The sequence below is a fragment of the Clavelina lepadiformis genome, chromosome 1 (assembly GCF_947623445.1).
Source record: "Clavelina lepadiformis chromosome 1, kaClaLepa1.1, whole genome shotgun sequence".
Classification (NCBI taxonomy): Eukaryota; Metazoa; Chordata; class Ascidiacea; order Aplousobranchia; family Clavelinidae; genus Clavelina; species Clavelina lepadiformis.
The window spans coordinates 158,045-279,940 of record NC_135240.1 but is presented as its reverse complement, the minus strand read 5'-3'; the positions used below and the strand labels follow the sequence as shown (position 1 = coordinate 279,940).

The window sequence follows — 121,896 nt, the reverse complement described above, 5'->3', positions numbered from 1 at the left end:
GCCCCATTTATTCGTCTTTTCAACAGATTCTCTTAACAGTGTGTATGTGTGAGACTAAGCTTCCAATACCACATTAAAACTTGCTTGAAGTGAACAATAAATAGCAGTAATTTGGTAATAACAAACCAAATATGCCTAAGCCAACACAAGAAAGACGACAGTTTGCAAAAACAGACGAAATAAACAAGCAATCAATTTTTTTATTTGCCACGGAGTATTCAAAACACTATACGAAAAAATATACCCATCTCAGAATGTGCATTAGTGAAGTTCTTAGATGCACTCTAGTTAATTACTCAAATTAGCTTAAAGTTATCTGCAGGAAAGTTCTCTTGTACGACTTTCACCTGTAGTCTGCTTGTGGACAGTTTCGCGTTAGGCACCAGCAGTAATCTGCCATCATGTGAGTATCACATCTACCTTGAGATCCTCATCTATTAATTTGATATCTTGGTGAAACCTTTCACCTTGTTCCTCACTCATATTTCCAAGGTTTTCAGGGAAACGATCCAAGTAACTGAATAGATAGTGAACTTTTATGCTCATCCTTGATCCAAGAGCTTGGAAGTTTGTAAGCTTTACTTCTATGAGATCCACATAGTTGCTTGCTTTTGTGTTTTCAAGAAATCCTTTTACAACTGCAACGAAAGAGTGCCAGGCTGCCTTCTCAACTTCAGTCATACGTGATGGAAAAACTTAATATTAAATTAATTTTCGTATTTGTGGCCCATCAAAAATTCCTGCTTTCAGCGTTTCAATACTAAGACTAGGAGATACTTTGCACAGGTGATCAAAACAAGCTCCATCTTTATCTAATCTAAGGCCTTGACAAATTGTTTCATCAAACCCAGTTTGATGTGCAATGTGGGTAAAATGATGCGATCACAAATGACCAAAGGTTCATTTACAATGTTTTTATCTTCGTGCACAAGCTGTTCACGTATAGGCCATTCCTTTTTAATCCAGCGTTGATCAGTGGCCCGACTATCCCAGTAACAAATAAAGCAGGAATACTTGGTGTAGCCGCCTTGTTGCCTAAGAGAAAGTTGAACATTTCCAAATCAACGCATGTCTCCCAGTTATGCTCAGTATAAGAAAGTTTCTTCAGGACCATCTTTAAACTTTGGTAGTGTTCCTTTAAAACGCATGAGTGGCCAATGAGAACACAGGCAAACTTATTTTCGTTGTGAAGTAGCACACATTTCAAACTTTTTTGGAGCTGTCAATGAATGACCTCCATTCTTCTGGTTTATACTCAAGTAGACCCGTAGATGAAAGAAGTCCTTCGATGTCTTTACAGTACACAAAATTATCTTCTTAAGAGAAAAATTGCATTAACATTTCTTCTCTGTCCCGGTAAAACGTTATTTTTGTTGCCGAATCAAGAATGTTATGCTATGTGTTGATGTTAAGGCTTATGTTAGTGCTTGATGGGAGATGATATAAACTAATCTAAGGTCTTATTTACCTCTCAAGCGAGAAATTTGTGCCAGACAACTCAACATTTGGGCAAAACTAAATAGCTGCTTCACATGGCTTCAGTTTTTGTTAACCTACGTTACTCACTAGCATACATTTGTGACTTTTCATTACGTATTTAGGAAAAAGCAATATCTCTAAAACTAAAGCCAATTCAGCAAAAGTAATGGCATTTTCGGACTCAGCGCCCCTGATATACGCCTAAATCGATCTAACATATCATGCCTTTTGAAAAAAATTTTTTTTTGTTGGCCTGTGTATCATTCAAAGAACGCCGAATCAGTTGCCGGACTTTGTCCAGCAACTGTTTCGGCGTTTTGGAAAATTCCTTGCATTTGGGGAGGTTTCCATCTGCAAGAGCCGTTTTAGCATAATGCGTTGTTATTCCCTTCTTCGTACCAATATACCATGAGAAAAATTGTTTAACTTCAAGCGATTCATCTGCAGAAAACTGTCGCCGAGATTTCTGTTAAAAACAGTAAGTTTTAGAAATTAATAATAAAATCATTGAAAATAGTTTACCGTATACATAATTAAATTATACAAGGCACATGCATTTTTTACGTTTTCATTACAAATGAAAAATAAACTTAACTAAGACCTACCACAACATTAATTTTTTTTTCTTCCTTCTCTAATTTTGACAATCGATGTGGATTTAATGGCGAAATTTATCAAAAAGCAGTTAAATTTATAAAAAAGTACTTAATAAAACCTAAAATTGTGAGCTTTTCCCCTGGCTTCGGCTTGAGGAATTATATAAAACATGTAAAAATAGATATTAAATATGTAAACTTATATGCAATATAATACAATAAACGAAAATTGTTAAAATACTACTTACCGAGAAACTATAACGATCGAAAGTAGCTTTCCTCTTTCTAGATGGTTTTGTAGCTGAGCCGGGGCTCTCCTATATTATTAAAAGAACTTTGGTATATCAAGAAAACTGTACAGTGTTTTTGCGCTATTAAATATGTGTGTACAGTATGCATACTTTTTATAACCGCATGGTTCAGTCATATATGCATTGGTCACGTAACGTTTGTGGAGTGATACAAACATTATCGGTCAAGTATATCGGGAAACACCTTCCCGTATTCCAATCTCCCGATATATACTAAAATGCTTAGAATGCTATTTACCACGACATTAAAATCTCTGGAATTGCTTTTCTTTTTCCTCTTTCTGGAGGGTGATGCAGATGTGCTGGGGCTTTCCTAAATCATTAAAATAAATTTTGGTAATTCAAGCAAATTTCTGTTTTTAATTTAAATATGTGTGACTAGTACATATATAATTTATAAATTTCTTGATTGATGCACGCATTGGATACATAAAGCATGTGGGGTGACAGGAAATAATATCAATAAAATCATAGTTTCACTGTAAAGTCGTAATTAAATTTTAACTTACCGGCAGCTTCAAAGCACCTGCCACATTAGAGATGTCGATCTATAAACCAAAAAATGCAAAATTACCACGATTGATTTTAAGAGATTTTTCAGAGAATTTACCTGCTGCAGAACAACACGAGGCTCAACTATTTTATCCTGGACCGCCTTTAAAGTGCCAACTGGTAATTACAACTAAATAAACACAGAAAATTATTCAGCAACCGGGAAGTGCAATAAAAGTGACCTGTCTTTGAGATGAGCTGGTTTCCGATACGGCGGGAAGTCGACATGATCGAATATCTTCTTCCATTTGCTTTGACCGAACCTCTTCACTCCAGTGATGAGTTTTGCATCCGACGTTGGAGAAAACACCTGAACGAGAGCAAATTAACGACACCAAGAAGGTTGGTCACGTGTACACGTCCGTGTGCTTCGTCTCCTCAACTCACATGTTTTTTTCTTTTCTTTGCCGCGATGTAAAATATTGGATTCAATTTATCAGCAGGTCTGTATGAGAAATATTTGAATGACGTCACGATGACCAGTAGTAGATAAAAATTCACTACAAGCAAATTACTTATTGTTCCTGTCATTGTCTATGTTTTCAGCGTCATCTTCCAACTCGGCGATTTCGTTTTCCATGTGAGGTGACTCAGCATCTTCATCTCGTGCTTTGTTTGATGATGTCACAATAGTTTGGTGATGTCTGTGATTAAAAAAAAATTTCTTTACGAAAATATAACAGAAAATCAATCTGTACAAGCGAGTAGCACGCGGCGTGAATACTTTGTTATTTGTTTGTTGGAATCCTCAAGCACCGATGCGTGGCGATTGGTTGACTCTGCTTCTGACCGGACAGGACTGGGACTGCAAAAATGGGAGAGAATTTTTTCTGTGGCCAAATAGAATTCAAACCTAAAACGCAGCGCCCAGTGACTGGGGTTGCTCTGCATCCTCACGTCTCTTCCTCTTGCTGTGAAGGCGGCACACTGACCAGGGAAGTCGGACTCATTGAAGGTTGCTCCTCATCACTGATTGACTCGTTCTTCGTCGCTCGAGTAGCATCCATTTCTGATGCAACATTTTTGTGATTTCTATGTTATCTTGCTAATAACAACCAAAACATTTTGAACAAACGAAAAGATTTGGAAATTTGGATACCTTTCACTTCGATTCTTCTTTCTTAATCTTCAACAAACTGAAAGCAAAGATACTCATTAATATGCAGTGTGGCAATATATTATTCATTACTAATTACAACTGTTAAAAATTTATTATTAATAAAATGAACTAACTCTGCTTATACAAGTTGGAGTGAGAGTTTCCAGGGCTTGTTCGACAAACCGAGCAGTCTGATTCATAAATCGATCGATCACTCGAAATTTGCTTTTGCTTTCAATGGTGCTATTGGCGAATTGGGGAATATTATACTGTACTCTGACTGTTTTTTAGCTCTATCTGATCAACGACTAAAGCTAAATTAAAAATAGTTACAAAACTGTAAAAAATTCGGTCCAAGCCAAGTGTGTCCCTTAAGCTGGCTGGCAAACTGAACAGCAGTACATGTAAATGTCTTTCACTCTTCCAGCAAAAAGGGATGCGTTATATATTCAGTTCCCATTTGACAATACCCTACACGAAATTAGAAAAAATTGACCTAATATTGGCAAATACAAAAGAAATCAGCGAAACGAAGCGTGATGTTAATTGACCTTGGGATAGAGAAGAGGCAATGATCTAAAACGTTATAAATTAGATCATGGTGAGTTTAGAACTGAAGAAACAAAGATCGGCGGGCTAGAAGGTTAATGATGCAAAGCCTTTTACAACTGACACAACTCGACTTGCTGTATTGTCAAGAAAACGTTCCTCAATGAGCTTGATTGAGGCGCGACCACCAGGATGCGCGATATTACGTAAGAAGTCAAATACAGTGCGATGCACAATATTACCTAAGAGTCAAATACGAGTTTCTCCATTTTGAAAGTGCAACTGTTCCACGTAATGCGACCGTGGCCAATCAAGCCTTCCCCGGTGAATATAACTTCAAAATTCGGGTCTTCTTTGTGACTTCATTGTGGTTTGTCATGCGTGATGCCGCACAATGGAGTTGGCGACGTGTGACGACCTCACGACCTCAGCGCGGTTGGAAAGTAACAGGTCAAAACTCAATAGTTACTTTTACACCGTTTCCAGATGTCTGTCCAATTTTCCCACCAAACACACGAGCGATCGTTTTCGCGCGTCTTGTGGTAAAAAAAGATGCCAGTTCCCATTTGACAATAAACTTCGAGAAAAAAATGACGACCAATGAACCAATGTCTAGAAATAGGTTACTAGGTTTAATAAAACCATAAATTTTACAAAATAAATGAGAAAAATAGGTCGTAAAGTTAATTCACCGTGGGTTACAGACCTAACGATCAAAAACATTATCAATCATACCATGGTGAGTTTAGAACTAAAGAAACTAAGAAAGGAGCCCTAGAAAGCGAATGATGCAAAGCCTTATACAACTGAAACAATTGGAAAGCTAATTTTCACCCAATTTTACAAAAAGCATTTGGTAAAACGCCATTCAACACAGTCACAGGCTAATATGCCACAAACGCATATTGGAACAATGTAAATTATCGGCCAATACAAATAATTGGCCATAATTCAAATTTTTCACACAGAGAAGGTGAGGAGAATATATTAATATATGACTAAGGGATTTTTAATGAAAGTCACTAGGACTGGTTTTATGGGTGTAATTTACTTACAGTTACGATCCCACAATTACGTTGCGGCGCGGAAATCGAAGACGCAAGGGAGTTGGAACGACTTTCCAGTAGCAATCATTGCGATTTTCATCTTTCTGTTGCTAAATTTAAATTTCGTTTCTTCTAGGTTCTAAAGTCTAAACAATTAATTAATTATTGTTTTTCTGCTACAAACCTCATCTTCCAAAATAATCGCGTTCCTGTCGCGCCAAATTTGTTGTTTAATTACTTTAACCAATAAAGTCGTCTTGTTGAGCGTTTCACAATCAAGATTTTCGGAAAAATGCGTTTTTGTTATACCTGTTAGGTTGGTAGATAGCAGTTTCCGTGGAAGCGGTATTTATTCTGAGGAATCTATTTGGAATTCCGAATTGAGAACACCGCTTCCACTTCTGCAACGTGTTTGCTATGATTCCTTGAACAGATGAAGAAGTCAATTTTTTCACTCACTTTCGATTTACTTTGCAGGGGGCAGACGGCACGTTAGAGACGAGCGATGTTCGAATTGGAAACATGAAATTTTGGTTCTCGGGTGAATATGAATTGTTAAAGCTCTTCTATCGACGGGGTGAATACAGTTTTTTGAAAAATCCGACCGGTGAAGCACTTGACATTTTTTCCTTCTTAATGAAAGTGACAGAAGAAGGCTCGTCAATGCATCATTCAGCAGCTACCCGGCTCCTGCCGGAGCTTCTTTTATAGACTCATGAAAGAAGGAATTCTCAGTCAAGTAGTGAAGAACTAGAATATGGTAATTGAATTCTTGTTTTTGTAGCTTCTGTACTGATATTCTTCCTTACACTTTGTCATTTCATTTCTCACACTTAAAAAAATTGTCCATCTTTAGTTAACAAGTTTATAACAGATCATTATAGTAGGATTAAAGCTGAAACTTGTCTCCTGCATTTATTAGTATTTCTCTTATTTTTATTTTTCAGGATCATAGCCTCATAGGATACATAAAGAGTTCATTTACAGAAGAAAAAGATCACGAGTGCGTATATAAATTTAAGCGGAAAATACAAAATAAAAGTTGTCTGCATTGAAAGCTCTTGTCTTGAAATCTCATTTATCTTTGTCATGTTCTGTCAGGTTATAAACTCACCACACACAATATACAGACAGCAAGTAGCTCTGTATTGCACTGGCGCGTAGGGCCACTGGCAAGATGCTTATGGCAATAGTGAAGACCAAAAAGTGTCTGCGGTGCTGTAAAAGCGATTGTAATTTTGAAAAAGATAACTAACTAATGTTAATACAAAAATAATAGTGTTAATACAAAAGTATATGTTTTGTTGCTCGCAACCAGCATTGTGACCACGTCACGTTAATGCTTTTAATTTCAAAAACATTTATGACGCCACAATATAAATTGCACGAAGTTGGTTATCATAACTGTCGTGGCTGCTTCGAAGTTCGAACGTTGTTGAGTTCTTTCCAGAGAAAATTAAATGTTTATAAAACTATTCATTTTTACTTCCTAAGGTTCTACTTTCTGCTGCCAAATTTGGCAAGACGATTTTAATGGTTACAGTAATTAACCAACAAATTTGGCGCGACAGGAACGCGATTATTTTCGAAGAGGAGGTTTGTAGCAGAAAAACAATAATTAATTAATTGTTTAGACTTTAGAACCTAGAAGAAACGAAATTTGAAGTTAGCAACAGAAAGATGAAAATCGCAATGATTGCTACTAGAAAGTCGTTCCAATTCCCTTGCGTCTTCGATTTCCGCGTCGCAACGTAATTGTGGGATCGTAACTGTAAGTAAATTACACCCATAAAACCAGTCCTAGTGACTTTCATTAAAACTCCCTTAGTCATATATTAATATTTTCTCCTCACCTTCTCTGTGTGAAAAATTTGAATTATGGCCAATTATTTGTATTGGCCGATAATTTACATTGTTCCAATATGCGTTTGTGGCATATTAGCCTGTGACTGTGTTGACTGACGTTTTACCAAATGCTTTTTGTAAAATTGGGTGAAAAATAGCTTTCCAATTGTTTCAGTTGTATAAGGCTTTGCATCATTCGCTTTCTAGGGCTCCTTTCTTAGTTTCTTTAGTTCTAAACTCACCATGGTATGATTGATAATGTTTTTGATCGTTAGGTCTGTAACCCACGGTGAATTAACTTTACGACCTATTTTTCTCATTTCTTTTGTAAAATTTATGGTTTTATCAAACCTAGTAACCTATTTCTAGACTTTGGTTCTATGGTCGTCATTTTTTTCCCGAAGTTTATTGTCAAATGGGAACTGGCATCTTTTTTTACCACAAGACGCGCGAAAACGATCGCTCGCGTGTTTGGTGGGAAAATTGGACAGACATCTGCAAACGGTGTAAAAGTAACTATCGAGTTTTGACTTGTTACTTTCCAACCGCGCTGAGGTCGTCACACGTCGCCAACTCCATTGTGCGGCATCACGCATGACAGACCACAATGAAGTCACAAAGAAGACCCGAATTTTGCAGATATATTCACCGGGGAAGGCTTGATTGGCCACCGTCGCATTACGTGGAACAGTTGCACTTTCAAAACGGAGAAACTCGTATTTGACTCTTAGGTAATATTGTGCATCGCACTGTATTTGATCTCTTACGTAATATCGCGCATCCTGGTGGTCGCGCCTCAATCAAGCTCATTGAGGAACGTTTTCTTGACAATACAGCAAGTCGAGTTGTGTCAGTTGTAAAAGGCTTTGCATCATTAACCTTCTAGGCCGCCGATCTTTGTTTCTTCAGTTCTAAACTCACCATGCTATAATTTATAACGTTTTCGATCATTGACTCTTCTCTATCCCACGGTCAATTAACATCACGCTTCGTTTCGCTGATTTCTTTTGTATTTGCCAATATTAGGTCAATTTTTTCTAATTTCGTGTAGGGTATTGTCAAATGGGAACTGAATATATAACGCATCCCTTTTTGCTGGAAGAGTGAAAGACATTTACATGTACTGCTGTTCAGTTTGCCAGCCAGCTTAAGGGACACACTTGGCTTGGACCGAATTTTTTACAGTTTTGTAACTATTTTTAATTTAGCTTTAGTCGTTGATCAGATAGAGCTAAAAACAGTCAGAGTACAGTATAATATTCCCCAATTCGCCAATAGCACCATTGAAAGCAAAATCAAATTTCGAGTGATCGATCGATTTATGAATCAGACTGCTCAGTTTGTCGAACAAGCCCTGGAAACTCTCACTCCAACTTGTATAAGCAGAGTTAGTTCATTTTATTAATAATAAATTTTTAACAGTTGTAATTAGTAATGAATAATATATTGCCACACTGCATATTAATGAGTATCTTTGCTTTCAGTTTGTTGAAGATTAAGAAAGAAGAATCGAAGTGAAAGGTATCCAAATTTCCAAATCTTTTCGTTTGTTCAAAATGTTTTGGTTGTTATTAGCAAGATAACATAGAAATCACAATAATGTTGCATCAGAAATGGATGCTACTCGAGCGACGAGGAACGAGTCAATCAGTGATGAGGAGCAACCTTCAATGAGTCCGACTTCCCTGGTCAGTGTGCCGCCTTCACAGCAAGAGGAAGAGACGTGAGGATGCAGAGCAACCCCAGTCACTGGGTGCTGCCTTTTAGGTTTGAATTCTATTTGGCCACAGAAAAAATTCTCTCCCATTTTTGCAGTCCCAGTCCTGTCCGGTCAGAAGCAGAGTCAACCAATCGCCACGCATCGGTGCTTGAGGATTCCAACAAACAAATAACAAAGTATTCACGCCGCGTGCTACTCGCTTGTACAGATTTATTTTCTGTTATATTTTCGTAAAGAAATTTTTTTTTTAATCACAGACATCACCAAACTATTGTGACATCATCAAACAAAGCACGAGATGAAGATGCTGAGTCACCTCGCATGGAAAACGAAATCGCCGAGTTGGAAGATGACGCTGAAAACATAGACAATGACAGGAACAATAAGTAATTTGCTTGTAGTGAATTTTTATCTACTACTGGTCATCGTGACGTCATTCAAATATTTCTCATACAGACCTGCTGATAAATTGAATCCAATATTTTACATCGCGGCAAAGAAAAGAACAAAACATGTGAGTTGAGGAGACGAAGCACACGGACGTGTACACGTGACCAACCTTCTTGGTGTCGTTAATTTGCTCTCGTTCAGGTGTTTTCTCCAACGTCGGATGCAAAACTCATCACTGGAGTGAAGAGGTTCGGTCAAAGCAAATGGAAGAAGATATTCGATCATGTAGAATTCCCGCCGTATCGGAAACCAGCTCATCTCAAAGACAGGTCACTTTTATTGCACTTCCCGGTTGCTGAATAATTTTCTGTGTTTATTTAGTTGTAATTACCAGTTGGCACTTTTTTAATTTGGTGTTGATGTGGCTTTTTCTTGACATCAATCCACTCATTACAATGATTAATTATTATTATTGCTGCATTTATTATCACACGTTTAACTGATGTGGAAGTATACATCAGTTTTGTGACCGAGTCTTTTTTACGACTTGAGCGACATCGAATCCATTCAAATTGTAACTCAATACTTGAAGATTTTCCTGACATCATACCTTGAATTAAACCGGTTATCAAAGCGTAACGGCTCTTTCCAAATTAATCTGGTTGATATTTTTTGGAGAAGAGTAATTTCTTATAGAAATATCTGATTACCTATTTGTACCTAAGCTTATTTAGATATTTTGTTACCTAAAAATGTAACAAAATATTTTTTACATAAAAATGTGAAATATTTGATTTTGTTGCTTAAAATTTTTCGCCGTCTTGACTTTCAACCAGACTCGAGTGAAATCAAGTGAGAATGTGACTAAAGATGACTGAAGCCAATAAAACACTGGTATCGTACATGACTTACACAGAGCATACTCATGTTCCTATCAATGCTATGTATATATGTTTAGATGGAGAACTCTTCAAGAAAAAGGCGATGTTTTAGTATCCTGCGGATCAGTTGTGATTCAAGGGACAGTGCAAAGAAATGCCTTCAACAAATTGGCAGCATCAGGTATGTTTGGTGATGATTAGGACATTTCTACCCATGGTCGTTGGTTGGGTTGTCCTAAATTCATTCTTAGTTTAATAGTTTGTGGCTTGAATCGGCCTGGAACCAATGAATATGTTATTGCCAGTGAAGTATTTTCCTGCCTAATCGTTATACAGTATATTCTGTGTCATGTGTTCCTTTCTGTGCAGGAAAGCAGTCAAAGTCATCTGAAAGGCGCAGGTTGAGATGTGTGAGCTACGACATTAATTCTAAATTAAACTCAAGTTTTTATTTATCCATTTTGGGCGGTTTCATAAGTTTCGGTAAAAATTATTTTCTTAACCTCATTAATCCGATGTTATTTACATCTATTTTGACAATAGGTTGGAACAATCCAACTCATCAATCACTTTATCCCCCGGCAATGATGCCTTTGCTTCTACGTCAAGTGAGTCAGGTTTCAAAACTTGTCACTTTACTTGAATCACAATGTTCTATAATTGTTACTTGGGCACTCCCACAATTTACTTAAAAGATATCAACAAGTATGTCGGTTTAATAAATCTTTCACGGAGCTTTTCAATTCTTCTTCGTAGACGACACCCCATCAATGGAAGCACGTATTCGCTATTTGCAGGAAGAGAAGAGATGCAAGATTTGCCTCGATCAACCTGCTGAGGTAGTGTTTGTACCATGCAGGCACCTCTGCAGTTGCACCGAGTGCGCAAAAGCTCTCAAAGAGTGTCCGATATGCAGAGCCAAAATTGAACAATCTATGCGTACTTACAGGTCGTAAAATGTCTGTCGGACATGCTTGCCTGAAGTGGCATAAATCCTCCTCACAATTATTTTGTTTGCTTCTTTTCGTTGTTATTGTTTCGAGCAATGATTTATGGAGCTTTAGATGACACAGAAATATCAGTGAGAATACCTACAGATCGTATGTTACTTTGTGACGTCATAAAATCGTGTGATAATATCGTGAATCATTAGATTGATGTCTTTTTGATATATAGCACTGCAGTTTGGGAATGGTTCACAGCTTAAAATAATAAGTTTATAGTTAGTATCGAGTTAGTTTGAAAATGTCGTATGCCTTGTGTCTGTGGCAAGACTGTTTTAGATATCGCCTCGCTGTGCAAGTTGTTCAAATGGAAAAAAAAATTACCTCATAGGAAATTAGTCAACAACATAGTATGAAGCATCACACAATAAACAATTAATACGTTTCGACGTCTGGGTAACGAATAGTGCGACGTGGGCTTCGGCGAAGTCGACCGTTATTTCGGGAGTTGCAAACGTTATTAACATTGTTACTCTCGTGACGATTTGCATTTGATCGGCCTATTAAAAAAGTAAGCTCCAGTCAAGGGCATGTCTAGTTGCTGGGGGACATCTTCTGGACAACTAGCTTGATTATATGAAGGTAACGCTGTAGTAATAAGTCTCCTCTGCTTAGCTTCAGCCTGTTAAAATGTACTCTTAAATGCACTCTTAAAATGTACTCTTAACGTGATTAACTTCGTAAGGGCCTGAATAAGGGAGGTGAAACTTTCGCTTTTCATCTTTTCAAGTATCACAAGTATCATCTTAGAGTGAGCTTTAACGGAGATGGACTGGTCGTTAAAATACCAAGCACCTACAAACAAAAGGTTACTTCCGTAAAGCTCTCTCTCTCTCTCTCTCTCTTTCTCTCTCTCTCTCTTTGGATCCTACTTCATCCTCTCAAGAAGGTTGCGGGGGCAACAGATGTTTCGCAGCTCCCTACACGTTTTGCAATCCTAAGCCACGTCTGTCAGTTCGGTTGAAGATTTATCTGCTACATTTTTGTTTCATTCTGTCACGTTGCTTTCTATTATAATGAATAATTATCTAAAATGTCCATGCTTTAAGGTATGCGTGATTTTACAGATCAATGGGTTATGCGGCAATTACAACGATGATGAAAGTGATGATCTTGAGAAATCTGATGGAACCGTAACAGATGATGTGAATGAGTTTGGTGACAGTCACCAGGTTGGAGATTGTGCCGATGAAACTCCGGATCCATTTTTTTTGTTCTCCTGGCGATAGAAGAAAATGGTAAAAATATTTTAACCATGATTTTGGAAAACGTGGATTTCATACAATATCATAGTATTGCAGTATCATATATAATGTCAGTATCATATATACAGTATGATATACAGCACAGTATACCGTATATATGTACATTTCCAATATCATACACACTTACACAGTATCATATAGTATCATATTATTTTATTCTTCCCTGTTAACTCAGGGAAAGACCCCAATACTGCGGCGGGATAAAGAAGCTTGAGGACCGGTGCATGGGTTTGGTTGATTCAATCAACTTCATGGATAATTGCGTGTTTGATGCGTGTGCTACCGATGGCTACGAGGAAGACATCACAAAAGTAAGAACTTGTTTTGCAACCAAAGTATGATTCGTCTGCTCGTTTCTTAAGAACGCAGCAAAGGAAACTTTAATCAATAACTTTTACTTTTTTGACTATTAATTGAATTATTAAGGCAATTGAAAGCTACGTCACAGCATGTCAAGAAAAAGGCGCTGACCTCTGCAACTGGCGGCAAGAGCTGGGCAGGCCGAGCTTAGAATGTCCACCTAACAGCCATTACGAAGGATGCGCCCTCCCCTGTCCTGACACATGCAACAGCCCTTCAGCATCAGTGAGGTAACTTGCAATGTTTCATCTTGTTCAGATCTTGATTAGATTTTTCACTTTACTTTACTGAAAATTTGATTTTTTTTCCAGTTGTACAATATCCGGTACTGTGGAGGATTGCGTTTGCAATGTAGGCTTCATTAAGAACGGCAGAAGATGCGTTCGAAAAGTTGATTGTTATGTTGGAGAAGAAGACAATGGTAGGTGAAAAAGAGATTCTCAGTTATCGCTGAAAGTTTATTGTAAAAAATAAAACTTTATTCGATTTTCTCAAAATCAACAAAGCCTCCTATTTCTAATCTCACCAATTGCATAATTATTTAACAGCAGATAATTAATATTCGAAACGATATACAGTAGTTTATAAAAAGTACTTTGTAGTGTGTACCAAAAGCTAACGTTAACCTTATAATAGTATTATTTTGTTTTCACTATTGTAAACTTGCATAATTGTAAATTGATAAAAAAATGGTCAATGGGACTTCCCCTTCTGGAAAAGTACACTGCAGGAAGATACAGGCTGCTAATCACAATAGGTTAATCAAAATACTAGCCTATGTCAATTCGTGCGGGTAATTTCTACCATTTTTGAAAAGGTGAATGTTTTAAAACTTATTGGTCAAGCATCAAATTTCATTAATGTCATAGGCTACCATCGGTTGCAAAATATAACGCTTAGTAGAAGAAGAATCAAGTGAAGTTTTTTTCCAAAAGCTTGTATTAGAGCATTAACCTATATGGCTATAAGTTCTCCGGGAATAACTCCTAACTTTTAAACTTTCGATCCGTGATATCCTGAAGCTATATCACGTAGCTTGTGCACCATGATTCGATCTATAGGTAATTCTTAAATCCGTTTAAGGGTTTTCTGAAATTTACAGACTGCGGTTAGAATGGAAATTGGAAATATACTGCACTGTATAAATATTCTATATTAAGTTCTATTATCATGTTAATTTTTTTTTGCTAAGTTTCGGTATTAACAAAGTGGATTCTCTTTCCCTTTTGGAAACTTTGCTTTCAGTGTGTCAATAAATGTGATGCCAAAATTTGCGCCACAACAACATATTTATAACATAAAATATAAGGCAAAATGGCAAATTTGAAGCCAACGCATCTTATTAACTTTCCAGTAAGGAGTCTCAATGTGCCAGGTAAATACACCAATAAATGCAATGCCAAAATTTGCGCCACGCCAACGTCATACCGATAATATAGAATGTAGGACAAAATGGCAATTTTGCGAGAAACCTGTAGCATCGTACAAACTTTTCAGTAGTAGTCTCCTATATTTTTTCACTCCGACATGAAGGCTTGAATGGGAAGGAATTATGACGCAATAGAAATAAAATTATGATGTAATAATTCCTCGTAACCTGACATGGGAGTGCAAAAGTAAAGGAAATTCACAAAGTGTTATATTCTGTTGCATGACTAAGTTAACCATCGTTTATATTTTGCAATTTATAAACACTAGAAAAACCATTTTGCAATTCCTTTTATCCTGGTATAACCTATTTTTCCATAACATTTAAAGTTTATAAATACAAAATTGCTTTTTATTAATATTCAGGTATTGCATCGCAGCCAAGGAAGGGTAGCATATAGCAGATAGCACTTAGCAGTACTGGCTTAGAATTTGGTGTACATAAATTATGTGGTTTGCATGAACGTCTCCAAGCTTTTGTTGAATAACGATATATCAAATTTGAACGAGAAGAAAATGGTTATAACTTGAGTTTTTTTTTTTTTTTAAATTGTTTCACATATGAGCTTGAAAGGTGGAAGTCGTCAAAATTCTTAGTTTATAAAAGGCGGGAAGGCACTTTCCCATGAAACTTCAGTTGTGCAGGACGGAAAAATTTAGGGTCCTAAGTCTGTGGTCCTCTTTTTCGAAAGTGTGATAAATGTGCTGTCACTAAAAAATGAGACATTGTGCTCAGGATCTGTTTACATGTGTAGATGAAGTTTATTTATTGTTTGTATCTTATTTGTGTTTTTTTTTTTGCAATCAGCTTAACTGCGTGAATATAAAATAATTTTGTATACATATTGATCTTTTCATCTCATATGCACATATGGACATATGCCAAGCATTTCACTATCAATCTGTGGTTTTGTTTCCAGTGTAGGTTTTGGGTAATTAGATAAATTAGTTTAATATTTTAAAACCATGTCATAATGTATTTGTACTAATTTCATATTTGAAACACTGCAATTATGATGCAGCCTAATTTACTGCTGGATTGCAATTTTCAGCAAACTTTTGTCTTTCAAAGGTTTTTGTTTAAAACGTTTACTCCCAGAAAACAATACAAGAACATTTGATAAAAATAGAAGAATTCTGTGGTTTTTTAACTAGTTCAATGCTAATGTAAGTAATGTAATGTAATGTAATAATGTAAGTCTGAAACTCTTACAGATTTGATGCTCATGATTCTAATGATTGATGCTCATGGTTCTTTACCTTAAAGTGCATTTGTGGATCTAGCAATTTTTTGCTCAAAATATGGTGATAAGGTTGTAGATGAGACAGAAATGAACGAATGACAAACAGTTAAAATCATAACCAACCACTTTGAATTTTTGATTTGTTGTCAAATCAAAGTGATGTAACATATTTTTGATAAACTGCTGTTGGCTGAAATGCTCCACAGGCTGCAGGTTTGCTTCTCAGAATCACTTTTTACTTCATTGGCATTAATCAGGTGAACTTAGCAGACTAAGTAATCACAGAGTACTTATGCATCTCCTCTGCATAGGAAAGAGAGTTTGGGATATTATTTTTTAAGCTTTTCTTGAATTTTGTATCCGTTTTACCGTTTGAGAATGCATCGGTTCAAAGCTTCGAAATACAAGAACAGCGTTGTTAAAGGTTCCAAAAAAGAGGTTTGTATTGGTGGCATGGAAAGTTTATGTTGAAACTTAATTTAGTTTTATGGCATCGAATTCACACATTAAATCCTGATCTGTATTACTATTGGTGAAGTTTATGTTGCATAATTGAAGAAACGTTCAACAAAATCCACTTCGCCACTGTTTGCATTGTGTTACTGTACAGTTCTATTTTTTATCTTGTGTTTTGTTATCAATATTTCTACTTCCTTGCAGGAATGTTTCACCGACATATCCGTCGAAGTGCCACTTTGCTTTGGAAATGGTCTTGCAGTGGGAACAAGGTTTATAGCTAGCAACATTAGCTCAGCAGGTAAAATAGTAATACGGCTGTTTGTTAAATGTTATTAAGGCAAACACTTTACAGGAAGCGGAAAGATTGGGATATTTGGTGTGAATCATCCCGGACGAATGGGGCAAAATCCAACATTATCTGCCCATAGTGATAGTGTTATTGATCTCGAATGGTCACCCTTTCATCATAACATTCTACTTTCTGCGTCTCAGGATACAACAGTGCGTAGGCTTTGTTTTTGTTGTTTGCAAAAAGATGTCGGTATGAACGTTGTCACTCTTTTTATTGTGAACCACTGGTACCAATTCTGTTTTTAACGCATTTTTACATACCTGAAAAAAAATAAATTTTTGTGAAGTATTTCTGCAGTGCGATAGTGCCACTAGTTTAGTAAAATACCTTATTCTCAGGTAAAACTTTGGAAGCTACCGTCTAATGGGCTTTCTGAATCTGCACCAATCAACCCGGTTGCTACTTTCACAGGCTTTAAGAAGAGGCCAGAATTGTTAAGGCATCACACAATTGCTGACAACACTTTTGCTGTGGCAGATGAAAGTGGAATTTCAATCTGGAACATTGATAAGGGGATTTCTATGTGTGGTAACAGAATTTGTAATGGCTTAGTACTTGCTCTGATTTAGCTGGAGTTATGATCATGGGAATTATATGTCTTCGTATGCTTATACATGTACATTACTTTTATGAGAATTTTTATTTAAGAAAGGAAGATTTTGGCTTTGATTTAGTTCAATCTATATCTTGGTCACAGGATGGGACACAATTGCATGCACAACAAAGGTAAAAATAAATTTGTGTAAAAACATTCAAACAGTCGCCCATTGAATTTCATTTTGCCCAACTGGCATTCCCCGCCGCCATTTTCTGCTTAAAAATATGGCCGACGTTTTCAAAACAACGATCAACAATTTGTTTTTCAGTCCAGAAGTAAGCAGCTTCGAGCGCTGGATCAACGAAATCTCTCGTCTTGCCTTCAGACGTTAGAATTTGGTTCATCAACCGGGTATGTCGATTTGATTTCAGCCATATTTTGCAGCCATAAGACTATGCAGTTTTGGAGATGTATTTCGGTACTTTGTCGGACCAGTACGCCCCATCGCTCGGTTTAGAGTAAAATGGGCCAAATTTCATCACTAAATTATTGCAGCCAGCATGACAATGTCAATATTCTCATTGTCAAATCCGGCAAAATTGTGAATGGTCAAGGCCAATAACTTTATCCTTGAAATGATTTCCTGGCACCTACGTCACTGGTATATCTCCTTCCCTTTCCAACTATCAGCTGTTTGACAATCATGTAGTTTAGTGGACACACGGTTTTGTTTGGCGTTTTTTTATAACTGCCTTTGCAACTCGACGATAACTCACTTCTCGACGCTCATTGCAAACGGCAGCTCTTTTTCGCTCGTTGAACTGTCATTTTTGATTTTATTTATCAGAAAATTTGACTTCTGTGTGATTCCTGGTCACTTAAGTGCAATTCCATTTTTATACTCGAAGGCTGGAGTTTTATTTTTCTAAATGACTGTTACATTATGCAGTTTCGGGTACAATTGCGCACTTCAAGCGATGTAGTATAATACGAAGCGTCAATTCTTTTGAAAGGCAAAAAGAAATACGAATGCAATATTGGCACAGCGTTAACTTTTAAGCAACAATAACTTCCAAACGAAGCACGAAAACAAACAAAAAAAGTTATAGAAAAGCAGAAAAAATTCGGAAATCTTTGAAAATCAAAAACGTCCAGCGTCCATAAAAAAGAGCCCATAGGTCAACCAAATGAAAACAGCAACAATGATACGATCGCGCAGAGTTGGCTTACATCCACCATGTCTTATATGTCTTATATAGTTAAGTGGCGACTACAGTAAATTATTGCTGAACTGCAAAGATAATTATCACTGGTCAGCAAATTTTTTTTTATTTTTTGTTGCATGAGATTTTTTAACTGATTCTACACAATCTTCGGATGCTGATTTCAAATCTGCAATCAGTTTCTTGATGCATGCTCTAGTTTTTATGCAATCGAAAATTCAAAATTTTTCGTTTCTGGCTCATATTTATTGTGCGCTGTCTGTATGGTACAGTACCAGTGTTTCAGATAGAAGCTTTCAGCTCTTTTAAGTTGTAGCCTACTGCTGTTTAAGGGCGTTTGAAGAAGCTAAGCAGTTTTATTATAGTTAGGTATTGCGGATAGATGCTGTAGGATAGGTTATAAGCTCTATTTTACACTCGTAAATGCAAAAATAAACCCGATTCATTTTGTTATATCTGTGGTGTGTACACGCTTTCTTCGTCAAAGATGAAATATAACATCGTTCGTGAAGCCAGCTTATTTTGGCAAATTGGCATCCATCTTGGCGATCAAGATAAGAAATGGTCTCCACATATTGTGTGCCATAACTGCGAAGAAATGCTCAGAGACTGAAAAAAAGGAAAGCGGAAGAGTCTGCCTTTTTGCATTCCAATGGTGTGGCGTGAACCCCAAGATCACACGACTGACTGCTACTTTTGCATGGTAAATGTGAAAGGTGTTGGCAGGAAGAGCCGACTAATGCTTTCTTATCCAAGTATACCATACCATCAGCTATACGACCTGTTCCGCACTATGATAGATTCCTTCCTCCAGTCTTTAGTGGTTTTACATTTTCTGAAGATGAGGAAATTGAATCGGAAAGGGAAGAGGTTATGGAAATGGAGTATAAAAGAACAGATACAGAATCTGAACACTCTTCTTGTGAAACCAGAGTAGCTGTTCAGCCGTTTAATCAATCAAAACTGAATGACTTAGTACGTGATTTAGATTTGTCCAAGCAAGAAGCTCAGCTCTTAGCCTCCAGACTCAAGGAAAAGCAGGTTCTAGATTAATCTGTAAAGGTTTCCATTTTCGAAAAAGAGAAGAACTCTTTCTTCCCTATTTTTCAGAGGAAAATATGCTGGTATATTGCAACGATATACCTGGTCTTTTCGAACAACTGGGTATCTCCTCGTATGATCCAGAACAATGGCGATTGTTTTTGGACAGTTCCAAGCGCAGACTCAAGTGTGTCCTTTTACACAATTGAAATGTTTATGAAGCTGTTCCAGTTGGTCACTCCACTGTCATTAACTTTATTATAACGCGCAATGTTTTGTCGCAATGTTAACCTCTAAGTTTAGTTGTCCCAAACACAACCTCCAATTTTGGTAATATTTACTTCGTGCAATTTGATACCCGTTTTCGCTGCGAGATACATTTGGTAATTGTTACTTCGTGCAACTTTTCACTCGTATAAATTGCGAGATACATTTGTTAATTTTTACTTCGTGCAATTTATTACCCTTACACGTTTCGTTATACCTTTGGTAATTTTTACTTCGTGCAATTTGATGACCGTATAGGCTAAACTGCAAGATACATTTGGTAAATTTTACTTCGTGCAATTTGTCACCCGTATAAGTTGCGAGATACATTTGGTTACGTTAATCACAATCACGTTAATCACAATCACGTGTTCGTATCCAGCAGAAACTTTTGCTGCCGTTTTGTTTGATTGAAATTGAGGTATATTATTTTACCCGCTGAGATCTATATAACAAATTAAACTTTTTGCATGAAACTTTTAATAAAATGTACTTAAACGTTTTGGTCGAAGTAAGTTAATGGTGAAAATAGTCCCAAAAACATCCTATTTTCAAAAACCATAAAAAGTAATAAATAACCGTAGTCCTTAGAAATATAGCCCATTATTAAGGGCCTGTAGTACAATTTCATTTCAAGGTCACCATAGTGAAGAGGGGGAAATCTTCTTTAAGAATCTGCAATAAAAAATTCACACCTCTTCCGGCAACAATCAGCAGAATTGACGTGAAACATTTAATAAATTCAGCATTTTTTACGTTTTTGGGGTATTATCGCATTTCTTAGTACACCTCACGTTTTTTGTGAATTTCGGAACTTTCCGGATCCATCATTTCATTTTTTTTTTTTTTTTTTTTTTGTGATTCGTGGTTATTTCGTTTATTGTATTCATCATAATTCCAAAAACATCATCGACTCACTCGCACAACGACAACATAAAAATGTCACTCCCATTGAGTTGTCAAATTTGTTGAAAATTGTCAAAATTGTCAAAATTGTCAAAATTGTCAAAATTCCATTGAAAAAAGGAATTCTCGCTTGGCGTCACCCAAGCGTATAAAACTCATGACACGAGAAAAAGGTCATTTTTAGAAGCACACGTAATAATGCAGCTCTATGACAACACAAGCAAAGCAGCACTGCAACTTCGAATATGATTGACACGATGTGAAGAGAGTAGCCGATGTGCTTGAAACATTAATAGTTGTAGCCTCGACCAAAGCCACCTCGGACCATACCAGGGGGCGGGCCCCTCATTCCTGGCGGGGGTCCAAAACCGCCCCGCTGCGGTGCCATTGTGCCCGGGGCTGGTCCACCGACCCCATGCATAGGTCCCTGTAATCCCGCCGTTGGACCACCGGGGCCACCCATACCGCGACCAGCAGCTCGTCCAGCGCCTGGTCCGCGACTTGAACCTCCCGGCACGCCGAGTCCTTTCCCTGATGGAGGTGGTCCTTCAACCGACATCGACACCAGATGTTCTCCGCGTAGAAGCACAAGCCCCAGAGTCCTTTTCTCCTCTCTGTCAGTGGAACCTTTCTTGGGTCGAATCCGACGGAACTCGTCACAATCAACAAGAATTAGGTTCATGTGTTTATCAAAAGCTTTGAAGGTGCCGATGAAAGTGCGACCATCCTGCAGAATGCATCGCATACGGTAATTGATATGATTGTTTAACTTTGAACCTCCGCGAGGTGGCATTGTAAATGTCCAGAGCTTGCTGGTCAGCAAAACAAAAAACAAAAAAAGTTTTTGCTAAACTTTGGTATACTATGTTTGTTGTATAATGTTTTTCACAATAATTCACATGAATCAATGAACTGTAAAAAATTACAGTGAAATAATCCCTTCTTAGAATGTAAAATACAAGCACGTCAACTTTCAGAAAACCGATTTTAGGCCATAAAATTTTGTGTAAATGTTTTCATTTCTTCACCACATAATACTGTAGATACCACAATTTATTTTACAGCTTAATATACAGTGTCTAAAATAGACTAAGGTTAAGCAATATATTAATTATTTTCAATCAAAGGCAAGCTTTGATTTTTAATAATAGCACGCTGCTTGTCAAGAGGTTATATTTTACATATTTTGTGGTTAAGTTTGCTCGATTTTTGAGATAATATTGTGACCAAATCTGACTGTCGGCTGAAAAAACATGAATTTAGCAAACATATATTAGTTATTTTGTGGTATTTGATATTAATACCATGTTTAAATTTCTGTGTCAGTGTATTTATTAGCCTATATATGAGTAGGCCCGCGTAATTCGATTCCATTGATTTCGACTTGGCTACTTGACCTGGAGTGCTATTTTTCAAGCTATTACCAAAGCTATTTTTCACAGTTTCTTGTCAACCTAACTTAAATGTTATAACAGAGTAACCTAAATTTTAGAACCTAAATAGTAAATATACCTTGTAATCTAAATCTAACTTCAGTTAAACCGAAAATAGCTAGGATCAACTTTTTGCATACCCATTCTCTAACCTAACCGCTACAGGCTATGTTTAACAACAGCCAGCATAACCTAATTTCAGTGAAAAACTCACACACATTATCCAGTTACTTGGAAAACCTTAAAAGCATTGATCAAGCGCTTAAGGAGCTTTGCAGGAACAAAACTACAAAAATCTCGCCTACTGCTAAGAGAATCCTGTTTTGCAACATGCACTACTTAAACGTTATTATCAAAACAGCAATTTCGTAACCGTAAATGTGTATGCGTTTTAAATTGAAATAAACGATATCTTTCAATGCCTTTTAAAACAATAATAATACACTGTTTGCTTCTATTTCAGCTTTTAAAAACTACAAACTGCAGCATTTTTCGCACACAAAGATAGGCAAAGGTTTTGAAAAAAATAATACAGAAATATTGAACTATACTATACGACAATGAAATGCAAAAAAAACTACCATTGTTATCACGATAAAGTAGATATGGTGAAATGAAAATGTTGTTGCATTTTCACAGAAAAAAGCCATGTATGGCCCTTCTTTTGCATTAAATGATTTGGCCATTCCTCAGTAAGCCCACACATAAGCCAAACATGCTACTTCGTAGCCATGTAAGGCCCATAGATAAAACGTACATATTGTTTAACTGGGCCTCCACACTTAATTATCAATCAAAGAACGCCGAATCATTTGCTGGACTTTGTCCTGCAACTGTTTCGGCGTTTTGGAATACTCTTTGCATTTGGGGAGGTTCCCATCTGCAAGAGCCGTTTTAGCATCATCCGTTGTTATTCCATTCTTCGTACCAATATACCTTTACCAATATACAAACTTTTTGCTTCGTGCAGTTTGATACCCGTATTTGTTGCGAGATACATTTGGTAAATGTTACTTCGTGCACATTCATACCCGTATATTTTGCGAAATACATTTGGTAATAGTTACTTCGTGCGCATTTGTACCAATGCGAATTATAACTTACTGATTGTCATCATTCTCGGACATATTTGGCTTTTGTTTTTTTTACACATAGAAATAAAAAACAGCATTGAAAAGCTGAAGGTATTTTAAATTATCTTCCATTCATACTTGAAAGGTGGTCGAAATTATAGTAGAACTTACGAACACTTTTTCTTCTTATTTAAACCAGTATTAGAAGATCCTTAATGTGACCTTAATCAGCTATCGCAAAACTTACCAACTAAAACTTTTTATTTTTCTCTAGTTTATTTATTCCGTTTAACCATTACTGGCCGAAATATGAAAATAATTCCAATTAACTTTTCCGGCAAAATTGATTGAAAAATACCCTTCCGAGAAAATTGAACATTGTAATGTGGTTTTCATGCAACAGGTATATCATCATTTTTGAAAAAATACGAAGCAATTTTAAAATACATTACAAGTGGCAATAGGCATCAAAAAGTCTTAACCCTAACCCAGAATAAGGCGTCCAAATATACCACATTTATTTTGCACATACACACTTAATTAATTATCATTCAAAGAACGCCGAATCAGTTGCCGGACTTTGTCCTGCAACTGTTTCGGCGTTTTGGAAAATTCCTTGCATTTAGGGAGGTTTCCATCTGCAAGAGCCGTTTTAGCATATTGCGTTGTTATTCCCTTCTTCGTACCAATATACCATGAGAAAAATTGTTTAACTTCAAGCGATTCATCTGCAGAAAACTGTCGCCGAGATTTCTGTTAAAAACAGTAAGTTTTAGAAATTAATAATAAAATCATTGAAAATAGTTTACCGTATACATAATTAAATTATACAAGGCACATGCATTTTTTACGTTTTCATTACAAATGGAAAATAAACTTAACTAAGACCTACCACAACATTAACTTTTTTTTCTTCCTTCTCTAATTTCGACAATCGATGTGGATTTAATGGCTAAATTTATCAAAATGCAGTTAAATTTATAAAAAAAGTCCTTAATAAAACCTAAAATTGTGAGCTTTTCCCCTGGCTTCGGCTTGAGGAATTATATAAAACATGTAAAAATAGATTTTAAATATGTAAACTTATATGCAATATAATACAATAAACGAAAATTGTTAAAATACTACTTACCGAGAAACTATAACGATCGAAAGTAGCTTTCCTCTTTCTAGATGGTTTTGTAGCTGAGCCGGGGCTCTCCTATATTATTAAAAGAACTTTGGTATATCAAGAAAACTGTACAGTGTTTTTGCGCTATTAAATATGTGTGTACAGTATGCATACTTTTTATAACCGCATGGTTCAGTCATATATGCATTGGTCACGTAACGTTTGTGGAGTGATACAAACATTATCGGTCAAGTATATCAGGAAACACCTTCCCGTATTCCAATCTCCCGATATATACTAAAATGCTTAGAAAGCTATTTACCACGACATTAAAATCTCTGGAATTGCTTTTCTTTTTCCTCTTTCTGGAGGGTGATGCAGATGTGCTGGGGCTTTCCTAAATCATTTAAATAAATTTTGGTAATTCAAGCAAATTTCTGTTTTTAATTTAAATATGTGTGACTAGTACATATATAATTTATAAATTTCTTGATTGATGCACGCATTGGATACATAAAGCATGTGGGGTGACAGGAAATAATATCAATAAAATCATAGTTTCACTGTAAAGTCGTAATTAAATTTTAACTTACCGACAGCTTCGAAGCACCTGCCACATTAGAGATGTCGATCTATAAACCAAAAAATGCAAAATTACCACGATTGATTTGAAGAGATTTTTCAGAGAATTTACCTGCTGCAGAACAACACGAGGCTCAACTATTTTATCCCGGACCGCCTTTTGTTGGCCACCGTCTTTGTTTCGGCGAATTTGTAATGACTCGTCTTCTTCAGCAAAGGTGCTTCTTTCAGCTGACAAACTTTCTTCTGATGAAACGTCAGCAGCTGGTTCTACTCGTTCAGAATATGGGCTTCTATCATCTGACAAACCTTTTTCTATAAATGAAACCTCCACAGCTGATGCGATTCTTTCAGCAGACGGGCTTCTTTGAGCTGATGCGCCTTTTGTTTCGGTGCGACCAGCCGAACTGCACGACTGCGATTAAAAAATATAATTCAATTTTTTACTGACAACCATTTGCCGGAAGGAAGCGTGTGTTCACATCAAACTTGCCATCGACAAGAAATTGTTTCGTTGCCAAGAATAGAATTTATTCGCGAATCAGACTTGTAATGCACACAAAAAAGTTAAAACTTTTATACTTATTCCGAGGAATCCCATTTAAGTTGATTTGAACAACTTACCCTTATTTCTTTCATGACTTCATAGGCTTCTTCAGCCTCTTCATTCTGTAGGTCGTTCGCGTAATATCTCTCTTGTGTGCTCGAGCTATGCGCCATATGCTTGGCCACCAAAAGGCGGCGGTCCGGTCTCTTAGATCTAACCTAATATGAAATTTTAAATTTTAAATACGTCACTGGTTGACTTTTATTGAAATTTTGCTGTAGAATATTTTCATTATTAGCGATTTATCGTTATTTATATTGCTAGGTCTAATTACAGTAAAGATCAATTACTTGTGTGGCCGAATACTTCCGGTTTGAGGTTGCTGTAAATTTTCCGCGACCTCCGGCCAACTTCCAAACCCGCTGTATTGCTTTAGCTGCAGAGGAACTTGTAAGATTTATTCCCTTATGGGGAAAAACAATCTTACACTCTTCTCCGTTGAATCTGACAAGGTTATCCAGCCCTCTCTTCAACCATTCTGGCATTACAATAGTTGCATCCCCATATGTTGAGAATGTTTTGTGACCGCGCACCTGCATTAAAAACATCCTTTTTTAATAGAGTTCTACATGAAAGGAAAATGTGGTGACTTACACGAACAATCCATCGTTTTTTCTCGGTCGGATAGCCAAACATTAGCCCTTCAACGAGCATATTGCGCACCGCACTTGTCCGTTGCGAGTTTTCAATTATCAGATAAGCCATGAGGACTTCCCCTTGGGCTCTTCTCACCTCGGCTCCGGGGTCTCTTCTCCATACTGCATTTTTTTATATAGTGAGTTACACATTCAACGAGAATTAAAATAATGTAAAAATATAAAACAACTGTAACTGTCATTTACGTTTTATGGTCAGCGCAGTATTACGAAAAAGTGGATTTGTCATAACTTTGTTCATTTCTGCCGGGTCCAACGCATTTCTGCGATCCGTCTCCTTAATAACTTGCCTCCTAGAAAACGCAACAGTTTAGGTAATAAAGAGTGGTTAGCAAACGCGTATTTTTTAACACAGAAGTTTTAATTGCAATAACAAAACTAGTTTTTAGATACCAACACGAGTAAATCATCCAAGAGTGGAAAGGCTACATGTAGGCAGCGCTTGTAATCACCTACTTTTTAGAAATTTTCTGTAGGATGCCCTTCGATTCTTGAGGTTAATAAGGGCTTCCCCCACGTTGAAGGTCAATGGAAGCTTCTTCAGTAATGAAAAGCTGAGGAAGCTCGTCATGGCATTCGAGTGGGATATGAATGTCGAAGGAGTTTTATTTTCATTTTGTAATTTCTAAAATAAAGAAAGATGGTTTTTGTTTATTTTTAAATACAACTATTTTTGCTAAGACTTTGCATATATACATAATCATCTTCCATTCGAATGTTGTTCAGGCCTAGTCTTCATCCCGAAACAAATTCAGGGTCGACCAGTTGCCTGCAACGACGCCGACACTTTCCCCTGTCGATGGCATCCTCGATCTTCAAACCTTTCCTTCTCTTGTCATCCTTCACCGTCTCTTCCCATGTTTTCTTTGATTTTCCCGTTTTCACCTTTACTGCAATCATCTTATGTTGTACTCTTCTTATTAAGCTCTACTTATTCATTCGCTCAACGTTCCACAACCATCTCAGACGATGTCCTCTTAGATGTTCTTCAATATATTCCACACATGTCCACCTTCTTATCACATCATTGGTAATGCCATCTCGTAGTGTCTTACCACACATCATTCGAATAATCCTCATTTCTGTCATCTGCATTCGCCTGACATCAGCCTTCTTCATCGCCTAACATTCAGCTACGTAACACATCACACTTCTTACACATGCTTTACACAGCCATTCTTTTAGGTTTGTATAGAGTAGTCTGCCCTAGAGTGTATCAGACAATTCCTTAAAAGTTTTCCAACTAGCGCGTATTCTTGCCGTCACTGCCCTGCCAGTACTGTAATTTTTCCCTATCATATCCCCTAAACAACGAAACTCCTTAACAAGCTCGATCTCATTACTTCCCAAGTTCACATGTCCTTCCACTCATCAGCCTTCCATTGATAGGCCTACCTGAACTTCTCTTATGCACTCAATACAGTACTTTCACTTTCTGCATTGAATGGAATTTCTCCCTACTCTCTTCCCACAAATTCCGCATGGATCAACACTCAACAGTACCGACTACTCCCTTCAACGATTTTCTACCAATTCTCATCGCTTTGGTTTGATGTTCACCTTCAAACCTTTGCTTTCCAGTGAGCTTTTACTTTGCTGATATAAATTCTATGAATATATTACATAGTAGATTCTACCTGTAGTATATCCAAAAAATCTTGTATGTAACTAATCAAAATTAATATAACGTCCTAACCTGCACATGTTTCTCTTTATATGTGTCCAGGTCAATGGACTCCAACGTTTTGAAATCACAGTCTTTTATTATATTTTGCAAAAGTAATACTTTATCTTGGGCTACCCGTTCTTCGTGTGCCCCCCCATCGTGGCCCATTAAAAAGCTTTTGAAGTTGTTTAAAACTTTATTCCAGTTGATGCAATTAGTTTGTTGCTGTAAAATGTAGCGAGGAATTGTGTTAATCATTGCATGAGTGTGTTTCTACTGCACAGTCATTTCGTACTGTGTGTATTTACCAAAACTTACGATTGGGACGTTTTTCCGGCGGCGGTCCATAGAATCAGCCATTTCCATTGCCTTGGGTTGATCAGCGTGAAGCTTGCCACGTAGGTGTCTCACGAGGCCATTCCAAGAAGTCAGGAACTTTTTGCAAAGTTCGCACTTGAAATCACCTTTCCCATTATTTTTTTTGTCGTGCACGATTTTGCAGTGGCGCGATATGTTCAAATTCATGACACCACAGTATCTAGAACAATTACTAACAGCATTATGTCATTATTCTCGGACATGTTTGGCTTTTGTTTTCTTTTACACATAGAAATCAAAAACAGCATTGAAAAGCTGAAGGCATTTTAAATTATCTTATATTCATACTTAAAAGCTAGTCGAAATTATAGTAGAACTTACGGACACTTTTTCTTCTTATTTAATGCAGTATTAGAAGATCCTGATTTTGTTTTTTCCGACTGCGCTTGTCCATAATCCGTATTCATGAACCCGTCATTTTGTTCTGTTGCTGGGTCACTTTTATCACCTCCCTGCTGTTATAAAAAGAAAATTTGCTGTTGTTCAATTTCATTTAAATGTAGATGGTTTAAGTTTCTATATACCTGTGGCATATTGTGGATAAAAATGAGGATAAAAATCTAAAAAGAATCAAAAAATTTAACAGCCACGTTTCACAACACTATTTAATATGATGTATAGTTTAGGTCACCCTTAACTCCATCAATCGTTATCCACACTGGAAATGTTTTATTTTTGCCCGGGCCCGTAAGCATTGGCTCCTATGTGACAACTCCCATGTACAACAACTGTTTGTTGTTGCCGTAACTGTGCGCGCCATACGTTTTATAGGTCGAACTGAACCAGACGTTATCGGTCAATTAATTGCGCGAATTAGGCTGGTGAAATAACTCCATAAGTTTCAAGTTGCACAGACTTAAAGAATTAAATCACTATGGACTTAGCAAAACCGGTTTGCCAGATGAGTACCTTCCATAACGTAAGACGCCTTCCAAAACCCTGAAGGAGTTACAAGAAAATATCTGTCAACGTATTTCGTTTTTTAGGATATCGATAAATTAATTATCGGTCTTGTCGAACTCGGCATTATTACGTAATTAGTGAACCTGGATCTCCGTTATATACAGCAATACATTTGATCAATGATGAGCATCACAACATCATATCGTGACTTAAAAGACTAAATCACTCATTTAGCTTTTTCCAGTTACCAATTGCCACACAAAGTTAACAAAAGGCTACAGAGCGTAACAATTTGCTAAACAGGATTATTATTTGGCTACCATGGTCACCTTGCTGACGCAGCTTTACGTTCGGCACAGGTATGTTATTTTACCCGCTGAGATATATACATCAAATCACTGAAAGAACATTTGCCAGGTTTAAACCTATGGAAGAAAATTTCGCCTACTCATAATAATTAGTCGTAACAACATGAAAAATTTACAAATGCAGACTTATATCCAAAGCCAGCTTACTTCAGAACAATCCAATGTAGCGTTTTCCGACAACGCATGTCCATTCCCCGTGCCCACGACGTTGTCACTGTCGTAATTTTCTTCTTTTTTATTTTTATCAACTTCTTGTTCCTCCTGCAGAGAAAGGATTAAATCGGTAAGTTTTATTTTTGCCAGTAAAATTGACATTGTCTTTATTATTTTATCGATAAATGCAACCAACACGATGTTTCCTCAAACGGAGGTCAGACTGCTTTTGTTCCTCTTCTTTGCGATTCTTTCCAGCAAAATTCTCTTCCCCTCGAAACGAATAGCAAATTATTTAATTCACGTACCTGGTTACATAAGTGCGCAGTCATTTACACAAGCTAGTGTACAATACCTGATGTCACAAAGTCAGCCATCTCGATGTCAGTCATTCGATTCATATTCAATGTCGTTATTTTGTTTACTGATATCACCTGTACAAATTAATTTATACATTTTCTTTGGCCACATTTTAGCGATTTTGGAAACATTATACCGTACTGTACTGTACTGTTAACTGTTTTTGAGCTCTATCTGATCAACGACTATGGCTAACTTGAAAATAGTTAAAAAACGATAAAACTTTCGGTCGAAGCCACTTGTGTTGCTTGAGCTGCCTGGCAAACTAAACAGCAGTACATGTAATTGTTCTTCCTGCAAAAAGTGATACGTTACACTAAGAACGGATTATTTCACTGTGATTTATGTAAAAAACATTATACAAGAAACATTTTATCCTAACTTTAACAAAAAAACCATTAACCTACATGCAGATAAGTTAGCTATAAAAATTAGGCTGCAAAACCTGCAGCCTAATTCAACTCTTCCAGCAAAAAGAGATGCGTTATATAGTCAGTTCCCATTTGACAATACCCTACACGAAATTAGAAAAAATTGACCTAATATTGGCAAATACAAAAGAAATGAGCGAAACGAAGCGTGATATTAATTGTCCGTGGGACAGAGAAGACGCTTTGATCGTAATCGTTATAAATTATAGCATGGTGAGTTTAGAACTGAAGAAACAAAGATCGGCGGCCTAGAAGGTTAATGATGCATACTTGCTGTATTGTCAAGAAAACGTTCCTCAATGAGCTTGATTGAGGCGCGAGTACCAGGATGCGCGTTATTACGTAAGAGTTCAAATACAGTGCGATGCGCGATATTACCTAAGAGTCAAATACGAGTTTCTCCGTTTGAAAGTGCAAATGTTCCACATAATGCGACCGTGGCCAATCAAGCCTTCCCCGGTCAATATAACTGCAAGTTTCGCGTCTTCTTTGTGACTTCATTGTGGTCTGTAATGCGTGATGTTGGTTGTGTTGTAAAGATATCGATCAATGTAGTCGATCGCTAAATAAAACGTCTACCGGTGTAAAGTATACACCTTTCATACCTGCAAAGATACACACTAGCGTTAGACAAGATACTTTCCATTATCTTGCTTTCCCCTAGAGTTTAGAAGTTGAGTTGCTACCTCCATTAACTAGTCTAGCAGGATGGTGCGCACTAGAGGTTGCAAATCTTCGTGTCTCGACAAGTAAGCGCTGTTTCGGTAATAAAGCGAATCTTTGTCGACCATCGAGCGCCATAATTCGTCAGAGTCGGCCCAGCTGAAACAAACAAGACGATTTGAATGTGGGCTCTCAGATTGAGAACAAAAATAACAACACATGTGGTTATGGTTAATGTGAAAGTTAAAAGTGATGTTAATAATAGTCATATAACAAGATAAAGATATAAACAAGAGAAAATATAATAATGAAGTTGTTCAACTGGCCAAAACAACGGCGACCACAACAACCAAAACCATAGCATCTCATAACGAAATCCAATAAATGTCACAAAATGTACATGGCTCTAACGTTCCTTACCTTTTCAAGTTTCAAAATTTGTCCTGAAATGTTGTACGAATTCGCGATGTGTGCATAATCATGGTTGCTAACTTTTGCTCGCAATCTTGTCAAAGAACGATTTATCTTACAAACTTACAAAAACACTGCTTTCGATGACCACATTGACGCGGTACTCTTAGAAACCCCATTTAAAAAAACTGCCACTCCACTCTCCACAGCTAATTACCAACTCACAGTCTCTCGAATACCTATAAAACGTGGACACGTGGTGGAAACAAAAGACTTAGCTACCCGTGACTCGACACTCAAAATTCCGATGTGGCTACATTGGTATGAAGCCTGCCTGTTGAAGCAAGACTGCCTTTCATTTTTCTCTCATGAAACCGACTGATCTTAGTGATCTAGTTAACTGTTTCATGCAAGAGGGCTTAATAACCCTCTCTCTCTCTCTATCACGTTCTACAAAACGAGATGCTACATAACTTAGGCAAATAAAGGGACGTAGCGAACAAAGAAGACCCAACAGCCAAGTCGGCGAAATTAAACTAAAGCTGAAACATAGCTTACGGCTCCGGCCCGGCCCTCCTTTGTCACGAAACAAAAAGCGTGAAGCTTGCCACGTAGGTGTCTCAGGAGGCCATTCCAAGAAGTCAGCAACTTTTTGCAAAGTTCGCACTTGAAATCACCTTTCCCATTATTTTTTTATCGTGCACGACTTTGCAGTCGCGCGATATGTTCAAATTCATGACACCACAGTATCTAGAACAATTACGAACACCATTATGTCATTATTCTCGGAAATGTTTGGCTTTTGTTTTCTTTTACACATAGAAATCAAAAAAAGCATTGAAAAGCTGAAGGTATTTTAAATTATCTTCCATTCATACTTGAAAGCTGTTGGAAATAATAGTAGAACTTACGGACAGTTTTTCTTCTTATTTAATCCAGTATTAGAAGATCCCGATTTTGTGATTTCCGACTGCACTTGTCCATAATGCTTATTCATGACCCGTTATTTTGTTCTGTTGCGGGGTCACTTTTATCATCTCCCTGCTGTTATAAAAATAAAATTTGCTGTTGTTCAATTTCATTTAAATTTAGATGGTTTAAGTGTCTATATACCTGTGGCATCGTAATGATGACAAAAAGTGCACAAACAAAGGTGCTGTTATCCACCCTGGAAATGTTTTACTTTTCCCGCGGCTGCCAGCATTGGCTCTTATGTGACAGCCTCCAGGTACAGCAATTGTTTGTTGCTGCCGTCACTGCTCGCGCCATACGTTTTATGAGTCGAACTGAACTCGATGTTATCGGCCAGTTAATTGCGCGAATTAGGTTGGTGAAATTACTCCATAAGTTTCAAGTTGCAAAGACTTAAAGAATTAAATCACTACGGGCATAGCAAAACCGGATTGCCAGATGAGTACCTTCCATAACGCAAAACGCCTTCCAAAACCTTAAAGCAGTTACATGACAAAATCTGTCAACGTATTTCGTTTTTACGGATTTCGATAAACTAATTATCGGTCTATTCGAACTCGTCATTATTACGTAATAAGTGAACCTGGGTCTCCGTTATATTCAGCAATTCATTTGATCAATGATTAACATCACAACATCATATCATGACTTGAAAGACTAAATCACTCCGGATTCACATTACAATTGGCAAATAACCCAGAAAGTTAAACTTTTCACGAAATCATAATTATTTTTAAAGGTAAAGACGTGAAAACCAATACAAAGTGTAATTGTTGCGGCGGCAATGAAAGGATTGCCATTTGGCTACCATATGTAATCTTTTCTTATTTAGGGTTTATATTTGCCATAATTTCAGTTACCATTTGCTACATAGAGTTAACAGATGGCTACTGAGTGTAGCAATTTGCTAAATAGGATTAATTTTTGGCTACCCATGGTAACCTTTTCTATCTCCAATTACCAATTGCCACATAGAGTTAACAGAATTACAGAATAACATTTGAGTACTGTACTTCCAGATACCATTTGCTAGTCTTTTTGAATTGAGCGAGAATTCGCGCAAATGTAACTGCAAAGATTCGAACTAACTAGACAGGGTTGTAGAATGGGGTTTGTTATATAGTAGATTGTATCTGTAGTTTGTACAAAGAAAGTTTCATGTCAAAATTAATCACAAATACCAGAACGTCCTAACCTGCAAATGTTTCATCTTGTATGTGTCCAGGTTAATGGACTACAACGTTTTGAAATCACAAACTTGTGGTAGACGAAAGTGTTTTAGGTAAAGAACCGCAAGATGAAGCCAGACTAGTCTATTTTTTGAATTTCGACTCATCTGCGTCATTTTTTGTAATGGTTGAGCGAAGCATGACAGATAAGACACACAGGTTTAGCTCAAAGTCAGTGTATACAAATTCTTCCTCCCATTCCGTTTTAAAAGTTCTATTCTCCTCTTCATACTTTCTCTTTTTGCAATAATTCCCCAACAACATTTCTTGGATAAACTCCTTTTGCAATTATTTATATAACCGTAACCCACACTGAAAACTAGTTCAGCCCTGACATGCAGCTTAAATCTGACGGTTTACTTAACTACAGTGTACAGGTTAGCACACTTCTTCACAATAATTTTTTCTTCGGAGTGTAGTTTGATTATTACTAACAATCAGTCGACTGTTACTGCTTGTGGTAGAACGCATTGTTTCATAATCTGATCAATTAACTCGTCTATACCGGAAAAATGGATGTCTAAATGAACAATGCAAATTCATTAAAGAGCCGCAGTTTGGCCACCTCTGCAGTAGGCATTGATAAGGTTTCTCTTCAGTGTGAGTTATGATATGAATTTTATCATACGAATTTTAGGGCACCTTACGTTGATAAACTTCCTGAAAAAACAAGCTGTTTGCCCAACACAACCATATGGTGCAATTTTATATTTCATAAATACAACAAAGTCATTGATATAACATGTAAAAGTGAACAAATAAAACACAAACAAAAGGATGCAGCATCTGGATGAATGGTTTGTAAATGTTTTTTGATGCTAAGTTTTGTCCAAAGACCACTTCAAAATATTTAGATCTCCTCAATAGGAGATTTAATATTTGTTTAATGCATCTGTCATTAAACAGTGTCAATGTCGTTTCACAGTGTGAATAGTTTCATGACTCCGCAAATTTTTCTTTTGGGAAAAGGAATGTTGACACACTTGGCAATAAAAAGACCAATCTCCATTGTGGATTTTGATATGAGCTTTTAAATGTTGGCTTTGGGTAAATGACTTGACACAAATTTAGCACTGATAAGGTTTATCACCAGTGTGGATTCTCATATGAACTTTTAAATTGTTGCTTGTGGTAAATGACTTGAGGCAAACTTGACAATGATAAGGTCGCTCACCAGTGTGGATTCTCATATGAGTTTTCAAATTTCCACTTGTGGTAAATGACTTGAGGCAAACTTGGCACTGATAAGGTTTATCACCAGTGTGGATTCTCAGATGAGTTTTTAAATGGTTGCTTGTGGTAAATGACTTGAGGCAAACTTGGCAATGATAAGGTTGCTCACCAGTGTGGATTCTCATATGAGCTTTTAAATTGTTGCTTGTGGTAAATGACTTGAGGCAAACTTGACAATGATAAGGTCGCTCACCAGTGTGCATTCTCATATGAGTTTTCAAATTTCCACTTTTGGTAAATGACTTCAGGCAAACTTGACAATGATAAGGTCGCTCACCAGTGTGGATTCTCAGATGAGTTTTTAAATGGTTGCTTGTGGTAAATGACTTGAGGCAAACTTGGCAATGATAAGGTCGCTCACCAGTGTGGATTCTCAGATGAGATTTTAAATTGTTGCTTTGGGTAAATGACTTGAGGCAAACTTGACAATGATAAGGTCGCTCACCAGTGTGGATTCTCATATGAGCTTTTAAATGGTTGCTTGTGGTAAATGACTTGAGGCAAACTTGGCAATGATAAGGTTGCTCACCAGTGTGGATTCTTAGATGAGATTTTAAATTGTTGCTTTGGGTAAATGACTTGAGGCAAACTTGACAATGATAAGGTCGCTCACTAGTGTGGATTCTCATATGAGCTTTTAAATGGTTGCTTGTGGTAAATGACTTGAGGCAAACTTGGCACTGATAAGGTTTCTCACCAGTGTGCATTCTCATATGACCTTGCAAACTTCCACTTGTGGTAAATGTCTTGAGGCACACCTGGCATTGATATGGTCGTTCACCTGTGTGCATTCTCATATGAGTTTTTAAATGTTGGCTTTGAGTAAATAACTTTTCACAAAACTTGCAGTGATAATTACGCTCTCCAGTATGAGTTCTTACATGATTTTTCAAACTGCTGCTTTGGGTAAATGACTTGTCGCATACATCGCATTGATAAGGTCGCTCACCTGTGTGAGTTCTTAAATGTTGTTTCAAGTTGCTTTTGCATGTGAATGATTTATCACAAAATTTGCAGGAAAATTTCTTTTCTTGTCCTTCTTTGTCGAAAAAGTCTTGTGAAATCCCATCACTGATTGATTTTAACAAAACGTCAACTGGCATACCAACTACTTGACGATCCATTGCGTTATTACTTGTTATTATACAAACTTATAACCTATTTTCTGAAAAGAACTTAAAATATTTAAAGGTTTTATCGATAGGAGTAAACTCATATAATGTGTAACTCTTTTAATAAAAATATTCAATATCAATAATTGTTTGCAAAATTAATTACAGAGTAAAAAAAGCAGTGACTGTCACATATAAAAACGAAAATCAAAAAGGTTCTCTGTAGTTTGTAAACTGCCAATTTGGATAAATGTCGATAAGTTCACTCACCAGTGTGAGTTCTCATATGAGTTTTCAATATTGCTACTAACGCAAAATGCCTTGTGGCACACCTAGCTTACCATTCGTGTTACTTAGGGCTACCATATATCCTCTTTTCTAAAGAAAAAGGATTTTTGCTCAAAGTAGGCCTAAATGCTACTGAAAACGTCAAAATGTCCTATTTTTTACATTTTTTGCTTTTCTGCTTATATTTTCAACACAATTATATTTTTATTTGACTTTTAGGGTTAAACGACAATTAACCACGGGAAATTTACCGCGAATAAACTAAACAAACGCGAGGACAACTGTCCGTCACAACTGACCATGACGTAAATTTACCTAGAACCAACTGACCTTAATTCATATAATTTGATTAAACAACAATGCTAGTATGCGTAAAAATAAAAGCATAGCGTTTGATAGCCAACTGACCACGACCAATTGTCGCCAGTGATTTTGTTCACGGTCAATTTACGTGATCCCGACTTTTTGGCATGAGGCCTAAGTCAAGTGACATTTCGGCGACAGATTGAGGTCTAACCATTTTTGTTATCATTGTTTTGATTTAAACAACCATAAAAGCAAAATAAAGCTAAGCAATAACGCCAAAGAAATATATTGTGTTTTCTGATGAACTGTGGCAAAAGTGTCCTTGTTTCAGAAAAGGACGTAATGATTTTGAACCTGAATGCATTACTTGTGCATATGCGTATAGTTATCCAAAAACATGTTATAAATTCTTTAAACGTAAAACTCTATTTGCATTGTAATAGCTGGCGAAATTGGCCTTTTTTTAGGCGATGAAGATATGATAGGCTTATATAACATAATATAACATAAATATAATATATAACATAAACCCTAATCTCAAACAACTTCTGTAATGAAAAAAGTTACTTTCCAGAAGTCAAACTCTTCTAAATAATCGAGAAAATAATATAATTATATTATATAATAATATATATTATAATATATTGCTTAACCTTAGTCTATTCTAGACACTGTATATTAAGATGGAAAATGAATTGTGGTATCTACAGTATTATGTAGTAAAGAAGTGACCACATTTAGCCAACATTTTACGGCTTAAAAATCGGTTTTCTGAAAAATGACATGTTAATATTTTACATTCGAAGAATGGATTATTTCACTTTAATTGCTTCAATTTCATTAATTCATGTGAAAAACATTATACAACAAACATATTATACAAAAGTGTACATTCTAGCAGTGTAGTAACTAGTGACTGCACTAAAGCACATTGATAAATAATAATTAAATAAAATCCCATAAATTTTAGTCGTGTGCACATTGAAAGTGCACAAAAAGACACTTTTCTCATTTGTTACACGGCAAGTTTACTTTTAAAAACAAAAATCAAAGAATCATTATACAAATCAAATCAAATAAGAAATCAAAGATTGAATTATATTTTGCCTACACAAGAACTCCCTTTTAATGCATGAAATGACCTGTAATTTCATCCCATAGAAAGGCATAGATTGAATTGAATTCTTTTACCTTGTAAAAAGTATATGTGTAAGATATCAGATACCGGATGTTATTTTGTTTGATGACGATAACAAACAACTGGTACCATACATCAATGCAATTAATGTGGTTAGTGTAATAAATTCAAACAAATATGAATGTTGACGGACTCTTATTTTCATTTGGTATTTTCTAAAATACAGCTAGATGGTCTCTTTTTTATTTTTAAATACAACTAAATTTGCTAAGACTTTGCACATATACATTCTATGAGTATATTATATAGTAGATTGTATCTGTAGTATGTAAAAAAAAAGTTTTATGTCAAATTTAATCACAATTACCAGAACGTCCTAACCTGCAAATGTTTCTCTTTATATGTGTCCAGGTTAATTGACTCCAACGTTTTGAAATCACAAACTTGTGGTAGACCGATGCAAATCTTGCGTTTCCTCTCATTCTGCAATACGTGCTTCCATTTATGAGGTGACGTCTTCGAAGAAGAATTCAAAAGCTCCCTGAAAAATTTATTTAATCTACGAACTATATGACTATAGGCCTACTACCTAAATTCTAAAGCCTTATCATGTCAACTTTAACTTAACACACACCTATCATCTTCTGGCAATATCTTGCTGACCCTCGTTACCTAAAATTGTATTAAGTCATGAGATAGATGTGGACGAAGATGAAAAAGGAATTACCTGTTTCTAATCAGATGATCTAGGATCCTAGGTTATGCCAAAAAGTTTCTTACTCGGTGATCAGGTACAACAAAGGCCAATTGAAAGACTGGCGCCAGTACCTGAAAGCTCGTAACGTTCGAGTCGGACTTCCTGAAAATGCGAAACAGCGTGATCGCAGCACGTTCGCGAAAGAAGTTTGCCATCGAGTTCTAGTCAAGGTTGTTTGCAGAGTACAAAGCCAGAATCGAAAAGCACGGGGATGATATTGCAACTATGACAAAACTGCAAAAAAATGCATGTCGCAAAGAAGCTGTTTTAGCCTGCCTGTAAAATATTCACAGGCAATGTCGGCAGTTTTCATTCGTTTGCCGTGGTACATCGCAACCACTGTTATGGAACAACAACAAAGTACGTCTTGTACAAAATGACGAATAAAAAACGCTTTGCAAACTGACCGTTTAGAAACATATTGGATGAATAATTATGTTAACTTCCGTTTAATATTCTAAAATATAAAAGAACGTATATCCTTAAGATGCGTTAAAAATTAAAATGTTTATGTATTAGTGAAAAAAAGCAATGAAGTGTATTCCTTTATATGCATAGGCTTTGTGGTGCGGTATGGTTTGAGATATGGCAACGAGCTATGTGTATTTTATAGCGATTAAATGTCATTGTTTATCGAGATAGTATGTGTAAATAGGATTAAATCATGTAAGTATTTTGTATTTCATGTATAGCATGTAAATCAATCACGAATCGTGGATTTCCCACCTTGAACATAAATTTTCCCTTTATCAAATCACTTCAAAAACTAATCGTCACATGTTAGCGGTAGAGGCAATTCCGGCGACATACCTCGGGCAACTTTGTTTACCTTCTGCGTATGCTCATAACTGTTACAACATAATAATCAATGAAATCTTGAAACATTTTGATAAACGTGAGGACTGAGGATTATTTAGAGTTTTTGTTGGCTGATCTGACACTTCGTGTTCTATCTTCCAAAGATTTAATGCGCGAATTAATGAGTGCAGTAGGTCAAAAGAATCTTACTCAACCAGTTAATAAACGAAATCGTGCTACATTTTTTAAGTGGTCACCACCAGACGTCGCAATTTCTTACCCACTACAGCCACAAATACAACAAATTTAAGTGTCTTAACCACCTCATTATCCACGATCTAACGCTAACAATGGAACAAAGAGTTCCGGACAAACAAGTACTAATTTCACAAATCATAATTCACCAAACCAACGCGATTAATTTAACTAAACATGGCAACAACGATCACCACACACAAACATTGACCAGTTTCACAAATCATACAGCAAGTGGTAATTTATGGCACAGTGATAACTTAACATATTCATCACCCACCTTTCAGAAACCAGACTATCAACGCGGAAATCACCCTTGCGCAAAATCATTCGCGGGCAACAAAAAACATTCGGCGATCGACGTTAGATTAACTCGGTTAACCCCGTCGAAAGCACCTACTTCCAAAAGAGACTGTCCCTTGTTAACTGTTTATGATCATGCCAATTGAATTCTTTTTTATGTAGATAGCGCTGCAGCAACTTCTCTTTCGTCGGCTAGTTTAGCTCACAAATCAAACCCCAAACTGCAAATGTTTGTTTATGCTTCAGTTAAGTCATTGTATAAAATCACATTTATCATGGGTTTTATTTGAGAAGTTTAGTTGTGAGAAATGAGAATAATGAGAACGATTGTTTGATTTATTGCTTTTGACTGAGCGAGGTCATACCCAGCTTTTGTTTCGTTAAACCACTTGGACATTTCCATTCAATTTAATTTCTCTAATTCGTTTCAAAGACCCTGACTCTCTATGGGAAGCCTTTCCGCTTGACTAAAGAGCTGTCAATGTGCCAAAGTTTATTAGTTTATAATTATAATTAATTACAATACGCCTACCATTTGTCCTCTTTTAGGGTTCAATTCCAACTTTAACCAAGATGAGCCATACAAGCAAAACATACACTTAGTAAAACAGTTCAAAATCAGCCGAATTGTTTACCGCTAACTTACAAAGGTGTCAATGTTATTCGTGTGAGTTTGAATATTTTGTACGTCACTTGCTTCCACCCTGCGGAATTGTTTCATAGGTTGAAGACCACTGTGTGGGACTTTTATCGCAAACAACGCCATCCAGTGAACACACTAAACGCATAAAGAGTTCAATTAAAACACGCAAAATTCAGGCAATATTAACAGAACCAACTATATAGGGCACCTAATGCCTTAAAAATAAATGATATAAATAATCCGACAAACACCGGAAAACCGATTTTTAAAGCAATAAACTCAAAATTAGGTAAAATGCCGTAGATACATTGGTAGACATTGCTGATAAGTGATAACACTCCTAGTATTATCTAAATCTTATAACACTCTTATACTAGAATTATCCCAGTGCTTATAGAATTACTTACAGCGGCGATGTCTAAGAACTGAAAGCATGAAACTTGGGTGGCGAGCTCCCGCGATGAAAAATGGTACAAGGCGGACACAGCCAAGAACACGGATGGAAACTGAAGACTTTTGATGTCCAATGTAAAGAGGTCGATCAACTAGAATGGAAATAAGAACAGTTAAGATTACTCGACGCTTGACGCAGTTTCTGAAACCGCACGTTAAATATCCAGCAAGTGAAGATGTGAGGTAGCTGTACGCAGAAAGTCCCGATATTAGTTATATTGTTTGCTAATTGCTAATAACTGCATGAATGCAAAACACAAGCAAAGTGGGTCAATAAATCGGCGGCAACTCACAGTCGAAATATTCATATATTCGAGATTAGGAAGACGACATAATAGAAAAAATATAGCAAATTTTACGAACAGAACCGGACCAGGACGCTGGTGACATTTTAAGCACTAGATGCATCTGAGACGTTGTTTCATCAAAGTTTAGGATCGTTACCTTTCACACAAGAACTGACTGCAATTTATTCCCACCTGTGCTATGTGGACAAATGTTTCTTGCGGATATTGAGGAAGGAAAAAAAGCGGATGACAGAGCATTGGCGGCGAAAGCGGCGTGACCGCGTGAGCTGTCTGAAGATAAACGTTTACCCAGGACACCACTGTGACTGGGGAAAGCGACCACTTGAGTGTGCTAAGGATTAACAATTCCTGGGATATGATTTCTTCCTCCGTGCAAGCTCCATCGGTGACGTAGGCAAAGTCTGTTAACTTCGGGGGATAGATTTCCTGTAGAGACACAAAAGTTTAGCAAAGACCAATATTTAGAAATCATTTCTCCTAAATACTGTTTACCTGCGTGAATATAGGTTCTTCAAATAAATTTTATACAAAAAAATGACAAACTTACTTCTAATTGCGCGGCGATAAATAAGGCGGTGACACCGACAAGCTGTAACCTCGTTTTGTGAATGTTGGTTGTGTTGTAAAGATATCGATCAATGTAGTCGATCGCTAAATAAAACGTCTCCCAGTGTAAAGTTCACACCTTTGATACCTGCAAAGAGACACACTAGCGTTAGACAAGATACTTTCCATTATCTTGCTTTCCCCTAGAGTTTAGAAGTTGAGTTGCTACCTCCATTAACTAGTCTAGCCGGATGGTGCGCACTAGAGGTTGCAAATCTTCGTGTCTCGACAAGTAAGCGCTGTTTCGGTAATAAAGCGAATCTTGGTCGACCATCGAGCGCCATAATTCGTCAGAGTCGGCCCAGCTGAAACAAACAAGACGATTTGAATGTGGGCTCTCAGATTGAGAACAAAAATAACAACACATGTGGTTATGGTTAATGTGAAAGTTAAAATTGATGTTAATAATAGTCATATAACAAGATAAAGATATAAACAAGAGAAAATATAATAATGAAGTTGTTCAACTGGCCAAAACAACGGCGACCACAACAACCAAAACCATAGCATCTCATAACGAAATCTAATAAATGTCACAAAATGTACATGGCTCTAACGTTCCTTACCTTTTCAAGTTTCAAAATTTGTCCTGAAATTTTGTACGAATTTGCGATGTGTGCATAATCATGGTTGCTAACTTTTGCTCGCAATCTTGTCAAAGAACGATTTATCTTACAAACTTACAAAAACACTGCTTTCGATGATCACATTGACGCGGTACTCTTAGAAACCCCATTTAAAAAAACTGCCACTCCACTCTCCACAGCTAATTACCAACTCACAGTCTCTCGAATACCTATAAAACGTGGACACGTGGTGGAAACAAAAGACTTAGCTACCCGTGACTCGACACTCAAAATTCCGATGTGGCTACATTGGTATGAAGCCAGCCTGTTGAAGCAAGACTGCTTTTCATTTTTCTCTCATGAAACCGACTGATCTTAGTGATCTAGTTAACTGTTTCATGCAAGAGGGCTTAATAACCCTCTCTCTCTCTCTATCACGTTCTACAAAACGAGATGCTACATAACTTAGGCAAATAAAGAGACGTAGCGAACAAAGAAGACCCAACAGCCAAGTCGGCGAAATTAAACTAAAGCTGAAACATAGCTTACGGCTCCGGCACGGCCCTCCTTTGTCACGAAACAAAAAGCGTGAAGCTTGCCACGTAGGTGTCTCAGGAGGCCATTCCAAGAAGTCCGCAACTTTTTGCAAAGTCGCACTTGAAATCACCTTTCCCATTATTTTTTTATCGTGCACGACTTTGCAGTCGCGCGATATGTTCAAATTCATGACACCACAGTATCTAGAACAATTACTAACACCATTATGTCATTATTCTCGGAAATGTTTGGCTTTTGTTTTCTTTTACACATAGAAATCAAAAACAGCATTGAAAAGCTAAAGGTATTTTAAATTATCTTCCATTCATACTTGAAAGCTGTTGGAAATAATAGTAGAACTTACGGACAGTTTTTCTTCTTATTTAATCCAGTATTAGAAGATCCCGATTTTGTGATTTCCGACTGCACTTGTCCATAATGCTTATTCATGACCCGTCATTTTGTTCTGTTGCTGGGTCACTTTTATCATCTCCCTGCTGTTATAAAAATAAAATTTGCTGTTGTTCAATTTCATTTAAATTTAGATGGTTTAAGTGACTATATACCTGTGGCATCGTAATGATGACAAAAAGTGCACAAACAAAGGTGCTGTTATCCACCCTGGAAATGTTTTACTTTTCCCGGGGCTGCCAGCATTGGCTCTTATGTGACAGCCTCCAGGTACAGCAATTGTTTGTTGCTGCCGTCACTGCTCGCGCCATACGTTTTATGAGTCGAACTGAACTCGATGTTATCGGCCAGTTAATTGCGCGAATTAGGTTGGTGAAATTACTCCATTAGTTTCAAGTTGCAAAGACTTAAAGAATTAAATCACTACGGGCATAGCAAAACCGGATTGCCAGGTGAGTACCTTCCATAGCGCAAAACGCCTTCCAAAACCATAAAGCAGTTACATGACAAAATCTGTCAACGTATTTCGTTTTTACGGATTTCGATAAACTAATTATCGGTCTATTCGAACTCGGCATTATTACGTAATAAGTGAACCTGGGTCTCCGTTATATTCAGCAATTCATTTGATCAATGATTAACATCACAACATCATATCATGACTTGAAAGACTAAATCACTCCGGATATACATTACAATTGGCAATTAACCCGGAGAGTTAAACTTTTCACGAAATCATAATTATTTTTAAAGGTAAAGACGTGAAAACCAATACAAAGTGTAATTGTTGCGGCGGCAATGAAAGGATTGCCATTTGGCTACCATATGTAATCTTTTGTTATTTAGGGTTTATATTTGCCATAATTTCAGTTACCATTTGCTACATATAGTTAACAGATGGCTCCTGAGTGTAGCAATTTGCTAAATAGGATTAATTTTTGGATACCCATGGTAACCTTTTCTATCCCCAATTACCAATTGCCACATAGAGTTAACAGAATTACAGAATAACATTTGAGTACTGTACTTCCAGATACCATTTGCTAGTCTTTTTGAATTGAGCGAGAATTCGCGCAAATGTAACTGCAAAGATTCGAACTAACTAGACAGGGTTGTAGAATGGGGTTTGTTATATAGTAGATTGTATCTGTAGTTTGTACAAAGAAAGTTTCATGTCAAAATTAATCACAAATACCAGAACGTCCTAACCTGCAAATGTTTCATCTTGTATGTGTCCAGGTTAATGGACTACGACGTTTTGAAATCACAAACTTGTGGTAGACGAAAGTGTTTTAGGTAAAGAACCGCAAGATGAAGCTAGACTAGTCTATTTTTTGAATTTCGACTCATCTGCGTCATTTTTTGTAATGGTTGAGCGAAGCATGACAGATAAGACACACAAGTTTAGCTCAAAGTCAGTGTATACAAATTCTTCCTCCCATTCCGTTTTAAAAGTTCTATTCTCCTCTTCATACTTTCTCTTTTTGCAATAATTCCCCAACAACATTTCTTGGATAAACTCCTTTTGCAATTATTTATATAACCGTAACCCACACTGAAAACTAGTTCAGCCCTGACATGCAGCTTAAATCTGACGGTTTACTTAACTACAGTGTACAGGTTAGCACACTTCTTCACAATAATTTTTACTTCGGAGTGTAGTTTGATTATTACTAACAATCAGTCGACTGTTACTGCTTGTGGTAGAACGCATTGTTTCATAATCTGATCAATTAACTCGTCTATACCGGAAAAATGGATGTCTAAATGAACAATGCAAATTCATTAAAGAGCCGCAGTTTGGCCACCTCTGCAGTAGGCATTGATAAGGTTTCTCTTCAGTGTGAGTTATGATATGAGTTTTATCATACGAATTTTAGGGCACCTTACGTTGATAAACTTCCTGAAAAAACAAGCTGTTTGCCCAACACAACCATATGGTGCAATTTTATATTTCATAAATACAACAAAGTCATTGATATAACATGTAAAAGTGAACAAATAAAACACAAACAAAAGGATGCAGCATCTGGATGAATGGTTTGTAAATGTTTTTTGATGCTAAGTTTTGTCCAAAGACCACTTCAAAATATTTAGATCTCCTCAATAGGAGATTTAATATTTGTTTAATGCATCTGCCATTAAACAGTGTCAATGTCGTTTCACAGTGTGAAAAGTTTCATGACTCCGCAAATTTGTCTTTTGGGAAAAGGAATGTTGACACACTTGGAAATAAAAAGACCAATCTCCATTGTGGATTTTGATATGAGCTTTTAAATGTTGGCTTTGGGTAAATGACTTGACACAAATTTAGCACTGATAAGGTTTATCACCAGTGTGGATTCTCATATGAAATTTTAAATTGTTGCTTGTGGTAAATGACTTGAGGCAAACTTGACAATGATAAGGTCGCTCACCAGTGTGGATTCTCATATGAGTTTTTAAATGGTTGCTTGTGGTAAATGACTTGAGGCAAACTTGGCACTGATAAGGTCGCTCACCAGTGTGGATTCTCATATGAGCTTTTAAATTGTTGCTTGTGGTAAATGACTTGAGGCAAACTTGACAATGATAAGGTCGCTCACCAGTGTGGATTCTCATATGAGCTTTTAAATGGTTGCTTGTGGTAAATGACTTGAGGCAAACTTGGCACTGATAAGGTCGCTCACCAGTGTGGATTCTCATATGAGTTTTCAAATGTCCACTTCTGGTAAATGACTTGACACAAATTTGGCACTGATAAGGTTTCTCACCAGTGTGCATTCTCATATGACCTTGCAAACTTCCACTTGTGATAAATGTCTTGAGGCACACCTGGCATTGATATGGTCGTTCACCTGTGTGCATTCGCATATGAGTTTTTAAATGTTGGCTTTGAGTAAATAACTTTTCACAAAACTTGCAGTGATAATTACGCTCTCCAGTATGAGTTCTTACATGACCTTTCAAACTGCTGCTTTGGGTAAATGACTTGTCGCATACATCGCATTGATAAGGTCGCTCACCTGTGTGAGTTCTTAAATGTTGTTTCAAGTTGCTTTTGCATGTGAATGATTTATCACAAAATTTGCAGGAAAATTTCTTTTCTTGTCCTTCTTTGTCGAAAAAGTCTTGTGAAATCCCATCACTGATTGATTTTAACAAAACGTCAACTGGCATACCAACTACTTGACGATCCATTGCGTTTTTATTTGTTATTATACAAACTTATAACCTATTTTCTGAAAAGAACTTAAAATATTTGAAGGTTTTATCGATAGGAGTAAACTCATATAATGTGTAACTTTTTTAATAAAAATATTCAATATCAATAATTGTTTGCAAAATTAATTACAGAGTAAAAAAAGCAGTGACTGTCACATATAAAAACGAAAATCAAAAAGGTTCCCTGTAGTTTGCAAACTGCCAATTTGGATAAATGTCGATAAGTTCACTCACCAGTGTGAGTTCTCATATGAGTTTTCAATATTGCTACTAACGCAAAATGCCTTGTGGCACACCTAGCTTACCATTCGTGTTACTTAGGGCTACCATATATCCTCTTTTCTAATAAAAAAGGATTTTTGCTCAAAGTAGGCCTAAATGCTACTGAAAACGTCAAAATGTCCTATTTTTTACATTTTTTGCTTTCCTGCTTATATTTTCAACACAATTATATTTTTATTTGACTTGTAGGGTTAAACGACAATTAACCACGGGAAATTTACCGCGAATAAACTAAACAAACGCGAGGACAACTGTCCGTCACAGCTGACCATTACGTAAATTTACCTAGAACCAACTGACCTTAATTCATATAATTTGATTAAACAACAATGCTAATATGCGTAAAATATAAAAGCATAGCGTTTGATAGCCAGCTGACCACGACCAATTGTCACCAGTGATTTTGTTCACGGACAATTTACGTGATCCCGACTTTTTGGCATGAGGCCTAAGTCAAGTGACATTTCGGCGACAGATTGAGGTCTAACCATTTTTGTTATCATTGTTTTGATTTAAACAACCATAAAAGCAAAATAAAGCTAAGCAATAGCGCCAAAGAAATATATTGTGTTATCTGATGAACTGTGGCAAAAGTATCCTTGTTTCAGAAAAGGACGTAATGATTTTGAACCTGAATGCATTACTTGTGCATATGCGTATAGTTATCCAAAAACATGTTATAAATTCTTTAAACGTAAAACTCCATTTGCATTGTAATAGCTGGCGAAATTGGCTTTTTTAGGCGATAAAAATATGATAGGCCTATATAACATAATATAACATAAATATAATATATAAGTAATATAACATAAACCCTAATATCAAACAACTTCTGTAATGAAAAAAGTTACTTTCCAGAAGTCAAACTCTTCTAAATAATCGAGAAAATAATATAATTATATTATATAATAATATATATTATAATATATTGCTTAACCTTAGTCTATTCTAGACACTGTATATTAAGATGGAAAATGAATTGTGGTATCTACAGTATTATGTAGTAAAGAAGTGACAACATTTAGCCTACATTTTACGGCTAAAAAATCGGTTTTCTGAAAAATGACATGTTAATATTTTACATTCGAAGAATGGATTATTTCACTTTAATTGCTTCAATTTCATTAATTCATGTGAAAAACATTATACAACAAACATATTATACAAAAGTACACTACACTTCATACGTAATACGTACACTTCATTATTGCACGAAAACCATCACTGTCCTACCAGTTTTGCAAAAAAAATAAATAAGCAAATAATTGAACATCCTTAAATACAAGAAAGCCAGCAAAACTATTTCTGGAAATGTGCCATCAAATTGTAGTAAGTAGCCCAGCTTAGCCTTTTAATAAAGCCGGATCTCATCGCTTCTCTAAGCTGACTTCGCACGCGATGCATTTCCATCTGGTTTATGAAATAACGATAACCTAGCACCGACGAAACATTCCGTTATTTATATTTATGTCTATTTTATGTTAATACCGGCACAAAACCAAGAGAAAGGAAATGCCCAGTGAGGATAAGTCTTGGACAAGTGGATTACATTCTAGCAGTGTAGTAACTAGTGACTGCATTAAAGCACATTGATAAATAATAATTAAATAAAATCCCATAAATGTTAGTGGTGTGCACATTGAAAGTGCACAAAAAAGACACTTTTCTCAGTTGTTACACGGCAAGTGTACTTTTAAAAACAAAAATCAAAGAATCATTATACAAATCAAATCAAATAAGAAATCAAAGATTGAATTATATTTTGCCTACACAAGAACTCCCTTTTAATGCATGAAATGACCTGTAATTTCATCCCATAGAAAGGCATAGATTGAATTGAATTCTTTTACCTTGTAAAAAGTATATGTGTAAGATATCAGATACCGGATGTTATTTTGTTTGATGACGATAACAAACAACTGGTACCATACATCAATGCATTTAATGTGGTTAGTGTAATAAATTCAAACAAATATGAATGTTGACGGACTCTTATTTTCATTTGGTATTTTCTAAAATACAGCTAGATGGTCTCTTTTTTATTTTTAAATACAACTAAATTTGCTAAGACTTTGCACATATACATTCTATGAGTATATTATATAGTAGATTGTATCTGTAGTATGTACAAAAAAAGTTTTATGTCAAATTTAATCACAATTACCAGAACGTCCTAACCTGCAAATGTTTCTCTTTATATGTGTCCAGGTTAATTGACTCCAACGTTTTGAAATCATAAACTTGTGGTAGACCGATGCAAATCTTGCGTTTCCTCTCATTCTGCAATACGTGCTTCCATTTATGAGGTGACGTCTTCGAAGAAGAATTCAAAAGCTCCCTGAAAAATTTTTTTAATCTACGAACTATATGACTATAGGCCTACTACCTAAATTCTAAAGCCTTATCATGTCAACTTTAACTTAACACACACCTATCATCTTCTGGCAGTATCTTGCTGACCCTCGTTACCTAAAATTGTATTAAGTCATGAGATAGATGTGGACGAAGATGAAAAAGGAATTACCTGTTTCTAATCAGATGATCTAGGATTCTAGGTTATGCCAAAAAGTTTCTTACTCGGTGATCACTGATCAGGTACAACAAAGGCCAATTGAAAGACTTGCGCCAGTACCTGAAAGCTCGTAACGTTCGAGTCGGACTTCCTGAAAATGCGAAACAGCGTGATCGCAGCACGTCCGCGAAAGAAGTTTGCCATCGAGTTCTAGTCAAGGTTGTTTGCAGAGTACAAAGCCAGAATCGAAAAGCACGGGGATGATATTGCAACTATGACAAAACTGCTAAAAAACGCAACAGTAGCTGTTTTAGCCAGCCTGTAAAATAATCACAGGCAATGTCGGCAGTTTTCATTCGTTTGCCGTGGTAAATCGCAACCACTGTTATGGAACAACAACAAAGTACGTCTTGTACAAAATTACGAATAAAAAACGCTTTGCAAACAGACCGTTTAGAAACATATTGGATGAATAATTATGTTAACTTCCGTTTAATATTCTAAAATATAAAAGAACGTATATCCTTAAGATGCGTTAAAATGTTTATGCATTAGTGAAAAAAAGCAATGAAGTGTATTCCTTTATATGCATAGGCTTTGTGGTGCGGTATGGTTTGAGATATGGCAACGAGCTATGTGTATTTTATAGCGATTAAATGTCATTGTTTATCGAGATAGTATGTGTAAATAGGATTAAATCATGTAAGTATTTTGTATTTCATGTATAACATGTAAATCAATCCCGAAGCGTGGATTTCCCACCTTGAACATAAATTTTCCCTTTATCAAATCACTTCAAAAACTAATCGTCACATGTTAGCGGTAGAGGCAATTCCAGCGACAGACCTCGGGCTGCTTTGTTTACCTTCTGCGTATGCTCATAACTGTTACGACATAATAATCAATGAAATCTTGAAACATTTTGATAAACGTGAGGACTGAGGATTATTTAGAGTTTTTGTTGGCTGATCTGACACTTCGTGTTCTATCTTCCAAAGATTTAATGCGCGAATTAATGAGTGCAGTAGGACAAAAGAATCTTACTCAACCAGTTAATAAACGAATTCGTGCTACATTTTTTAAGTGGTCACCACCAGACGTCGCAATTTCTTACCCACTACAGCCACAAATACAACAAATTTAAGTGTCTAAACCACCTCATTACCCACGATCTAACGCTAACAATGGAACAAAGAGTTCCGGACAAACAAGTACTAATTTCACAATTCATAATTCACCAAACCAACGCGATTAATTTAACTAAACATGGCAACAACGATCACCACACACAAACATTGGCCAGTTTCACAAATCATACAGCATTTGGTAATTTATGACACAGTGATAACTTATCATATTCATCACCCACCTTTCAGAAACCAGACTATCAACGCAGCAATTACCCTTGCGCAAAATCATTCGCGGGCAACAAAAAACATTCGGCGATGGACGTTGGATTAACTCGTTAACCCCGTCGAAAGCACCTACTTCCAAAAGAGACTGTCCCTTGTTAACTGTTTATGATCACGCCAATTGAATTCTTTTTTATGTAGATAGCGCTGCAGCAACTTCTCTTTCGTCGGCTAGTTTATCTGACAAATCAAACCCCAAACCGCAAATGTTTGTTTATGCTTCAGTTAAGTCATTGTATAAAATCACATTTATCATGAGTTTTATTTGAGAAGTTTAGTTGTGAGAAATGAGAATAATGAGAACGATTGTTTGATTTATTGCTTTTGACTGAGCGAGGTCATACCAAGCTTTTGTTTCGTTAAACCACTTGGACATTTCCATTCAATTTAATTTCTCTAATTCGTTTCAAAGACCCTGACTCTCTATGGGAAGCCTTTTCGCTTGACTAAAGAGCTCTCAATGTGCCAAAGTTTATTGGTTTAAAATTATAATTAATTATAATACGCCTACCATTTGTCCTCTTTTAGGGTTCAATTCCAACTTTAACCAAGATGAGCCATACAAGCAAAACATACACTTAGTAAAACAGTTCAAAATCAGCCGAATTGTTTACCGCTAACTTACAAAGGTGTTAATGTTATTCGTGTGAGTTTGAATATTTTGTACGTCACTTGCTTCCACCCTGCGGAATTGTTTCATAGGTTGAAGACCACTGTGTGGGACTGTTATCGCAAACAACGCCATCCAGTGAACACACTAAACGCATAAAGATTTCAATTAAAACACGCAAAATTCAGGCAATATTAACAGAACCAACTATATAGGGCACCTAATGCCTTAAAAATAAATGATATAAATAATCCGACAAACACTGGAAAACCGATTTCTAAAGCAATAAACTCAAAATTAGGTAAAATGCCGTAGATACATTGGTAGACATTGCTGATAACACTCCTAGTATTATCTAAATCTTATAACACTCTTATACTAGAATTATCCCAGTGCTTATAGAATTACTTACAGCGGCGATGTCTAAGAACTGAAAGCATGAAACTTGGGTGGCGAGCTCCCGCGATGAAAAATGGTACAAGGCGGACACAGCCAAGAAAACGGATGGAAACTGAAGACTTTTGATGTCCAATGTAAAGAGGTCGATCAACTAGAATGGAAATAAGAACAGTTAAGATTACTCGACGCTTGACGCAGTTTCTGAAACCGCACGTTAAATATCCAGCAAGTGAAGATGTGAGGTAGCTGTACGTGGAAAGTCCCGATATTAGTAATATTGTTTACTAATTGCTAATAACTGCATGAATGCTAAACACAAGCAAAGTGGGTCAATAAATCGGCGGCAACTCACAGTCGAAATATTCATATATTCGAGATTAGGAAGACGACATAATAGAAAAAATATAGCAAATTTTACGAACAGAACCGGACCAGGACGCTGGTGACATTTTAAGCACTAGATGCATCTGAGACGTTGTTTCATCAAAGTTTAGGACCGTTACCTTTCACACAAGAACTGACCGCAATTTATTCCCACCTGTGCTATGTGGACAAATGTTTCTTGCGGATATTGAGGAAGGAAAAAAAGCGGATGACGGAGCATTGGCGGCGAAAGCGGCGTGACCGCGTGAGCTGTCTGAAGATAAACGTTTACCCAGGACACCATTGTGACTGGGGAAAGCGACCACTTGAGTGTGCTAAGGATTAACAATTCCTGGGATATGATTTCTTCCTCCGTGCAAGCTCCATCGGTGACGTAGGCAAAGTCTGTTAACTTCGGGGGATAGATTTCCTGTAGAGACACAAAAGTTTAGCAAAGACCAATATTTAGAAATCATTTCTCCTAAATACTGTTTACCTGCGTGAATATAGGTTCTTCAAATAAATTTTATTCAAAAAAATGACAAACTTACTTCTAATTTCGCGGCGATAAATAAGGCGGTGACACCGACAAGCTGTAACCTCGTTTTGTGAATGTTGGTTGTGTTGTAAAGATATCGATCAATGTAGTCGATCGCTAAATAAAACGTCTCCCGGTGTAAAGTATACACCTTTGATACCTGCAAAGAGACACACTAGCGTTAGACAAGATACTTTCCATTATCTTGCTTTCCCCTAGAGTTTAGAAGTTGAGTTGCTACCTCCATTAACTAGTCTAGCCGGATGGTGCGCACTAGAGGTTGCAAATCTTCCTGTCTCGACAAGTAAGCGCTGTTTCGGTTATAAAGCGAATCTTTGTCGACCATCGACCGCCATAATTCGTCAGAGTCGGCCCAGCTGAAACAAACAAGACGATTTGAATGTGGGCTCTCAGATTGAGAACAAAAATAACAACACATGTGGTTATGGTTAATGTGAAAGTTAAAATTGATGTTAATAATAGTCATATAACAAGATAAAGATATAAACAAGAGAAAATATAATAATGAAGTTGTTCAACTGGCCAAAACAACGGCGACCACAACAACCAAAACCATAGCATCTCATAACGAAATCCAATAAATGTCACAAAATGTACATGGCTCTAACGTTCCTTACCTTTTCAAGTTTCAAAATTTGTCCTGAAATGTTGTACGAATTGGCGATGTGTGCATAATCATGGTTGCTAACTTTTGCTCGCAATCTTGTCAAAGAACGATTTATCTTACAAACTTACAAAAACACTGCTTTCGATGACCACATTGACGCGGTACTCTTAGAAACCCCATTTAAAAAAACTGCCACTCCACTCTCCACAGCTAATTACCAACTCACAGTCTCTCGAATACCTATAAAACGTGGACACGTGGTGGAAACAAAAGACTTAGCTACCCGTGACTCGACACTCAAAATTCCGATGTGGCTACATTGGTATGAAGCCAGCCTGTTGAAGCAAGACTGCCTTTCATTTTTCTCTCATGAAACCGACTGATCTTAGTGATCTAGTTAACTGTTTCATGCAAGAGGGCTTAATAACCCTCTCTCTCTCTCTATCACGGCGCCTTTTGTTTCGGTGCGACCAGCCGAACTGCACGACTGCGATTAAAAAATATAATTCAATTTTTTACTGACAACCATTTGCCGGAAAGAAGCGTGTGTTCACATCAAACTTGCCATCGACAAGAAATTGTTTCGTTGCCAAGAATAGAATTTATTCGCGAATCAGACTTGTAATGCACACAAAAAAGTTAAAACTTTTATACGTATTCCGAGGAATCCCATTTAAGTTGATTTGAACAACTTACCCTTATTTCTTTCATGATTTCATAGGCTTCTTCAGCCTCTACATTCTGTAGGTCGTTCGCGTAATATCTCTCTTGTGTGCTCGAGCTATGCGCCATATGCTTGGCCACCAAAAGGCGGCGGTCCGGTCTCTTAGATCTAACCTAATAGGAAATTTTAAATTTTAAATACGTCACTGGTTGACTTTTATATAAATTTTGCTGCAGATTATTTTCATTATTAGCGATTTATTGTTATTTATATTGCTAGGTCTAATTACAGTAAAGATCAATTACTTGTGTGGCCGAATACTTCCGGTTTGAGGTTGCTGTAAATTTTCCGCGACCTCCGGCCAACTTCCAAACCCGCTGTATTGCTTTAGCTGCAGAGGAACTTGTAAGATTTTTTCCCTTATGGGGAAAAACCATCTTACACTCTTCTCCGTTGAATCTGACAAGGTTATCCAGCCCTTTCTTCAACCATTCTGGCATTACAATAGTTGCATCCCCATATGTTGAGAATGTTTTGTGACCGCGCACCTGCATTACAAACATCCTTTTTTAATAGAGTTCTACATGAAAGGAAAATGTGGTGACTTACACGAACAATCCATCGTTTTTTCTCGGTCGGATAGCCAAACATTAGCTCTTCAACGAGCATATTGCGCACCGCACTTGTCCGTTGCGAGTTTTCAATTATCAAATAAGCCATGAGGACTTCCCCATGGGCTCTTCTCACCTCGGCTCCGGGGTCTCTTCTCCATACTGCATTTTTTTATATAGTGAGTTACACATTCAACGAGAATTAAAATAATGTAAAAATATAAAACAACTGTAACTGTCATGTACGTTTTATGGTTAACGCAGTATTACGAAAAAGTGGATTTGTCTTAACTTTGTTCACTTCTGCCGGGTCCAACGCATTTCTGCGATCCGTCTCCTTAATAACTTGCCTCCTAGAAAACGCAACAGTTTAGGTAATAAAGAGTGGTTAGCAAACGCGTATTTTTTAACACAGAAGTTTTAATTGCAATAACAAAACTAGTTTTTAGATACCAACACGAGTAAATCATCCAAGAGTGGAAAGGCTACATGTAGGCAGCGCTTGTAATCACCTTCTTTTTAGAAATTTTCTGTAGGATGCCCTTCGATTCTTGAGGTTAATAAGGGCTTCCCCCACGTTGAAGGTTAATGGAAGCTTCTTCAGTAATGAAAAGCTGAGGAAGCTCGTCATGGCATTCGAGTGGGATATGAATGTCGAAGGAGTTTTATTTTCATTTTGTAATTTCTAAAATAAAGAAAGATGGTTTTTGTTTATTTTTAAATACAACTATTTTTGCTAAGACTTTGCATATATACATAATCATCTTCCATTCGAATGTTGTTCAGGCCTAGTCTTCATCCCGAAACAAATTCAGGGTCGACCAGTTGCCTGCAACGACGCCGACACTTTCCCCTGTCGATGGCATCCTCGATCTTCAAACCTTTCCTTCTCTTGTCATCCTTCACCGTCTCTTCCCATGTTTTCTTTGATCTTCCCGTTTTCACCTTTACTGCAATCATCTTATGTTGTACTCTTCTTATTAAGCTCTACTTATTCATTCGCTCAACGTTCCACAACCATCTCAGACGATGTCCTCTTAGATGTTCTTCAATATCTTCAACACATGTCCACCTTCTTATCGCATCATTGGTAATGCCATCTCGTAGTGTCTTACCACACATCATTCGAATAATCCTCATTTCTGTCATCTGCATTCGCCTGACATCAGCCTTCTTCATCGCCTAACATTCAGCTACGTAGCACATCACATTTCTTACACATGCTTTACACAGCCTTTCTTTTAGGTTTGTATAGAGTAGTCTGCCCTAGAGTGTATCTGACAATTCCTTAAAAGTTTTCCAACTAGCGCGTATTCTTGCCGTCACTGCTCTGCCAGTACTGTAATTTTTCGCTATCATATCCCCTAAATACCGAAACTCCTTAACAAGCTCGATCTCATTACTTCCCAAGTTCACATGTCCTTCCACTCATCAGCCTTCCATTGATAGGCCTACCTGAACTTCTCTTATGCACTAAATACAATACTTTCACTTTCTGCATTGAATGGAATTTCTCCCTACTCTCTTCCCACAAATTCCGCATGGATCAACAGTACCGACTACTCCCTTCAACGATTTTCTATCAATTCTCATCGCTTTGGTTTTAATGATGTTAACCTTCAAACCCCTGCTTTCCAGTGCGCTTTTACTTTGCTTATATACATTCTATGAATATATTACATAGTAGATTCTACCTGTAGTATATCCAAAAAATCTTGTATGTAACTAATCAAAGTTAATATAACGTCCTAACCTGCACATGTTTCTCTTTATATGTGTCCAGGTCAATGGACTCCAACGTTTTGAAATCACAGTAATTTATTATATTTTGCAAAAGTAATACTTTATCTTGGGCTACCCGTTCTTCGTGTTCCCCCCCATCGTGGCCTATTAAAAAGCGTTTGAAGTTGTTTAAAACTTTATTCCAGTTGATGCAGTTAGTTTGTTGCTGTAAAATGTAGCGAGGAATTGTGTTAATCATTGCATGAGTGTTTTCTACTGCACAGTCATTTCGTACTGTGTGTATTTACCAAAACTTACGATTGGGACGTTTTTCGAATACGATTACGATTACGATATAAAACTTACGATTGGGACGGACGAATACTGGATAAAATAAGAAGAAAAACTGTCCGTAAGTTCTACTATTATTTCGAACAGCTTTCAAGTATGAATGGAAGACAATTTAAAACACCTTCAGCTTTTCAATGCTGTTTTTGATTTCTATGTGTAAAAGAAAACAAAAGCCAAACATTTCCGAGAATAATGACATAATGGTGTTAGTAACTGTTCTAGATACTGTGGTGTCAAGAATTCGAACATATCGCGCCACTGCAAAGTCGTGCACGATAAAAAAATAATGGGAAAGGTGATTTCAAGTGCGAACTTTGCAAAACGTTGCTGACTTCTTGGAATGGCCTCGTGAGACACCTACGTGGCAAGTTTCACGCTTTTTGTTTCGTGACAAAGGAGGGCCGGGCCGGAGCCGTAAGCTATGTTTCAGCTTTAGTTTAATTTCGCCGACTTGGCTGTTGGGTCTTCTTTGTTCGCTACCACCCTTTATTTGCCTAAGTTATGTAGCATCTCGTTTTGTAGAACGTGATAGAGAGAGAGTGGGTTATTAAGCCCTCTTGCATGAAACAGTTAACTAGATCACTAAGATCAGTCGATTTCATGAGAGAAAAATGAAAGGCAGTCTTGCTTCAACAGGCTGGCTTCATACCAATGTAGCCACATCGGAATTTTGAGTGTCGAGTCACGGGTAGCTAAGTCTTTTGTTTCCACCACGTGTCCACGTTTTATAGGTATTCGAGAGACTGTGAGTTGGTAATTAGCTGTGGAGAGTGGAGTGGCAGTTTTTTTAAATGGGGTTTCTAAGAGTACCGCGTCAATTTGGTCATCGAAAGCAGTGTTTTTGTAAGTTTGTAAGATAAATCGTTCTTTGACAAGATTGCGAGCAAAAGTTAGCAACCATGATTATGCACACATCGCGAATTCGTACAACATTTCAGGACACATTTTGAAACTTGAAAAGGTAAGGAACGTTAGAGCCATGTACATTTTGTGACATTTATTGGATTTCGTTATGAGATGCTATGGTTTTGGTTGTTGTGGTCGCTGTTGTTTTGGCCAGTTGAACAACTTCATTATTATATTTTCTCTTGTTTATATCTTTATCTTGTTATATGACTATTATTAACATCAATTTTAACTTTCACATTAACCATAACCACATGTGTTGTTATTTTTGTTCTCAATCTGAGAGCCCACATTCTAATCGTCTTGTTTGTTTCAGCTGGGCCGACTCTGACGAATTATGGCGCTCGATGGTCGACAAAGATTCGCTTTATTACCGAAACAGCGCTTACTTGTTGAGACACGAAGATTTGCAACCTCTAGTGCGCACCATCCCGCTAGACTAGTTAATGGAGGTAACAACTCAACTTCTAAACTCTAAGGGAAAGCAAAATAATGGAAAGTATCTTGTCTAACGCTAGTGTGTCTCTTTGCAGGTATCAGAGGTGTATACTTTACACCGGGAGACGTTTTATTTAGCGATCGACTGCATTGAACGATATCTTTACAACTCAACCAACATTCACAAAACGAGGTTACAGCTTGTCGGTGTCACCGCCTTATTTATCGCCGCGAAATTAGAAGTAAGTTTGTCATTTTTTTGAATAAAATTTATTTGAAGAACCTATATTCACGCAGGTAAACAGTATTTAGGAGAAATGATTTCTAAATATTGGTCTTTGCTAAACTTTTGTGTCTCTATAGGAAATCTATCCCCCGAAGTTAACAGACTTTGCCTACGTCACCGATGGAGCTTGCACGGAGGAAGAAATCATATCCCAGGAATTGTTAATCCTTAGCACACTCAAGTGGTCGCTTTCCCCAGTCACAGTGGTGTCCTGGCTAAACGTTTATCTTCAGACAGCTCACGCCGCTTTCGCCGACAATGCTCCGTCATCCGCTTTTTACCGTGTTTTTCACTTACGTTAAAGTAGCTAATGATCGTGACGCGACACCTTATCGAAATACACTTTATCGAACGACACTTAATCGAACGACACTTTATCGAAAGACACTTAATCGAACGACACCTGATCGAAACGACACCTGATCGAAACGACAGTTGATCGAACGACACTTTATCGAACCGAAAGTTGATCAAACGACACTTTATCGAACCGACAGTTAATCAAAACGACAGTTGATCGAACGACACTTTATCGAACCGACAGTTCAAGCAAGATTTTTGCGTGTTTCTCAAACATTGAAACAATGGGTCATCCATGTTTGTTTGATAAAGTTGGATTTTGTAATTTTTGAGATATTGTGATATTTATATAATTTTTCTCTCTCTCCGCATTGAAACGTATTACTCATTTACGCACCAATAACTTGACTAACTATTCTTTTTCGTTCTCTTTTCACAGCGGTGGCGCGGCGTAACAAGAAGAATTTATAGAAATGTGTCACTTTTAGAAATACCTAATTTACACTAAATTCACTTTCTTTAGTTTTACAATTATGATGTATACAGGAAGCCAGATGATGTTTCTACTAACCTGTAATAATCTCATCAGTCTACGACGCATAGGTTTCTAGTAATTAACGATTGCAAATGTGTGTGCGGGGTTGGCCACACTTAGTTTTTTTAGTAAACTCGCGAGCCTGGTTAGGATAGGGTTAAAAGATCCACAATTTATTGAAACAACTGACGATATGCACTGTTAAAAGAACGACAACTGACGAAGTGCACATTTCAATCGCATTCATTTAATTACAAGTTGTGTGCAATTGCTCGAAGATAACTTTTTATGTCCATATTTGTTGAGTCATAATTTTCAACTATGTTCTTCAGCCGTTGGTTGACAGCGTCGTAGCGCTTCTTCCGAGGTGGGCCATCGATTCCAGCACTCATTTGCTCAATTAACATTTTGTTGGAACCTTGTTCCCGCTTAATTTTTTTGACGAGTCTTCGAAGCGTCGGATGGGATGATGAGACACGCTTGCTGAACGCATTGTGCCATCCTTCAATGCTATTATTCGTTCTTGGAAGGTCATCTTGAACCCGGTGGAAAACACTCCAACACCGGATAGGAAATAGAGGTTGACGACGATTCCTGCGACACAATCGTCCAATCCAAGTAGTTTCAAAATAGTCAATGTATTCAGACAAGTGCTGCTCATCGTCGTCACTGAACGTGGCCAGGAAGTCCTCGAACCGTTGTACAACGTCGTCGGGCGGAACGAATGCCAGTGCCTGGAAGCATTTTATGCGAAGGGCGTGCTCTGCATCTTCATTGAACCACCGCTGCAGAGAGAGAGCCTGAATTTTCCGGAAGCTACATTGGCCAAAATGGAAAAGGCAGCCGAGAATATCTGCCCGAGGGAAACTGGAAGAAAGAGCATTATATGCTGCCATTTCAAAGTCTATTGTTACGTCTAGAGTCAAAGTCTAAAGTTTATTTTGCCTTCAATTCTGCTCGCCTGCTCTTTGTATATATAATGACTAGTCTAGTCTACTGTACAGAAAATCTCGTACTTAGTAATTCTCGTGCGTATTTTTGTGATATCTTATTAATATGTGGGCGGGCCGGCCGCCATGCGAAATCGAACACTTTATGATACAAATATAAAATATAGATCGTCAACTTTATGATATATACATGACAATCATTAATGCACACCATTACAAAGACCGCACATCACAATGGCCCATTGTTTCAATGTTTGAGAAACACGCAAAAATCTTGCTTGAACTGTCGGTTCGATAAAGTGTCGTTCGATCAACTGCCGTTTTGATTAACTGTCGGTTCGATAAAGTGTCGTTCGATCAGCTTTCATTTCGATAAAGTGTCGTTCGATCAACTGTCGGCTCGATTAACTGTCGTTCGATAAAGTGTCTTTCGATCAGCTGTCGTTTCGATCAGGTGTCGTTCGATAAAGTGTCTTTCGATAAAGTGTCTTTCGATAAGGTGTCGTAGTACCATGGCTTATCTGATAATTGAAAACTCGCAACGGACAAGTGCGGTGCGCAATATGCTCGTTGAAGAGCTAATGTTTGGCTATCCGACCGAGAAAAAACGATGGATTGTTCGTGTAAGTCACCACATTTTCCTTTCATGTAGAACTCTATTAAAAAAGGATGTTTTTAATGCAGGTGCGCGGTCACAAAACATTCTCAACATATGGGGATGCAACTATTGTAATGCCAGAATGGTTGAAGAAAGGGCTGGATAACCTTGTCAGATTCAACGGAGAAGAGTGTAAGATGGTTTTTCCCCATAAGGGAAAAAATCTTACAAGTTCCTCTGCAGCTAAAGCAATACAGCGGGTTTGGAAGTTGGCCGGAGGTCGCGGAAAATTTACAGCAACCTCAAACCGGAAGTATTCGGCCACACAAGTAATTGATCTTTACTGTAATTAGACCTAGCAATATAAATAACGATAAATCGCTAATAATGAAAATATTCTGCAGCAAAATTTATATAAAAGTCAACCAGTGACGTATTTAAAATTTAAAATTTCATATTAGGTTAGATCTAAGAGACCGGACCGCCGCCTTTTGGTGGCCAAGCATATGGCGCATAGCTCGAGCACACAAGAGAGATATTACGCGAACGACCTACAGAATGTAGAGGCTGAAGAAGCTTATGAAGTCATGAAAGAAATAAGGGTAAGTTGTTCAAATCAACTTAAATGGGATTCCTCGGAATAAGTATAAAAGTTTTAACTTTTTTGTGTGCATTACAAGTCTGATTCGCGAATAAATTCTATTCTTGGCAACGAAACAATTTCTTGTCGATGGCAAGTTTGATGTGAACACACGCTTCCTTCCGGCAAATGGTTGTCAGTAAAAAATTGAATTATATTTTTTAATCGCAGTCGTGCAGTTCGGCTGGTCGCACCGAAACAAAAGGCGCATCAGCTCAAAGAAGCCCGTCTGCTGAAAGAATCGCATCAGCTGTGGAGGTTTCATTTATAGAAAAAGGTTTGTCAGATGATAGAAGCCCATATTCTGAACGAGTAGAACCAGCTGCTGACGTTTCATCAGAAGAAAGTTTGTCAGCTGAAAGAAGCACATTTGCTGAAGAAGACGAGTCATTACAAATTCGCCGAAACAAAGACGGTGGCCAACAAAAGGCGGTCCGGGATAAAATAGTTGAGCCTCGTGTTGTTCTGCAGCAGGTAAATTCTCTGAAAAGTCTCTTAAAATCAATCGTGGTAATTTTGCATTTTTTGGTTTATAGATCGACATCTCTAATGTGGCAGGTGCTTCGAAGCTGCCGGTAAGTTAAAATTTAATTACGACTTTACAGTGAAACTATGATTTTATTGATATTATTTCCTGTCACCCCACATGCTTTATGTATCCAATGCGTGCATCAATCAAGAAATTTATAAATTATATATGTACTAGTCACACATATTTAAATTAAAAACAGAAATTTGCTTGAAATACCAAAATTTATTTTAATGATTTAGGAAAGCCCCAGCACATCTGCATCACCCTCCAGAAAGAGGAAAAAGAAAAGCAATTCCAGAGATTTTAATGTCGTGGTAAATAGCATTCTAAGCATTTTAGTATATATCGGGAGATTGGAATACGGGAAGGTGTTTCCTGATATACTTGACCGATAATGTTTGTATCACTCCACAAACGTTACGTGACCAATGCATATATGACTGAACCATGCGGTTATAAAAAGTATGCATACTGTACACACATATTTAATAGCGCAAAAACACTGTACAGTTTTCTTGATATACCAAAGTTCTTTTAATAATATAGGAGAGCCCCGGCTCAGCTACAAAACCATCTAGAAAGAGGAAAGCTACTTTCGATCGTTATAGTTTCTCGGTAAGTAGTATTTTAACAATTTTCGTTTATTGTATTATATTGCATATAAGTTTACATATTTAAAATCTACTTTTACATGTTTTAAATAATTCCTCAAGCCGAAGCCTGGGAAAAGCTCACAATTTTAGGTTTTATTAAGTACTTTTTTATAAATTTAACTGCATTTTGATAAATTTAGCCATTAAATCCACATCGATTGTCGAAATTAGAGAAGGAAGAAATAAAGTTAATGTTGTGGTAGGTCTTAGTTAAGTTTATTTTTCATTTGTAATGAAAACGTAAAAAATGCATGTGCCTTGTATAATTTAATTATGTATACGTTAAACTATTTTCAATGATTTTATTATTAATTTCTAAAACTTACTGTTTTTAACAGAAATCTCGGCGACAGTTTTCTGCAGATGAATCGCTTGAAGTTAAACAATTTTTCTCATGGTATATTGGTACGAAGAAGGGAATAACAACGCATTATGCTAAAACGGCTCTTGCAGATGGAAACCTCCCCAAATGCAAGGAATTTTCCAAAACGCCGAAACAGTTGCAGGACAAAGTCCGGCAACTGATTCGGCGTTCTTTGAATGATAATTAAGTGTGTATGTGCAAAATAAATGTGGTATATTTGGACGCCTTATTCTGGGTTAGGGTTAAGACTTTTTGATGCCAATTGCCAATTGCCAATTGCCAATTGTAATGTATTTTAAATTTGCTTCGTATTTTTTCAAAAATGATGATATACCTGTTGCATGAAAACCACATTACAATGTTCAATTTTCTCGGAAGGGTATTTTTCAATCAATTTTGCCGGAAAAGTTAATTGGAATTATTTTCATATTTCGGCCAGTAATGGTTAAACGGAATAAATAAACTAGAGAAAAATAAAAAGTTTTAGTTGGTAAGTTTTGCGATTGCTGATTAAGGTCACATTAAGGATCTTCTAATACTGGTTTAAATAAGAAGAAAAAGTGTCCGTAACTTCTACTATAATTTCGACCACCTTTCAAGTATGAATGGAAGATATATTAAAATACCTTCAGCTTTTCAATGCTGTTTTTGATTTCTATGTGTAAAAGAAAACAAAAGCCAAACATGTCCGAGAATAATGACAATCAGTAAGTTATAATTCGCATGGGTACAAATGTGCACGAAGTAACTATTACCAAATGTATTTCGCAAAATATACGGATATGAAATTGCACGAATTAACATTTACCAAATGTATCTCGCAACAAAAACGGGTATCAAATTGCACGAAGCAAAATATTTGTAGCCATTTGCTAGATTAACTTGCTTAGGAATTTTCTGTCTTGTCATCATGTGCGGCAAAATGAGGCAGTTAGCAAGATCTGTTATGAAACCTCGTCGCTTTGAACCTTGTCCACTCTGATAATCAGGATATACTTGTCTGAATATGGTATATTCATTGAGAGCTGCGATGTCGAGCAGATTGTAAAAGAGAACTAGAGGCCATCGGCGGGTTTGTCGTTTGCAAATATATGTTTGAACCATTTGGTCAACCAAGTCAAAACCAATCTTTGTCTTGTTATAAAACCTGATGATCTCAGGCCTATTTTTTGGGTCTTCTTCGTCAATGCTTATATCGTGATGAATGCTGAATTATTTAAATATTTTTTTTCTGCTACAAACCTCATCTTCCAAAATAATCGCGTTCCTGTCGCGCCTCAATGTTTGCAAAGTTACTTTTAAATAGCCGGCCATTAAAAATATGATTTCGATAAGAATGTGCTAAGAGCCTAAGACGCAAGGGAATTGGAACGACTTTCTAGTAGCAATCAATGTGATTTTCATCTTTCTGTTGCTAACTTGAAATTTCGTTCCTTCTAGGTTCTAAAGTCTAAACAATTAATTAATTATTGTTTTTCTGCTACAAACCTCATCTTCCAAAATAATCGCGTTCCTGTCGCGCAAAATTTGTTGTTTAATTACTGTAACCAATAAAATCGTCATGTTGAGCATTTCTTAATCAAGATTTTCGGAAAAATGCGTTTTTGTTATACCTGTTTGGTTGGTAGATAGCAGTTCCCGTGGAAGCGGTATCTTCTCTGAGGAATCTATTTGGAATTCCGAATTGAGAACACCGCTTCCACTTCTGCAACGTGTTCGCTGTTTGATGGGATGTACTTGGAAAAGCTAAGCCGCATCTCACCATAGCCTCTCTTGTGGCTCTGTGGAGTTGAGGAATTTTCTGTCTTGTCATCATGTGCGGCAAAATGAGGCAGTTAGCAAGATCTGTTATGAAACCTCGTCGCTTATGAAACCTCGTCGCTTAATCTTAACTTGCGTTGTTAGCCATCTTTCGACCACGATTCGGGTGACCTACTTTTGGTGAAATATGTATGTATAAACGCTTCCTGCTAAGTTTTTAAACAATTGCACTGATAGCTATCGCGTAGTGCAAGTTACCTCGCGTTTAGCAAGAACTCTAAAACTGAACTTTACTTAAATAACTATAGGTCCAGACACCAAGTAAATTCGGCGAAAACAATGAAAGGAATATTGTTGATATAAAATGTTTATATTCACTGTATTCCGTAATATTTTTACAACTGTATTATTATACCATGTCTAATTTACAGTAATATATAGCAAAGGAAAAGTAATAGTTTCAAACTTTTTGCATGAAAATTTCAATAAAATGTACTTAAACGTTTTGGTCGAAGTAAGTTAATGGTAAAAATAGTCCCAAAAACATCCTATTTTCAAAAACCATAAAAAGTAAAAATAACCGTAGTCCTTAGAAATATAGCCAATTATTAAGGGCCTGTAGTAAAATTTGATTTCAAGGTCACCATAGTGAAGAGGGGGAAATCTTCTTTAAGAATCTGCAATAAAAAATTCACACCTCTTCCGGCAACAATCAGCAGAATTGACGTGAAACATTTAATAAATTCAGCATTTTTTACGTTTTGGGGGTATTATCGCATTTCTTAGTTCACGTCACGTTTTTTGTGAATTTCGGAACTTTCCGGTTAAGGGGAATCGATTTCAAGGTCAAAATCATGAAGAAGAGGAAATCTTCTTTGAATCTGCAATAAAAAATTCACACCTCCTCCGACAACACTCAGCAGAATTGACGTGAAACATTTAATAAATACGCATATCTGCATGTAGGTTAATGTTTTTTTTTGCTAAACTTTGGTATACTATGTTTGTTGTATAATGTTTTTCACAATAATTCACATAAATCAATGAACTGTAAAAAATTACAGTGAAATAATCCCTTCTTAGAATGTAAAATACAAGCACGTCAACTTTCAGAAAACCGATTTTAGGCCATAAAATGTTGTGTAAATGTTTTCATTTCTTCACCACATAATACTGTAGATACCACAATTTATTTTACAGCTTAATATACAGTGTCTAGAATAGACTAAGGTTAAGCAATATATTAATTATTCTCAATCAAAGGCAAGCTTTGATTTTTAATAATAGCACGCTGCTTGTCAAGAGGTTATATTTTACATATTTTGTGGTTAAGTTTGCTCGATTTTTGAGATAATATTGTGACCAAATCTGACTGTCGGCTGAAAAAACATGAATTTAGCAAACATATATTAGTTATTTTGTGGTATTTGATATTAATACCATGTGTAAATTTTTGTGTCAGTGTATTTATTAGCCTATATATGAGTAGGCCCGCGTAATTCGATTCCATTGATTTCGACTTGGCTACTTGACCTGGAGTGCTATTTTTCAAGCTATTACCAAAGCTATTTTTCACAGTTTCTTGTCAACCTAACTTAAATGTTATAACAGAGTAACCTAAACTTTAAAACCTAAATACACCTTGTAATCTAAATCTAACTCCAGTTAAACCGAAAATAGCTAGGATCAAATTTTTGCATACACTCTAAAAAAACTTGAGTCAGTTTTTCCACTCGTTTGAAAGAGAGAACGGATTCTGACTCTTTCAAGAGTCGGGCCTGTGCAAGTTAAACTGTGGTGAACGAATAGGCGAACTGCAAATAGGTTTAGCCTCTGGGCATAATGATTTCAGTAGACTGAGCTAGGTCATTTAACTTTGAAGATAATTAAAGCTAACAGTAAGCGTTCATGAAAACCTAGCCTATAGCTGTTTGAAAAATAGGTAGGCCTATATTTGTGTGTAGGCTAGCCTAAAAATGAAGTATAGGCCTACTAACCAGACAGGAAACTACCGTAAATTTTCACCAGAAATCGTGCTGCAAAGGCCTCAAGCTAAACAGAGTTTTTTTGTTGTTTTGGAAGCTAGGCCCATAAAGTTTTAAAAGAAAATCTTTGTCTGTAGCCTACTTTATTGCTAGATGGAGTTTGACGGTTTTGACGTACAATTTTCAGTTGTGCAACTATGTGAGTATTTAAAGAAAAATTTTAACATATCTGAAGAAACTGTACATTTGCTGCAAGGTAGGCAAATTTGTATTAGGTCTATTTTGGTCTGTTATAGGTTTTAAATACTTATAGTCTTACAGGCTCATTGCTTGCAATGTAAAATGTTGTATCTTTTTTGTACTAAATTTGGTAGTAATGTGGAAAAAGTGACTAGCTGATTATCGACACGTTAGCAGATTTTACTTTGGCTGCCACTATTTCACCAGAAAAAATGAGTAGTTCAAAGTTAATTATCGCAGCTTCTTGTTAACCTAGCGTTAATGTTTCGCTGCAGGTTGCCGTATTTTTAAAAAAGCCATATTGGTGAATAGCTAGCTGGTTACGCAATTGGTGTTTTCCTACTTAAGTAATGGCAGCCTGTGCAGTAGAGACATATTTTACCGGCCGCCGTTTACCGAAGTTAAAAAAGACGAACATGGTAAACTGGAATTTCGCTATTCAGTAAATTGAAATATACGCTAATTTATATAAGCTATATACCAGACGTGGGCTAACTGCGGCTCTCCGGCATGTTTTTTGTGGCTCTTCTAGTCGATTCATAAAATTCCAAAAAATGTAAAGGCTACCAAGAGCTACCAAATTGACAATCATTACTGATTTTGCGGCTCGCTGGTGTTTATATTTTTCCGCAAGTAACTCTTTCCTTGAACAAATTTGCCCACCCCTGCTATATACAATACTAAGGTTTAACATGTTGACTGCCAACACGACTTACTTTGTGGTTGGAATTTATCTCGTGTTTATCCTTCCGCCACTAAAGGTAAGTTTACAAGTCTGCTTGTTTTTTCACTCTCTTTGTACTTGTGCACTGTGTCTGGGACAAGAACAGAAAAACAAATTTAGCAACAAGAACTGATATTTTGAGAAACGTATCGAAAATATGGAATACACCAAATATTGCTTGGCACCTGGCACCAGATAAGCAAATCAGGCCTTGGCAGTTAACTTTTACAAGCAAAATGTTTTTGTGAAATAAATTTAATGTAGCACTTTTGTTTACCTTCTATGGTGATTGTCTTAATAACTATCCTTAATTTATGTTGCAGTTATCCTACAAAGGAAATGAAAATAAAGATGGCAGAGAGCATTGTCCAATCATTTCCTCAATTGAAATACAACAGGGACGGATTAGCTGGCTTCGTAAGTTTCCTGTTTAGTTTTTTATCATAACATTTAGAATATAATGATTGAAATATTGTTGTTGGTATCAGTCAGTTGGTTTTGAACATAATCTTTACCTGCAATAAACTGAAGTGGTATCAAAAACCAAAGGGGTCAATAAATTGTATATGAAGAATATTTATTAACTTCTTGCTTGCCTAGTGTAGGTGGCTGACAAGGATCTGTTAAATTGATTTGTTTGCAGGAACATTTCTATGACCCTATCAAAGGAGGTGGCTACCTTGAAAACAGGTTGAAAACAATGCGAAAACGAATGTCGCCTGACGCAAAGGCATACAAAAAACGAAGAAATGCAACAAAACGCAAAAATGAATCAGATACAGAGAGTTCAAGCGGAACATCTCAATCCAGGGGAAGCAATGACATTCGCATGTCGCTGTCTGGTTTAATAGAAAAGGTTGTATTTGAGGAAATATTTTGTTTACTATGCTTGTTTGCTTAATAAGTAAATTCCAGCTTCAGGCATTTAGTAAAGGAAATGTTATGCAGTTAGTGGTTTAAGTACAGTTTATCACAATATCGGTACATCTCCTTATTGTAGAAGAAGATACTGCAAAATTGTGTTCCTTCGGTAGCAAATCAGATGGAAATATTTGCGCTAACCGATCAAACATTTGAATTGAGACGACAAGACATTGCGCTTGACAACCTTTCCATGACGAAGTTTCTAAAAGAATATCCCAGATTTTCAGATGTTAATGAGCGTATTTTGGTAAGTTTGAGGTTGAGAATGTAAATTGTCATTCAGTATGATAGTATTGAGTGTTTGAAATTTTGTTCCAGTTTGAAAGAGAGTTTGAATTAATGCATCCAGAAGCAAAAAGCTTGAGTCTGGTACTGGATGAAAAGTTTTGTAGAGCAGTAGAAAAAGTTGCACTGATACGTCTGAAGAATATAACATCAAGCAACATAACTGAGAGTAAGCAAGCAACTTTCTACTTTGGCGTAAGGTTAACGTTCTAGGATTTTGAAACTGACTCTCAACAAAAAGATGACAGTTCTGGAGTCATGGCTTTCTATACTTCATGTGCTGTTGTTGCAATTTGGTTACATAATATTTCATATGGTCAATTAATGATTAATTCACGAAGCTATACAATCTTCATAATTTTATTGTGCTCATGTTCTTCTGCACTAAACACGATTTCCTTTTCTGATTGTTGTGTAAGTAATTCGTTTGCTTTTTCACTGACTTCAGTTTTTATTTTCTATGCAGACAAACTTCACACAATTCACATGCTGGAAAAGTTGCTTCCGCCATTAAACTTCCGCGGAAAGGGTTGTCAGTCACAATCGCATGCTATTTTTCAATTTGCTGGGGTAAGTGATAGTGGCGGTTTGTGTTCGCATGACAACGTGTAATTTTTAACACCTTTCTGTTTTGAAATAATTTTTGAACTTTAAATTTTAGGCTGGCACGGACCCAACAAACTTTGCCGTCCACAAAGATCCTGGACTGACTCAGCCATTCCTTTTAGCCGTGGGCAACAGCAGCCAACCTGATCAATATTACATTGTTGCCGATTTTTCCGTCATTTATGTTGGAAATGACGTGGTGCGTGCTTTATACCGCTTGTTCTGTTCGTTTTGGGTATGTAATATCTCCTACTACCCCAGACTTGCACCATTCTACAATCTTCTTGAAGTGCTGGTTATAAACAAAACCCCAGTGTGCTCAGTTAAAACTGTTCTTGCTGCCATCAATGCTGTGCAAAACACTGCAATACTGCATGTATTGGTGATACTGTAGATTGAGTTTCAAAGTGCATTTTTAAGTGAAGTGAAATTAATATTCGCTGAAGTCATGTGAGTAATAAATTCTACTGCATAAAATTTGGAAGCTGGCTGCTATTTCACATTTTAAGTAGAGTGAACGTCACTTACTGTGCTAGTGAAGTTTTGTTACTTTGAAAAGAGTCAGATGTCGTTCACTCTTTCAAAGAGAGGGTGGATCTTTGAGTCACCAAAGAGTCAGTTGTGTGTCACTTGTTATAAGAGTGACCGTCACTCTTATCACGAGTGAGCAAGTGTTACTTTCAAAAGAGTCAGATATGTCGACTCTTTCAAAGTAAGGGAGGATCTTTGAGTCACCAAAGAGTCAGTTTTTTTTTAGAGTGTACCCATTCTCTAACCTAACCGCTATAGGCTATGTTTAACAACAGCCAGCATAACCTAATTTCAGTGAAAAACTCACACACATTATCCAGTTACTTGGCAAACCTTAAAAGCATTGATCAAGCGCTTAAGGAGCTTTGCAGGAACAAAACTACAAAAATCTTGCCTACAGCTAAGAGAATCCTGTTTTGCAACATGCACTACTTAAACGTTATTATCAAAACAGCAATTTCGTAACCGTAAATGTGTATGCGTTTTAAATTGAAATAAACGATATCTGTCAATGCTTTTTAAAACAATAATAATACACTGTTTGCTTCTATTTCAGCTTTTAAAAACTACAAACTGCAGCATTTTCACAGACAAAAGCCATGTATGGCCATTGTTTGGCATTAAATGATTTGGCCACTCCTCAGTAAGCCCACACAAAAGCCATACATGCTACTTCGTAGCCATGTAAGGCCCATAGATAAAACCTACATAATGTTTGACTGGGCATCCACACTTAATTATCATTCAAAGAACGCCGAATCAGTTGCCAGACTTTGTCCTGCAACTGTTTCGGCGTTTTGGAATATTCTTTGCATTTGGGGAGGTTTCCATCTGCAAGAGCCGTTTTAGCATCATCCGTTGTTATTCCATTCTTCGTACCAATATACCATGAGAAAAATAGTTTAACTTCAAACGATTAATCTGCAGAAAACTGTCGCCGAGATTTCTGTTAAAAACAGTAAGTTTTAGAAATTAATAATAAAATCATTGAAAATAGATTACCGTATACATAATTATACAAGGCACATGCATTTTTACGTTTTACATTGGCGATACAAATGATACAATATTATTAAAAGTACTTTGATATATCAAGAAAACTGTGCAGTGTTTTTGCGCCATTAAATATGTGTGTACAGTACGCATACTTTTTATGACCGCGTGGTTCAGTCATATATGCATTGGTCACGTAACGTTTGTGGAATGATATAAACATTGTCGGTCAAGTATATCAATATCCCGATATATAATAAAATGCTTGGAATGGTATTTACCACAACATTAAAAATTCTGGAATTGCTTTTCTTTTTCCTCTTTCTAGAGGGTGATGCAGATGTGCTGGGGCTTTCCTATATCATTAAAACAAATTTTGGTATTTCAAGCAAATTTCTGATTTTAACTTAAATACGTGTGACTAGTACATATATAATTTATAAACTTCTTGATTGATGCACGTGGAGCGAAAGCATGTGGAGTGACAGGAAATAATATCAATGAAATCATAGTTTTACTGTAAAGTCGTAATTAAATTTTAACTTACCGACAGCTTCGAAGCACCTGCCACATTAGAGATATCGATCTATAAACCAAAAAATGCAAAATTACCACGATTGATTTTAAGAGACTTTTTAAGGAAATTTACCTGCTGCAGAAAAACACGAGGATCAACTATTTTATCCCGGACCGCCTTTTGTTGGCCACTGTCTTTGCTTCGGCGAATTTGTAATGATTCGTCTTCTTCAGCAAATGTGATTCTTTCAGTTGACGAACCTTCTTCTGATGAAACGTCAGCATCTGATTCTACTCGCTTAGCATATGGGTTTCTATCATCTGACGTACCCTTTTCTATAAATGAAACCTCACCAACTGATGCGATTCTTTCAGCAGATGGGCTTCTTTCAGCTGATGCGCCTTTTGTTTCGGTGCCGTCAGCCGAGCTGCACGACTGTGATTAAAAAAAGTTAATCAATTTTTTACATACAACCATTTGCTGGAAGGAAGCGTGTGTTCACAACAAACCCGCCATCAACAAGAAATTTTTTTGTTGCTAAGAATAGAATTTACTTGCGAGTCAGATTTGCAATGCACACAAAAAGGTTAAAACTTTTATACTCATTGCGAGGAATCCAACAGAATTCTTTAAACCATTTAAGTTGATTTTATTCATGACTTCATAGGCTTCTTCGGCCTCTATACTCTGCAGCTCGTTCGTGTAATAGCTCTATTGTGTGCTCGAGCTATGGGCCACATGCTTGGCCAACAAAAGGCAGATGTCCGGTACTGTAATTTTCCCCTATCGTATCCCCTAAATAACCAAACTCCTTAATAAGCTCGATCTCATCACTTCCCAAGTTCACATGTCCTTCCACTCGTCAGCCTTCCATTGATACCTGAACTTCTTTTATGCACCCAATACTTGCACTTTCTGCATTGAATGGAATTTCTCCCTACTCTCTTCCCACAAATTCCGCATGGATCAACAGTACCGACTACTCCCTTCAACGATTTTCTACCAATTCTCATCGCTTTGGTTTTAATGATGTTCACCTTCAAACCTTTGCTTTCCAGTGCGCTTTTACTTTGCTTATATACATTCTATGAATATATTACATAGTAGATTCTACCTGTAGTATATCCAAATAATATTGTATGTAACTAATAAAAATTATTATAACGTCCTAACCTGCACATGTTTCTCTTTATATGTGTCCAGGTCAATAGACTCCAACGTTTTGAAATTGCAATTTTTTATTATATTTTGCAAAAGTAATACTTTCTCTTTGGCAACCCGTTCTTCGTGTGCCTCCTCATCGTAGCCCATTAAAAAGCGTTTGAAGTTGTTTACAACTTTACTCCAGTTGATGTAGCTAGTTTCTTGCTGTAAAATGTAGCTATAGGAGTTGTGTTAATCAATGCATGAGTTGTTTCTACTGCACAGTCATTTTGTACTGTATGTATTTACCAAAACTTACGATTGGGATGTTATTTCGTCGGCGGTCCAGAGAATCAGCCATCTCCTTTGCCTTGGGTTGATCAGCGTGAAGCTTGCCACGTAGGTGTCTCACGAGGCCATTCCAAGAAGTCAGCGTCTTTTCGCAAAGTTTGCACTCGAAATCACCTTCCCCATTATTTTTTTTCTTGTGCACCACTTTACAGTGGCGCGATATGTTGGAATTCATGACACCACAGTATCTAGAACAATTACTAACACCATTATTTCGGCATTATTCGGCCGAACTCGGCATTATTACGTAATTAGTGAACCTGGGTCTCCGTTATATACAGCAATACATTTGATCAATGATGAGCATCACAACATCATATCGTGACTTAAAAGACTAAATCACTCATTTAGCTTTTTCCAGTTACCAATTGCCACACAAAGTTAACAGAAGGCTACGGAGCGTAACAATTTGCTAAACAGGATTATTATTTGGCTACCATGGTCACCTTGCTGACGCAGCATTACGTTCGGCACAGGTATGTTATTTTACCCTGTGAGATATATACACCAAAGCACTGAAAGAAAATTTTCCAGGTTTAAACCTATGGAAGAAAATTTCGCCTACTTATAATAATTAGTCGTAACAACATGAAAAATTTCAAAATGCAGACTTATGTCCAAAGCCAGCTTACTTCAGAACAATCCAATGTAGCGTTTTCCGACAACGCATGTCCATTCCCCCGGGGAATGCATGTCCATTCCCCCGGGACAACGCATGTCCATTCCCCGTGCCCACGACGTTGTCACTGTCGTAATTTTCTTCTTTTTTATTTTTATCAACTTCTTGTTCCTCCGGCAGAGAAAGGATTAAATCGGTAAGTTTTATTTTTGCCAGTAAAATTGACATTGTCTTTATTATTTTATCGATAAATGCAACCAACACGATGTTTCCTCAAACGGAGGTCAGACTGCTTTTGGTCCTCTTCTTTGCGATTCTTTCCAGCAAAATTCTCTTCCCCTAGAAACGAATAGCAAATTATTTAATTCACATACCTGGTTACATAAGTGCGCAGTCATTTACACAAGCTAGTGTACAATACCTGATGTCACAAAGTCAGCCATCTCGATGTCAGTCATTCGATTCATATTCAATATCGTTATTTTGTTTACTGATATCACCTGTACAAATTAATTTATACATTTTCTTTGGCCACATTTTAGCGATTTTGGAAACATTATACTGTACTGTACTGTACTGTACACTGTTTTTGAGCTCTATCTGATCAACGACTATGGCTAACTTGAAAATAGTTAAAAAACGATAAAACTTTCGGTCGAAGCCACTTGTGTTCCTTGAGCTGCCTGGCAAACTAAACAGCAGTACATGTAATTGTTCTTTCTGCAAAAAGTGATACGTAATACTAAGAACGGATTATTTCACTGTGATTTGTGTAAAAAACATTATACAAGAAACATTTTATCCTAACTTTAACAAAAAAACCATTAACCTACATGCAGATAAGTTAGCTATAAAAATTAGGCTGCAAAACCTGCAGCCTAATTCAACTCTTCCAGCAAAAAGGGATGCGTTATATAGTCAGTTCCCATTTGACAATACCCTACACGAAATTAGAAAAAATTGACCTTATATTGGCAAATACAAAAGAAATGAGCGAAACGGGGCGTGATATTAATTGACCGTGGGACAGAGAAGACGCTATGATCGAAAACGTTATAAATTATAGCATGGTGAGTTTAGAACTGAAGAAACAAAGATCGGCGGCCTAGAAGGTTAATGATGCATACTTGCTGTATTGTCAAGAAAACGTTCCTCAATGAGCTTGATTGGGGCGCGAGTACCAGGATGCGCGTTATTACCTAAGAGTTCAAATACAGTGCGATGCGCGATATTACCTAAGAGTAAAATACGAGTTTCTCCGTTTGAAAGTGCAAATGTTCCACGTAATGCGACCGTGGCCAATCAAGCCTTCCCCGGTCAATATAACTGCAAATTTCGCGTCTTCTTTGTGACTTCATTGTGGTCTGTAATGCGTGATGCCGCACAATGGAGGTGGCGACGTGTGACGACCTCAGCGCAGTTGGAAAGTAACAAGTCAATAGTTACCTTCATACCGTTTCCAAAATGGACGCGAAGCTACAGAATCAATGAAAAATCCGATTCGACAACGGCTGCATTATGGGTCCGCGAAGGTTTCTCCTTCGCGCCTTTCCAGATTTCTGTCGAATTTTCCCACCAAACACGCGAGCGATCGTTTTCGCGGGTCTTGTGGTAAAAATAGATGCCAGTTCCCATTTGACAATAAACTGCGGGGAAAAAATGACGACCAATTAACCAATGTCTAGAAATAGGTTACTAGGTTTGATAAAACCATAAATTTTACAAAAGAAATGAGAAAAATAGGTCGTAAAGTTAATTCACCGTGGGGTATAGACCTAACGATCAAAAACGTTATCAATCATACCATGGTGAGTTTACAATCAAAGAAACTAAGAAAGGAGCCCTAGAAAGCGAATGATGCAAAGCCTTATACAACTGACACAACTCGAAAGCTTTTTTTTCAGCCAATTTTACAAAAAGCTTTTTGTAAAACGTCAGTCAACACAGTCACAGGCTAATATGCCACAAACGCATATTGGAACAATGTAAATTATCGGCCAATACAAATAATTGGCCATAATTCAAATTTTTCACACAGAGAAGGTGAGGAGAAAATATTAATATATGACTAAGGGAGTTTTAATGAAAGTCACTAGTACGGGTTACAGTTACGATCCCACAATTACGTTTCGGCGCGGAAATCGAAGACGCAAGGGAGTTGGAACGAATTTCCAGTAGCAATCATTGCGATTTTCATCTTTCTGTTGCTAACTTCAAATTTCGTTTCTTCTAGGTTCTAAAGTCTAAACAATTAATTAATTATTGTTTTTCTGCTACAAACCTCATCTTCCAAAATAATCGCGTTCCTGTCGCGCCAAATTTGTTGTTTAATTACTGTAACCAATAAAGTCGTCTTGTTGAGCGTTTCACAATCCCGATTTTTGGAAAAATGCGGTTTTGTTATACCTGTTAGGTCGGTAGATAGCAGTTCCCGTGGAAGCGGTATTTATTCTGAGGAATCTATTTGGAATTCCGAATTCAGAACACCGCTTCCACTTCTGCAACGTGTTTGATGTTTGCAGGGATGTACTTGGAAAAGCTAAGCCGCATCTCACCATAGCCTCTCTTGTGGCTCTGTGGAGTTGAGGAATTTTCTGTCTTGTCATGATGTCATCGGCAAAATGAGGCAGTTAGCAATATCTGTTATGAAACCTCGTCGATTTGAACCTTGTCCACTCTGATAATCAGGATATACTTGTCTGAATATGGTATATGCATTTAGAGCTGCGATGTCGAGCAGATTGTAAAAGAGAACTAGAAGCTATCGGCGGGTTTGTCGTTTGCAAGTATATGTTTGAACCATTTGGTCAACCAAGTCAAAACCAATCTTTGTCTTGTTATAAAACCTGATAATCTCAGGCATCTTTTTTGGGTCTTCTTCGTCATTGCATTTTTCTTGTCAAAGGTAAAATTTTACAGAACAACCGTTTTCTCATCATGTATAAGTATAAAAGGCTAACAAAGTCAAGAAAATCCAGGAGTTATTTCGCAATATGTGTTAAGCAGTTATGATGAATAGCGTTGTTGGGTCATTTTGACCCCTGTTATGCATTCAAGGGTTAACTACTTCAGCCGGCTGACAACAGTTTATTTAACCGCCCAAATTATCACTTTGGCATCATTAAAAGGTTCATATATAATATTTAAGGTAAATTTTTACCATTTTTTTAGCAAATGGGAAGTTTCCTTTCGTATTATTCCATTTAAAAGTTAAACTTGCATATATTTCTGTTACTTCGGAAAATTGTTGAAATGCAATTGATATTTAAAGTTTTAGCTAGATTTTTAACCTTAGTTAGCAAATGGGCACACTCAGTCGCCATTTGGAAACCCTGCTTAGCAAATGGGTACAATCAGTCAATATTCAGTTAATATTTTAGCTTATTGTTTAACCTTATTTAGCAAATGGGCACACTCAGTCGCCATTTGGAAACCCTGTTTAGCAAATGGGTACAATCAGTCAATATTCAGTTAATATTTTAGCTTATTTTTTAACCTTATTTAGCAAATGGGTACACTCAGTCGCCTTTTGCGAACCCTGTTTAGCAAATGGTTACAATCAATAAGTTACAATTCGCACGGGTACAAATGTGCACGAAGTAAAAATTACCAAATGTATCTCGCAACAAATACGGGTATCAAATTGCACGAAGCAAAAATTTTGTAGCCATTTGCCAGATTAACTTGCAAATCACTACTCCAAATTAGAAATTTGACCGAGGAACTCGCAAAAACCTACTTAACTGACAATAAAGTACAGTAGCAGATTTTCAAAGACCTGTTAGGTCGGTAGATAGCAGTTTCCGTGGAAGCGGTATCTATTCTGAGGAATCTATTTGGTATTGCGAATTGAGAACACCGCTTCCACTTCTGCAACGTGTTTGCTGTTTGCAGGGATGTAGGCTACTTGGAAAAGCTAAGCCGCGAGTTCAGTTCCACTCATAAAACGTATGGCGCGAGCAATGACGGCAACAACAAACAATTGCTGTACCTGGAGGCTGTCACATAAGAGCCAATGCTGGCGGCCCCGGGAAAAATAAAACATTTCCAGGGTGGATAACAGCACCTTTGTTTGTGCACTTTTTGTCATCATTACGATGCCACAGGTATATAGACACTTAAACCATCTATCAAATGAAATTGAACAACAGCAAATTTTATTTTTGTAACAGCAGGGAGATGATAAAAGTGACCCAGCAACAGAACAAAATGACGGGTCATGAATAAGCATTATGGACAAGTGCAGTCGGAAATCACAAAATCGGGATCTTCTAATACTGGATAAAATAAGAAGAAAAACTGTCCGTAAGTTCTACTATTATTTCGAACAGCTTTCAAGTATGAATGGAAGATAATTTAAAATACCTTCAGCTTTTCAATGCTGTTTTTGATTTCTATGTGTAAAAGAAAACAAAAGCCAAACATTTCCGAGAATAATCACATAATGGTGTTAGTAACTGTTCTAGATACTGTGGTGTCAAGAATTCGAACATATCGCGCCACTGCAAAGTCGTGCACGATAAAAAAATAATGGGAAAGGTGATTTCAAGTGCGAACTTTGCAAATCAAATTTCTTCAGTTCTAAACTCACCACCTTAAAGTTGATGACGTTTTTGATCAGTACGTTTTCCTGTACCCCATTATGAATCAACTTTGCTCCTTTCTTTTTTTTTCTTCTTCGTGTCGAGTAGATGGTTTCTTGAGTGAGTGAGCAAAATATATCATATTGTAGGGCAGGTGTTGGATAGCCAGCTGACCAGGTTTTCATCCATTGTTGTCAGACTACGGTTCCCACAATTATGGTGGTTTGTCGGACAAGATGTTATGACGTGGTCTGCAGTCTGGTCTGCATTCCAAAGCGACGCGTTGCGGCTTCGGCTTCACCAACCCCTGTTTACATTCGCGATAAGTTGTGCCGGCAATAAAAGGATTAACATTTGGCTACCAATTGTAATCTTTTGCTAATTAGGGTTTACATTTGCCTTGCCATACTTCCAGTTACCATTTGCTAAATGGAGTTAACAGATGGCTACTGAGTGTAACATTTTGCTAAATAGAATTATTATTTTGCTACCCATGGTAACCTTTTGCTATTTCCAATTACCAATTGCCACACAGAGTTAAGAAATGGCTACTGCGTGTAACAATATTTGCTAAATAGAATTAGTATTTGGATACCCAAGGTAACATTTTGCTATTTATAGATTACATTTGGCTACTTCCAGATTAAATTTTAAATCCAGTTTAATCCAGATTAAACTTACTCATAAAATGTGTAATTTATATATATACTGCCTTTGACTTCAGAAGATCACTTTAGCTGGATTTTGGGATTCCCCAAATCTGAAAAAAGGTTAAATCCTAAACTTTACGTAATCATCATATAATTCAAAATAAATATTTGTGTATTTTTGTCTATTACGAATAATTTAACAATGCCTACACCACTGAAACAAACATCGCTTACTTAAAACTACCGAATTTTACTTATTTTCTGTGTATAACCCCTAAAATGTATTTTTTCTCTTATGTTCGACTTTTAATATCGTTTAAAAAAATAAAACTGTTACTCAACACAGGCTACAATGTCACAAACGCATGTTGCCTTATAGAAACAATGTAATGAAGTTTTTATGCTTGTCAAGGGTAAAGCACACATTGAAAAGCCAACACGTCTTATCGAAATTAACAAACTTTCGCAAAATTATACGCCAATACAAAGAATTGGCCCTTATTCAAATTTTCTTCACACAGCGAGATGGGACAAAATTTTAATATTTGACTAAGGGAGTTTTCAGAAAAGTCACAAACACTGGACTTATGGGTGTAATTTAGCTACAGTTACGTTTGCACAATTACGTTGCACCGCGGAAATCGAACCCTGTGGTAGATAAAAACTAGATTAAACTAATGAACTTTGCTACATTGTGAGCTCTTTAGTCAAACGGAAAGGTTTCCCACAGACCCCGGGCTACTTTGTTTACCTTCTGCGTAGGCTCATACCTGTTACGACATAATAATCAATGAAATCTTGAAAAACTTTGATAAACGTGAGGACTGAGGATCATTTAGAGTTTTTGTTGGCTGATCTGACACTTCATGTTCTATCTTCCAAAGATTTAATGCGCGAATTAATGAGTGCAATAGGTCAAGAGAATCTTACTCCACCAGTTAATAAACGAATTCGTGCTAAATTTCTTAAGTGCTCACCACCAGACGTCACACTTTCTTACCCACTACAGCCAGAAATACAACAAATTCAAGTGTCTAAACCACCTCATTAAACACGATTTAACGCTAACAATGGAACAAAGAGTTCCGGACAAACAAATACTAATTTCACAAATCATAAATTCACCAAACCAACGCGATTAATTTAACTAAACATGGCAACAACGATCACCACACACAAACATTGGCCAGTTTCACAAATAATACAGCAAGTGGTAATTTATCATATTCATCACCCACCTTTTAGAAACCAGGCCATCAACGCAGCAATTACCCTTGCGCAAAATCATTCGCGGGCAACAAAAAACATTCGGCGATCTACGCTAGATTAACCCGGTTAGCCCCGTCGATAGCACCTACTTCCAAAAGAGACTGTCCCTTGTTAACTGTTTATGATCACGCCAATTGAATTCTTTTTTATGTAGATAGCGCTGCAGCAACTTCTCTTTCGTCGGCTAGTTAAGCTCACAAATCAAACCGCAAACCGCAAATGTTTGTTTATGCTTCAGTTAAGTCATTGTATAAAATTAAATTTATTATGACTTTTATTTGATGATCAATAGTTGTGAGAAATGAGAATAATGAGAACGATGGTTTGATTTATTGCTTTTGATTGAGGGAGGTCATACCAGCTTTTGTTTCGTTAAAGCACTAGGAAATTTCCATTCAATTTAATTTCTCGAATTCGTTTCAAAGACCCTGACGATCTGTGGGAAGCCTTTCCGCTTGACTAAATAGCTCTCAATGTTCTAAAGTTTATTAGTTTATAATTGTCCGTTAAGGAATAATGAAACTAAGTAAACGTGTAAAACTTTGTTCCTTTTCAGCAATTTGCATAGTTGATTGCTTCATGTCGTAAGCCGCTCAAAGAAAAAAAAATCTATTCGAGCGAAAACCGATGACAAAACAAAAAAACACCTGCGATTAAGACAAGCATTATTAATGCTATAGCAAGATTATAGGCATATAGTGAAAGCAGGGGATTATTGCTTCATGCGTTCGAATAAAACAGGTCAAACGTTGAAATTGTAAGCACGTGCGCTAATGCGAGATTAAAGAGTTAAATCGCATGAGGTAGATGACGGGCAGCGTATACACCCGCGTCTCGGCTACATAATAGACGCTATTTTCATTACTGATGGACAATGCTGAGAAGATCTGATATGTCAAAGAGTACTTTTGAAGCGGACAAAAACTATTATTAATGGGAGAATATTTGATATTGCTTCTGATTATCGCCAATATAATATCCAAAGGCACTTCATCGCCAAACAGGCTCCTTAAAAGAATGCTTGTGAACATTGTGCAAATAAATAAGTTTTACAGGTTAAAACATGCCCTGGCTATGATGCTTGGCAAATATAGTGAGATATTTTAAATGATAGTACTCGAATTGTGAAGAAGCATCGGCGAAACTTTTGATTTGAGAAAAGAAAATTAAAATTTCATTGTTGAAAAACATCGTTCCAATACTGAAGTGTAATCAGAGAGTCTTAAGTGTCAGATCGAAATGTCTAACATTTGATGCCTGATTGTTTTTCGTTTCGATGAGATTATTTGAAAATAGTTTTAGTCTAAAATAAATAATCAAACACATAGCATATCATACGAATTTATTTATCCTATATACAATCGGATGTTTAACAATTAGGCAAACAAGGAAAAATATATGATGATAAAAGCAACGATCTATGAGTTCTTCTCGATCTCGGGATTGGTTTATGTCATCGAGTGGGTGTCTGTTAATACAAGTCCTTTGAAAGGGGTCGTCCCCTTTCTTGGTGACGTTATTAGGCTAGAACAAAGTTGTGATTAAAATAGCTGAGCCTGGTTCAGTTGGCAACATAATAAAAATGTGAACTCACAAGACAGAACAAGAGCATCTCAAGGACTCTCCAAAAGGTGTCATCCAACGAAAGCAGAGACATTATTACTTTCTTTAGAATGCTACACTCACTTTACGTGACATAAACACATTAAAATCCCAACTATATGAGATATATAGGAGAGACTGACAACTGTGCCTATTGTCTTACAGGTTATGTGACAACACTTAGCAAGCAGTGGATCCAAAATTTTTTCGATTCCAAGTTGAATGCTCCTAAATCATGATGGTAGCCCCACGCACATACGATTAGTTGCGAGATTCCCTTTGAAATGACTTGTCAGTGTCACAATTAAGATGTAACCTTATCGATTGAGAACGCCTCTTCACGACTTGCGCGATGTTGACACGTTTCAGATTGCCGAAGATCAGTAGAAGCGCTTAAATTAACTTGTTCCAGCTCATTTTCACAGAAGTGCATGATAAATTACGTCAGGCGCATTTGCGTGCCGCGGGTTTTGTTAGCGCGGGTTAATGCTTATTTTAAGGTACGCTTTTCTCGGGGTCTAATATTGATTAATTTCGAAGTTTTAAAGCGATAGACAAGAAATTCGTACAGGCGTAATTCGTCAGAGTTAATTTTACTGTGCAAACATACCTCTAAACACACCTTGCTGTTATCATAGCGCTAATTTAGTCAGTTCAAACTGAGGATGACACAAAAGGTGTTAGCACAAACTTACTTTTAAAGGTCACGCTATGTCGTATTTTTGTCCTCTTAAATACCTGAGGATATCATTCCCATTTGCTTGTTTTTATGTAAGACAAAAACAAGTCAAACGCGTGGGGACAGACACAAACATTTTTCTTGCTAACAAAAAATGGGAGGAAGTGACAGAAACAAAACAAATATTTACTCCAAGGAACTGGTGCAAGTCTAGCAAATTGTTAAGACAAACTTAATTGTTTTATCAACTGTTATTCGCATATAATTGTAAAACTTTTTGGGATTCTTCAGTCAATGTCATTCACAAAATGACGGTCGCAAACGAGAACCAGCCTGATGCGCGACGAAGCAAAGTTGCTTTAACAAAAGACATAATCTTATTCGTTGTCTTATATATGCTTCCATTTTTACCGCGGTAACGTAATATAACAAAAACAGCATGAAAAAGTCCACTGATTTACGTAAAGCTTTGAGCTCTTGAAATTTGGGACAATTTAAGGTGATTATAAGCAGATGAGCAGACAGAAAATTTAATGGCGTTACATTCAAATAGCTTTGAAACGTTTGAAACTGTTTATCATCACAAGACTTAACGGTAACAGTATACACGATTTGAGATATTGGTTTACGTTTGGAGGCGAAAAACCGACCACTCAATAATGACTTTACATTCTAACTAACCAAGTGAGTCAAATTACCACACACGATTAGACAAACAACTATTTAGGGATTAAACGCTTAAATGACAACGCAACGCCATCTGGGTTCACTTTCTCCTTTACAATTTCGGTACATGTTTGACCATTATTTCATTATTGTTGTTTATATAATTCAAGTGTGTAGATTCAAACAGTCGCTATCGCGCTGGCTACATTGGAAACGTGGTTGCGGTTTTGATAGTCTTTGGTATTTTGGTCACAAGAAGACTGAGTTTGCCTAATGACTCTACTATCTAAACCCAAAAAAACAATTCATCACGTTTAGGTAAATGTTACCAAAAAACATGAATCGTTGTAAGTATCGGCAAAGAAAAGGTTAAAAGTTTGCCCAAGAAAATGATGGAAGAAATTTTTGCCTGATTTGGTCCAGATTACGCTTTCCTGCATTCATCTGTTTAAATATTTGCTGATAGTCGTGACACTTTCAACATACAAAGAAGAAGTAAAAAACTCTGATTCATTTCGAATCGCACGGCTGACAATGAATGGAAACTTTCAGGCGATTTTAATGTCTCGAACTTAAGAGCGTTGATCGATTATCACATATCTTGCAATGGGCGATGTTTGCAAATCTCATAGTATAGTAGCTTTATGGATAATTTCTTACACAAAGGATTCCAGTGAACTTTTGACCTGAGAAAAGCACACCTTTCACGTGCTATACGTCAAAGGGTTGTCTCCGGTACCAGTGCTCATAGATTCTAATACTTTTGACCAGCACCGTTCTTTTGTAAGTGATAGATACGACATTGTCATTGACTCCTGTGTTTGCCTAGTTTAGTAATCAATACAACAGATATTATAAGGGGAAATGTATGAAAGTAGATTCAATATCCATTAGCTTGATGTTGAGCGTATACTGTATTTGCAAAAGGATTTGATTCAACAATTAAGCAAACAATTGCAAACAGCGCTATTGACAATATATGTCATTGTATAACGTCTAAGTTAAAAGAACACTTTGTGATCTAGCTAGATCGCATAATACTTCCTAGATTGGTGTCTTGTCTTGTCAGAGCTGCGATGTCGAGCAGATTGTAAAAGAGAACTAGAGGCCATCGGCGGGTTTGTCGTTTGCAAATATATGCTTGAACCATTTGGTCAACCAAGTCAAAACCAATCTTTGTCTTGTTATAAAACCTGATGATCTCAGGCCTCTTTTTTGGGTCTTCTTCGTCAATGCTTATATCGTGATGAATGCTGAATTATTTAAATATTTTTTTTCTGCTACAAACCTCATCTTCCAAAATAATCGCGTTCCTGTCGCGCCTCAATGTTTGCAAACTTACTTTTAAATAGCCGGCCATTAAAAATATGATTTCGATAAGAATGTGCTAAGACGCAAGGGAATTGGAACGACTTTCTAGTAGCAATCAATGTGATTTTCATCTTTCTGTTGCTAACTTCAAATTTCGTTTCTTCTAGGTTCTAAAGTCTAAACAATTAATTAATTATTGTTTTTCTGCTACAAACCTCATCTTCCAAAATAATCGCGTTCCTGTCGCGCCAAATTTGTTGTTTAATTACTGTAACCAATAAAATCGTCATGTTGAGCATTTCTTAATCAAGATTTTCGGAAAAATGCGTTTTTGTTATACCTGTTATGTCGGTAGATAGCAGCTCCCGTGAAGACGGTATCTATTCTGAGGAATCTATTTGGAATTCCGAATTGAGAACACCGCTTCCACTTCTGCAACGTGTTTGCTGTTTGCAGGGATGTACTAGGAAAAGCTAAGCCGCATCTCACCATAGCCTCTCTTGTGGCTCTGTGGAGTTGAGGAATTTTCTGTCTTGTCATGATTTCATCAAGTGCGGCAAAATGAGGCAGTTAGCAAGATCTGTTATGAAACCTCCTCGCTTTGAACTTTGTCCACTCTGATAATCAGAATATACTTGTCTGAATATGGTATATGCATTTAGAGCTGCGATGTCGAGCAGATTGTAAAAGAGAACTAGAAGCCATCGGCGGGTTTGTCGTTTGAAAGTATATGTTTGAACCATTTGGTCAACCAAGTCAAAACCAATCTTTGTCTTGTTATAAAACCTGATGATCTCAGGCCTCTTTTTTGGGTCTTCTTCGTCAATGCTTATATCGTGATGCATGCTGAATTAATTAATTATTGTTTTTCTGCACCAAGGCAAGAGCTCAATGTAATTGCATCCCATTTACATTTGATAATACAGTGAGACCTCGTTAATCCGGACCACTTCGTTTCGTCAAAAAATGTCGGTTTAGCGGGGTATCCGGATTATTGGAAAGTAAAAAATCAATCAATCTTGCAAATGCAGCACCGTGTTCAAAACGCAGTATGCACCTTACTCCAATTCTAAGTACCGAGTTTCTGGCTGGACAGCAACAAAAATAAAATTATATTTTTTGTATGATCCGACCCAGTGTCGAACCCCAGAACCACCGTATTAAAGACGAATGCTCTAAGCCAGAAGTGACGAACATGCGGCCGCAAATCGGTTTGACAACCGCTCTTGCATGGCGAAGCATTCCGGCGGGACCAGCAGTCTAGAACTTTCTTAGGCCTGTTTCCAATTTTTGCGCAATGCGATATCAAAAGCTGATAGCACGATTGAGTCGTAGCAGTATGTCTTCAATAGATTGCCGTACTCAACCTATGTAATGTACGTATTTTTTTGCGACCGCGGAAGCGTTGTTTGTTAGTGTTGATGAACAATTTATTTTTTCGTTTCTAAAATACTGTACAGTATTTCATAGTATGACTAAAAAGCTGTGCGGCTTACTCAGCTGTAACTGACAAAGTGGCTTGCCACAACGAATAGGACCGTCACCGCTGCTACAACGTCATTATGCAACGCAACGTAATTATGCGTAGATAATAATCGGCTATTGTTTCGTCAACAAACTAACATACTGTATTAGGACAATCGTGAATCATTTTCGCTTAACTGTTAATAATCCGGTTTATAGGATTTTATTGCTATTGATTTAGCACATTTGTTCCAAAACTTTTGTGTCGGAGTCGGACAGCGGGGTTTCCGGATTAAAGGGGTAAAATGCATAGGAAGAAATCCGTTCCCGGCAGTTTTGTGTCGGATAGCGGGGATTCCGGTTCATCGGGGTCCGGATTAACGAGGTCCCACTGTAGTTACTTCGTGCAATTTTTTACTCGTATAAGTTGCGAGATAAATTCGGTAATTTTTACATCGTGCAATTTGATATCCGTGTACGTTGCGAGATACATTTGGTAAATTTTACTTCGTGCAATTTGATACCCGTATACGTTGCGAGATACATTTGGTAATTTTTACTTCGTGCAATTTGATACCCGTATACGTGACGAGATACATTTGGTAATAGTAACTTCGTGCATATTTGTACCCCTGCAAATGATAACTTACAAAACTTGCGCTTGTACCCGTGCTAATTATAACTAACCCTAACCTCATTTATAAAATGGTTGCACTCAGTAGGCATTTGTTAACCCTATTTAGCAAATGGTTACAATCAGCAGCCATTTGCTAACCCTATTTAGAAAAAGGTTAAACTCAGTAGCAATATGTCAACGTTATTTAGTGAATGGTTACATACAGTAGCAATTTTTAACCCTATTTAGCAAATGGTTTCACTCAGTAAGAATTTGTTAACTCTATTTAGCAAACGGTTTTAGTCAGTTGCCATTTGTAAAATAGCAAAAGGTTACCATGAGTAGCCACATGTTAACCCTATTTAGCAAATGGTTTCACTCAGTAGCAATTTGTTAACTCTATTTAGCAAATGGTTAAAGACAGTAGCCATTTGTTAACCCTATTTAGCAAACGTTTAAAGTCAGTAGCCATTTGTAAAATAACAAAAGGTTACCATGAGTAGTAACTTGTTAACCATATTTAGCAAATGGTTACAATGAGTAGCCATTTGCACATGATGTTAATCCTATTTAGCAAATGTTTACAATCAGTAGCAATTTGTTAACCCTATTTAGCAAATGGCAAATTTAGCAAGGGTATTTATCGAATTTCTTCAGCTCTAAACTCACCACCTTAAAGTTGATAACGTTTTAGATCAATACGTTTTCCTGTACCCCATTATGAATCAACTTTTCGCTCAACTTTGCTCTTTTCTTTCGTCTTCTTCTTCTTCGTGTCGAGTAGATGGTTTCTTGCTAAAGAACGGAACAGAAGAAAACTGCTAAAGAACGCAACAGAAGCTGTTTTAGCCTGCTTGCAAAATAATAACAGCCTATGTCGATGGAACAACAACAAAGTACGTCTTGTACAAAATGACGAATACAAAACGCTTCGCAAACAGACCGTTTACAAACATATTGGATGAATAATTATGTTAACTGCTGTTTAATATTCTAAAATCTAAAAGAACCTATATCCTTTAGATGCGTTAAAATGTTTATGTATTAGTAAAAAAAAGAAATGAAGTGTATTCCTTTATATGCATTGGCTTTGTGGTGCATGTAAATCATGTAAGTATTTTGTATTTCATGTAAATCATGTAAATTCAATCCCGAAGCGTGGATTTCCCACCTTGAACATAAATTTTCCCTTTATCAAATCACTTCAAAATCTAATCGTCACTTGTTAGCGGTAGAGGCAATTCCGGCGACAGACCCCGGGCTACTTTGTTTACCTTCTGCGTAGGCTCATACCTGTTACGACATAATAATCAATGAAATCTTGAAAAAAATTGATAAACGTGAGGACTGAGGATCATTTAGAGTTTTTGTTCGCTGATCTTACACTTCATGTTCTATCTTCCAAAGATTTAATGCGCGAATTAATGAGTGCAATAGGTCAAGAGAATCTTACTCCACCAGTTAATAAATGAATTCGTGCTAAATTTCTTAAGTGCTCACCACCAGACGTCGCACTTTCTTACCCACTACAGCCACAAATACAACAAATTCAAGTGTCTAAACCACCTCATTACCCACGATCTAACGCTTACAATGGAACAAAGAGTTCCGGACAAACAAATACTAATTTCACAAATCATAAATTCACCAAACCAACGATTAATTTAACTAAACATGGCAACAACGATCACCACACACAAACATTGGCCAGTTTCACAAATAATACAGCAAGTGGTAATTTATGACACAGTGATAATTTATCATATTCATCACCCACCTTTTAGAAACCAGGCCATCAACGCAGCAATTACCCTTGCGCAAAATCATTCGCGGGCAACAAAAAACATTCGGCGATCTACGCTAGATTTACCCGGTTAGCCCCGTCGATAGCACCTACTTCCAAAAGAGACTGTCCCTTGTTAACTGTTTATGATCACGCCAATTGAATTCTTTTTTATGTAGATAGCGCTGCAGCAACTTCTCTTTCGTCAGCTAGTTTAGCTGACATATCAAACCGCAAACCGCAAATGTTTGTTTATGCTTCAGTTAAGTCATTGTATAAAATCACATTTATCATGAGTTTTATTTGATGAGTTCAACGGTTGTGAGAAATGAGAATAATGAGAAAGATGGTTTGATTTAAGGTCATACCCAGCTTTTGTTTCGTTAAAGCACTTGGACATTTCCATTCAATTTAATTTCTCGACTTCGTTTCAAAGACCCTGACTCTCTGTGGGAAGCCTTTCCGCTTGACTAAATAGCTCTCAATGTTCCAAAGTTTATTAGTTTATAATTATACTTAATTATAATAGGCCTACCATTTGTCCTCTTTTAGGAGGAATTGACCTTTTTAGGTTAGTTATTTCGAGTTAGTTGTTTATACTTTCGACAAAACTTACAGGAGAGAAGTTGTATTTATTTCCAAAAAATTACTGTAGTTATGAAACATTTTGAATTGCCGATTTAAAAATGTTTTTTAACCACTTGCCCTACCAGCCCTACATACCTTTTTGAACGCTGACCACGCGTTTCTTCAATGCAGTACCAGCCCTTGGTGGTTTTACATGCGCGCAATCCGCGCATATTGACTTAAGCTCGAGGTTGGGTTCTGTTAAGTTCAAACGTGCGCCAGAAAGATTGCAACCGAACCGCACATGTAAAAAGACCAATTATTATCAAAGCAAAGGTGCGAGTTTTGCAGGCCTAGCCTTCTATTAGTGTTACTTAGGGCCTCTTTTCTAAAAAAACTGAATTGTCCTCCAAGGATACTGAAAAATGTCCAAATGTCTTCTTTAGTTTGCGTTTTCTTGCTAATATTTTTAACACAAATATAATTTTATGAGACTTTTTGGCATAAGGCCTACCTAAAGAGACTTTTCAACGACAGCATGAGGTCTATCATTTAAACTTTTAAAACATCAGCATCAGCTTTCAGCATCCTTTAAACGTAAAACTTTATTTGCATTGTGCTAGCTGGCGAAAGTGTATCCTTGTTTCTTTCCATGTTTTGATATGCACGTATTGTTTTCAGCGAAAAACTCTGCTTTGACAACCGAATGCAAACTTCTGTCGGGATCGCACCGCTACAGTTCTTTCTTGCAAATTTTATTTGTTATGCTGTCGCCAAATCGCCAATATCTATACGGAAGTTAATTCCAAAATTTTTTATTTTTTGGTTTCTCAAGCGCTTCCGTAGTGTCCCTGTATAACGAGAAAAAATAAGTTGATTTTTGGCACCCAGTAGGGGCAAACGATTTTTTGCGTTTCCATTGGTGATTCTACTTTTTAGGCCTTTAGTATATGATGACGGCAATCGCACGCATTATGCCTATTTATTGTCCTTAAAGCGATAAAGAGTTGCAGGTGAAAGCCAAGTCAACATGACAATTTGCGTTTAAAGGAAAATTATAGCAATTGCAAGGGGAAATGTTAAACTTGTTAAAAACTGCTTTTATGCTTTTAGCCTAGCTTGCTGTATTGCTTCCTAGCAAAGCAGCCTGGATAGAAGAATTGTTCCGTGTCTAGAAATGTTTCATTTTTTGTTTGTTTATCATATTACTTTTAATTTAGTAAAACAAAGCCCTACTGTTGGTTTGCGTGATACATCGTTCGAAGCCTGCGTTGCGAGATACATTTGGTAATATTCACTTCGTGCAATTTGATATCCGTATACGTTGCGAGATACATTTGGTAATTTTTACTTCGTGCAATTTGATACCCGTATACGTTGCGAGATACATTTGGTAATTTTTACTTCGTGCAATTTGATACCCGTATACGTTGCGAGATACATTTGGTAATAGTATACGATGTGGCTACTCATGGTAACCTTTTGCTATTTTACAAATGGCTACGGACTAAAACCGTTTGCTAAATAGGGTTAACAAATGGCTATTGGCTACTGACTTTAAACATTTTCTAAATAGAGTTAACAAATTCCTACTGAGTGAAACCATTTGCTAAATAGGGTTAAAAATGGTTACTGTATGTAACCGTTTACTAAATAGCGTTAACATATTGCTAGTTAATTTGCTACTGAGTTTAACCTTTTTCTAAAAAGGGTTAGCAAATGCCTACTGAGTGCAACCATTTTATAAATGAGGTTAGGGTTAGTTATAATTAGCACGGGTACAAACGTAAGTTTTGTAAGTTGTCATTTGCAGGGGTACAAATATGCACGAAGTTACTATTACTAAATGTATCTCGCAACGTATACGGGAATCAAATTGCACGAAGTAAAAATTACCAAATGTATCTTGCAACGTGTGCGGATATCAAATTGCACGATGTAAAAATTACCGAATGTATATCGCAACTTATACGAGTGAAAAATTGCACGAAGTAACTATTGATATTTTGTTTTATTCGCACGTTAAAGTAAAATACGAATAGAGCGACACACACAATAAGCACACAATAAACTATTTACAAAGGAAACGTTGTTTAAATCGTGAATGAAAAATTAGTAAAAACGAAACAGAGGATTTTTTGTAAAAACATAGTATTATTTGGATAGTCTTCGGTGGTTCCTGGCCCATGCGTGTAGGTAGTGCTTCAAGTGGTTGAAATTGCTGTGTTTTCTTCGGGCGGTTATTTTCAAAGTTGTGGAAGATGTCAACAATGATTACACAAAGTTAAGCACTAGATCACTTGATAGTAACGGGGGCGCAGAAGTACAAAAAACAACGACACGCGAAGTTATAAATGACTAATAACAAACGAAAGGTACTAAAACTCATGAGTGTAAAAAGTTTAATTGTCGGATAGATTAGCATGGGTGCTGTCGGTTTGGCTTACGGCCTTTAATATTTCTTCTCTAAGTATTTCATTGGTCGGTTTGAAAGAGGAGGGATTCTGGGACTCTTTAGTGAACTTTATCTGGATTGACCTTCGTATTTTTTTTAAAACAGCGGTACTGGGATTGGGTGTTATGCGGTCAAAAAGGACCTCGTTTCTGTGTTTCCAAATGGAGTGATTAAACACAGTAACTATGTAGAATATGAATTGTTTTTGGTCATGACTAAAATTTGCCGGAAGGGACCAGGTGGTGGGAATCAAATTTGCAACTATGGGTAGAGTTTGACCAGTTATTCTGTATATTAGTTTTTCAGCTAGTAACCAAATATTTTTCACTGTCTTACACGTGACGAGGGTGTGTTGAGAAGAATCAGGGCCTATTTTACAGAATTGGCAAGCATTTATGGAGAAGGGCTGGTAGTTGGATAGGTTGGCTTGAAAAGGGAGGTCGTTCCAGATGAGTCGGTAGTTAAACGTTTTTAAAAAATTTGGAACGATTGGGCTGTGGATGTGAGACCACCTTTCATCTCGAAGATTATCTTTTGGATCATTTATTATCCTTTTGTATATTGGCCTAATTCTTGAGGAGGCTACTTCTTTTAAAGTTAATTGGTAAGTCTTAATGACGTCAAGCAGGTGGTGGTAATGCGGTAAAGGGGACGCGGCGTGGGGGAAATAATTTAAAACAGGCAATTTCCAAAGGCAGGAAACTTGTCTCCCGATTTGTTCCTCTATGATTTTGTCTTGGAATGAGAAGGGTGTGAGAAGGGTGAAAAGCCTCGTTCGAACATACTGGGTTAGTTGTTTTGAAAAGATTAGGTCTGCGTAGTAGCCAATGTTGGGAATGATATATCCACCTTTATCTATAGGGGTTTCTGTAGGGTTTCTAAAGTAAGGTTTGTGTGGGGGTTTCGGGTGATAAAACGTGTCGTTAGTACGTTTAGTATTTCTCTGGTTTGGCGGGGTATAGGGTGGGTTTGGGCCTGGTAGGTTATTAAGGGTAAAAGTTTTGATTTGAGCAACACTGTTTTCCCTTCAAAGGTGTTATAATGTTTTGCAATGCGTTTCATTTCGTCTTTAAAGGCGTTTAAGGGGGCTTTCCATGCATCGCTGGTTTTGTGGTGTCCGAGGGTTGTTCCTAGTAGTTTGAGGGTTGACGTTGTCCAGTTAATTGGGGACCCTGGAATTGGTTGGGGGTTTAACGTTGAAGTTAGGCAGACTGTTTTTTCCGCATTAAGTTCTAGACCCGAAGCTTGGGAAAAGTTTTCTAAGATGCGGAGAGTTTCATTTATCGACGTCTTTCATTTATCGTCTTTTAGCAAGAAGGTCGTGTCATCTGCGTAGGAGATCGCTTTTATCCGGTTGTTGCCTGTGCCGTGAAGTCCATTTATGAGTGCGTTTTGATTTACTTCATTGATAAGGGGTTCTACCGCAATCAAGAATAAATACAAGCTGAGTGGATCTCCTTGTCTGACCCCCTTGTTTAAGCATATCTTTTGGGTCGTAAAACCATTTACTAAAACCTTTGACGTTGCATCGGCATTGATACTTTTTACAGCGTTTAAAAAATGTGGGGGGAAGTCCATTTTGGCTAGCACTTGGTAGAGCCATTTGTGGTCTACAGAGTCGAAGGCTTTTTTAAAATCTATTGCCAAGAAGTTGTAAGGTTGGTTATTTGCTCTGCATTTGCTGAGTAGATCTCTTAGTAGGGTGGTGGCGCCAAAAATTGTTTTGCCAGGTTGTGCGTATTGGTGGGTATGGGTGACGCTTGGGAGGTAAATTTTGAGTCTGTTTGCAAGTATTTTGGTAAAAATTTTAAAATCGGCATTAAGTAGCGATATCGGTCGGTAGTTTCTTAGTTCTTGTGAGTCGCCTTTTTTGTAAATGAGCGTGATTAGTCCTTGTTTAATTTCGGGTGGTATCTTGGTAGGGTTTACGTACCAGGATTTAAAAAGTTGGAGGATGGTTCCACCTATGGTTGACCAACATTGTTGATAGAACTCGCGGCTTATTCCGTCCGGGCCTGGGGTCTTATTTTTTTTCCGGTTGTTATAGCGTCGAAAATTTCGCGATCTTTAAATTCCGTCTCTAGGGAATTTCTCTCTATTTCGGTGAGTTTGTGGGCAATTTTTCCTACAAAATCACTTTGGGTTTCGGCGTTTGTCTCGTCGGTCTGGAATAATTTTGAGTAATATTTTCCAACAGTTTTTAAGAGTTCGGCCGGCGTGAATTGGGGCAGACCGTATTCGTCTACAAGTTCCTCTATGTGTGTGTTTTCCTTTTTCTTGGCGAAACGCTTAAAGAATTCTGGGGAGTTTAAGTTTTCGTTTGGCGGCGAGTTTTTTCGTAACCGCGAGCTCTCGCTTGCATTTCAGGTATTGATCGTGCAGTTCTGGGTGTTCATCTAATCTCTTATTTAGGCGTTTCATATTTTGTTGTAGAGATATCTCTTTTTGCTTTGACTCGTACGAGAGGCGTTTTGAGTGGGAGATTACTAAGCTTTTTATTCGATTTTTAATATCTAGCCACCACGTGGATAAGTCGGGGAAGATTGTGGGGTACAGCGAGCGCCATAACGGCCAACATTGTTCTAAATCTTTTAAGAATTCTTTATCTTTATAAATGGTGATATTATTTTTCCAGTAACCTTTACCCCTGGGTTGGGTTGTAAAAGATTTAGTTTGTAGGATAGCAATGTCATGGTCCGAATGAGGGTTGGTGATGGTATTTACTGCCGCGCAGATTATATTTTCCGTTAAGTAAAAGCGGTCTATGCGGGATTGATATTGTGAGCTGTGCCAGGTAAAGGATTTAGCATTGGGGTTAAAGGCGCGATAGGGATCGTCTAATTTGAAGGCGTTGGTGAGTTTTTGCAACTCAGTTGGTTTTTTCCTGGGGCGTTTTGGTGGTTGGCAATCTAGTTGGGGTTGGTCGACTATATTAAAGTCGCCTGCGAGTATTTTCGGTAGGTTTGGGTTAAGGTAATCATACAATCTCAAAAAGAAATTATTGTTTTCAGTTATTTTTGTTGTCTCCGTACTCGGGGCGTAAACATTTATGATTTGAAAAATTTTTCGGCTTATTTCAACTTCAGCTGAAATAATTCTTCCGTTTTGGTCGAGTTGGTGGTTGAGGATTTTGACACAGGGGTGGTTTATGAGAATTGCGACTCCTGCCGAGGCTCTCGTTTTATGAGGGGCTGAGTTGAAAATTGCGTTGCCAATTGCCCATTCGCTTTCCCATTTTTGTTCCGTTGCGTGTACGCTTTTGGTTTCTTGGAGTAGAAAAATTTGTATATCTTTTTGTCTCTTAAGGAGGTCAAAAGTTGCGGTTCTTTTAGATTCGTTTCCTCGTTTCCTCTACAATTTAGGGTGGCTATTTTTACATTCATGAGTATCGTTTGGTTCGCTATATTATTAAAAAATAAGGAGACAAAAACAAACAAAGGTGCTATAAACGTATTAAAAGGCGGTGATTTATACAGTGTTATTCAAAAATGGTATGGTATTTTGTTGCCACATTCACATTTTGTTTCTGTGGCAGCGTCCCACGACACTGGCGCTGAGCATACTGAGCACTTTATCAATCTCGACGAGCATTTTAGGCAGGGCGTGGCGGAGTTATAGTTTGCACTGGGGTTCCACCAATTACAGGTACATTTGATAAAACGCGTGTCGCATTCGCACAAAAATTCGGAGTTGCGGCTTTTCGGTATCGAACCGCAACAGGCAGTTTGAAAAAGTTCTCGTTTCCTTTTGCGGTCAGGAGATTGTTTACTTAATGTAAGCTTAGTATTGTTTAGAATCTTACTTGGCGTCCCTCGTCGTAGTTTTGGCGGTGTGCTGTACTCCTCTGCTTTTCGATCAATGTAGCGTTCCATGGCTTCGATGCTCGGATTTTTCATCGGGGTTTCGCTTGTGTTGGGTACTTCCTCTTCCGATTCTGATTCTGAGAAGACGGTGTCTGATGAGATTGAGATTGGAGATTGGGTCTGATGAGACTCGGGTTGGGGTGATTTGTCCGTGGATTTCCGGTGCTTTCACTGGGGTGTTGTCCGCTTCTTCCTGATGTCGGTTTGACTTGGCGTGTTCATGGTTTGACTTTTTGGTGGGGCAGGATCGTTCCTCGTGGTTTGGCTCCGAGCAGTATTCACAGAAAATTGGTTGGTGCTCATATCTAACGGTGAACGTCAAACCATCAATGGTTATATACTGAGGGATGGGAGTTCTGTTGAGATCATCTGGCAGCAGTAAGAACAGCCTTTTCCCGTTAAATATGCCATAATCGTCTTTAATTATTTTGTTACCAGTTACATCACCTACTTTTTCTTTCAGTATTTCAATTATTCGAGTTTGGTCGAACTTGGGTGGAACGTGCTCGAAGAGTACCTTTGTGTACGGTTGTATGTACAGCTTTGCATTTCGGATCGAAAGTTGGTCTTTCTTATGGTCGTTAATCTTTTCTTGAAGCAGCATAACTTGTTGTCGGGTCTTGCATGTAAAGTCGACCAAGCCGTTTTGACGTTGCACGATACCTTCAATTGCAGAGGTTGGAAAGTTAATAGCTTTCAGTAGCTCGTAAATAGACTTACGGTTTTTTCCTGGGTTGAAATGGACACAGAGTTCAGTATCCCGTGTGTAGCGTTTGGTTTGAATTCCGGTCTTGAGCTTAGAAGCAAAGGACGTTCCTTCTTGACTTTTTGAGACTTTTTCGTTCCATTTGGCCCTCGGTGGTCGTTGGGGTTGGAGTTGGGTGAGTTTTTTCCCTCGGTATATGGAGGACATCATTGATCCGAAGGTGGGAAAGTCGACGTTGTTGTTTCGTCACAGCGGGGACGACCCCTAGTGGTTTGCTTTCAAACTTTAGCTGGGTTTCTCCTCTTTACAAGGTTGCTTTGCAGGTGAAAAGAGGTGAGGCGAGAACTTCTTTCAGCGAACAGCGATGATAGCTGAGAACTTCGTGGAGAAGAAAAAGAACTTGCTGGATCTTCCTCTTCAGTTGAGGGCACGAAGTAACTATTACCAAATGTAAATGGGATGCAATTACATTGAGCTCTTGCCTTGGTAAACTAGTTCAAGGTAAATGTTGTGAATACCTTAGCTTACCCTTATCTATCGTGGTAGTGTAGTAGTAATTATACTAAAGGGAAGTGTTTGATGTTTATCTGAATTTTCTTGAGTTTTTCATCGGAGTCAGTATCATAGTAGACTACTTCTGAAAACAAAAACATTTACAAAATGTCTAGGCAAAGATTTACAGATCCACAATGCGTGGATTAGAAATTTGCAAAATCTTCTGTCAGACTGCTCTGATGACGAGGATTCTGACGTCTCATGCATAACATACGTTTTTGGCATATTAGCCTGTGACTGTGTTGACTGACGTTTTACCAAATGCCTTTTGTAAAATCGGGTGAAAAGTTAAACAAAGCTTTCGAATTGTGTCAGTTGTATAAGGCTTTGCATCATTCCCTTTCTAGGGCACCTTTCTTAGTTTCTTTAGTTCTAAACTCACCATGGTATGATTGATAACGTTTTTGATCGTTAGGTCTATAACCAACGGTGAATTAACTTTACGCCCTATTTTTCTCATTTCTTTTGTAAAATTTATGGTTTTATCAAACCTAGAAACCTATTTCTAGACATTGGTTCATTGGTCGTCATTTTTTCCCCGCAGTTTATTGTCAAATGGGAACTGGCATCTATTTTTACCACAAGACGCGCGAAAACGATCGCTCGCGTGTTTGGTGGGAAAATTCGACAGAAATCTGGAAAGGCGCGAAGGGGAAACCTTCGCGGACCCATTATGCAGCCGTTGCCGATTCGGATGTTTCCATTGATTCTGTAGCTTTGCGTCCATTCTGGAAACGGTATAAAGGTAACTATTGACTTGTTACTTTCCAACTGCGCTGAGGTCGTCACACGTCGCCAACTCCATTGTGCGGTATCACGCATTACAGACCACAATGAAGTCACAAAGAAGACGCGAAATTTGCAGTTATATTGACCGGGGAAGGCTTGGGTGGCCACGGTCGCATTATGTTGAACATTTGCACTTTCAAAACGGAGAAACTCGTATTTGACTCTTAGGTAATATCGCGCATCGCACTGTATTTGAACTCTTACGTAATAACGCGCATCCTGGTACTCGCGCCTCAATCAAGCTCATTGAGGAACGTTTTCTTGACAATACAGCAAGTATGCATCATTAACCTTCTAGGCCGCCGATCTTTGTTTCTTCAGTTCTAAACTCACCATGCTATAATTTATAACGTTTACGATCATAGCGTCTTCTCTGTCCCACGGTCAATTAACATCACGCTCCGTTTCGCTCATTTCTTTTGTATTTGCCAATATTAGGTCAATTTTTTCTAATTTCGTGTAGGGTATTGTCAAATGGGAATTGACCATATCACGCATCCCTTTTTGCTGGAAGAGTGAAAGAACATATACATGTTCTGCTCTTCAGTTTGCCAGACAGCTTAAGGGAAACACTTGGCTTGGACCGAAGGTTTTACAGTTTTTTTATCTATTTTCAAGTTAGCCATAGTTGTTGATCAGATAGAGCTCAAAAACAGTTAAAGTACAGTACAAATCGCTAAAAAGTGGCCAAAGAAAATGTATGAATTAATTTGTACAGGTGATATCAGTAAACAAATTAAGGACATTGAATATGAACCTAATGACTGACATCGAGATGGTTGACTTTGTGACATCAGGTATTGTACACTAGCTTGTGTAAATGAGTGCAAACTTATGTAACTAGTTACGTGAATTAAATAATTTGCTATTCGTATCTAGGGGAAGAGAATTGTGCGGGAAAGAATAGCAATGTTATGAATAGCAATAGCAAGAATTGCAACGTTGCGAGATACATTTGGTAATAGTTACTTCGTGGAATTTTTCACTGGTTTAATTTGCGAGATACATTTGGTAATTTTTACTTCGTTCAATTTAATATCCGTATACGTTGCGCGATTCATTTGGTAATTTTTACTTCGTGCAATTTGATACCCGTATACCTTGCGAGATACATTTGATAATTTTTACTTCGTGCAATTTGACATCCGTATACGTGACGAGATACATTTGGTAATTTTTACTTCGTGCAACTTGATACCCGTATACGTTGCGAGATACATTTAGTAATTTTTACTTCTTGCAATTTGATACCCGTATACATTGCGAGATACATTTGTAGCAAAATGTTACATATGGTAGCCAAATGGCAATCTTTTTATTGCCGCTGCAACAATTACACTTTTTATTGGTTTTCACGTCTTTACCTTTAAAAATAATTATGATTTCGTGAAAAGTTTAACTCTCCGGGTTAATTGCCAATTGTAATGTATGTCCGGAGTGATTTAGTCTTTCAAGTCGTGATATGATGTTGTGATGTTCATCATTGATCAAATGAATTGCTGAATATAACGGAGACCCAGGTTCACTAATTACGTAATAATGCCGAGTTCGATTAGACCGATAATTCATTTATCGAAATCCGAAAAACGAAATACGTTGACAGATTTTTTCTTGCAACTTCTTGATGGTTTCGGAAGGCGTTTTGTGTTATGGAAAGTACTCATCTGTCAATCCGGTTTTGCTATGTCTGTAGTGATTTAATTCTTTAAGTCTTTGCAACTTGAAACTTATGGAGTAATTTCACCAACCTAATTCGCGCAATTAACTGGCCGATAACATCGAGTTCAGTTCGACTCATAAAACGTATGGCGCGCGCAGTGACGGCAACAACAAACAGTTGCTGTACCTGGGGGTTGTCACATAAGATATTACGCGAACGACCTACAGAATGTAGAGGCTGAAGAAGCCTATGAAGTCATGAAAGAAATAAGGGTAAGTTGTTCAAATCAACTTAAATGGGATTCCTCGGAATAAGTAAAAAAGTTTTAACTTTTTTGTTTGCATTACAAGTCTGATTCGCGAATAAATTCTATTCTTGGCAACGAAACAATTTCTTGTCGATGGCAAGTTTGATGTGAACACACGCTTCCTTCCAGCAAATGGTTGTCAGTAAAAAATTGAATTATGTTTTTTAATCGCAGTCGTGCAGTTCGGCTGGTCGCACGAAACAAAAGGCGCATCAGCTCAAAGAAGCCCGTCTGCTGAAAGAATCGCATCAGCTGTGGAGGTTTCATTTATAGAAAAAGGTTTGTCAGATGATAGAAGCCCATATTCTGAACGAGTAGAACCAGCTGCTAACGTTTCATCAGAAGAAAGTTTGTCAGCTGAAAGAAGCACCTTTGCTGAACAAGACGAGTCATTACAAATTCGCCGAAACAAAGACGGTGGCCAACAAAAGGCGGTCCGGGATAAAATAGTTGAGCCTCGTGTTGTTCTGCAGCAGGTAAATTCTCTGAAAAATCTCTTAAAATCAATCGTGGTAATTTTTCATTTTTTGGTTTATAGATCGACATCTCTAATGTGGCAGGTGCTTCGAAGCTGCCGGTATGTTAAAATTTAATTACGACTTTACAGTGAAACTATGATTTTATTGATATTATTTCCTGTCACTCCACATGCTTTCGTGTCCAATGCGTGCATCAATCAAGAAGTTTATAAATTATATATGTACTAGTCACACGTATTTAAGTTAAAATCAGAAATTTGCTTGAAATACCAAAATTTGTTTTAATGATATAGGAAAGCCCCAGCACATCTGCATCACCCTCTAGAAAGAGGAAAAAGAAAAGCAATTCCAGAGATTTTAATGTCGTGGTAAATAGCATTCTAAGCATTTTAGTATATATCGGGAGATTGGAATACGGGAAGGTGTTTCCTGATATACTTGACCGATAATGTTTGTATCACTCCACAAACGTTACGTGACCAATGCATATATGACTGAACCATGCGGTTATAAAAAGTATGCATACTGTACACACATATTTAATAGCGCAAAAACACTGTACAGTTTTCTTGATATACTAAAGTTCTTTTAATAATATAGAAGAGCCCCAGCTCAGCTACAAAACCATCTAGAAAGAGGAAAGCTACTTTCGATCGTTATAGTTTCTCGGTAAGTAATATTCTAACAATTTTCGTTTATTTTATTACATTGCATATAAGTTTACATATTTAATATCTATTTTTACATGTTTTATATAATTCCTCAAGCCGAAGCCAGGGGAAAAGCTCACAAATTTAGGTTTTATTAAGTACTTTTTTATAAATTTAACTGCATTTTGATAAATTTAGCCATTAAATCCACATCGATTGTCAAAATTAGAGAAGGAAGAAAAAAAAGTTAATGTTGTGGTAGGTCTTAGTTAAGTTTATTTTTCATTTGTATCGCCAATGTAAAACGTAAAAATGCATGTGCCTTGTATAATTATGTATACGGTAAACTATTTTCAATGATTTTATTATTAATTTCCAAAACTTACTGTTTTTAACAGAAATCTCGGCGACAGTTTTCTGCAGATGAATCGCTTGAAGTTAAACAATTTTTCTCATGGTATATTGGTACGAAGAAGGGAATAACAACGCAATATGCTAAAACGGCTCTTGCAGATGGAAACCTCCCTAAATGCAAGGAATTTTCCAAAACGCCGAAACAGTTGCAGGACAAAGTCCGGCAACTGATTCGGCGTTCTTTGAATGATAATTAAGTGTTTAAAGGCTCTCCTATATTATTAAAAGTACTTTGGTATATCAAGAAAACTGTACAGTGTTTTTGCGCCATTAAATATGTGTGTACAGTACACATACTTTTTATGACCGCGTGGTTCAGTCATATATGCATTGGTCACGTAACGATATCAATAATTTTTACTATCCGGATAACGGATATATCCGTATATTTGGAATTTATCTAACCGGTTAACCGGATAATAACTGCTAAGTGAAACAATTGATTTCACGAGGTTTACATGAAAAATGGATTGTAAAATCATTACACAGTTTTATTGTAGATCTACATACACGCGCAGTACGAGCGAATACGACAAAAATCACGCAAATTTAATGTTCACTGCTTCTGCAACTCCCTCCTTATAAAGCACAATGCATCATTCATTATGCTTTCTTTGTGACGTGATAGTAAATTTCACTCGTGCATTTTACGAGTACCGTAGTTGAAAGTATAAGATAGGAGTGGGCAAACTGCGGCTCTCCGGCATGTTTTTTGTGGCTCTTCTAGTCGTATCGTAAAATTTCAAAAAAAATGTATAGGCTAACAAGAGTCCAAGACTACTGTTTATGAACGTTTCTCCCTTTTTCTTTTCCTTATTTAGGTCAGCATTCATGACAAGTTGTTAATTATTCAAATTTAATGATATTTTTCGATTGAGGAATGCAGATATGGAAAAATTAAACGATATAACAATTTTGACGTCATAAGTTCTTATGACTTGGCTCGTCAGTAAAAATTTAACAACCAAAGCGGCTCTCGGGTTTAAAAAGTTTGCCCACCCCTGGTATAAGACAATAGAAGTGTGAACAAAGGTTTAATTGCGCTCAGCGGGAGTCAGCCTCTACGTAACAAAGAATGTTCAAACTTATTAAAAAGTGTAAAACGCATTAGCAACGATACTCTTTTAACCGGTTAACCGGCAGATTTATATCCGGATATCAGATAGAAAAAAACCCTGCGGTTAACCAGTTAACCGGTTAACCGCTATCCGGATAATCCAACCCTAGACTGAACCACGCGGTCATAAAAAGTATGCGTACTGTACACACATATTTAATGGCGCAAAAACACTGTACAGTTTTCTTGATATACCAAAGTACTTTTAATAATATAGGAGAGCCCCAGCTCAGCTACAAAACCCTCTAGAAAGAGGAAAGGAAAAGCTACTTTCGATCGATATAGTTTCTCGGTAAGTAGTATTCTAACAATTTTCGTTTATTCTTTTACATTGCATATAAGTTTACATATGTTATATCTATTTTTACATGTTTTATATAATTCCACAAGCAGATGCCAGGGAAAAAGCTCACAATTTAAAGTTTTATTAGGTATTTTTTTATAAATTTAACTGCATTTTGATAAATTTAGCCATTAAATCCACATCGATTGTCGAAATTAGAGAAGGAAGAAAAAAAAGTTAATGTTGTGGTAGGTCTTAGTTCAGTTTATTTTTCATTTGTATCGCCAATGTAAAACGTAAAAATGCATGTGCCTTGTATAATTATGTATACGGTAATCTATTTTCAATGATTTTATTATTAATTTCTAAAACTTACTGTTTTTAACAGAAATCTCGGCGACAGTTTTCTGCAGATGAATCGTTTGAAGTTAAACTATTTTTCTCATGGTATATTGGTACGAAGAATGGAATAACAACGGATGATGCTAAAACGGCTCTTGCAGATGGAAACCTCCCCAAATGCAAAGAATATTCCAAAACGCCGAAACAGTTGCAGGACAAAGTCTGGCAACTGATTCGGCGTTCTTTGAATGATAATTAAGTGTGGATGCCCAGTCAAACATTATGTAGGCTTTATCTATGGGCCTTACATGGCTACGAAGTAGCATGTATGGCTTTTGTGTGGGCTTACTGAGGAGTGGCCAAATCATTTAATGCCAAACAATGGCCATACATGGCTTTTGTCTGTGAAAATGCTGCAGTTTGTAGTTTTTAAAAGCTGAAATAGAAGCAAACAGTGTATTATTATTGTTTTAAAAAGCATTGACAGATATCGTTTATTTCAATCTAAAACGCATACACATTTACGGTTACGAATTTGCTGTTTTGATAATAACGTTTAAGTAGTGCATGTTGCAAAACAGGATTCTCTTAGCAGTAGGCAAGATTTTTGTAGTTTTGTTCCTGCAAAGCTCCTTAAGCGCTTGATCAATGCTTTTAAGGTTTGCCAAGTAACTGGATAATGTGTGTGAGTTTTTCACTGAATTTAGGTTATGCTGGCTGTTGTTAAACATAGCCTATAGCGGTTAGGTTAGAGAATGGGTATGCAAAAAGTTGATCCTAGCTATTTTCGGTTTAACTGGAGTTAGATTTAGATTACAAGGTGTATTTAGGTTTTAAAGTTTAGGTTACTCTGTTATAACATTTAAGTTAGGTTGACAAGAAACTGTGAAAAATAGCTTTGGTAATAGCTTGAAAAATAGCACTCCAGGTCAAGTAGCCAAGTCGAAATCAATGGAATCGAATTACGCGGGCCTACTCATATATAGGCTAATAAATACACTGACACAGAAATTTACACATGGTATTAATATCAAATACCACAAAATAACTAATATATGTTTGCTAAATTCATGTTTTTTCAGCCGACAGTCAGATTTGGTCACAATATTATCTCAAAAATCGAGCAAACTTAACCACAAAATATGTAAAATATAACCTCTTGACAGGCAGCGTGCTATTATTAAAAATCAAAGCTTGCCTTTGATTGAAAATAATTAATATATTGCTTAACCTTAGTCTATTCTAGACACTGTATATTAAGCTGTAAAATAAATTGTGGTATCTACAGTATTATGTGGTGAAGAAATGAAAACATTTACACAACATTTTATGGCCTAAAATCGGTTTTCTGAAAGTTGACGTGTTTGTATTTTACATTCTAAGAAGGGATTATTTCACTGTAATTTTTTACAGTTCATTGATTTATGTGAATTATTGTGAAAAACATTATACAACAAACATAGTATACCAAAGTTTAGCAATAAAAAACATTAACCTACATGCAGATATGCGTATTTATTAAATGTTTCACGTCAATTCTGCTGAGTGTTGTCGGAGGAGGTGTGAATTTTTTATTGCAGATTCAAAGAAGATTTCCTCTTCTTCATGATTTTGACCTTGAAATCGATCCCCCTTAACCGGAAAGTTCCGAAATTCACAAAAAACGTGACGTGAACTAAGAAATGCGATAATACCCCCAAAACGTAAAAAATGCTGAATTTATTAAATGTTTCACGTCAATTCTGCTGATTGTTGCCGGAAGAGGTGTGAATTTTTTATTGCAGATTCTTAAAGAAGATTTCCCCCTCTTCACTATGGTGACCTTGAAATCAAATTTTACTACAGGCCCTTAATAATTGGCTATATTTCTAAGGACTACGGTTATTTTTACTTTTTATGGTTTATGAAAATAGGATGTTTTTGGGACTATTTTTACCATTAACTTACTTCGACCAAAACGTTTAAGTACATTTTATTGAAAGTTTCATGCAAAAAGTTTGAAAATATTACTTTTCCTTTGCTATATATTACTGTAAATTAGACATGGTATAATAATACAGTTGTAAAAATATTACGGAATACAGTGAATATAAACATTTTATATCAACAATATTCCTTTCATTGTTTTCGCCGAATTTACTTGGTGTCTGGACCTATAGTTATTTAAGTAAAGTTCAGTTTTAGAGTTCTTGCTAAACGCGAGGTAACTTGCACTACGCGATAGCTATCAGTGCAATTGTTTAAAAACTTAGCAGGAAGCGTTTATACATACATATTTCACCAAAAGTAGGTCACCCGAATCGTGGTCGAAAGATGGCTAACAACGCAAGTTAAGATTAAGCGACGAGCGACGAGGTTTCATAACAGATCTTGCTAACTGATTCATTTTGCCGATGACATCATGACAAGACAGAAAATTCCTCAACTCCACAGAGCCACAAGAGAGGATATGGTGACCTGCGGCTTAGCTTTTCCAAGTACATCCCTTCAAACAGCGAACACGTTGCAGAAGTGGAAGCGGTGTTCTCAATTCGGAATTCCAAATAGATTCCTCAGAGAAGATACCGTTTCCACGGAAACTGCTATCTACCAACCAAACAGGTATAACAAAAACGCATTTTTCCGAAAATCTTGATTAAGAAATGCTCAACATGACGATTTTATTGGTTACAGTAATTAAACAACAAATTTTGCGCGACAGGAACGCGATTATTTTGGAAGATGAGGTTTGCAGCAGAAAAACAATAATTAATTAATTGTTTAGACTTTAGAACCTAGAAGAAACGAAATTTCAAGTTAGCAACAGAAAGATGAAAATCACCATGATTGCTACTGGAAAGTCGTTCCAATTCCCTTGCGTCTTAGCACATTCTTATCGAAATCATATTTTTAATGGCCGGCTATTTAAAAGTAACTTTGCAAACATTGAGGCGCGACAGGAACGCGATTATTTTGGAAGATGAGCTTTGTAGCAGAAAACAAATATTTAAATAATTCAGCATTCATCACGATATAAGCATTGACGAAGAAGACCCAAAAAATAGGCCTGAGATCATCAGGTTTTATAACAAGACAAAGATTGGTTTTGACTTGGTTGACCAAATGGTTCAAACATATATTTGCAAACGACAAACCCGCCGATGGCCTCTAGTTCTCTTTTACAATCTGCTCGACATCGCAGCTCTCAATGAATATACCATATTCAGACAAGTATATCCTGATTATCAGAGTGGACAAGGTTCAAAGCGACGAGGTTTCATAACAGATCTTGCTAACTGCCTCATTTTGCCGCACATGATGACAAGACAGAAAATTCCTAAGCAAGTTAATCTGGCAAATGGCTACAAATATTTTGCTTCGTGCAATTTGATACCCGTATTTATTGCGAGATACATTTGGTAAATGTTAATTCGTGCAATTTCATATCCGTATATTTTTCGAAATACATTTGGTAATAGTTACTTCGAGCACATTTGTACCCATGCGAATTATAACTTACTGATTGTCATTATTCTCGGACATGTTTGGCTTTTGTTTTCTTTCACACATAGAAATCAAAAACAGCATTGAAAAGCTGAAGGTATTTTAAATTATCTTCCATTCATACTTGAAAGGTGGTCGAAATTATAGTAGAACTTACGGACACTTTTTCTTCTTATTTAAACCAGTATTAGAAGATCCTTAATGTGACCTTAATCAGCAATCGCAAAACTTACCAATCAAACTTTTTATTTTTCTCTAGTTTATTTATTCCGTTTAACCATTACTGGCCGAAATATGAAAATAATTCCAATTAACTTTTCCGGCAAAATTGATTGAAAAATACCCTTCCGAGGAAATTGAACATTGTAATGTGGTTTTCATGCAACAGGTATATCATCATTTTTGAAAAAATACGAAGCAAATTTAAAATACATTACAATTGGCAATTGGCATCAAAAAGTCTTAACCCTAACCCAGAATAAGGCGTCCAAATATACCACATTTATTTTGCACATACACACTTAATTATCATTCAAAGAACGCCGAATCAGTTGCCGGACTTTGTCCTGCAACTGTTTCGGCGTTTTGGAAAATTCCTTGCATTTGGGGAGGTTTCCATCTGCAAGAGCCGTTTTAGCATAATGCGTTGTTATTCCCTTCTTCCTACCAATATACCATGAGAAAAATTGTTTAACTTCAAACGATTAATCTGCAGAAAACTGTCGCCGAGAATTCTGTTAAAAACAGTAAGTTTTAGAAATTAATAATAAAATCATTGAAAATAGATTACCGTATACATAATTAAATTATACAAGGCACATGCATTTTTTACGTTTTACATTGGCGATACAAATGAAAAATAAACTTAACTAAGACCTACCACAACATTAACTTTTTTTTCTTCCTTCTCTAATTTCGACAATCGATGTGGATTTAATGGCTAAATTTATCAAAATGCAGTTAAATTTATAAAAAAGTACTTAATAAAACCTAAAATTGTGAGCTTTTCCCCTGGCTTCGGCTTGAGGAATTATATAAAACATGTAAAAGTAGATATTAAATATGTAAACTTATATGCAATATAATACAATAAACGAAAATTGTTAAAATACTACTTACCGAGAAACTATAACGATCGAAAGTAGCTTTCCTCTTTCTAGATGGTTTTGTAGCTGAGCCGGGGCTCTCCTATATTATTAAAAGAACTTTGGTATATCAAGAAAACTGTACAGTGTTTTTGCGCTATTAAATATGTGTGTACAGTATGCATACTTTTTATAACCGCATGGTTCAGTCATATATGCATTGGTCACGTAACGTTTGTGGAGTGATACAAACATTATCGGTCAAGTATATCAGGAAACACCTTCCCGTATTCCAATCTCCCGATATATACTAAAATGCTTAGAATTCTATTTACCACGACATTAAAATCTCTGGAATTGCTTTTCTTTTTCCTCTTTCTGGAGGGTGATGCAGATGTGCTGGGGCTTTCCTAAATCATTAAAATAAATTTTGGTAATTCAAGCAAATTTCTGTTTTTAATTTAAATATGTGTGACTAGTACATGTATAATTTATAAATTTCTTGATTGATGCACGCATTGGATACATAAAGCATGTGGGGTGACAGGAAATAATATCAATAAAATCATAGTTTCACTGTAAAGTCGTAATTAAATTTTAACTTACCGGCAGCTTCGAAGCACCTGCCACATTAGAGATGTCGATCTATAAACCAAAAAATGCAAAATTACCACGATTGATTTTAAGAGATTTTTCAGAGAATTTACCTGCTGCAGAACAACACGAGGCTCAACTATTTTATCCCGGACCGCCTTTTGTCGGCCACCGTCTTTGTTTCGGCGAATTTGTAATGACTCGTCTTCTTCAGCAAAGGTGCTTCTTTCAGCTGACAAACTTTCTTCTGATGAAACGTCAGCAGCTGGTTCTACTCGTTCAGAATATGGGCTTCTATCATCTGACAAACCTTTTTCTATAAATGAAACCTCCACAGCTGATGCGATTCTTTCAGCAGACGGGCTTCTTTGAGCTGACGCTCCTTTTGTTTCGGTGCGACCAGCCGAACTGCACGACTGCGATTAAAAAATATAATTCAATTTTTTACTGACAACCATTTGCCGGAAGGAAGCGTGTGTTCACATCAAACTTGCCATCGACAAGAAATTGTTTCGTTGCCAAGAATAGAATTTATTCGCGAATCAGACTTGTAATGCACACAAAAAAGTTAAAACTTTTATACTTATTCCGAGGAATCCCGTTTATGTTGATTTGAACAACTTACCTTTATTTCTTTCATGATTTCATAGGCTTCTTCAGCCTCTACATTCTGTAGGTCGTTCGCGTAATATCTCTCTTGTGTGCTCGAGCTATGCGCCATATGCTTGGCCACCAAAAGGCGGCGGTCCGGTCTCTTAGATCTAACCTAATATGAAATTTTAAATTTGAAATACGTCACTGGTTGACTTTTATATAAATTTTGCTGCAGATTATTTTCATTATTAGTGATTTATCGTTATTTATATTGCTAGGTCTAATTACAGTAAAGATCAATTACTTGTGTGGCCGAATACTTCCGGTTTGAGGTTGCTGTAAATTTTCCGCGACCTCCGGCCAACTTCCAAACCCGCTGTATTGCTTTAGCTGCAGAGGAACTTGTAAGATTTTTTCCCTTATGGGGAAAAACCATCTTGCACTCTTCTCCGTTGAATCTGACAAGGTTGGTAATGCCATCTCGTAGTGTCTTACCACACATCATTCGAATAATCCTCATTTCTGTCATCTGCATTCGCCTGACATCAGCCTTCTTCATCGCCTAACATTCAGCTACGTAGCACATCACACTTCTTACACATGCTTTACACAGCCTTTCTTTTAGGTTTGTATAGAGTAGTCTGCCCTAGCGTGTATCAGACAATTCCTTAAAAGTTTTCCAACTAGCCCGTATTCTTGCCGTCACTGCTCTGCCAGTACTGTAATTTTTCCCTATCATATCCCCTAAATACCGAAACTCCTTAACAAGCTCGATCTCATTACTTCCCAAGTTCACATGTCCTTCCACTCATCAGCCTTCCATTGATAGGCCTACCTGAACTTCTCTTATGCACTCAATACAGTACTTTCACTTTCTGCATTGAATGGAATTTCTCCCTACTCTCTTCCCACAAATTCCGCATGGATCAACAGTACCGACTACTCCCTTCAACGATTTTCTACCAATTCTCATCGCTTTGGTTTTAATGATGTTCACCTTCAAACCTTTGCTTTCTAGTGCGCTTTTACTTTGCTGATATAAATTCTATGAATATATTACATAGTAGATTCTACCTGTAGTATATCCAAAAAATCTTGTATGTAACTAATCAAAATTAATATAACGTCCTAACCTGCACATGTTTCTCTTTATATGTGTCCAGGTCAATGGACTCCAACGTTTTGAAATCACAGTCTTTTATTATATTTTGCAAAAGTAATACTTTATCTTGGGCTACACGTTCTTCGTGTGCCCCCCCATCGTGGCCCATTAAAAAGCTTTTGAAGTTGTTTAAAACTTTATTCCAGTTGATGCAGTTAGTTTGTTGCTGTAAAATGTAGCGAGGAATTGTGTTAATCATTGCATGAGTGTTTTCTACTGCACAGTCATTTCGTACTGTGTGTATTTACCAAAACTTACGATTGGGACGTTTTTCCGGCGGCGGTCCATAGAATCAGCCATTTCCATTGCCTTGGGTTGATCAGCGTGAAGCTTGCCACGTAGGTGTCTCACGAGGCCATTCCAAGAAGTCAGGAACTTTTTGCAAAGTTCGCACTTGAAATCACCTTTCCCATTATTTTTTTTATCGTGCACGACTTTGCAGTGGCGCGATATGTTCAAATTCATGACACCACAGTATCTAGAACAATTACTAACAGCATTATGTCATTAATCTCGGACATGTTTGGCTTTTGTTTTCTTTTACACATAGAAATCAAAAACAGCATTGAAAAGCTGAAAGCATTTTAAATTATCTTATATTCATACTTAAAAGCTAGTCGAAATTATAGTAGAACTTACGGACACTTTTTCTTCTTATTTAATGCAGTATTAGAAGATCCTGATTTTGTTATTTCCGACTGCGCTTGTCCATAATCCGTATTCATGAACCCGTCATTTTGTTCTGTTGCTGGGTCACTTTTATCACCTCCCTGCTGTTATAAAAAGAAAATTTGCTGTTGTTCAATTTCATTTAAATTTAAATGGTTTAAGTTTCTATATACCTGTGGCATATTGTGGATAAAAATGAGGATAAAAATCTAAAAAGAATCAAAAAATTTAACAGCCACGTTTCACAACACTATTTAATATGATGTATAGTTTAGTTCACCCTTAACTCCATCAGTCGTTATCCACACTGGAAATGTTTTATTTTTGCCCGGGCCCGTAAGCATTGGCTCCTATGTGACAACTCCCATGTACAACAACTGTTTGCTGTTGCCGTAACTGTGCGCGCCATACGTTTTATAGGTCGAACTGAACCCGAGTAGCAAAGCCAAACAACCAACGAGAACCATTACTGCTACATCCCGAAGGTTTATCACCATTTGAAAAAGTTGGTGTTGATTTATTTGAGTTGAACCAAAAGTCTTATTTAGTCACGGTTGATTATTTTTCAAATTTTGCTGAAATTGATGTCATGACCTCAACAACTGCAAAGCACGTAATCATTTCGTTGAAGCGTCATTTTGCCCGATATGGAATTCCTAAATGCATTGTATCTGACTCTGGACCCCAGTTCATCTCGTACAGAATTTCAAAGATTCTGTCAAAAATGGGCGATACAACACCACAAATCATCACCAGGACATCAACAATGCAATGGAAAAGCGGAAGCTGCTGTGAAAACACTGAAGAACATGCTGAGACGTACTGCACAAGATGGGAAAGATCAGTGGCTGGCACTTCTGGAATTGCGCAATACGCCACGACAAGACGTCAACTGCAGTCCTACAAAGATATTGTTTGGTAGACCAACTCGATCAGTGATACCGATTCACATTCCAAAAAGCAAACATCTTGACATCAATCGTCGTCATCAACGCCGCACCTCAGTCAAGCAAACCTATGATAGCAAAAGTCAACCAATGTCAAAATTGTATATCAACCAACGAGCTTATTTCCAAAGTTCGGAAAAGAAGGGATGGCAAAAGGGTAAAATTGTACGCATACTTGGGCCTCGTTCATATTTGGTAGAATCATTGGATGGTTTTCGTTATTGTCGTAATCGACTACATATTCGTGTTGACCATAGCAAGTCTAACAATGTGTATGAAGATACTGATTTTAATTTTACATTTTCGACACCTAACCAAAACAGTCAACCCACAGCTAACAACTACACTGTTGCTAACACACGACCTAATCGTACACATAGAATGCCAGTAAGATATAATGATTATGTACTGTAAATACTGTGTTTGTGTCACCTTGTTCTGTACTGTAAATACTGTGTTTGTGTCACCTTACCTTCACTGTTTTATTTCTTGCCACTCATTATGCATGTAGCTTTAAACTTCAAGTGTGCCTCACATACATTGCGACTTGCGAGTAGTATGTTATTTCAGTATTTTCTGTGTGATGGTATTTCAGTATTTTCTGCGTGCTCATAAAGCCTTCTCACTGTTAGTCTTTACTTAAAGAAAGGAGGATGTTGATAGGTATAAACTAATTAATAAGATTTCTATGTTGGCCATGCTACAGCCATGTGCTTTCTTGGTTGTGCATTGTGATTCGTATGTGGAGTAATAACGTTCATGTTCAAGACTGTCTAAATACAAGAGATTCTGTCGAACGTCTTATCGACTTAGTTCAACACATAATATCACAAGAGTAGCGATATTAACAGCAGGAACATGTGCAAGTGCACCAACTCAACTTACCTTTGTCGCTTATACACGTCAACTACAAAGGCACCCGATTGCGAGAAAATTCTCTACGAGCTACCTGACTCTGACTCGTTTGCTGATCTTCAATCGCTGTTCAGCTCTTTTTCTGAAGCCAACCTTCTCAAGGAACAAATGCGACATGTCATGACAAGTCTTACCACTACTGATGAAACTATGATCAACAGATCCTACGTCGCAGACACATTCACGAATGCCGCAAAACAAAGCATACCCGACGTTATCGGTCAATTAATTGCGCGAATTAGGCTGGTGAAATTACTCCATAAGTTTCAAGTTGCACAGACTTAAAGAATTAAATCACTATGGACTTAGCAAAACCGGTTTGCCAGATGAGTACCTTCCATAACGTAAGACGCCTTCCAAAACCCTGAAGGAGTTACAAGAAAAAATCTGTCAACGTATTTCGTTTTTTAGGATATCGATAAATTAATTATCGGCCTTTTCGAACTCGGCATTATTACGTAATTAGTGAACCTGGATCTCCGTTATATACAGCAATACATTTGATCAATGATGAGTATCACAATATCATATCGTGACTTAAAAGACTAAATCACTCATTTAGCTTTTTCCAGTTACCAATTGCCACACAAAGTTAACAAAAGGCTACAGAGCGTAACAATTTGCTAAACAGGATTATTATTTGGCTACCATGGTCACCTTGCTGACGCAGCTTTACGTTCGGCACCAGTATGTTATTTTACCCGCTGAGATATATACACCAAAGCACTGAAAGAAAATTTGCCAGGTTTAAACCTATGGAAGAAAATTTCGCCTACTCATAATAATTAGTCGTAACAACATGAAAAATTTCAAAATGCAGACTTATGTCCAAAGCCAGCTTACTTCAGAACAATCCAATGTAGCGTTTTCCGACAACGCATGTCCATTCCCCGTGCCCACGACGTTGTCACTGTCGTAATTTTCTTCTTTTTTATTTTTATCAACTTCTTGTTCCTCCTGCAGAGAAAGGATTAAACCGGTAAGTTTTATTTTTGCCAGTAAAATTGACATTGTCTTTATTATTTTATCGATAAATGCAACCAACACGATGTTTCCTCAAACGGAGGTCAGACTGCTTTTGGTCCTCTTCTTTGCGATTCTTTCCAGAAAAATTCTCTTCCCCTAGAAACGAATAGCAAATTATTTAATTCACGTACCTGGTTACATAAGTGGGCAGTCATTTACACAAGCTAGTGTACAATACCTGATGTCACAAAGTCAGCCATCTCGATGTCAGTCATTCGATTCATATTCAATGTCGTTATTTTGTTTACTGATATCACCTGTACAAATTAATTTATACATTTTCTTTGGCCACATTTTAGCGATTTTGGAAACATTATACCGTACTGTACTGTACTGTACACTGTTTTTGAGCTCTATCTGATCAACGACTATGGCTAACTTGAAAATAGTTAAAAAACGATAAAACTTTCGGTCGAAGCCACTTGTGTTCCTTGAGCTGCCTGACAAACTAAACAGCAGTACATGCAATTGTTCTTCCTGCAAAAAGTGATACGTTACACTAAGAACGGATTATTTCACTGTGAATTATGTAAAAAACATTATACAAGAAACATTTTATCCTAACTTTAACAAAAAAACCATTAACCTACATGCAGATAACTTAGCTATAAAAATTAGGCTGCAAAACCTGCAGCCTAATTCAACTCTTCCAGCAAAAAGGGATGCGTTATATAGTCAGTTCCCATTTGACAATACCCTACACGAAATTAGAAAAAATTGACCTAATATTGGCAAATACAAAAGAAATGAGCGAAACGGAGCGTGATATTAATTGACCGTGGGACAGAGAAGACGCTTTGATCGTAATCGTTATAAATTATAGCATGGTAAGTTTAGAACTGAAGAAACAAAGATCGGCGGCCTAGAAGGTTAATGATGCATACTTGCTGTATTGTCAAGAAAACGTTCCTCAATGAGCTTGATTGAGGCGCGAGTACCAGGATGCGCGTTATTACCTAAGAGTTCAAATACAGTGCGATGCGCGATATTACCTAAGAGTCAAATACGAGTTTCTCCGTTTGAAAGTGCAAATGTTCCACATAATGCGACCGTGGCCAATCAAGCATTCCCCGGTCAATATAACTGCAAATTTCGCGTCTTCTTTGTGACTTCATTGTGGTCTGTAATGCGTGATGCCGCACAATGGAGTTGGCGACGTGTGACGACCTCAGCGCAGTTGGAAAGTAACAAGTCAATAGTTACCTTCATACCGTTTCCAAAATGGACGCAAAGCTACAGAATCAATGGAAACATCCGAATCGGCAACGGCTGCATAATGGGTCCGCGAAGGTTTCCCTTTCGCGCCTTTCCAGATTTCTGTCGAATTTTCCCACCAAACACGCGAGCGATCGTTTTAGCGCGTCTTGTGGTAAAAATAGATGCCAGTTCCCATTGGACAATAAACTGCGGGGATAAAATGACGACCAATGAACCAATGTCTAGAAATAGGTTACTAGGTTTGATAAAACCATAAATTTTACAAAAGAAATGAGAAAAATAGGTCGTAAAGTTAATTCACCGTGGGTTAGAGACCTAACGATCAAAAACGTTATCAATCAAACCATGGTGAGTTTAGAACTAAACAAACTAAGAAAGGAGCCCTAGAAAGCGAATGATGCAAAGCCTTATACAACTGACACAACTGGAAAGCTTTGTTTAACTTTTCACCCAATTTTACAAAAGGAATTTGGTAAAACGGCAGTCAATACAGTCACAGTACGCCACAAACGCATGTTATGCATGAGACAAACTTGGCATTGATAAGGTCGGGATAGGTAGGTAGGTTATGGATAACATTTAAAATGCCGTTTGATATTTGGAAACTTGCTCTATATAACTTCATGTAAAAACTCATTTTAGTACATCAGACTTATCTTCGCTCGAATCAGACGATTCAGATTCACTTGCCTGCTGAACACTGGCTATTGGAGAATTTACTGTTGCGTCGATTTCAATGTCAGAATCCTCGCCATCAGAGCAGTCTGACAGAAGATTTTGCAAATTTCTAATCCACGCATTGTGGATCTGTAAATCTTCGCCTAGACATTTTGTAAATGTTTTTGTTTTCAGAAGTAGCCTACTTTGATACTGATTCCGATGAAAAACTCAAGAAAATTCAGATAAACATCAAACACTTCCCTTTAGTAAAGTTACTACTACACTACCGTCTACCACAATAGATAAGGGTAAGCTAAGGTATTCACAACATTTACCTTGAACTAGTTTACCAAGGCAAGAGCTCAATGTAATTGCATCCCATTTACATTTGGTAATAGTTACTTCGTGCAATTTTTCACTCGTATAAGTTGCGATATACATGACAACTTACAAAACTTACGTTTGTACCCGTGCTAATTATAACTAACCCTAACCTCATTTATAAAATGGTTGCACTCAGTAGGCATTTGTTAACCCTATTTAGCAAATGGTTACAATCAGCAACCATTTGCTAACCCTATTTAGAAAGAGGTTAAACTCAGTAGCAATATGTTTAACGCTATTTAGTAAATGGTTACATACAGTAACCATTTTTAACCCTATTTAGCAAATGGTTTCACTCAGTAGGAATTTGTTAACTCTAATTAGCAAATGTTTAAAGTCAGTAGCCATTTGTTAACCATATTTAGCAAACGGTTTTAGTCCGAAGCCATTTGTAAAATAGCAAAAGGTTACCATGAGTAGTCACATGTTAACCCTATTTAGCAAATGGTTTCACTCAGTAGCAATTTGTTAACTCTATTTAGCAAATGGTTAAAGGAAGTAGCCATTTGTTAACCCTATTTAGCAAACGTTTAATTAAAGTCAGTAGCCATTTGTAAAATAGCAAAAGGTTACCATGAGTAGTAACATGTTAACCATATTTAGCAAATGGTTTCAATGAGTAGCCACATGCACATGATGTTAACCCTATTTAGCAAATGTTTACAATCAGTAGCAATTTGTTAACCCTATTTAGCAAATGGCAAATTTAGCAAGGGTATTTATCGAATTTCTTCAGCTCTAAACTCACCACCTTAAAGTTGATAACGCTTTAGATCAGTATGTTTTCCTGTACCCCATTATGAATCAACTTTTCACTCAACTTTGCTCCTTTCTTTCTTCTTCTTCTTCGTGTCGAGTAGATGGTTTCTTACTAATAAACGCAACTATGACAAAACTGCTAAAGAACGCAACAGAAGCTGTTTTAGCCTGCCTGCAAAATAATAACAGCCTATGTCGGCGGTTTTCATTCGTTTGCCGTGGTGAATCGCAACCACTGTTATGGAACAACAACAAAGTACGTCTTGTACAAAATGACGAATACGAAACGCTTTGCAAACAGACCGTTTAGAAACATATTGGATGAATAATTATGTTTACTGCGTTTTAATATTCTAAAATCTAAAAGAACCTACATCCTTTAGATGCGTTAAAATGTTTATGTATTAGTGAAAAAAAAGAAATGATGTGTATTCCTTTATATGCATAGGCTTTGTGGTGCAGTATTGTGTGAGATATGCCAACGAACTATGTGTATTTTATTGCAAATAAATTTTAATGTTTATCGAGATAATATGTGTAAATAGGATTTATTCATGTAAATATTTTGTATTTCATGTAAATCATGTAAATTCAATCCCGAAGCGTGGATTTCCCACCTTGAACATAAATTTCCCCTTTATCAAATCACTTCAAAAACTAATCGTCACTTGTTAGCGGTAGAGGCAATTCCAGCGACAGACCTCGGGCTACTTTGTTTAACTTCTGCGTATGCTCATAACTGTTACAACATAATAATCAATGAAATCTTGAAACATTTTGATAAACGTGAGGACTGAGGATTATTTAGAGTTTTTGTTGGCTGATCTGACACTTCATGTTCTATCTTCCAAAGATTTAATGCGCGAATTAATGAGTGCAATAGGTCAAGAGAATCTTACTCCACCAGTTAATAAACGAATTCGTGCTAAATTTCTTAAGTGCTCACCACCAGACGTCGCACTTTCTTACCCACTACAGCCACAAATACAACAAATTCAAGTGTCTAAACCACCTCATTACCCACGATCTAACGCTTACAATGGAACAAAGAGTTCCGGACAAACAAATACTAATTTCACAAATCATAAATTCACCAAACCAACGCGATTAATTTAACTAAACATGGCAACAACGATCACCACACACAAACATTGGCCAGTTTCACAAATAATACAGCAAGTGGTAATTTATGACACAGTGATAATTTATCATATTCATCACCCACCTTTTAGAAACCAGGCCATAAATGCAGCAATTACCCTTGCGCAAAATCATTCGCGGGCAACAAAAAACATTCGGCGATCTACGCTAGATTAACCTGGTTAGCCCCTTCGAGAGCACCTACTTCCAAAAGAGACTGTCCCTTGTTAACTGTTTATGATCACGCCAATTGAATTCTTTTTTATGTAGATAGCGCTGCAGCAAATGTTTGTTTATGCTTCAGTTAAGTCCAAATGTATTGCTGTATATAACGGAGACCCAGGTTCACTAATTACGTAATAATGCCGAGTTCGAAAAGACCGATAATTAATTTATCAATATCCTAAAAAACGAAATACGTTGACAGATTTTTTCTTGTAACTCCTTCAGGGTTTTGGAAGGCGTCTTACGTTATGGAAGGTACTCATCTGGCAAACCGGTTTTGCTATGTCCATAGTGATTTAATTCTTTAAGTCTGTGCAACTTCAAACTTTTGGAGTAATTTCACCAGCCTAATTCGCGCAATTAATTGACCGATAACGTCGGGTTCAGTTCGACTCATAAAACGTATGGCGCGCACAATTACGGCAACAACAAACAGTTGTTGTACATGGGAGTTGTCACATAGGAGCCAATGCTTACGGGCCCGGGCAAAAATAAAACATTTCCAGTGTGAATAACGATTGATGGAGTTAAGGGCGACCTAAACTATACATCATATTAAAGAGTGTTGTGAAACGTGGCTGTTAAATTTTTTGATTCTTTTTAGATTTTTATCCTCATTTTTATATCATGTCATTATTCTTGGACATGTTTGACTTTTCTTCTCTTTTACACATAAAAACAAAAAACAGCATTGAAAAGCTGAGATTATTTTAAATTCTCTTCCATTCATATACTTGAAAGCTAGGCCAAAATTATAGTACAACTTACGGACACTTTTTTTTCGGTCTAATCCGTTTCTTTTTCTCCGGTTTTACATTGTCTTCTTCTTCATCATCTTCCAAAGTGTTATCCTGCAGAAATACGTCACAAACGTATGTTGCCTAAATGCAACAATTATGCAATGGATTTTTTATGCTTTTCAAGGGTAAAGCACACAGTGAAAAGCCAAAACGTCTCGTCGAAATAAACAAACGTTTGCAAATATATCGGAAAATACAAAGAATTGGCCCTAATTCAAATTTTTTACCCACAGCAAGGTCGGAGAAAATATTAATGTATGACTTAGTGTAGTGTTTTAAACTGAGATACTGAACTGAGAGCTTCATTGGCGTGATTATGAGGTATGCGACGTAGCTACAAGAAGCGTTGATTAAGGACCGCGAGGAGTCATTACAGTGTGCTCACTTTTGACTTACGTAATAACAATTATTTATCATCGACACCAAGCAGCGTTATATCTACACCAGGTGCGATCCAGGCAAGGACGAGGCAAAATTAAAGAAATTTGCTTTGTTAGTATGACGCCCTTTTATCCCTTAATCCGGTTGTTTTCAAGTAACTGCATGCACCGCAAATTCTCGGTTGACTGCGTCTATTCTTGGCGTTGCTTTACAAGATGCAGCTCCACTACGGGGAACATTACATTGAAACTTTGACTTTTGCGTTAAAATCACTTAAAACTTTGCAAAATCGGTAACTTGTCGCAGCACAAAAAACATCCGAACCGCAGCACTTGTACACTTTTGAAACACAAATGCGATTCATTTTCAAGGCGCCGAAAATACTATCTCAAAAAAAAAATTTTCTGTTGAAATATCCATTTCAACTAATCGTTTCAGGACCGATCGCTGCAGCTGTCAGTTCAGGTTTGCTTGTTCTATTACATGCACGGACACCCCTGAGGTGCTTACACCATCACTTCAGGTGATGAACACTCGCTGTTGTGCGTATCTGGGACATAGATCACGTGCGGCATTTAACGTCTTTAGATAATATTCCATGATAATTCGCATGATTGCTTAAAATGAAAATCATAAATGAAATTAAATCAGGTTGAAATACAATCGCAGTAAAGTGGCAAATCACTTATTAGTAGGGCAACCAGTTTTTTCACCTAACAAGTTTAAATTTTGACCTCATTTTGATCTAAATCGTTTTAAACAGTACACATTTTATGAGTAAGAATACATACATTTATGAGTTTGTCAGGCATAATGGACATTTGCGTGGAAGTTATATTGGTTTCAGTAATGTGCTTGTTGGGAAAATTGTCAATAATAAATAAAAGTTGTTTTGTATTATGTGAAGTTTGCGAAATTTTTATGATTTAGGCAGTTTTCGTATGTAGGGAATCCAAAAACATTATTGAAATGGTGGCAACTGGCAAGGAAATGAAGGCAATTAATTATATATACAAAATTACACATATTATGCTGGTAGTTTAGTTACAGACTACAGTTACATATTAGTTACATTAATATTAGTACAAATAGTTACACATATTAATACAATATAATACAATAACAATAATACAATACAATACCAATAGTTACATTAATATTAGTTTTAAATATAATCAAAATTCAGCAGATGTTTATTAAAGATTATCATGTTAACATGATGTTTGGAGATATATAATTGCTTTTTTCAAAATATATTTTAGTAATCATTGATAATTACTAATGCAGTTGTACTTAGTATCATGCAATATTGACATTTACACGTAATATGAGCAAGAATATATGCACTTATAAACGTTTTAGGCACAAATCAGTTGTGTATTAATGATCATCATATTTAATATGACCTTTGGAGACCTATAAATGTTTTTTGCAGGGTATAGTTTAGTAATCATTAATAATAGTGTAGTAGCCTACTACCATGAAATATTGACATTGCATTGACATTCGTCTTAATATTTTTCAAGAATTGGTTTGGTTTTGTCATTTTACCAAAGACCAACTTGTTTTATCAAAGGAAATCACAACGCGGAGATAAGAGTGCTTGCCTGTGAATTAAGTCTTCTGAACAGGGCTTAAATATTACATTAAAGTAATTTTTTTCTAGTTTTTCGCAAATGTTGTTAATTGCTTAAATGATATATATATCATACATAAAATTCTGTAAACAATCTGCAACTGTGGCACGTGTTGGGGTAATTTAATTCAATTTGCCGAACGAATTAGGTTTGTATATTATGTAATTAGGTAATAATAATAATAACGCAATGGGTCGTCAAGTAGTTGGAATGCAAATTGACGTTTTGTTAAAAGCAATGATTGATGGGATTTCACAAGACTTTTTCAACAAAGAAGGACAAGAAAAGCATTTTTCCTGCAAATTTTGTGATAAATCATTCAAATACAAAAGCCACTTGAAAGATCATATAAGAGCTCACACAGATGAGCGACCTTAACAATGCGATATGTGCGACAAGTCATGTACCCAACGCAGCAATTTGAAAACTCATGTAACAACTCATACTGGAAAGCGTAATTATCACTGCAAGTTATGTGAAAAGTTATTTACTCAAAGCTAGCAATTAAAACGTCATATGAGAATGCACGCTGGAGAAAAACCTTATTCATGCAATATGTGCGACAATTCATTTACCCAACGCGGCAGTTTGAGAAGTCATATAAAAACTCACACGGCTGAGCAACCTTATCAATGCTAAGTTTGTCTTAAGTCATTTACCCAAAGCAACACTTTAAAAGGTCATATGAGGATCCACAATGGAGATTGATCTTATTATTGCTCTAAAATAAAGACAATACCGGTTTCTAAATGTTCAGGGTTAGAACTTTATGACCGGTCGCATCTGGAAAAATGACTCCATGTATATGAGGGGTTTGGGTTAGGGCTGAAAGCGCCCTTAGAATTGAGGGTTAGTATCGTAGGAAATGGTGTCTGGGGCGGGCAGCTGCGGCGGCGGTAAGAGAAGGCATAAATGAAGACGATCCGTAAGGAGAAACTCCGCCAAAGAGTCCTCGGATGGCGGGGTGTTGGCCGTAAGATGATGGAAACGGGGAAAGATTTCCCAAGCACGACATCGGCATCTGTCCCGGCAATGGATAACGTGATCTTATTGAGGAATTGCTGAATTGGCCCAGCTTAAACACCCCATTAAAGCTAGTCGCTGGAATTTTTCCTGCAGTGTGCGCTGAAAAGGAGTTGCCTGCTAGCGAACCGTTTACAAAAGGATAAAATGCGGTTCGAGCATCCAGTGCTGGTGCACCCATTGAACCCTGTTGGAACTTGTAGGCTTGCGACAAATCACCGATGGGAGGTGTGCCTGGTGATATTGCGTCACCATCAATGGTTGGATGAGGGCTCGTGTTGCAGCTTCCAGCTATAAAAGAAGGAAAAAAATATTAATATTAATACCCTCTATCAATCTTTATGGCGCACTGTTGCTATTTTTAGGACAAAAACATACCGCTTTGTTGAGATAGGTTAATGGGATCTCGTGCGCTATCACGTGTGTAATTTAACTGAACATGAGAATTTGTTGCGTTGTCTCTCGGTGATCCCAAATGTGGTGAAGATTTTGCGATTTCATCTTCAAATTTTAACACCTGTGGGATGATGAAACATATGACTTATAAATGTTTGAAAAAACAAAGAAAATATTGAAATGTTAAAGTAGTGCGCGACGTTTTACAGGTAGTTTCGTGCTAATTTTTACTACCCACATTCGATGCTATAAATATACTGTAATTACCTTTTGTATTGCTTTCACCACATCGCCGTTGCAGTTTTTTAAAATTGAAGATAATTGCGACGCGTTGTGTTTGGGAAAAACTCGACATAACATCTCAAACCCGCCACTGTATGAAAAAACCCGATATATTTTCTGGGTTTCTATTTATTTAGATTTATTATAATTATAACTTAGAGCGAATTATATGGACTTAATATTTACAGATTAACTTGACTTTATACAGTAATTTAGTTAATTGAAATTACCTTGTTGCATCTTGGTTTTGCGTTTGTGTTAGCT

At 36.9% G+C, this 121,896-nt stretch overlaps 4 protein-coding genes and 3 pseudogenes across 4 annotated transcripts in view; 3 read left to right on the top strand and 4 right to left on the bottom strand.

Annotated features, from left to right (window-relative positions):
• Positions 1-12,551: 12,551 nt before the first annotated feature.
• LOC143444273 (alpha-tectorin-like) lies at positions 12,552-13,526 on the top strand. The gene is made up of 4 exons (XM_076943457.1): positions 12,552-12,710; positions 12,913-13,048; positions 13,164-13,327; positions 13,409-13,526. The coding sequence occupies exons 1-4, from the start codon at positions 12,622-12,624 to the stop codon at positions 13,524-13,526; spliced, it is 507 nt and encodes a 168-aa protein (XP_076799572.1). The 5' UTR covers positions 12,552-12,621.
• A 2,574-nt stretch (positions 13,527-16,100) lies between these two features.
• On the top strand, positions 16,101-19,394 carry LOC143444252 (coronin-1C-like). Its single transcript, XM_076943427.1, has 7 exons — positions 16,101-16,207; positions 16,430-16,526; positions 16,581-16,729; positions 16,919-17,108; positions 17,278-17,306; positions 17,447-17,529; positions 19,142-19,394. The coding sequence occupies exons 1-7, from the start codon at positions 16,148-16,150 to the stop codon at positions 19,392-19,394; spliced, it is 861 nt and encodes a 286-aa protein (XP_076799542.1). The 5' UTR covers positions 16,101-16,147.
• A 1,274-nt stretch (positions 19,395-20,668) lies between these two features.
• LOC143459275 (small nuclear ribonucleoprotein-associated protein B pseudogene) lies at positions 20,669-21,374 on the bottom strand (annotated as a pseudogene).
• Positions 21,375-29,458: 8,084 nt separating this feature from the next.
• LOC143444244 (uncharacterized) lies at positions 29,459-49,467 on the bottom strand (annotated as a pseudogene).
• On the bottom strand, positions 40,169-42,993 carry LOC143456641 (G1/S-specific cyclin-E1-like; annotated as a pseudogene).
• An 18,222-nt stretch (positions 49,468-67,689) lies between the features above and the next one.
• Positions 67,690-69,682, top strand: LOC143444237 (uncharacterized). Its single transcript, XM_076943400.1, has 6 exons — positions 67,690-67,890; positions 68,117-68,329; positions 68,474-68,644; positions 68,716-68,851; positions 69,149-69,252; positions 69,344-69,682. Exons 1-6 carry the CDS (start codon positions 67,756-67,758, stop codon positions 69,680-69,682), a joined length of 1,098 nt encoding a protein of 365 aa, XP_076799515.1. The 5' UTR covers positions 67,690-67,755.
• Positions 69,683-120,781: 51,099 nt separating this feature from the next.
• The window catches only part of LOC143444236 (doublesex- and mab-3-related transcription factor A2-like), a 2,367-nt gene continuing 1,252 nt past the window's right edge, over positions 120,782-121,896 (bottom strand). Inside the window, exons 3-6 of the mRNA XM_076943399.1 lie at positions 121,863-121,896; positions 121,618-121,723; positions 121,333-121,471; positions 120,782-121,245 (exon numbers count right to left, since the gene is read on the bottom strand). The exon at positions 121,863-121,896 is cut by the window's right edge and continues 402 nt beyond it. Coding sequence (XP_076799514.1) covers positions 120,782-121,245; positions 121,333-121,471; positions 121,618-121,723; positions 121,863-121,896 — 743 coding nt within the window. The remainder of the gene's footprint in view (positions 121,246-121,332; positions 121,472-121,617; positions 121,724-121,862) is intronic.

Excerpts from the sequence above, each read along its gene's own strand:
- LOC143444237 (XM_076943400.1), top strand. The coding sequence starts at position 67,756 with ATGGTGATTGTCTTAATAACTATCCTTAATTTATGTTGCAGTTATCCT. Across the intron at positions 67,891-68,116 it reads GGGACGGATTAGCTGGCTTC|GAACATTTCTATGACCCTAT; the intron begins GTAAGTTTCCTG and ends ATTTGTTTGCAG. Across the intron at positions 69,253-69,343 it reads CTATTTTTCAATTTGCTGGG|GCTGGCACGGACCCAACAAA; the intron begins GTAAGTGATAGT and ends TTTAAATTTTAG.
- LOC143444273 (XM_076943457.1), top strand. The coding sequence starts at position 12,622 with ATGAGTTTGGTGACAGTCACCAGGTTGGAGATTGTGCCGATGAAACTC. Across the intron at positions 12,711-12,912 it reads CCTGGCGATAGAAGAAAATG|GGAAAGACCCCAATACTGCG; the intron begins GTAAAAATATTT and ends CTGTTAACTCAG. Across the intron at positions 13,049-13,163 it reads ACGAGGAAGACATCACAAAA|GCAATTGAAAGCTACGTCAC; the intron begins GTAAGAACTTGT and ends TGAATTATTAAG.
- LOC143444252 (XM_076943427.1), top strand. The coding sequence starts at position 16,148 with ATGCATCGGTTCAAAGCTTCGAAATACAAGAACAGCGTTGTTAAAGGT. Across the intron at positions 16,208-16,429 it reads TTAAAGGTTCCAAAAAAGAG|GAATGTTTCACCGACATATC; the intron begins GTTTGTATTGGT and ends ACTTCCTTGCAG. Across the intron at positions 17,530-19,141 it reads GAATTTGGTTCATCAACCGG|ATTCCTTCCTCCAGTCTTTA; the intron begins GTATGTCGATTT and ends GCACTATGATAG.